The following is a 126,943-nucleotide window of genomic DNA, read 5'->3' as shown; positions in this document are numbered from 1 at the left end:
ATTGTGAGATAGAAAGTCTCAATTCTTTTTTTTCTCAGAATTGCGACTTTACTATTTCTCAGAATTGCGACTTTATTTCTCAGAATTGCGACTTTATTTCTCAGAACTGCGACTTTATTTCTCAGAATTGCGACTTTATTTCTCGCAATTGCAACTTTATTTCTCAGAATTGCGACTTTATTTCTCAGAATTGCGACTTTATTTCTCGCAATTGCGACTTTATTTCTCAGAATTGCGACTTTATTTCTCAGAATTGCGAATTTATTTCTCAGAATTGCGACTTTATTTCTCAGAATTGCGACTTTATTTCTCGCAATTGCAACTTTATTTCTCAGAATTGCGACTTTATTTCTCGCAATTGCGACTTTATTTCTTAGAATTGCGACTTTATTTCTCGCAATTGCAACTTTATTTCTCAGAATTGCGACTTTATTTCTCAGAATTGCGACTTTATTTCTCGCAATTGCGACTTTTATTTCTCACAATTCTGACTTCATATCTTGCAATTGTGTGATAAAAAGTCGCAATTTTTTTTTTTATTTAGTGATGGAAACACCATAAAGCTTCTATAGATATCACATATGAAAACTGCATTAATATTTACTCTTAAAGGAATTTCTTATGATATTCTAATTAAAAAGCCTTGCTAAAGCGGGTTACATTTCTGTGTATCTGGGAATCTGTTCTTTCAGAAGTATGATTTTTATCCCCTCAGAATTTACCAGCTGAAACCTCAAAGTATACCAATTTCACACTCATAGCCCTTGTTTGGTTACCTGAAAGCTGTGTGAAAATACCCATAAACTGGATGCTCTGAAATGTCATTACAAGTGCACTGCACATTTACCTTTACACAATCATCCTCTTAGAGGCGTTCTTTCTTCAGCAACTTACTTTACAATAAAGTGCACAACTCTCACGGAACGTGCGAAAGCTTTCAGCAGATGCCGAAGTGCAGCGAACAGCCTGGCCATTTGAGACAAAATAATTACTATGTGTCCCTCATAACCTACAGTATGTCCTAGTCTGTGGTCTAACATCACTTTGAAGCCTTGCGGATGAAAAACAGAACTCTGAGGTTTTCATTCTGTTTCTTTACTTTTTACTTCTGATCTCTTTAAAACTCTAGTCTCAAGGTTTTTATAATAAAAGTCACTAATGGATGGATGCTTTTTCTCCTCTTATTCAGCTGCACTTTGCTGCCTGTGATGTTCTGCTTCATTGTTCAGACACCATAAAAGCTCTTATCATGAACCTAATGAAATCTGTGTTAAATATATCCCATATTTGATCTGTACAGAGCATGAGGTTATTATCATAATCCGCCCTGCGTAAGTTAGTGTGTTTTATCTGTTTGCAGGTTGTCATTAAAATGAACCTAAAGAGGTACTGAATCTTCTTTGGTTTTTGGACATTGTTCAGCCCTGCAATTGGGGACGTGAGCCTATCCAAGAAGATAGGGCATCTGATCAGTGCTCTGAAACAGTCTGCATCAGAACAACCACAGAACTTGTTCATTTTAAGACCTGAACTTATCTGATAGCTTCATTTTGAACTTCACCTGAACTTATCCTGCCATAAGCCTATAAAGTCATCTTTGTGAAACCGGCCCCTGGTGATGGTCATGAGACCGAAACTTTGCTAATGAATATTTTTAAAACTTTTTTGCATATTGATAGTGTTTTTTAGATTTAAAAAGTCCAAATTATTTAGTCACCTTTTTTGCTGTGCAGATGTTTTTTTGTTGTTGTATTTTGTATGTCTCACCAAGGCTGCATTTATTTGATCAATAAAAATACAGCAAATACAATAATATTGTGAAATATTTCATTTAAAAATGCCGTTTCAAATGTTTTATATTTGTCATTTATTCATGTGATGGCAAAACTGAAGTGCCAATGTTTTCATTGTTTGATTAATCTTCACACTTGTTATCCATTTTGTTGATTGGTTTGGTCTGTCTATTTAAGCTTTGTTTCATTCAGTTCATTGTCAGTTAGGCTACACTTTTACCTGGATATTTTGTTCCTGTTTTCTTAAGTACAGTGTGTTTTATTTCAAATGGCTGTGACAATAGCTACATGCGTCACACATAAAAGATTTACTGAACAAGTAAATAGCATTAGCCTAGTGAAATCTGGAAGTGGGACTTAGAAATGCCAAGTAGTTGACATCAAGTGCCCTTGAAAAAACAGTACACAATTACTGTTGTACAATTAATCTTCATCTCCTTGAGACACCAGGAGGAATAAAACATTAATTACAGCCTAAATTGAACACATTTACAACAAAATCAGAAAAGGAAGTTAATTAAATTATTGTGAAAGGAGGTCTGTTGTGCTTCTTTCTAGTTTGGTTGTAATTATTGCTTCCAGTATTTAATAAAGAAAGCTTTTTCTGAAACCATGACTTTGCTGAATAGCTACATAAAAACACAAGGAAGTCAAAAGTGTAATTTCTATGCATTTGACAGATCTACAACATAGCTTTTTCTGACACTGGTGCCAAATTTATTTTCTTTCTAACTAGGTCATTCAGTTTTAATTTTTAATTGCTGTGCCTTAGCATATGTCAGTTCTGATGTTAAGATATGACCTTTTTGAGATTCATTCCAAATGCTGTTGAGCATAGTGAATTAAAATCTCTTGCTAACTTTGCCGATACATTTTTTTGTTATTTTTTGCAGAACCATGATGCAACGGTTAACCTCAAAGACCGTGGCAGTTGTCAGCACTCATCAAGATGCTGAAGTAAACTACAAATAAAAGATCAATAGGGTGTAGAGCAAAGAGAAAATGGACAGTGCAATGTTCTTGTCTGATGGTGATGATTGTGAGTCTGAGCATGAGTGCATGATGGGATGGGAAGTTCTACAGAATAGACAGTTGTTCAATTCTGAACATTCAGAAACACACAGAATTCCTTCGGCCTTTGATAGAGCTCTCCTATAGACATATATACGTAGATCTGAGAAATTGTCCAACATAATTTATTTGCACATCATATGCCATTTTTTTGTTATGTTTTGTTTGCACGTTCGTGACTCTCCTGTTCTCGCTCATTCATCAAAATGAATGAATCTTTTTTCGAGTCATTTCGTTCATTCAATGAACAAAATGAACCTAATGACTCGAAAAAAGATTTGTTCATTTTGACGAACAAGTTTGAACAGGACAGTCACGAACGAACGTGCACCACAGAACAGAGCAAGGTGAGAATTTCTGCCTATAAAACTTATACTTTTTTTTTTTTTTAAATTACCAATCGTTTCGCTAGATAAAACCCTTATTTATCGTCTGGTGTCGTTTAAAGCCCTTTGAAGCTGCACTGAAACTGAAACTGAAACTTTGGCCTTGAGACTGTCTATTGAAAAATCCTGCAATGTTTTCATCAAAAACCTTAATTTCTTTTCCACTGAAGAAAGAAAGACAGGGATATCTTGGATAGGGGTGAGTAAATTATCAGCAACAGTTTTTTTAAACGGTGAAATCCTTTAAATAGTCACTTCTTGTCACCACCTTCTGGCATACTGGTTTATCCTGCAGAAAGAGTCAGAACCGGAACTAGTATTCTTACTATTTGTGCCATATAGGCCTACATTTTACAGAAAAAGCCAACTATTGTCGCAAGTTCCATCGTTATCAATAGAGTTTAAATGGAAATTGCGATCATAAGTTGGCTAACAATGCGTTTGGGAAACACAACCCTGATTCGTTCAAGAACAAAACACGTGACGTGGCACGAGTATTGAATCATTTCCTCAACCGATTCTTCATTCACTCGTGATTCATTCATGAATGGTGGACCTGCTTTGTTTTGCTCGGAGACGGAAGTGATATAATTGTGGCTTCGTTTGGAATAAATGGACAATATAGCGTCTAAAACGTAAGTTGTTAAATAACTTATTGTTTATCTTGTGTAAAAGCAATATTTGCAATAGTCTTGATTGATATCAGTGTCTGTAAGTTAGTGTACTTAGGCCCTACCTAATAGGCTGTTTATTTTTGGTGGTAGCCTATAGAGTAACTTAAATACCATGTCATGATTGGGAGGATGATGTGGGACTTTATATATGTTCAATTGGAGGGACAACTCTGGGAGTAGTAGCTTTATTTGATGCTTATTTTTTTTTTTTTACATTGTGCAGAAGCAGTCTGGTTTCGTGTTTTTTTGTTTGTTTGTTTTGTTTTTTTGCTAATTGTCAGTAAACAATGAGTTGCCAAAATCTGAAAAACCTGCTAGCTTTAGACATCGTTTAGTGAAATGAGGAAAAAGGTTTTGACGTCTCATCCCTCAAATAATGGCCATGGTCCTTCTCCCTATACGAATAATCTATTAAATTATTAATTTTTAATGAATGCTTTGTGGTAGTCTGCTCTCTGCAATCTCAGGGTTGGAGGAATGCTTGAGGAATATCAAGAGCCTTTTATGTTCACACTGTGTCCTGTTTTTACTGTGACCAGTATGCCATTTGTCATGATAATTAAGAATAAAGCTTTTGCATTAGCCGTGGGCACACCATGAAAGGACAAACATCACCATGACAATAAAGTCTGTAGAGGCCAATTTACTTGGACAGTTTGCTTGTTGTCATAACTTCATAGGAAAACCAGATCCAATTGTGACAGAATGGACAGTTTAAATGACACAAAAATATTTCCCACAGGACCGTGGCTAATTATACAGTGTTTTGTTTGTTTACATTTAGAATTTTAATAATTAATAAGCAGGATCTGACTCAACTGTACTGTATATATACATGAAGAGTTCAGATGCGAAAGCCTCTAAATGCCATTTGAAATTTTCTTCAAGAATGTTAATTTTTATCAAGCTTGTATATTTAAGTTCAGTAATTTCACTTAAATGGCATTGCCATTTAAGTGAAATTACTGAATTTAAATATACAAGCTTGATAAAAATTAACATTCTTGAAGAAAATTTCAAATGGCATTTAGAGGCTTTTGCATCTGAACTCTTCATATATATATCACAGTAAACACAGATCATATTTAAAATACAGAAAATGTATTTGACAATGCTCAGGCAAAGACTGTCTTTTCAGTTTTTATTTTTTGTTTTCAGAAACTTTATTTTAGCTACATATATATAATAATAGGGTGTTAGATCATATCCTTTTTTCCCAATAGATATTTTACTTTTTGATCTTACCTTTATTTAGATATTATCTGTTTACTAGCTTATAAACAGCTGTCTGTATCACATAGCATAGACACTTGCATGTATACACAAAACTCACAACAAACTAGCCACATAACCAACTCTACTGGAGCTTCGGGGTATTTCATAGAAATATCAAATCTAGTAATAATAAGGGTCAAGGTGTGTTTCCTGACTCACTCGGATCTCAGGAAATAATTGTTCCAGGACTATAGCGGTTGCCTGTGAAAAGAGATGTGATTGAACCGGGCATTAGATGGCTTAATTGAGGCGAGAGAACTCCTCACTGAATTGCATAATATGAGTCTTAATGGATTATTATGAATTTGCCTTTTCTGTGAGGGGCTCTGAAAAAAAAAATAGTCTATGCTTAATAATGAAATGTCACCTGGATGACCTGAGATGTATGTGTATTGTATTAAAAAAAAATACAATCACTGCCATTGGTCTTTGATGGAAAGAAAGTTTTTTTCTGAACTGGAGGATTTCATTAAAACCAGATCAACTCTTGAGAATAATTGGCCACACAAAACATTTTCTTGGTGTGATGTGCAGCATGTGAATATGTTTGTTTTATCAGAATTAATTAAAGAGGGACACTCCCAGATATTAGGAGCTTTCGCACCGGATAGTTCTAGGACACTAGTGGCACTTAACCTTTTAGTTCCTCGAACTATTGGCAGAAGTACCTGAATTTTGGCGCGTTCACATCGTAGAAACTGTTTTAGTTCTAGGAACTCTTTTTTAGGAATTAGCTCCTATTTCAGAGTTGGGTCTAAACTAGCACTATAGGAACACTGCAAAAATATATTTCCAAGAAATTTCAGTTGACAAATGTGGATTTATTGAGGATGTCGGTTGGAAAATGAGACCCAGAAGAGGCCTGTCATCTCTGATATGCACTAAACATGTAGTTTGCTTCATCTGTAGAGATGAATGATTAAAGATGTTTTTTTGGTATGCCTGAACCTGGATTTCCATCTTTTTACCACATTACGACAACAAAAGCACTTGAACGCAACACTAGGTGAGGTCATACCAGTTCACAAGTGGAAAATATAATATTTTCTGTCCATAGCACGTAAACGCACCATAACTTCGCACGTTTGGTCATGATCAGTCGTAAGTATCAAATTACATTCATAATTGGCATTACCATTACAGTCGTTAAGTGTGTCCACTTAAGGTAACACTTAAACACAGGTCTCTTGTAAACCTGATTTTTATTGGTCAGTTATGCCATTGAGCGTTAAACTGGATGAACGTTGAACGTCTGAACTTTGGCCATGGGAACATACCAATACTTTTATATCCTTTTAGGCAAAAACGTGTTAGAAAAGCTCAATGACGCCATCTTGTGGCTCTAAATGGGTAGCTACCAACTGCATTCGAATGAGATGGTCCTCACTGAAGAACACGAGATCCAGATCCAACTCCTCCCACCTTACATATACCTAAACCTACCCATCTCCGCCCCCTGATCCCTAACCCCACCCCTAATCCCTAACCACACCCCCAATCCTACCCATCTCCACCCGATCCCTAACCCCACCCCTAATTCCTAACCACACCCCTAATCCTACCCATCTCCACCCGATCCCTAACCCCACCCCTAATTCCTAACCACACCCCTAATCCTACCCTTCTCCACCCCCGATCCCTAACCCCACCCCTAATCCCTAACCACACCCCTAATCCTATCCATCACCACCCCTTAGATCTGGGTCCACCTCCGTCCCCTGGATCTTGTGTACTGCAATGAGGTGCTACTTGGTAGAATGGCTTTGGAGAGCATTAGTATTAATTTGAATTTATATGGTTGGTGAGCATATATTCTTTGATGGCTAGACACAAAGTAGAGGATGAGAGATATATTAAAATATTACTTTGTAACATATGCGATAGCAAAATGATAGCCCATCTCATAGTAAAAAGTTATTTGTCTTGCAAATTAATTCTTATAGTAAATATATCCTATTTAATGGTAAACTTACACCATCCTGTTAAGGCCATCTTGTTTTGAGTCAGTGTTTTTTAAGCATTCATTGGAATTAGAAATAAATTGTTAAAAAGTGTCAGGAAAGATATTTTTAATATTAAAAAATATTTCAGATTCAAATAAATGCTGTTCTTCTAGAATCAAAGAATCCTTAGGAAAATGTATCACGATTTCCACAAAAATACTAGGCAGCAAAACTATTTTCAACTTTAATAATAATGAAAAACGCCAGATTTTCAGCTTTGCCATCACATGAAAAAATAATAAACACACACACACACACACACACACACACACACACACACACACATATATATATATATATATATATATATATTGTTATCTTACATTGATATTAATAATATTTTACAATATTTCTGTTTTACTTCATTTTCAATTACATAAATGCAGCCTTGGTGAGCCTAAAATACTTATTTTCAAAATCATGAAATAATGTTACAGGGCCCTAGCTTTTTGAACAGTATATATTACATTATATAAAAATGTGAGATAACTAGTTAGCCTGATAACAGCAAACTGCCTACAGATTAATAGTTTGAAGAAAACTAAGAGTGGTAACATTTGACACAATAACAGATTAATGACTGGGTGACTGTAAATTTCCCCTTTAAATACGAAAGCACAACCTGGCAAGGGGAAAACCTGATTTCACCATTTGTACAAAGACAGAGAGGACAGTGATTTAAGTGTTGTCCTTGAACAGCTTTGCTTTAAGACTATGTACTGTTAGCATGAAGGTTTCCTGAGACGGCCATAATGCTGAGAAAAACATGACTTGTTTTGTCATCTATTAGCTGAGAACAGAGAGAGATCTCAGTGCATTTGTACTGTGGAGACGGAAATATTTTTTACTCAGCTGGCTACAGTAGTCAACCTGAAATCACATACCAGCATAAAACAGGTGTTGAAATATATACACAAAATTAAAGGTGATAGATAATGAATGGTGGATATTTTTCACATCTCAGCGGTTCTTCAAGAAAATCATATAACATTAGAGCTTCCCTCTTGTGGTTATGCTTAATATGCAGCTATGCTGTTAAAGAGTATACCAGAGGAACTTACATTTTTACAGTGTTTACATTTTACCAAGAAAAAGGAAAAAAAGAGTTGTGCTTGACCATCCAAAAATTGCTGCCACAATGTAGAGCCAGACCGATATATCGGCTGACCGATACTATCGGCAAATATTAGGCATTTTCTAAACTATCGGTATCGGCAGTTATAATGGCCGATAAATGGATACTTCAAAAATAAAACAAAAACGGACGAAACACGCTTGAACCATGTCATGAGAGTTGGAGTTGTATAGTTTGTCCACCAGAGGGCACTTGTCTACACCAACCCTGTTGGCAACAATCGTTGAGTTGATCACAATACATATATTGCTTGAAGAGCAATTAAAAGATCACCCCCATCAGTTCTTTTAACTGAAATAATAAGCATGACAAAATTTGTGCAATTTGCAGTATGACATTATTACTAAATTATGGCTCATCATAGACTAGCTAACCACAAAGCTAGCTAATGCAACTCCAATCAGTCTGTTCTGTTGTGACAATAAAAGAAACAAGTTTCTTTTTAAAATGCATTAGCATATTAATTTAGTTAAAATTCATAAATAACTAATGTTAGGAAAATCTGTTAATGTTGTGTTGCGCGTTTCTGAAAAAAATAAAAATAAATATCGGCCAATATATCGGAATATCGGATTTTAAAACCCAAAAATATTTGTTTCGGTATCGGCCTTCAAAATCCTTTATCGGTCGGGCTTTACCACAATGACATGATGTTGTTGGTGGTTGTCAGGCTGGTTGGTTTTTTGGTGTTACTTATTATCCCAAGTAAAAAGAGTCACGTGTGATTGGCCCGTGTTCCTTCTTGAATGAGATTTGTTTTCATGACTTCACATCAAGTCGCCCATAAGGTACAATCCTTAGAGGTTCATCTTTTGTGGGGTCAAACGTGCAAGCTTACAGTAACCAGCCCAGGGCTGCATTTCACAAAAACATCAAAAGCCTAATCGTACAACCATTGCACCAATGGTCTCTATTATCAACTTAGCGCATGATGCTTTTGAGAAATGCATCTCCCAGGTCTTTAACCTCTAAGCCACTCCATCCTATAATGCTCAGTTCATTCTGTGGGTAGAAACACTCAAAGCTGCATTAGATCTGCAATGTTTCTGACAGTCTCAGTTTGAGTAATCCCCAAAAGTTCCCAAAAATTTTCAGTTTGAGTAATCCCCAAAAATCTGGTAAGATCACCACACTTAAAAAGTCTACATGAAAAGAAAGCTAAAGTTATTCTTATTCTCATTTCATTTTAATTCCATAGCACTTTTCACATCTTTTCAATTCGCGAAACGGCATCCAGAGGTTGAAACAGAAAAGCATGAAAAAAAATAGCGTAGCTGCTGTTCATAAAATTTTAAGTTATGTGATGCATTATTTGAATGCTTGGCTTAAGAGATCCATCTTTAATCTAGATGGGAGTGAGTCTGAGCCCCGAACATTAGGAACTTGGAAGTCTATCCCACAGTTTAGGAGCCAAATGCGAAAACTCTCCTTTGAAATACATTTATTTTATACTAAGTATACTTCGCATACATTAACATAAGAATGTACTTAATAGGCTAAAAGATTGTACTTTTGGTATACTTTAATACTTTTACTTAAAGGAAAATTCCGGCGCTCATGCTCATTTTCATGATAATCGAATGTAACGAGTTTAATCTCTAAATTATAATGCTATACTGTAGGGCATAGGGAAATAAAAAATAAAAATCGTTAGTTGATAACATGGCTCAAATTTGTAGCGTAATGAGCAACATGCAAACCGAAGCACTGAGAACTTTGTAAGTGTACAGACAGCATACTTTCATAAGAGATTCCAAGTCACAGTTCGACTGTCACATGGTTCGACTGTTTTCCAAAATGGCTCCTACCTCTATTCACGAAGTGTATTGTCTTTATAAAGTATCTTCTTATTAAACTGTCTGTACAATTGCAAAGTTCTCAATGCTTCGTTTTGCATGTAGTGACCCTCATTATGTTATCGTGTTAGTGTGGGGCTATTTTGAGCCTTGTTAGTGGTATTAAAGGTTCTCTAAGCGATGTGGGGACAAAACATTTTTTGTCACATACATCAAACGTCTCCTCACTATCGGCTAGCTGCCTGTCCCCTAAACACACTGTAAAAAAACGCTGTCTCTGTAGACACCACAGGCTCCACAAACGGCAACAAAAACAATCATGTCTCACCCGGACCACGAAACCTAACAAACAGTGTTCCAGCCAATCACTGGCAAGAAGTATTTGAGGGTGGGTCTGGGGGGGTTAGTGTGCATGCACATGAAGGGGGTGTGTGTGTGTGAAGGAGATAGAAGCATCAGAGGGAAGTTTGAAAAATGACTGACACGACCAAAGAGACGTCGTTCTGAAGAACAAATTAAAAAGAAGAAGGAGTCGGATAAAGAACGTGCGAAGTTCCGAATTTACATCGGTAGCAAAGCTTTTGAACGATGGCGAGAACTGGTGGGTAACGATAAATTGTTTTTTTCTTTTAAATTGACGCTTATGTTCGCCAAACCCACACAAGGATACAATTAGCTAGAACTATGCACGTTCACAATTATTTCAGGAAGCACGGAAGGGAGGGGGAGGAGATGAGATACGGAAGAGGGAGGGTCTAGCTAGCCTCCGATTTGTTTGAAAATATTCCGAACGTCAACACCCAGGATCGCTTAGAGAACCTTTAACTAGCGATTTCTTTTTACTTATTTTATGCCCTATATAATAGCGTTATACTCTAAACAGTTTTTAGAGATAAAACTCTTTACATTCGATTATCATGACAACAAATCCCAGAGAACGGTCGACTAGATACCAATGTGTTATTAATTAACCAAAGGTTAATTTTGTGCCAGAGTTTTCCTTTAAAGTCTGCTAAATTGGAACAACTTATTTTACACTTGATGCACTTTATACCCGTAAATAGTGCTGAGGTCCAAAGAGTAATTTGATATATTATTTTATAATTATAATTTTTATAATATTTGATTGAGCTAAAGTAAAACTATTTCACAGTAATACTTGAGGTACACTTAAAATCTCTTGCATTTAAAGACTGATGATGTTATACAGAGATCATACTATCCTCATACTAATAGTGATATTAAAACACATTTTAGGCTTAATATCAATACATGCGCATGCATTGTGCAATAAAGAAGTACTTCAAAAAAGTTGAATTATAGTATTTATATTAGTAAGTCTCAAGCGATATGTATAATGGATTTGTAGTATCCTTAGTATGAAATAAATATATTTTAAATACATTTTGGTATAGGTTTTTAGTCTAGGTAAATATTTTCTTTTCACCTTGCGCAATTTCATCCCTGCTTTTTAAAGATGAAGGTATGTCATGCAACCTGTCCATGTTGGCATCTGCCTAATTTGGCTGGCTTGGACCAAATGACATGAATTTACATCAAAAAAACATTTGATTGGACACATGGCCTTTGATGTCAACAGCAAAAGAAATGGGAAACCTTTTCTCCTCCATTCTAAAAGCTTGTTTTGTTCTATGAATTTTATTATTTGCTTTGAGCTATTTTTTGCTCTCATATCAGAAAAAAACAAAAACAAACAATTTTGGGCCATGACCACCAGTTTCTCTGTAATGCAGTAGAAATCCAATAGGATAAATTAATGGACATCTTGCTTGAAGTCTAGGACAGTGAACACAAGTGCAGGAGGGTCTGCTTTGAAGTCTTAGACGCCAACACTGTTTGCAATTTAGGCTTGACGGTAATAACAGACTATTCAACAACATACAGCTATTCATTGTCCCTTTCAGTTCATTAATTGCATGCCAGTGATGAATTGAAGACTTTCATATAATTGGGCTTCATGATGAACGCTTAATCGATTCATCCTAGCTTGAGCCTTTTGTTTAAACATTCAAAGAAACTCAATGCAAGTCTACAAATGAACTATAGGGAAATTAAAGGGGGAAAAAAAACTCCATTATCCACTGAAACATTTTAAAGTAGTGAAATATGAAGCAAAAGTTTATAGGTTTAACACTGCAAACGTGCACTTGACCTGTGACGGTGGCAAAGGGTGTGTTTGTGGTAGTGAGTGCATGTGTGAGGCATGATGCTCGAATTCGCCCCGTAGTGGAAACCACATGCAGCAACTGCACAGACACCAAAGGCTGAAGGTGCAGGGTCACGAGCATCAGTCAGAGTAACGGAGAGTTACGGGACAAAGACAAATCTTTGGCTGTTAGGCTGACTGACTGAGAGATGCCGCTTCTGCTGCTGTGTGTTGTTCTCCAGGCGTTGTCCTTTTCTCAAGGTAAAATGGTTCTGATGTATGGTTGTGTAGGCAGACTGGGTCTTTCATGTGAAGAGCTTGTGTTCAACGGCGATATTATATTCTATATTCGAACATTTTGTTTTTTAACATATTCTAATTTACCATTCAAAAAGTCTATTAAGTTGATGATACTTGAGTAGAGAGGTTGTACAATTCTCAAAGGCTGTTGCACAATAGCTCTTGAGAGACAATCACTATCATAGATGGAAAATCAAATGTGCACTTTCAATCAAAAGACTTTTTTTTTGTAAGACATGCTTTGTGGTTAAAACAAAGTTCAGTTTAACTAATGCAGCACAATGCAATCTGAAGGCTTTTTTTGACAAAAGAAAGTACTTCAATGCCTCGGCTCATTACAACGCTTTTCCAAAGAGCTGTTTGCACAAAGTGCAACCGGAGATTGGTTTATGCACTTTAGTGTACTGTGACACATTGGTGAATAAATAAGCTGAACTTCACAGGAGATTGAATGAAGAAAGTTGACTTCATTTCATTTTTAAGTCAAATGCACAAGATGGCTAAAAATAAAAGAAACAAATCATATCGCTGAATTTTCCTTCACAGTCCATTTTAGTTTTTGTGTCCAACAAGCATGTTATTAACATGGCGAGGAGACATTTTACAATGCCTTGCATTTATAGAAAAGTGTTTCAATAGTAGAATAAGACAAATGTTATATTTTCCTTCAGTGTTTTGCTATAAAGAATGCATAGCGCAGATGGGATCCGAACAGAAATAGTACATCATAATACAAATTGTGTTTTGATGAATAAGATTGGTCAATATAAAATATCTGTTAATCTTAAAAAAAAGTTTGCAAATAATCTCACAACATTCTCACAAATATATTTTATATATTTGAGTGTGTATGAGATTTTATTTGTTCATGTTTATGTAATAATTACGTCTCTTATTTTGTAATACATCAAATAGTCTCCTAAAGCATATTAAATTATTAATTATAAACATAAACTTTTTACATTTATTTGATTTTGTGAGAAAAGCGCAAAGTGCCAAAAGCAGACATAGGCTTACGAACATTTTTTTTTAACAGAAATCTGTATTTTTAGATTCCCTGAGAACATTTAAATAGTTTCACAAATGCATTTTTAAAAAAATCTATTTTATTCTGTGGCTTTTTGAGTATAATGACCAAGACGAGCATCAGCTCTGAGTTTCTGCCGTTTATGTGAGACAGATGGAGAAACTAATGTGTTGAAATACAACCAAGCGGTGTTGAAATACCTGATCAACAGCTATTTTACATAGTCTGTTTTAACACAGCAGGGTTTCAAGAATTAGTCCTATAGTTATTAATCTCTACAATAACTTAACTTTATTATTAAGTCTTCTTCATATTGTGTAAAAATGGCAAATATCTACGCGTTTACTTCACACCACAGGACATTGTAGGCCTATATATTTATTCATTTTCCCTCCATGATAAAATTTTCAAATGCGATGCGAACTTTGTAACCCAACACAAACATTACCGAAGTTTTGCAAAACATATTTTTTTTTGTTTTTATGTTGAGCTGAGTTCTTTTAATGCGTCTTGTTCAACAGTGTCTCATTGCTGTTGTCTTTGATGAATATTGTCTTTGTAGACCGTGAATAATTACAGCAGATTTGAAGATGTTAGATTGGAGCGCTCTGTTCTACTTTTGCACTTTATTGGCAGTTTTTGCCCCCTGGCTTCAAGCAATATGTTCTCAGCATGATGTTCATCTTGTCATCTTCAGGGCTCAATGGTACAGATGACCTTTCTTCCAAGAGTGTGGCAAAGCATGCTGATCATTCTGACATACAGAGTAAGTTGACTGATTTCCTCTACTCTTAAGAAAACTTGTGCCTTTCCTTTGGAAATATCATGTCTAGATCAGTGTTATCAGTGGGTGCAGTTAGCAGCAATCTCACGATGATCTCATTTAAAAGTGGGCCACAGAGGAATCAAGCAGTTAATCAAGATGTTGATGAACAATATGCATGAGAACAGTGTTTGGGGTAGGCCTGCTGAGACCCATCTGCTATCATCAAACAAAACAGAGAGAAGAGATCAGGAAAAAAACTGAGAGCAATCTACCCCCCCGAGACAGCCGCTTCATTTTTTTTTTTGCACCGTAGAATTCATTTTAAAATCATTAAGCGCTGTTTAATATGTGCAAGTAATGCCCTACGCAATCACAAAGACATTAGACATGAAGAAGGCAAAGAGAAGCTGGAGTCCCACAGAAAAGTTCATTTGAAAACCCTTGTCTCTCGACTGTATCCAACAATTAAACATAATAATGTCGTCATTTTGACAATCTATTGTTGAATTTATATTCTATTGACAGTCCGTTAAAATTATACAATTACTAAGTGGTTTGAGAAGACAGGTAAATATTCCATTTTCCCAATTTATAAAAATATTGCTTTATTTGTGGTATTCAGTATGAACCCTGTTATTCAAATTATAGTAAAAAATTAGATTTTATTAAAATATAAATTGTCTACTTGAAAATGTGATATTATTTACTTTATTATTGTTATTTACTTTATTAATTTGTATCCAAACTTGCAAGTCCCTATTAAGTGATATTTTTTATTATTTATTTTACACATTTTGATGGTTATTTAATGTTTAAATAAATAATGGTTTAAGTAGTATTATAAAACTGATAGTTTCTGTCCTTGGTTCCGATTGGTTGAGCCGTGTTCAAAGCCGTGACCTCGTTACGTCAGTATTACTTTATACTGTATTATTCCACTCACGACTATTTTTCACACCACAAATTGTTAAAAGGGTTGTAAAAGTTGCAAACATTGGAGAAAATTAACAGAAAATAAAAAGACACTCGTATCATTTTTAAAATGAACTCCTAAAGGTTAATGATTAACATTTTCGACAGATTTCGGCACCTCCTGTCATCGACCATTTGCTAAACTTTTTTTGAGTGTCAACCTATTTTGTACCCTATTTTTTGGAAAGTGTGAGATATATATGATTCTGCATCAACTGCCTAGAGTGGGTCTGTAAGATTTTGTTTTGTTGAAATTCATTTTATGCTTGATCAAAAACACATGTAATGCTGTAAAAAATATTATTTCAATTTAAAAGAATATTTTCTATTTTAATATATTTTAAAATGTAATTTATTCCTGTGATGGCAAATAACTCCAGTCTTCAGTTTCACATGATCCTTCAATCATTCTTACATGCTGATGTGGTGCTCCAGAAACAAGTCGTATTAATAACCATGTTGAAATCAGTTTGTGGAAACCTTGATAAAAAATTTTCAGGATTCTTAGATGAATAGAAAGAATGGCATTCGTTTGAATTAAATGTTTAAAATTTAAATCGAAATCAATTTAAAATGTTTTTCTGAATAAAATTTAAAAAAAAAAACATACTGACCCCAAACCTTTGAATGCTAGTGTATTTCATCACCAACAGTGGAACATCAGACCAGTGACCTCTGACCCCATTGAAAACTCACCCTAAAGAAGGACCTTCAGAATGAATCATAATTCCACAAACAGAATACACTGACACAATCTGCATCCTGTAGTCATAAATCAGGAGAACTTCATATGCTCAAACCACACTATTGAGGCAATGTCATAAACTTTCTAAAAAAAAGTTCTTTCCCCAGTGTCCTCCATGCTACAATATGACATTTCCACAGGAAGTGACTCACGGGATGTGGCTGTGTTGCAGTGTACTGCTACAACATTTTGCAACACAAAACAATGCCCCACGGTTTACATTCACTTTGCAGTTTGGATCTAAATAAAAGTCTAGTGCTAGAAATACACACTGAAAACAGAATAAACACTCCGATAAGATCAATGCCAGGATGCGATGCTGGAAAAGTTTCTGACTCAACCCAGCATGCTGTGAAGATATAAATGTGAATCATCTACCCTAACTGTTCCTATCATTCTCATGAATTTAGTAAATTAAATCAATTATGTCCCTTTTCCCCTTCTGATCTAGTTGAGCTCTCCACACTAAGTCTGTCCAAAGGCTGCTCTGGTGTGCTCAGGGCGCCTCACCAGAACACTACAGTCCATGTGACCCTCAATCTTCTGGATGCTGAGAAAAAGAAAGAGCTTGCTCTCCAAATCTGTGAACTTGTTGGTTGTGGCCACAGTCTTGAGATCGGCACGACTGCAACTGTGCACAATGGCACTTGTCTTGCAAACTGCATCTTGAAAGACTCAAATCTGCACAACTGCACTACAGCCGCAGAAGGCGACTGCACAAATGCAACTGAAGTAATTTGCGGTGAGTCATCTGAGATTTTCTGATAAGTGATCTACTTTTGTCTCAATGCTTTATTAGAGATTTGATCGGCCTAACCTTTGTCCTCCAGAGGCTGTCAGATTGATCGGAGGACGTGATCGCTGTGCAGGACGGGTGGAGCTGTCGCATTTTGGTCAATGGGGAACGGTGTGTAATGAGGATTTTCAAATCATAAGTGGACAAGTAATATGTGCTCAGCTGAGATGTGGCAGTGCAGTTAGAATGGCCCATTTTGGGGTTGGCAGCGGAGCCATCCACATCAGCAAAATGAGATGCAACGGCACAGAGAGCAACTTATGGGAGTGCGACCCCATCGACAACACTGGAAACTATTGTGGACATAAGGAAGACGCTGGCATTGTGTGTTCAGGTACTATACAGATGTACACTTAATGGGCAAGTGCTTCATAACATAAAACACTACTCTTTTCTACACAAATAAAGAATATTGTATAATAAGTCAAGGTGAATTCAAGTTTGCAACCCATTTTACTTCCTTGATGTGGCATATTTGGGAGTTAAACAGGATTTTCAATTAGAAAATATGTAGGGTGGGAATTGATTGGATGGAAAAACGTGGACATAGCAGAATGGTTATTTGTTTAAACAGTATATAATAGGCAGTTGGCAATTGTTTAACATTATCCAAGCTGTCCAAAAGGCCTGAATGATGTCAATTGAAAGAAAAGCAAGTTGTTATATTTAGATTAAAGATTACATAAATTTTATTTGGAATAACATGCACGGATGAATCATGCAGTAGGAAAGTTAAAAGGTGCAATTTCATCTTCGTTTTAACATTTGATGTGTAGATATTCACTGCTTCCCAATTCACCTACTTGTACTATGGCCTGAAAGTATATAGGCATACTACTTAGTCATAATAATTATTTGACACCGTTTAAACTGCCTTGTCAGAGTTAAAATTCTCCACATTTAATTTAATTTCCTACCATTTTGGTGAGCACGTTGGTCTGCCAGGCATGTGTCTATCATATGGAGAACTCTCCTCATGTTTGCATAATGATGCATTTAAAAGATGCTATTGTAGATTAAATATATGGTGGACAACAATAAATAAATAGTTTTTCACTAGGCTAGATAATGAGTATCAATCGCTCAAATCCTTCATCTAAATCTCTCTACTGAACCGTCGGAGTCGCACATTCGCCACATTTGTAGTTTTTAACACTTTTTTTATTCGTGTTTGTAGTTCTAATCGAATCCTCGTCTAATGCACAATGGGTTGTGGGCAAAATGAGCCATTAGAGTGTGCATGGATCTGCACTTTGAATTTTAACTGGAAAAAGTAGACCATCCAGGTATCTGTGGAGTACTCTTTTTAACATACCACGATTTTGGACTATAATACTATTTAGGATGGATAGTATGTGAATTGGGATGCAGAAACTAGCTTTTTGAGCCAAATGTCACATTTCCTGTGTGTATTTGAGGTTGTAGTATGTGACATTAACATAATTTGTTTCAGCTTTTAGTCTCATTTGTAGGTCAGATTTAACTTTTGAGGGTGGATGGACATAATTTCCACATCAGTTGGGCTGAAAATAGGTTAAAAGTAGAGCAGGCTTACAACAGTATTTCTGAAATGTCAAAGCACACATATCTAAGCTTCAGCTTGTTCGTGTTTTGTTGTGAAATCCTGAGTGACAAGTCTTGTATTCCTTTGATGTATCCAGTGGATTAAATGTCTTCCATACAGAAAGTGTTGAGATCACACCCACAGGCAGCACAACCGAGCTGGCGTTAACAACACTGGTGGCAGGTGATGCTTCAGTTTTTTCTTTTTCAAAAGAGAAAATTCATGAAAAAAAGTCTGCGTGATTTCTGTCAATAAAACCTTCTCTGTTCATTTTTGTGTCAACCGCAGTGGCAGTAACAGAGCGCAGCAGTGGAGTTTCAGCAGCAGCGATTGCCTGCATCATCTTATCTATTGTTTTACTTATGTTTATTATTATAAATGTTGCTGTCTGTATACATTTCCAAAGAGCAAAGGGCAAGTACATTATGATCACTTTTTATTTTCAAAAGCGCTCATTGCAAAATTTTTTGTTGCTTTAGATGACAAAATATCAAAGTGGTATCGGAAAGGAAATAAGAAACAAGTTTGCTTAGAACTAAATTAAATAGATTTTCTAACTCCAAGAACATCTCTGAGTAGTACAACACTTACATTTTTAAAAATTTGTATTGTTATAAACTTCAAATTGACTCACTCACTCATTTCTTGGCCAATTTCTGTGTGCATGTAGTGCATTCCATCCAAATATCAGGAAATGCTTTTTCATAGAATATGCATTCAAAACTTTTGTGAACATTTTCTTTTGACATTAATTATGGTACTACAGCAATAGAAAAGCTTAAGGCAGAGGCTTAGTGCTGCATGGGGAAGTTTAAGTCATTCTTTTTCATCCTCTTTGCTAACAGCATGTGTGATACATCAAGATCACAGTAATTCCCACAGAAGCCTGGAGGACCAGTCCAATGTACAGATAGGAGTCTATAACACACAAATTGTCTCGGCTGTCAGGGGGGAGCAGTACGGTTTGTATTGCAATATATTTTATTTCTACATCCTCATAACTGTTTTTTTTTTTTTTTACTATTTAGTTGCCTACATATCGATCTGTTGATTTTAATCGATTCTCATTTACAATTTTATTACGATATTCAATCAATAAATACAGTTTTGGCGCTCTTTAATGTTACATGACAGATTGCTTTTTTGATATAAATCAGTCAATTTTAATGTTTAAAGGTATAGTATTGTACCAACTAACAGGGTTCTTTGATTAGTTTACAGCATTTGAGACATTTTTTCCCTTGAGAAAATTTGACATATTCTGTACATGACATGTAAATTAATCAAAATCAACTTAAATCGGATTTAAATTAAATCACAAGTTTGTCAATCGAAATTGAAGCATGAAATTTGTCATCAATACCCATCCCAACCCATATTTTATGATTTTTTTAAATTTATTTAATAAAATATGGGTTACACCACAATCACATTAGATCTATAATGATATACTGTATATATATATATATATATATATATATATATATATATGAGATTGTAATTTCTGTAATAATGGTAAAACTTTAAATTTGACGTAAATGTGCACTTTCTGTTTTTCATTCCTCAGAAAGTCTTGGCCCGAGAATGAGCTCAAACTATGGCCGTAAATTCAACAAGAGATTTAATCAACCCACTCACAACTCTGACACTGATTCAGACTATGAACATCAGAACAGCATTCGACCGCAAAGACTGCATCTAAACAACTTTCCAAGTATGCCGCTTTTTACAGACAACACTTCTACTGCAAATGACCACCAACATATAATCAGTCCTTATTTAAAATGACACGCATCAAGAAAAGTCACAACAGAGAATCAGTCAACAGATACTACTGGCATAAGCCATTTTTACATGTAAAAAAAAAAAGAAAAAGTCTGTTCAGGTCAGTGGAGAATGTTTTTCCCTCTGTACTTTAGTTCATATTAAACTAAACCACTATCAGTGCAACTACTGAGCAGCTCCAGCTTCTGACATCTCCCTTATGAAACAAGTCAAAGTATGTTTTGTTGTGAGAGCAGATGTACAAAAGTGCCATCCACAGCCTTTCTATATTGGGATGGGTTTTCAATTTAAGTTCCAAGTTGTCCAGCCTCAATATTTCAGTCCCAGCAGAGGTAATACTTTTTTGTCTTACCAGTAGTTTTTTTTGTCTGGCCAGTAGTACTTTGTTAAAGAAAAAAATCCTAAATTGTCATCAAAGATTATATTATATAGATTATATATCAAAGTATATTGGGCCCACAGAACTAAAGCAGTGGAGTCTGAGAATTTCTCTCTCTCAAAAAAAAAAAAAAAAAAAAAAAAAACTCATCAGCTGATCCTATTTGGACATGAATATTAAAATGTAGGATCTGATGTTTTATCAAGAGTATCATTATCTTTACATTTAGATGTATGGCAGAAGGCCATGTGACAGAAAATATACTGTATGCAGGTTCAGGAGTTTCCTCTTGGAGAACCACATTTGATATGTATGAATTCTTCACTGTCTTGCAGGAGATATGAATGATGTAGACAGTTCATGGTGTGGAGAAAGATATACACATGACGTAGAAATCAACATGGACGCTGTCAAGTCAGGTATAAACATATAAATCAATTGCATTGTTGGGATATTTTACTTTTACCAAAAATGACCTATATTTTATAGTTTCTTTGTTCTGAAGGTGATAAACCCCCACTGACACTGCTGTTTTTTGGTGTCCCTGACACCCACAGTCAAGGTCTAAAATGTGACCATATTTATACAACTTTTAGTAAGAAATGTACATTTAGAAAAGTATCACTTTATTTTTGCTCTATACAAAGCAGTAGATGTGAATGATTCAAGCAGTACATCTTCTGGAGAGTTCTATCAAAACACCCAAACCGAAGAGGACAACATTCTTAAGTCACGTATGCACAAATAAATCATTTTTCAGGTTCATTTGATATTTTGATGCACCTTCATTTGATTAATGCAGAGAGAACATGTCTAGATGTATGTATCATAATATTAATTGAATAGAATGAGTATTTTTATTATTGTGAATATTCATAAAATACTAACAATGAAACGTTTTTCCTGTATGAAGGTGCGGAAACACCGTCACTTCATGAAAAGTCACCATTGACACACCTGTCTTATGGTGACCATAACTCACCAGGAACTGAGTGTAACGGTAAAGCTGATTGAAGCCTTCGATTTCAGATATTTCCCCTCTGAGGAGTTCCATTTTTTTAGTAGGGAAATACATTTCAAATTTATGAACCCTGTTTTGTCTCTAGCAGATGTGAATGATTCAAGCAGTACATCATCTGGAGAGTTCTATCAAAACACAGAGGCCGACAGAGACAACAATTTCAAGTCACGTATGCAAAAATAAATCATACGTTAGGTCAATTTGTGTCATTTTAATGCATAGGGAACATGCGTAAGGTGTTTACTAATATTTCTAATATCTTTTTCCCCTTCATGAAGGTGAGGACGTGGCATCGATGCATGAAAATTCACAGTATGCACCCCTGTCTTATGGTGACACTGTGTTATTAGCAGACACTGACAGTCAAGGTAAAGCTCTGATTATCACTCTGATTTTAAATATTTCTCTCGCCTTTAAGGGTAAACAGTATCTTGTAGTTGGGAAATACATATCAGATTGATGAATTCTCTTTGTCTTCAGCTGTAGATGAGAATGATTCAGACAGTACATCTTCATTCGAGTGCTATCAAAACACAGAAATGTATATGGACAAGAATCTGCACTGTGGTAGGCTCATATAAAGCAATTTAAAGGGATACTCCACCCAAAAAAGAAAATTCTGAATTTTCTCACCCTCAAGTTGTTTCAAACCTGTGTGAATTTCACTTCTTCTGCTGAACACAAAGACAAATATTTTGAAGAATGTTGGTAACCAGACCTGAAAGATCCCATTAACTTCCATATTAGGAAACAAATACTATGGAAGTCAATGGGGTCCATCAACTGTTTGGTTGTCGACATTCGAAATATCTTCTTTTGTGTTCAGCAGAAGAAAGATACTCCTACAGGTTTGAAACAACTTGAGGGTGAGTAAATGATGAAACAATTTTCATTTTGAAATGAAGTTTGATGGGTATTGTCAATAAGCATTCTGAGGATTCATCCCGTCAGCTAAAAACCTCAGGGATCTGTCTTCTGCAGAAGACGAGGAAAGCCCATCACTTCTTGAGAAGTCACTACAGACACCCCACAGCACTCAGATGACAGGAAACACTGCTGGTTACAGCGGCTGTCGTGTTCCTCGTGCCCACAGTCGAGGTACCTTTTTGTTTTTACAATACAACAATATTGGCAACAGTGTATTTTGATAAGGAAGCGTGTGAATTCTTCTGTGCTTTGCAGATGAGAATGATTCAGACAGTACTTCATCAGAAGAGTGCTACCAGAACATAGAGATTGAAGAAAACGCCTGTCTCAGTTACGGTATGAATGAACCATCACAATAAACATTGAAGACCACAAGCAAATAAATTCCTTTGGTTTTAGATTTTTCTTATTTAATATAAATATCTTTATAATTCATTATAAATAATCATTATAATTGTATTATCAGCAAAATATTTTGAGAGAAATGTTGAGAGAAATTCAAAACATGAAATCTGACATATCATGTGACAAATTCTATTTTGTCATGTTTCTTTGTTTTAAAAACAATTATAAATATCCTAAAAACCTTATTCCCCAGTTTAAATTTACAGTACTTTTCTAAATGTTTTTCTCTAAAAAAAAAATTTCTCTAATCTTCTTAAAACTCTGGATTCTGATAGAGGGCCATGAGACTTAGACCTGAGTGCAAAAATGGAGTCTCTAGACCCTCCCTGAGCTGAGATATTGAGATCCCATGTAGCATTTATGCCATTATAAAAATAGTGGGTTCGTGGACGGTGGAATTATGGGATGGTGCTTGGTGCCACAGACTCAGGGGGCTCCCCTGAGTGCAGTAAGATAGTTTTTATCATGACAGGAACTTTAATTAAAATGTCCAAAAAATACACTAACCAAATCCACATTCAATAGATTGCAGGCAGGCTACGTGTGATCTCAATATCTCAGCTCAGGAAGGGTCTACAGACTCTATTTTTGCACTCAGGTCTACGTCCCATGGCCCTCTATCAGAATCCAGAGTTTCAAGAAGATTGGAGAAACTTATTTTTTCGCACCAAAAAAACGACAGGGGTAACACTGTCGTTTTTTTTTTCGGGTCGAAATTTTGAGTTTCGATATCTCAGCTCTGGAATGGTCTAGAGCCTCCATTTTTGCACTCAGGTCTAATTCTCAGGGCCCTCTATCATAATCCAGAGTTTCAAGAAGATCAGAGAAAGTCAAAATTTCGACTCGAAAAAAAAAACGACAGTGGTACCCCTTTCGTTTTTTTGTCGGGTCGAAATTTTGAATTTCGATATCTTAGCTCTGGAAGGGTCTAGAGCCTCCATTTTTGCACTCAGGTCTAAGTCTCATGGCCCTCTATCAGAATCCAGAGTTTCAAGAAGATTGGAGAAACTTATTTTTTCGCACCAAAAAAAACAAAAACAAAAAAAACCGACAGGGGTAACACTGTCGTTTTTTTTTTCGGGTCGAACTTTTGAGTTTCGATATCTCAGCTTTGGAAGGGTCTAGAGCCTCCATTTTTGCACTCAGGTCTAATTCTCAGGGCCCTCTATCATAATCCAGAGTTTCAAGAAGATCAGAGAAAGTCAAAATTTCGACCCGAAAAAAAAAACGACAGTGGTACCCCTTTCGTTTTTTTTTCGGGTCGGAATTTTGAGTTTCGATATCTCAGCTCTGGAAGGGTCTAGAGCCTCCATTTTTGCACTCAGATCTAATTATCAGGGCCCTCTATCATAATCCAGAGTTTCAAGAAGATCAGAGAAAGTCAAAATTTCGACCCGAAAAAAAAAAACGACAGTGCTACCCCTTTCGTTTTTTTTTCGGGGCGAAATTTTGAGTTTCGATATATCTCAGCTCTGGAAGGGTCTAGAGCCTCCATTTTGCACTCAGGTCTAAGTCTCATGGCCCTCTATCAGAATCCAGAGTTTTTAAGAGGATCAGAGAAACTCAAAATTTTGACCCGAAAAAAAAAAAACGACAGTGGTACCCCTTTCGCTTTTTTTTCAGGTCGAAATTTTGAGTTTCGATATCTCAGCTCTGGAAGGGTCTAGAGCCTCCATGTTTGCACTCAGGTCTAAGTCTCATGGACCTCTATCAGAATCCAGAGTTTCAAGAGGATCAGAAAAACTCAAAATTTTGACCCGAAAAAAAAAAAACGACAGTGGTACGTACCCCTTTCGTTTTTTTTTCGGGTCGAAATTTTGAGTTTCGATATCTCAGCTCTGGAAGGGTCTAGAGCCTCCATTTTTGCACTAAGATCTAATTATCAGGGCCCTCTATCATAATCCAGAGTTTCAAGAAGATCAGAGAAAGTCAAAATTTCGACCCGAAAAAAAAAAACGACAGTGGTACCCCTTTCGTTTTTTTTTCGGGTTTAAATTTTGAGTTTCGATATCTCAGCTCTGGAAGGGTCTAGAGCCTCCATTTTTGCACTCAGGTCTAAGTCTCATGGCCCTCTATCATAATCCAGAGTTTCAAGAGGATCAGAGAAACTCAAAATTTTGACCCGAAAAAAAAAACGACAGTGGTACCCCTTTCGTTTTTTTTTCGGATCGAAATTTTGAGTTTCGATATCTCAGCTCTGGAAGGGTCTAGAGCCTCCATTTTTGCACTCAGGTCTAATTCTCAGGGCCCTCTATCATAATCCAGAGTTTCAAGAAGATCAGAGAAAGTCAAAATTTTGACCCGAAAATAAAAAAACGACAGTGGTACCCCTTTCGTTTTTTTTTTGGGTCGAAATTTTGAGTTTCGATATCTCAGCTCTGGAAGGGTCTAGAGACTCCATTTTTGCACTCAGGTCTAAGTCTCATGGCCCTCTATCAGAATCCAGAGTTTTTAAGAGGATCAGAGAAACTCAAAATTTTGACCCGAAAAAAAAACGACAGTGGTACCCCTTTCGTTTTTTTTTCGGGTCGAAATTTTGAGTTTCGATATCTCAGCTCTGAAAGGGTCTATAGCCTCCATTTTTGCACTCAGGTCTAAGTCTCATGGCCCTCTATCAGAATCTAGAGTTTCAAGAAGATCAGAGAAAGTCAAAATTTCGACCCAAAAAAAAACGACAGTGGTACACCCCTTTCGTTTTTTTTTCGGGTCGAAATTTTGAGTTTCGATATCTCAGCTCTGGAAGGGTCTAGAGCCTCCATTTTTGCACTCAGGTCTTATTCTCAGGGCCCTCTATCATAATCCAGAGTTTCAAGAAGATCAGAGAAAGTCAAAATTTCGACCCAAAAAAAAAAAAAACGACAGTGGTACCCCTTTCGTTTTTTTTTCAGGTCGAAATTTTTAGTTTCGATATCTCAGCTCTGGAAGGGTCTAGAGCCTCCATTTTTGCACTCAGGTCTAAGTCTCATGGCCCTCTATCAGAATCCAGAGTTTCAAGAGGATCAGAGAAACTCAAAAATTTGAGTTTCGATATCTCAGCTCTGGAAGGGTCTAGATTCTTTCTAGGTCGAAATTTTGACTTTCTCTGATCTTCTTGAAACTCTGGATTCTGATAGAGGGCCATGAGACTTAGACCTGAGTGCAAAAATGGAGGCTCTAGACCCTTCCAGAGCTGAGATATCGAAACTCAAAATTTAAACCCGAAAAAAAACCGAAAGGGGTACCACTGTCGTTTTTTTTTTTGGGTCGAAAATTTGACTTTCTCTGATCTTCTTGAAACTCTGGATTATGATAGAGGGCCCTGAGAATTAGACCTGAGTGCAAAAATGGAGGCTCTAGACCCTTCCAGAGCTGAAATATCGAAACTCAAAATTTCGACCCGAAAAAAAACCGAAAGGGGTACCACTGTCGTTTTTTTTTTTGGGTCGAAATTTTGACTTTCTCTGATCTTCTTGAAACTTTGGATTATGATAGAGGGTCCTGAGAATTAGACCTGAGTGCAAAAATGGAGGCTCTAGACCCTTCCAGAGCTGAGATATCGAAACTCAAAATTTCGACCCGAAAAAAAAATGAAAGGGGTACCACTGTCGTTTTTTTTTCGGGTCAAAATTTTGACTTTCTCTGATCCTCTTAAAAACTCCGGATTCTGATAGAGGGCCATGAGACTTAGACCTGAGTGCAAAAATGGAGGCTCTAGACCCTTCCAGAGCTGAGATATCGAAACTCAAAATTTCGACCCGAAAAAAAAACGAAAGGGGTACCACTGTCGTTTTTTTTTTTCGGGTCAAAATTTTGAGTTTCTCTGATCCTCTTAAAACTCTGGATTCTGATAGACGGCCATGAGACTTAGACCTGAGTGCAAAAAATGAGGCTCTAGACCCTTCCAGAGCTGAAATATCGAAACTCAAAATTTCGACCCGAAAAAAAACCGAAAGGGGTTCCACTGTCGTTTTTTTTTTGGGATCGAAATTTTGACTTTCTCTGATCTTCTTGAAACTCTGGATTATGATAGAGGGTCCTGAGAATTAGACCTGAGTGCAAAAATGGAGGCTCTAGACCCTTCCAGAGCTGAGACATCAAAACTCAAAATTTCGACCCGAAAAAAAAACGAAAGGGGTACCACTGTCGTTTTTTTTTCGGGGTCGAAATTTTGACTTTCTCTGATTTTCTTGAAACTCTGGATTATGATAGAGGGCCCTTAGAATTAGACCTAAGTGCAAAAATGGAGGCTCTAGACTCTTCCAGAGCTGAAATATCGAAACTCAAAATTTCGACCCGAAAAAAAAACCGAAAGGGGTACCACTGTCGTTTTTTTTTTTTGAGTCGAAATTTTGACTTTCTCTGATCTTCTTGAAACTTTGGATTATGATAGAGGGTCCTGAGAATTAGACCTGAGTGCAAAAATGGAGGCTCTAGACCCTTCCAGAGCTGAGATATCGAAACTCAAAATTTCGACCCGAAAAAAAAATGAAAGGGGTACCACTGTCGTTTTTTTTTCGGGTCAAAATTTTGACTTTCTCTGATCCTCTTAAAAACTCCGGATTCTGATAGAGGGCCATGAGACTTAGACCTGAGTGCAAAAATGGAGGCTCTAGACCCTTCCAGAGCTGAGATATCGAAACTCAAAATTTCGACCCGAAAAAAAAACGAAAGGGGTACCACTGTCGTTTTTTTTTTTCAGGTCAAAATTTTGAGTTTCTCTGATCCTCTTAAAACTCTGGATTCTGATAGACGGCCATGAGACTTAGACCTGAGTGCAAAAAATGAGGCTCTAGACCCTTCCAGAGCTGAAATATCGAAACTCAAAATTTCGACCCGAAAAAAAACCGAAAGGGGTTCCACTGTCGTTTTTTTTTTGGGGTCGAAATTTTGACTTTCTCTGATCTTCTTGAAACTCTGGATTATGATAGAGGGTCCTGAGAATTAGACCTGAGTGCAAAAATGGAGGCTCTAGACCCTTCCAGAGCTGAAATATCGAAACTCAAAATTTCGACCCGAAAAAAAAACCGAAAGGGGTACCACTGTCGTTTTTTTTTTTGAGTCGAAATTTTGACTTTCTCTGATCTTCTTGAAACTCTGGATTATGATAGAGGGTCCTGAGAATTAGACCTGAGTGCAAAAATGGAGGCTCTAGACCCTTCCAGAGCTGAGATATCGAACCTCAAAATTTCGACCAGAAAAAAAAAACGAAAGGGGTACCACTGTCGTTTTTTTTTTCGGGTCAAAATTTTGACTTTCTCTGATCTTCTTGAAACTCTGGATTATGATAGAGGGCCCTGAGAATTAGACCTGAGTGCAAAAATGGAGGCTCTAGACCCTTCCAGAGCTGAGATATCGAAACTCAAAATTTCGACCCGAAAAAAAAACGAAAGGGGTACCACTGTCGTTTTTTTTTTGGGTCGAAATTTTGACCTTCTCTGATCTTCTTGAAACTCTGGATTATGATAGAGGGCCCTGAGAATTAGACCTGAGTGCAAAAATGGAGGCTCTAGACCCTTCCAGAGCTGAGATATCGAAACTAAAAATTTCGACCCGAAAAAAAAACGAAAGGGGTACCACTGTCGTTTTTTTTATTTCGGGTCAAAATTTCGACTTTCTCTGATCTTCTTGAAACTCTGGATTATGATAGAGGGCCCTGAGAATTAGACCTGAGTGCAAAAATGGAGGCTCTAGACCCTTCCAGAGCTGAGATATCGAAACTCAAAATTTCGACCCGAGAAAAAACCGAAAGGGGTACCACTGTCGTTTTTTTTTTGGGTCGAAATTTTGACTTTCTCTGATCTTCTTGAAACACTGGATTATGATAGAGGGCCCTGAGAATTAGACCTGAGTGCAAAAATGGAGGCTCTAGACCCTTCCAGAGCTGAAATATCGAAACTCAAAATTTCGACCCGAAAAAAAAACGAAAGGGGTACCACTGTCGTTTTTTTTTTTTGAGTCGAAATTTTGACTTTCTCTGATCTTCTTGAAACTCTGGATTATGATAGAGGGTCCTGAGAATTAGACCTGATTGCAAAAATGGAGGCTCTAGACCCTTCCAGAGCTGAGATATCGAACCTCAACATTTCGACCAGAAAAAAAAACGAAAGGGGTACCACTGTCGTTTTTTTTTCGGGTCAAAATTTTGACTTTCTCTGATCTTCTTGAAACTCTGGATTATGATAGAGGGCCCTGAGAATTAGACCTGAGTGCAAAAATGGAGGCTCTAGACCCTTCCAGAGCTGAGATATCGAAACTCAAAATTTCGACCCGATAAAAAAACGAAAGGGGTACCACTGTCGTTTTTTTTTTGGGTCGAAATTTTGACCTTCTCTGATCTTCTTGAAACTCTGGATTATGATAGAGGGCCCTGAGAATTAGACCTGAGTGCAAAAATGGAGGCTCTAGACCCTTCCAGAGCTGAGATATCGAAACTCAAAATTTAAACCCGAAAAAAAAAACGAAAGGGGTACCACTGTCGTTTTTTTTTTGGGTCGAAATTTTGACCTTCTCTGATCTTCTTGAAACTCTGGATTATGATAGAGGGCCCTGATAATTAGACCTGAGTGCAAAAATGGAGGCTCTAGACCCTTCCAGAGCTGAAATATCAAAACTCAAAATTTCGCCCCGAAAAAAAACCGAAAGGGGTAACACTGTCGTTTTTTTTTCGGGGTCGAAATTTTGACTTTCTCTGATCTTCTTGAAACTCTGGATTATGATAGAGGGCCCTTAGAATTAGACCTGAGTGCAAAAATGGAGGCTCTAGACCCTTCCAGAGCTGAAATATCGAAACTCAAAATTTCGACCCGAAAAAAAAAATGAAAGGGGTACCACTGTCGTTTTTTTTTCGGGGTCGAAATTTTGACTTTCTCTGATCTTCTTGAAACTCTGGATTATGATAGAGGGCCCTTAGAATTAGACCTGAGTGCAAAAATGGAGGCTCTAGACCCTTCCAGAGCTGAGATATCGAAACTCAAAATTTCGACCCGAAAAAAAAACGAAAGGGGTACCACTGTCGTTTTTTTTTTTGGGTCGAAATTTTGACCTTCTCTGATCTTCTTGAAACTCTGGATTATGATAGAGGGCCCTGAGAATTAGACCTGAGTGCAAAAATGGAGGCTCTAGACCCTTCCAGAGCTGAGATATCGAACCTCAAAATTTCGACCAGAAAAAAAAACTAAAGGGGTACCACTGTCGTTTTTTTTTTCGGGTCAAAATTTTGACTTTCTCTGATCTTCTTGAAACTCTGGATTATGATAGAGGGCCCTGAGAATTAGACCTGAGTGCAAAAATGGAGGCTCTAGACCCTTCCAGAGCTGAGATATCGAAACTCAAAATTTCGACCCGAAAAAAAAACGAAAGGGGTACCACTGTCGTTTTTTTTTTTGGGTCGAAATTTTGACCTTCTCTGATCTTCTTGAAACTCTGGATTATGATAGAGGGCCCTGAGAATTAGACCTGAGTGCAAAAATGGAGGCTCTAGACCCTTCCAGAGCTGAGATATCGAAACTCAAAATTTAAACCCGAAAAAAAAACGAAAGGGGTACCACTGTCGTTTTTTTTTTGGGTCGAAATTTTGACCTTCTCTGATCTTCTTGAAACTCTGGATTATGATAGAGGGCCCTGAGAATTAGACCTGAGTGCAAAAATGGAGGCTCTAGACCCTTCCAGAGCTGAAATATCGAAACTCAAAATTTCGCCCCGAAAAAAAAAACGAAAGGGGTACCACTGTCGTTTTTTTTTCGGGTAAAAATTTGGACTTTCTCTGATCTTCTTGAAACTCTGGATTATGATAGAGGGCCCTGAGAATTAGACCTGAGTGCAAAAATGGAGGCTCTAGACCCTTCCAGAGCTGAGATATCGAAACTCAAAATTTCGACCCGAAAAAAAAACGAAAGGGGTACCACTGTCGTTTTTTTTTTTGGGTCGAAATTTTGACTTTCTCTGATCTTCTTGAAACTCTGGATTATGATAGAGGGCCCTTAGAATTAGACCTGAGTGCAAAAATGGAGGCTCTAGACCCTTCCAGAGCTGAGATATCGAAACTCAAAATTTCGACCCGAAAAAAAAACGAAAGGGGTACCACTGTCGTTTTTTTTTTTGGGTCGAAATTTTGACCTTCTCTGATCTTCTTGAAACTCTGGATTATGATAGAGGGCCCTGAGAATTAGACCTGAGTGCAAAAATGGAGGCTGTAGACCCTTCCAGAGCTGAGATATCGAAACTCAAAATTTCGACCCGAAAAAAAAACGAAAGGGGTACCACTGTCGTTTTTTTTTTCGGGTCAAAATTTTGACTTTCTCTGATCTTCTTGAAACTCTGGATTATGATAGAGGGCCCTGAGAATTAGACCTGAGTGCAAAAATGGAGGCTCTAGACCCTTCCAGAGCTGAGATATCGAAACTCAAAATTTCGACCCGAAAAAAAAACGAAAGGGGTACCACTGTCGTTTTTTTTTTTGGGTCGAAATTTTGACCTTCTCTGATCTTCTTGAAACTCTGGATTATGATAGAGGGCCCTGAGAATTAGACCTGAGTGCAAAAATGGAGGCTCTAGACCCTTCCAGAGCTGAGATATCGAAACTCAAAATTTAAACCCGAAAAAAAAACGAAAGGGGTACCACTGTCGTTTTTTTTTTTGGGTCGAAATTTTGACCTTCTCTGATCTTCTTGAAACTCTGGATTATGATAGAGGGCCCTGAGAATTAGACCTGAGTGCAAAAATGGAGGCTCTAGACCCTTCCAGAGCTGAGATATCGAAACTCAAAATTTAAACCCGAAAAAAAAACGAAAGGGGTACCACTGTCGTTTTTTTTTTGGGTCGAAATTTTGACCTTCTCTGATCTTCTTGAAACTCTGGATTATGATAGAGGGCCCTGAGAATTAGACCTGAGTGCAAAAATGGAGGCTCTAGACCCTTCCAGAGCTGAAATATCGAAACTCAAAATTTCGCCCCGAAAAAAAAACGAAAGGGGTACCACTGTCGTTTTTTTTTCGGGTAAAAATTTGGACTTTCTCTGATCTTCTTGAAACTCTGGATTATGATAGAGGGCCCTGAGAATTAGACCTGAGTGCAAAAATGGAGGCTCTAGACCCTTCCAGAGCTGAGATATCGAAACTCAAAATTTCAACCCGAAAAAAAACGAAAGGGGTACCACTGTCGTTTTTTTTTTTGGGTCGAAATTTTGACCTTCTCTGATCTTCTTGAAACTCTGGATTATGATAGAGGGCCCTGAGAATTAGACCTGAGTGCAAAAATGGAGGCTCTAGACCCTTCCAGAGCTGAGATATCGAACCTCAAAATTTCGACCAGAAAAAAAAACTAAAGGGGTACCACTGTCGTTTTTTTTTTCGGGTCAAAATTTTGAGTTTCTCTGATCCTCTTGAAACTCTGGATTCTGATAGAGGGCCCTGAGAATTAGACCTGAGTGCAAAAATGGAGGCTCTAGACCCTTCCAGAGCTGAGATATCGAAACTCAAAATTTCGACCCGAAAAAAAAAACGAAAGGGGTACCACTGTCGTTTTTTTTCGGGTCAAAATTTTGAGTTTCTCTGATCCTCTTGAAACTCTGGATTCTGATAGAGGGCCCTGAGAATTAGACCTGAGTGCAAAAATGGAGGCTCTAGACCCTTCCAGAGCTGAGATATCGAAACTCAAAATTTCGACCCGAAAAAAAAAACGAAAGGGGTACCACTGTCGTTTTTTTTATTTCGGGTCAAAATTTCGACTTTCTCTGATCTTCTTGAAACTCTGGATTATGATAGAGGGCCCTGAGAATTAGACCTGAGTGCAAAAATGGAGGCTCTAGACCCTTCCAGAGCTGAGATATCGAAACTAAAAATTTCGACCCGAAAAAAAAACGAAAGGGGTACCACTGTCGTTTTTTTTTGGGTCGAAATTTTGACTTTCTCTGATCTTCTTGAAACTCTGGATTATGATAGAGGGCCCTGAGAATTAGACCTGAGTGCAAAAATGGAGGCTCTAGACCCTTCCAGAGCTGAAATATCGAAACTCAAAATTTCGACCCGAAAAAAAAACGAAAGGGGTACCACTGTCGTTTTTTTTTTTGAGTCGAAATTTTGACTTTCTCTGATCTTCTTGAAACTCTGGATTATGATAGAGGGTCCTGAGAATTAGACCTGAGTGCAAAAATGGAGGCTCTAGACCCTTCCAGAGCTGAGATATCGAACCTCAAAATTTCGACCAGAAAAAAAAACGAAAGGGGTACCACTGTCGTTTTTTTTTTCGGGTCAAAATTTTGACTTTCTCTGATCTTCTTGAAACTCTGGATTATGATAGAGGGCCCTGAGAATTAGACCTGAGTGCAAAAATGGAGGCTCTAGACCCTTCCAGAGCTGAGATATCGAAACTCAAAATTTCGACCCGAAAAAAAAACTAAAGGGGTACCACTGTCGTTTTTTTTTTGGGTCGAAATTTTGACCTTCTCTGATCTTCTTGAAACTCTGGATTATGATAGAGGGTCCTGAGAATTAGACCTGAGTGCAAAAATGGAGGCTCTAGACCCTTCCAGAGCTGAGATATCGAACCTCAAAATTTCGACCAGAAAAAAAAACGAAAGGGGTACCACTGTCGTTTTTTTTTTCGGGTCAAAATTTTGACTTTCTCTGATCTTCTTGAAACTCTGGATTATGATAGAGGGCCCTGAGAATTAGACCTGAGTGCAAAAATGGAGGCTCTAGACCCTTCCAGAGCTGAGATATCGAAACTCAAAATTTCGACCCGAAAAAAAAACGAAAGGGGTACCACTGTCGTTTTTTTTTTGGGTCGAAATTTTGACCTTCTCTGATCTTCTTGAAACTCTGGATTATGATAGAGGGCCCTGAGAATTAGACCTGAGTGCAAAAATGGAGGCTCTAGACCCTTCCAGAGCTGAAATATCGAAACTCAAAATTTCGACCCGAAAAAAAAACGAAAGGGGTACCACTGTCGTTTTTTTTTTTGAGTCGAAATTTTGACTTTCTCTGATCTTCTTGAAACTCTGGATTATGATAGAGGGTCCTGAGAATTAGACCTGAGTGCAAAAATGGAGGCTCTAGACCCTTCCAGAGCTGAGATATCGAACCTCAAAATTTCGACCAGAAAAAAAAACGAAAGGGGTACCACTGTCGTTTTTTTTTTCGGGTCAAAATTTTGACTTTCTCTGATCTTCTTGAAACTCTGGATTATGATAGAGGGCCCTGAGAATTAGACCTGAGTGCAAAAATGGAGGCTCTAGACCCTTCCAGAGCTGAGATATCGAAACTCAAAATTTCGACCCGAAAAAAAAACGAAAGGGGTACCACTGTCGTTTTTTTTTTTGGGTCGAAATTTTGACTTTCTCTGATCTTCTTGAAACTCTGGATTATGATAGAGGGCCCTGAGAATTAGACCTGAGTGCAAAAATGGAGGCTCTAGACCCTTCCAGAGCTGAAATATCGAAACTCAAAATTTCGACCCGAAAAAAAAACGAAAGGGGTACCACTGTCGTTTTTTTTTTTTGAGTCGAAATTTTGACTTTCTCTGATCTTCTTGAAACTCTGGATTATGATAGAGGGTCCTGAGAATTAGACCTGAGTGCAAAAATGGAGGCTCTAGACCCTTCCAGAGCTGAGATATCGAACCTCAAAATTTCGACCAGAAAAAAAAACGAAAGGGGTACCACTGTCGTTTTTTTTTTCGGGTCAAAATTTTGACTTTCTCTGATCTTCTTGAAACTCTGGATTATGATAGAGGGCCCTGAGAATTAGACCTGAGTGCAAAAATGGAGGCTCTAGACCCTTCCAGAGCTGAGATATCGAAACTCAAAATTTCGACCCGAAAAAAAAACTAAAGGGGTACCACTGTCGTTTTTTTTTTGGGTCGAAATTTTGACCTTCTCTGATCTTCTTGAAACTCTGGATTATGATAGAGGGTCCTGAGAATTAGACCTGAGTGCAAAAATGGAGGCTCTAGACCCTTCCAGAGCTGAGATATCGAACCTCAAAATTTCGACCAGAAAAAAAAACGAAAGGGGTACCACTGTCGTTTTTTTTTTCGGGTCAAAATTTTGACTTTCTCTGATCTTCTTGAAACTCTGGATTATGATAGAGGGCCCTGAGAATTAGACCTGAGTGCAAAAATGGAGGCTCTAGACCCTTCCAGAGCTGAGATATCGAAACTCAAAATTTCGACCCGAAAAAAAAACGAAAGGGGTACCACTGTCGTTTTTTTTTTGGGTCGAAATTTTGACCTTCTCTGATCTTCTTGAAACTCTGGATTATGATAGAGGGCCCTGAGAATTAGACCTGAGTGCAAAAATGGAGGCTCTAGACCCTTCCAGAGCTGAAATATCGAAACTCAAAATTTCGACCCGAAAAAAAAACGAAAGGGGTACCACTGTCGTTTTTTTTTTGAGTCGAAATTTTGACTTTCTCTGATCTTCTTGAAACTCTGGATTATGATAGAGGGTCCTGAGAATTAGACCTGAGTGCAAAAATGGAGGCTCTAGACCCTTCCAGAGCTGAGATATCGAACCTCAAAATTTCGACCAGAAAAAAAACCGAAAGGGGTACCACTGTCGTTTTTTTTTTCGGGTCAAAATTTTGACTTTCTCTGATCTTCTTGAAACTCTGGATTATGATAGAGGGCCCTGAGAATTAGACCTGAGTGCAAAAATGGAGGCTCTAGACCCTTCCAGAGCTGAGATATCGAAACTCAAAATTTCGACCCGAAAAAAAAACGAAAGGGGTACCACTGTCGTTTTTTTTTTTGGGTCGAAATTTTGACCTTCTCTGATCTTCTTGAAACTCTGGATTATGATAGAGGGCCCTGAGAATTAGACCTGAGTGCAAAAATGGAGGCTCTAGACCCTTCCAGAGCTGAGATATCGAAACTCAAAATTTAAACCCGAAAAAAAAAACGAAAGGGGTACCACTGTCGTTTTTTTTTTGGGTCGAAATTTTGACCTTCTCTGATCTTCTTGAAACTCTGGATTATGATAGAGGGTCCTGAGAATTAGACCTGAGTGCAAAAATGGAGGCTCTAGACCCTTCCAGAGCTGAGATATCGAACCTCAACATTTCGACCAGAAAAAAAAACGAAAGGGGTACCACTGTCGTTTTTTTTTCGGGTCAAAATTTTGACTTTCTCTGATCTTCTTGAAACTCTGGATTATGATAGAGGGCCCTGAGAATTAGACCTGAGTGCAAAAATGGAGGCTCTAGACCCTTCCAGAGCTGAAATATCGAAACTCAAAATTTCGACCCGAAAAAAAAACGAAAGGGGTACCACTGTCGTTTTTTTTTTGAGTCGAAATTTTGACTTTCTCTGATCTTCTTGAAACTCTGGATTATGATAGAGGGTCCTGAGAATTAGACCTGAGTGCAAAAATGGAGGCTCTAGACCCTTCCAGAGCTGAGATATCGAACCTCAAAATTTCGACCAGAAAAAAAACCGAAAGGGGTACCACTGTCGTTTTTTTTTTCGGGTCAAAATTTTGACTTTCTCTGATCTTCTTGAAACTCTGGATTATGATAGAGGGCCCTGAGAATTAGACCTGAGTGCAAAAATGGAGGCTCTAGACCCTTCCAGAGCTGAGATATCGAAACTCAAAATTTCGACCCGAAAAAAAAACGAAAGGGGTACCACTGTCGTTTTTTTTTTTGGGTCGAAATTTTGACCTTCTCTGATCTTCTTGAAACTCTGGATTATGATAGAGGGCCCTGAGAATTAGACCTGAGTGCAAAAATGGAGGCTCTAGACCCTTCCAGAGCTGAGATATCGAAACTCAAAATTTAAACCCGAAAAAAAAAACGAAAGGGGTACCACTGTCGTTTTTTTTTTGGGTCGAAATTTTGACCTTCTCTGATCTTCTTGAAACTCTGGATTATGATAGAGGGCCCTGATAATTAGACCTGAGTGCAAAAATGGAGGCTCTAGACCCTTCCAGAGCTGAAATATCGAACCTCAAAATTTCGCCCCGAAAAAAAAACGAAAGGGGTACCACTGTCGTTTTTTTTTCGGGGTCGAAATTTTGACTTTCTCTGATCTTCTTGAAACTCTGGATTATGATAGAGGGCCCTTAGAATTAGACCTGAGTGCAAAAATGGAGGCTCTAGACCCTTCCAGAGCTGAGATGTCGAAACTCAAAATTTCGACCCGAAAAAAAAACGAAAGGGGTACCACTGTCGTTTTTTTTTTCGGGTCAAAATTTTCACTTTCTCTGATCCTCTTAAAAACTCTGGATTCTGATAGAGGGCCATGAGACTTAGACCTGAGTGCAAAAATGGAGGCTCTAGACCCTTCCAGAGCTGAGATATCGAAACTCAAATTTTCGACCTGAAAAAAAAAACGAAAGGGGTACCACTGTCGTTTTTTTTTCGGGTCAAAATTTTGAGTTTCTCTGATCCTCTTGAAACTCTGGATTATGATAGAGGGTCCTGAGAATTAGACCTGAGTGCAAAAATGGAGGCTCTAGACCCTTCCAGAGCTGAGATATCGAACCTCAACATTTCGACCAGAAAAAAAAACGAAAGGGGTACCACTGTCGTTTTTTTTTCGGGTCAAAATTTTGACTTTCTCTGATCTTCTTGAAACTCTGGATTATGATAGAGGGCCCTGAGAATTAGACCTGAGTGCAAAAATGGAGGCTCTAGACCCTTCCAGAGCTGAGATATCGAAACTCAAAATTTCGACCCGAAAAAAAAACGAAAGGGGTACCACTGTCGTTTTTTTTTTGGGTCGAAATTTTGACCTTCTCTGATCTTCTTGAAACTCTGGATTATGATAGAGGGCCCTGAGAATTAGACCTGAGTGCAAAAATGGAGGCTCTAGACCCTTCCAGAGCTGAGATATCGAAACTCAAAATTTAAACCCGAAAAAAAAACGAAAGGGGTACCACTGTCGTTTTTTTTTGGGGTCGAAATTTTGACCTTCTCTGATCTTCTTGAAACTCTGGATTATGATAGAGGGCCCTGAGAATTAGACCTGAGTGCAAAAATGGAGGCTCTAGACCCTTCCAGAGCTGAAATATCGAAACTCAAAATTTCGCCCCGAAAAAAAAACGAAAGGGGTACCACTGTCGTTTTTTTTTCGGGGTCGAAATTTTGACTTTCTCTGATCTTCTTGAAACTCTGGATTATGATAGAGGGCCCTTAGAATTAGACCTGAGTGCAAAAATGGAGGCTCTAGACCCTTCCAGAGCTGAGATATCGAAACTCAAAATTTCAACCCGAAAAAAAAACGAAAGGGGTACCACTGTCGTTTTTTTTTCGGGTCAAAATTTTGAGTTTCTCTGATCCTCTTGAAACTCTGGATTCTGATAGAGGGCCCTGAGAATTAGACCTGAGTGCAAAAATGGAGGCTCTAGACCCTTCCAGAGCTGAGATATCGAAACTCAAAATTTCGACCCGAAAAAAAAACGAAAGGGGTACCACTGTCGTTTTTTTTTTTTGAGTCGAAATTTTGACTTTCTCTGATCTTCTTGAAACTCTGGATTATGATAGAGGGTCCTGAGAATTAGACCTGAGTGCAAAAATGGAGGCTCTAGACCCTTCCAGAGCTGAGATATCGAACCTCAAAATTTTGACCAGAAAAAAAAAACGAAAGGGGTACCACTGTCGTTTTTTTTTTCGGGTCAAAATTTTGACTTTCTCTGATCTTCTTGAAACTCTGGATTATGATAGAGGGCCCTGAGAATTAGACCTGAGTGCAAAAATGGAGGCTCTAGACCCTTCCAGAGCTGAGATATCGAAACTCAAAATTTCGACCCGAAAAAAAAAAAACGAAAGGGGTACCACTGTCGTTTTTTTTTTGGGTCGAAATTTTGACCTTCTCTGATCTTCTTGAAACTCTGGATTATGATAGAGGGCCCTGAGAATTAGACCTGAGTGCAAAAATTGAGGCTCTAGACCCTTCCAGAGCTGAGATATCGAAACTCAAAATTTAAACCCGAAAAAAAAAACGAAAGGGGTACCACTGTCGTTTTTTTTTTGGGTCAAAATTTTGACCTTCTCTGATCTTCTTGAAACTCTGGATCATGATAGAGGGCCCTGATAATTAGACCTGAGTGCAAAAATGGAGGCTCTAGACCCTTCCAGAGCTGAAATATCGAAACTCAAAATTTCGCCCCGAAAAAAAAACGAAAGGGGTACCACTGTCGTTTTTTTTTTCGGGGTCGAAATTTTGACTTTCTCTGATCTTCTTGAAACTCTGGATTATGATAGAGGGCCCTTAGAATTAGACCTGAGTGCAAAAATGGAGGCTCTAGACCCTTCCAGAGCTGAGATGTCGAAACTCAAAATTTCGACCCGAAAAAAAAACGAAAGGGGTACCACTGTCGTTTTTTTTTTTCGGGTCAAAATTTTCACTTTCTCTGATCCTCTTAAAAACTCTGGATTCTGATAGAGGGCCATGAGACTTAGACCTGAGTGCAAAAATGGAGGCTCTAGACCCTTCCAGAGCTGAGATATCGAAACTCAAATTTTCGACCTGAAAAAAAAAACGAAAGGGGTACCACTGTCGTTTTTTTTCGGGTCAAAATTTTGAGTTTCTCTGATCCTCTTGAAACTCTGGATTATGATAGAGGGTCCTGAGAATTAGACCTGAGTGCAAAAATGGAGGCTCTAGACCCTTCCAGAGCTGAGATATCGAACCTCAACATTTCGACCGGAAAAAAAACCGAAAGGGGTACCACTGTCGTTTTTTTTTCGGGTCAAAATTTTGACTTTCTCTGATCTTCTTGAAACTCTGGATTATGATAGAGGGCCCTGAGAATTAGACCTGAGTGCAAAAATGGAGGCTCTAGACCCTTCCAGAGCTGAGATATCGAAACTCAAAATTTCGACCCGAAAAAAAACCGAAAGGGGTACCACTGTCGTTTTTTTTTTTTGAGTCGAAATTTTGACTTTCTCTGATCTTCTTGAAACTCTGGATTATGATAGAGGGTCCTGAGAATTAGACCTGAGTGCAAAAATGGAGGCTCTAGACCCTTCCAGAGCTGAGATATCGAACCTCAAAATTTCGACCAGAAAAAAAAACGAAAGGGGTACCACTGTCGTTTTTTTTTTCGGGTCAAAATTTTGACTTTCTCTGATCTTCTTGAAACTCTGGATTATGATAGAGGGCCCTGAGAATTAGACCTGAGTGCAAAAATGGAGGCTCTAGAGCCTTCCAGAGCTGAGATATCGAAACTCAAAATTTCGACCCGAAAAAAAAAACGAAAGGGCTACCACTGTCGTTTTTTTTTTGGGTCGAAATTTTGACCTTCTCTGATCTTCTTGAAACTCTGGATTATGATAGAGGGCCCTGAGAATTAGACCTGAGTGCAAAAATGGAGGCTCTAGACCCTTCCAGAGCTGAGATATCGAAACTCAAAATTTAAACCCGAAAAAAAAAACGAAAGGGGTACCACTGTCGTTTTTTTTTGGGTCAAAATTTTGACCTTCTCTGATCTTCTTGAAACTCTGGATTATGATAGAGGGCCCTGATAATTAGACCTGAGTGCAAAAATGGAGGCTCTAGACCCTTCCAGAGCTGAAATATCGAAACTCAAAATTTCGCCCCGAAAAAAAACGAAAGGGGTACCACTGTCGTTTTTTTTTCGGGGTCGAAATTTTTAACTTTCTCTGATCTTCTTGAAACTCTGGATTATGATAGAGGGCCCTTAGAATTAGACCTGAGTGCAAAAAATGGAGGCTCTAGACCCTTCCAGAGCTGAGACGTCGAAACTCAAAATTTCGACCCGAAAAAAAAACGAAAGGGGTACCACTGTCGTTTTTTTTTTTCGGGTCAAAATTTTCACTTTCTCTGATCCTCTTAAAAACTCTGGATTCTGATAGAGGGCCATGAGAATTAGACCTGAGTGCAAAAATGGAGGCTCTAGACCCTTCCAGAGCTGAGATATCGAACCTCAACATTTCGACCAGAAAAAAAAACGAAAGGGGTACCACTGTCGTTTTTTTTTCGGGTCAAAATTTTGACTTTCTCTGATCTTCTTGAAACTCTGGATTATGATAGAGGGCCCTGAGAATTAGACCTGAGTGCAAAAATGGAGGCTCTAGACCCTTCCAGAGCTGACATATCGAAACTCAAAATTTCGACCCGAAAAAAAAACGAAAGGGGTACCACTGTCGTTTTTTTTTGGGTCGAAATTTTGACCTTCTCTGATCTTCTTGAAACTCTGGATTATGATAGAGGGCCCTTAGAATTAGACCTGAGTGCAAAAATGGAGGCTCTAGACCCTTCCAGAGCTGAAATATCGAAACTCAAAATTTCGCCCCAAAAAAAACGAAAGGGGTACGACTGTCGTTTTTTTTTTCGGGGTCGAAATTTTGACTTTCTCTGATCTTCTTGAAACTCTGGATTATGATAGAGGGCCCTTAGAATTAGACCTGAGTGCAAAAATGGAGGCTCTAGACCCTTCCAGAGCTGAAATATCGAAACTCAAAATTTCGACCCGAAAAAAAAACCCGAAAGGGGTACCACTGTCGTTTTTTTTTGGGTCGAAATTTTGACTTTCTCTGATCTTCTTGAAACTCTGGATTCTGATAGAGGGCCATGAGACTTAGACCTGAGTGCAAAAATGGAGGCTCTAGACCCTTCCAGAGCTGAGATATCAAAACTCAAAATTTCGACCCGAAAAAAAAACGAAAGGGGTACCACTGTCGTTTTTTTTTCGGGTCAAAATTTTGAGTTTCTCTGATCCTTTTGAAACTCTGGATTCTGATAGAGGGCCATTAGACTTAGACCTGAGTGCAAAAATGGAGGCTCTAGACCCTTCCAGAGCTGAGATATCGAAACTCAAAATTTCGACCCGAAAAAAAAACGAAAGGGGTACCACTGTCGTTTTTTTTTCGGGTCAAAATTTTGAGTTTCTCTGATCCTTTTGAAACTCTGGATTCTGATAGAGGGCCATTAGACTTAGACCTGAGTGCAAAAATGGAGGCTCTAGACCCTTCCAGAGCTGAGATATCAAAACTCAAAATTTCGACCCGAAAAAAAAACGAAAGGGGTACGACTGTCGTTTTTTTTTTCGGGGTCGAAATTTTGACTTTCTCTGATCTTCTTGAAACTCTGGATTATGATAGAGGGCCCTTAGAATTAGACCTGAGTGCAAAAATGGAGGCTCTAGACCCTTCCAGAGCTGAGATATCGAAACTCAAAATTTAAACCCGAAAAAAAAAAACGAAAGGGGTACCACTGTCGTTTTTTTTTTTGGGTCGAAATTTTGACCTTCTCTGATCTTCTTGAAACTCTGGATTATGATAGAGGGCCCTGATAATTAGACCTGAGTGCAAAAATGGAGGCTCTAGACCCTTCCAGAGCTGAAATATCGAAACTCAAAATTTCGCCCCGAAAAAAAAAACCGAAAGGGGTACCACTGTCGTTTTTTTTTCGGGGTCGAAATTTTGACTTTCTCTGATCTTCTTGGAACTCTGGATTATGATAGAGGGCCCTTAGAATTAGACCTGAGTGCAAAAATGGAGGCTCTAGACCCTTCCAGAGCTGAGATATCGAACCTCAAAATTTCGACCCGAAAAAAAAAAACGAAAGGGGTACCACTGTCGGTTTTTTTTTCGGGGTCGAAATTTTGACTTTCTCTGATCTTCTTGAAACTCTGGATTCTGATAGAGGGCCATGAGACTTAGACCTGAGTGCAAAAAATGGAGGCTCTAGACCCTTCCAGAGCTGAGATATCGAACCTCAAAATTTCGACCAGAAAAAAAAACGAAAGGGGTACCACTGTCGTTTTTTTTTTCGGGTCAAAATTTTGAGTTTCTCTGATCTTCTTGAAACTCTGGATTATGATAGAGGGCCCTGAGAATTAGACCTGAGTGCAAAAATGGAGGCTCTAGACCCTTCCAGAGCTGAGATATCGAAACTCAAAATTTAAACCCGAAAAAAAACCGAAAGGGGTACCACTGTCGTTTTTTTTTTGGGTCGAAATTTTGACCTTCTCTGATCTTCTTGAAACTCTGGATTATGATAGAGGGCCCTGAGAATTAGACCTGAGTGCAAAAATGGAGGCTCTAGACCCTTCCAGAGCTGAAATATCGAAACTCAAATTTTCGGCCCGAAAAAAAAACGAAAGGGGTACCACTGTCGTTTTTTTTTTCGGGGTCGAAATTTTGACTTTCTCTGATCTTCTTGAAACTCTGGATTATGATAGAGGGCCCTGAGAATTAGACCTGAGTGCAAAAATGGAGGCTCTAGACCCTTCCAGAGCTGAAATATCGAAACTCAAAATTTCGACCCGAAAAAAAAACGAAAGGGGTACCACTGTCGTTTTTTTTTTGGGTCGAAATTTTGACTTTCTCTGATCTTCTTGAAACTCTGGATTATGATAGAGGGTCCTGAGAATTAGACCTGAGTGCAAAAATGGAGGCTCTAGACCCTTCCAGAGCTGAGACATCGAATCTCAAAATTTCGACCCGAAAAAAAAACGAAAGGGGTACCACTGTCGTTTTTTTTTCGGGGTCGAAATTTTGACTTTCTCTGATTTTCTTGAAACTCTGGATTATGATAGAGGGCCCTTAGAATTAGACCTGAGTGCAAAAATGGAGGCTCTAGACCCTTCCAGAGCTGAAATATCGAAACTCAAAATTTCGACCCGAAAAAAAAACCGAAAGGGGTACCACTGTCGTTTTTTTTTTTGAGTCGAAATTTTGACTTTCTCTGATCTTCTTGAAACTCTGGATTATGATAGAGGGTCCTGAGAATTAGACCTGAGTGCAAAAATGGAGGCTCTAGACCCTTCCAGAGCTGAGATATCGAACCTCAAAATTTCGACCAGAAAAAAAAACGAAAGGGGTACCACTGTCGTTTTTTTTTTCGGGTCAAAATTTTGACTTTCTCTGATCTTCTTGAAACTCTGGATTATGATAGAGGGCCCTGAGAATTAGACCTGAGTGCAAAAATGGAGGCTCTAGACCCTTCCAGAGCTGAGATATCGAAACTCAAAATTTCGACCCGAAAAAAAAAACGAAAGGGGTTACCACTGTCGTTTTTTTTTTGGGTCGAAATTTTGACCTTCTCTGATCTTCTTGAAACTCTGGATTATGATAGAGGGCCCTGAGAATTAGACCTGAGTGCAAAAATGGAGGCTCTAGACCCTTCCAGAGCTGAGATATCGAAACTCAAAATTTCGACCCGAAAAAAAAACGAAAGGGGTACCACTGTCGTTTTTTTTATTTCGGGTCAAAATTTCGACTTTCTCTGATCTTCTTGAAACTCTGGATTATGATAGAGGGCCCTGAGAATTAGACCTGAGTGCAAAAATGGAGGCTCTAGACCCTTCCAGAGCTGAGATATCGAAACTCAAAATTTCGACCCGAAAAAAAACCGAAAGGGGTACCACTGTCGTTTTTTTTTGGGGTCGAAATTTTGACCTTCTCTGATCTTCTTGAAACTCTGGATTATGATAGAGGGCCCTGAGAATTAGACCTGAGTGCAAAAATGGAGGCTCTAGACCCTTCCAGAGCTGAGATATCGAAACTCAAAATTTAAACCCGAAAAAAAAACGAAAGGGGTACCACTGTCGTTTTTTTTTTGGGTCGAAATTTTGACCTTCTCTGATCTTCTTGAAACTCTGGATTATGATAGAGGGCCCTGATAATTAGACCTGAGTGCAAAAATGGAGGCTCTAGACCCTTCCAGAGCTGAAATATCAAAACTCAAAATTTCGCCCGAAAAAAAAACGAAAGGGGTAACACTGTCGTTTTTTTTTCGGGGTCGAAATTTTGACTTTCTCTGATCTTCTTGAAACTCTGGATTATGATAGAGGGCCCTTAGAATTAGACCTGAGTGCAAAAATGGAGGCTCTAGACCCTTCCAGAGCTGAAATATCGAAACTCAAAATTTCGACCCGAAAAAAAAAACGAAAGGGGTACCACTGTCGTTTTTTTTTCGGGGTCGAAATTTTGACTTTCTCTGATCTTCTTGAAACTCTGGATTATGATAGAGGGCCCTTAGAATTAGACCTGAGTGCAAAAATGGAGGCTCTAGACCCTTCCAGAGCTGAAATATCGAACCTCAAAATTTCGACCAGAAAAAAAAACGAAAGGGGTACCACTGTCGTTTTTTTTTTCGGGTCAAAATTTTGACTTTCTCTGATCTTCTTGAAACTCTGGATTATGATAGAGGGCCCTGAGAATTAGACCTGAGTGCAAAAATGGAGGCTCTAGACCCTTCCAGAGCTGAGATATCGAAACTCAAAATTTAAACCCGAAAAAAAAACGAAAGGGGTACCACTGTCGTTTTTTTTTTGGGTCGAAATTTTGACCTTCTCTGATCTTCTTGAAACTCTGGATTATGATAGAGGGCCCTGAGAATTAGACCTGAGTGCAAAAATGGAGGCTCTAGACCCTTCCAGAGCTGAAATATCGAAACTCAAAATTTCGCCCCGAAAAGAGTCGAAATTTTGACTTTCTCTGATCTTCTTGAAACTCTGGATTATGATGGAGGGTCCTGAGAATTAGACCTGAGTGCAAAAATGGAGGCTCTAGACCCTTCCAGAGCTGAAATATCGAAACTCAAAATTTCGACCCGAAAAAAAAAACGAAAGGGGTACCACTGTCGTTTTTTTTTCGGGGTCGAAATTTTGACTTTCTCTGATCTTCTTGAAACTCTGGATTATGATAGAGGGCCCTTAGAATTAGACCTGAGTGCAAAAATGGAGGCTCTAGACCCTTCCAGAGCTGAAATATCGAAACTCAAAATTTCGACCCGAAAAAAAAACGAAAGGGGTACCACTGTCGTTTTTTTTTTTTTGAGTCGAAATTTTGACTTTCTCTGATCTTCTTGAAACTCTGGATTATGATAGAGGGTCCTGAGAATTAGACCTGAGTGCAAAAATGGAGGCTCTAGACCCTTCCAGAGCTGAGATATCGAACCTCAAAATTTCGACCAGAAAAAAAAACGAAAGGGGTACCACTGTCGTTTTTTTTTTCGGGTCAAAATTTTGACTTTCTCTGATCTTCTTGAAACTCTGGATTATGATAGAGGGCCCTGAGAATTAGACCTGAGTGCAAAAATGGAGGCTCTAGACCCTTCCAGAGCTGAGATATCGAAACTCAAAATTTAAACCCGAAAAAAAAACGAAAGGGGTACCACTGTCGTTTTTTTTTTGGGTCGAAATTTTGACCTTCTCTGATCTTCTTGAAACTCTGGATTATGATAGAGGGCCCTGAGAATTAGACCTGAGTGCAAAAATGGAGGCTCTAGACCCTTCCAGAGCTGAAATATCGAAACTCAAAATTTCGCCCCGAAAAGAGTCGAAATTTTGACTTTCTCTGATCTTCTTGAAACTCTGGATTATGATGGAGGGTCCTGAGAATTAGACCTGAGTGCAAAAATGGAGGCTCTAGACCCTTCCAGAGCTGAGATATCGAACCTCAAAATTTCGACCAGAAAAAAAAACGAAAGGGGTACCACTGTCGTTTTTTTTTTCGGGTCAAAATTTTGACTTTCTCTGATCTTCTTGAAACTCTGGATTATGATAGAGGGCCCTGAGAATTAGACCTGAGTGCAAAAATGGAGGCTCTAGACCCTTCCAGAGCTGAGATATCGAAACTCAAAATTTCGACCCGAAAAAAAAACGAAAGGGGTACCACTGTCGTTTTTTTTTTGGGTCGAAATTTTGACCTTCTCTGATCTTCTTGAAACTCTGGATTATGATAGAGGGTCCTGAGAATTAGACCTGAGTGCAAAAATGAAGGCTCTAGACCCTTCCAGAGCTGAGATATCGAACCTCAAAATTTCGACCAGAAAAAAAACCGAAAGGGGTACCACTGTCGTTTTTTTTTTCGGGTCAAAATTTTGACTTTCTCTGATCTTCTTGAAACTCTGGATTATGATAGAGGGCCCTGAGAATTAGACCTGAGTGCAAAAATGGAGGCTCTAGACCCTTCCAGAGCTGAGATATCGAAACTCAAAATTTCGACCCGAAAAAAAAACGAAAGGGGTACCACTGTCGTTTTTTTTTTGGGTCGAAATTTTGACCTTCTCTGATCTTCTTGAAACTCTGGATTATGATAGAGGGCCCTGAGAATTAGACCTGAGTGCAAAAATGTAGGCTCTAGACCCTTCCAGAGCTGAAATATCGAAACTCAAAATTTCGACCCGAAAAAAAAACGAAAGGGGTACCACTGTCGTTTTTTTTTTTGAGTCGAAATTTTGACTTTCTCTGATCTTCTTGAAACTCTGGATTATGATAGAGGGCCCTGAGAATTAGACCTGAGTGCAAAAATGGAGGCTCTAGACCCTTCCAGAGCTGAGATATCGAAACTCAAAATTTCGACCCGAAAAAAAAACGAAAGGGGTACCACTGTCGTTTTTTTTTTGGGTCGAAATTTTGACCTTCTCTGATCTTCTTGAAACTCTGGATTATGATAGAGGGTCCTAAGAATTAGACCTGAGTGCAAAAATGGAGGCTCTAGACCCTTCCAGAGCTGAGATATCGAACCTCAAAATTTCGACCAGAAAAAAAAACGAAAGGGGTACCACTGTCGTTTTTTTTTTCGGGTCAAAATTTTGACTTTCTCTGATCTTCTTGAAACTCTGGATTATGATAGAGGGCCCTGAGAATTAGACCTGAGTGCAAAAATGGAGGCTCTAGACCCTTCCAGAGCTGAGATATCGAAACTCAAAATTTCGACCCGAAAAAAAAACGAAAGGGGTACCACTGTCGTTTTTTTTTTGGGTCGAAATTTTGACCTTCTCTGATCTTCTTGAAACTCTGGATTATGATAGAGGGCCCTGAGAATTAGACCTGAGTGCAAAAATGGAGGCTCTAGACCCTTCCAGAGCTGAGATATCGAAACTCAAAATTTAAACCCGAAAAAAAAAACGAAAGGGGTACCACTGTCGTTTTTTTTTGGGGTCGAAATTTTGACCTTCTCTGATCTTCTTGAAACTCTGGATTATGATAGAGGGCCCTTAGAATTAGACCTGAGTGCAAAAATGGAGGCTCTAGACCCTTCCAGAGCTGAGATGTCGAAACTCAAAATTTCGACCCGAAAAAAAAACGAAAGGGGTACCACTGTCGTTTTTTTTTCGGGGTCGAAATTTTGACTTTCTCTGATCTTCTTGAAACTCTGGATTCTGATAGAGGGCCATGAGACTTAGACCTGAGTGCAAAAATGGAGGCTCTAGACCCTTCCAGAGCTGAGATATCGAACCTCAAAATTTCGACCAGAAAAAAAAACGAAAGGGGTACCACTGTCGTTTTTTTTTTGGGTCAAAATTTTGAGTTTCTCTGATCTTCTTGAAACTCTGGATTATGATAGAGGGCCCTGAGAATTAGACCTGAGTGCAAAAATGGAGGCTCTAGACCCTTCCAGAGCTGAAATATCGAAACTCAAAATTTCGACCCGAAAAAAAAACGAAAGGGGTACCACTGTCGTTTTTTTTTCGGGGTCGAAATTTTGACTTTCTCTGATCTTCTTGGAACTTTGGATTATGATAGAGGGCCCTTAGAATTAGACCCGAGTGCAAAAATGGAGGCTCTAGACCCTTCCAGAGCTGAGATATCGAACCTCAAAATTTCGACCCGAAAAAAAAAACCGAAAGGGGTACCACTGTCGTTTTTTTTTTCGGGGTCGAAATTTTGACTTTCTCTGATCTTCTTGAAACTCTGGATTCTGATAGAGGGCCATGAGACTTAGACCTGAGTGCAAAAATGGAGGCTCTAGACCCTTCCAGAGCTGAGATATCGAACCTCAAAATTTCGACCAGAAAAAAAAACGAAAGGGGTACCACTGTCGTTTTTTTTTCGGGTCAAAATTTTGACTTTCTCTGATCTTCTTGAAACTCTGGATTATGATAGAGGGCCCTGAGAATTAGACCTGAGTGCAAAAATGGAGGCTCTAGACCCTTCCAGAGCTGAGATATCGAAACTCAAAATTTCGACCCGAAAAAAAAAACGAAAGGGGTACCACTGTCGTTTTTTTTTTGGGTCAAAATTTTGAGTTTCTCTGATCTTCTTGAAACTCTGGATTATGATAGAGGGCCCTGAGAATTAGACCTGAGTGCAAAAATGGAGGCTCTAGACCCTTCCAGAGCTGAGATATCGAAACTCAAAATTTAAACCCGAAAAAAAAACGAAAGGGGTACCACTGTCGTTTTTTTTTTGGGTCGAAATTTTGACCTTCTCTGATCTTCTTGAAACTCTGGATTATGATAGAGGGCCCTGAGAATTAGACCTGAGTGCAAAAATGGAGGCTCTAGACCCTTCCAGAGCTGAAATATCGAAACTCAAATTTTCGCCCCGAAAAAAAACCGAAAGGGGTACCACTGTCGTTTTTTTTTTCGGGGTCGAAATTTTGACTTTCTCTGATCTTCTTGAAACTCTGGATTATGATAGAGGGCCCTGAGAATTAGACCTGAGTGCAAAAATGGAGGCTCTAGACCCTTCCAGAGCTGAAATATCGAAACTCAAAATTTCGACCCGAAAAAAAAACGAAAGGGGTACCACTGTCGTTTTTTTTTTGGGTCGAAATTTTGACTTTCTCTGATCTTCTTGAAACTCTGGATTATGATAGAGGGTCCTGAGAATTAGACCTGAGTGCAAAAATGGAGGCTCTAGACCCTTCCAGAGCTGAGACATCGAAACTCAAAATTTCGACCCGAAAAAAAAACGAAAGGGGTACCACTGTCGTTTTTTTTTCGGGGTCGAAATTTTGACTTTCTCTGATTTTCTTGAAACTCTGGATTATGATAGAGGGCCCTTAGAATTAGACCTGAGTGCAAAAATGGAGGCTCTAGACCCTTCCAGAGCTGAGACATCGAAACTCAAAATTTCGACCCGAAAAAAAAACCGAAAGGGGTACCACTGTCGTTTTTTTTTTTTGAGTCGAAATTTTGACTTTCTCTGATCTTCTTGAAACTCTGGATTATGATAGAGGGTCCTGAGAATTAGACCTGAGTGCAAAAATGGAGGCTCTAGACCCTTCCAGAGCTGAGATATCGAAACTCAAAATTTCAACCCGAAAAAAAACCGAAAGGGGTTACCACTGTCGTTTTTTTTTTGGGTCGAAATTTTGACCTTCTCTGATCTTCTTGAAACTCTGGATTATGATAGAGGGCCCTGAGAATTAGACCTGAGTGCAAAAATGGAGGCTCTAGACCCTTCCAGAGCTGAGATATCGAAACTCAAAATTTCGACCCGAAAAAAAAACGAAAGGGGTACCACTGTCGTTTTTTTTATTTCGGGTCAAAATTTCGACTTTCTCTGATCTTCTTGAAACTCTGGATTATGATAGAGGGCCCTGAGAATTAGACCTGAGTGCAAAAATGGAGGCTCTAGACCCTTCCAGAGCTGAAATATCGAAACTCAAAATTTCGACCCGAAAAAAAAACGAAAGGGGTACCACTGTCGTTTTTTTTTTTTGAGTCGAAATTTTGACTTTCTCTGATCTTCTTGAAACTCTGGATTATGATAGAGGGTCCTGAGAATTAGACCTGAGTGCAAAAATGGAGGCTCTAGACCCTTCCAGAGCTGAGATATCGAACCTCAAAATTTCGACCAGAAAAAAAAACGAAAGGGGTACCACTGTCGTTTTTTTTTTCGGGTCAAAATTTTGACTTTCTCTGATCTTCTTGAAACTCTGGATTATGATACAGGGCCCTGAGAATTAGACCTGAGTGCAAAAATGGAGGCTCTAGACCCTTCCAGAGCTGAGATATCGAAACTCAAAATTTAAACCCGAAAAAAAAACGAAAGGGGTACCACTGTCGTTTTTTTTTTTGGGTCGAAATTTTGACCTTCTCTGATCTTCTTGAAACTCTGGATTATGATAGAGGGCCCTGAGAATTAGACCTGAGTGCAAAAATGGAGGCTCTAGACCCTTCCAGAGCTGAAATATCGAAACTCAAAATTTCGCCCCGAAAAAAAAACGAAAGGGGTACCACTGTCGTTTTTTTTTCGGGTCAAAATTTTGAGTTTCTCTGATCCTCTTGAAACTCTGGATTCTGATAGAGGGCCCTGAGAATTAGACCTGAGTGCAAAAATGGAGGCTCTAGACCCTTCCAGAGCTGAGATATCGAAACTCAAAATTTCGACCCGAAAAAAAAACGAAAGGGGTACCACTGTCGTTTTTTTTTTGGGTCGAAATTTTGACCTTCTCTGATCTTCTTGAAACTCTGGATTATGATAGAGGGTCCTGAGAATTAGACCCGAGTGCAAAAATGGAGGCTCTAGACCCTTCCAGAGCTGAGATATCGAAACTCAAAATTTCGACCAGAAAAAAAAACGAAAGGGGTACCACTGTCGTTTTTTTTTTCGGGTCAAAATTTTGACTTTCTCTGATCTTCTTGAAACTCTGGATTATGATAGAGGGCCCTGAGAATTAGACCTGAGTGCAAAAATGGAGGCTCTAGACCCTTCCAGAGCTGAGATATCGAAACTCAAAATTTCGACCCGAAAAAAAACGAAAGGGGTACCACTGTCGTTTTTTTTTTCGAGTCGAAATTTTGACTTTCTCTGATCTTCTTGAAACTCTGGATTATGATAGAGGGCCCTGAGAATTAGACCTGAGTGCAAAAATGGAGGCTCTAGACCCTTCCAGAGCTGAGATATCGAAACTCAAAATTTCGACCCGAAAAAAAAACGAAAGGGGTACCACTGTCGTTTTTTTTTTGGGTCGAAATTTTGACCTTCTCTGATCTTCTTGAAACTCTGGATTATGATAGAGGGTCCTGAGAATTAGACCTGAGTGCAAAAATGAAGGCTCTAGACCCTTCCAGAGCTGAGATATCGAACCTCAAAATTTCGACCAGAAAAAAAAACGAAAGGGGTACCACTGTCGTTTTTTTTTTCGGGTCAAAATTTTGACTTTCTCTGATCTTCTTGAAACTCTGGATTATGATAGAGGGCCCTGAGAATTAGACCTGAGTGCAAAAATGGAGGCTCTAGACCCTTCCAGAGCTGAGATATCGAAACTCAAAATTTCGACCCGAAAAAAAAACGAAAGGGGTACCACTGTCGTTTTTTTTTTGGGTCGAAATTTTGACCTTCTCTGATCTTCTTGAAACTCTGGATTATGATAGAGGGCCCTAAGAATTAGACCTGAGTGCAAAAATGGAGGCTCTAGACCCTTCCAGAGCTGAAATATCGAAACTCAAAATTTCGACCCGAAAAAAAAACGAAAGGGGTACCACTGTCGTTTTTTTTTTTTGAGTCGAAATTTTGACTTTCTCTGATCTTCTTGAAACTCTGGATTATGATAGAGGGTCCTGAGAATTAGACCTGAGTGCAAAAATGGAGGCTCTAGACCCTTCCAGAGCTGAGATATCGAACCTCAAAATTTCGACCAGAAAAAAAAACGAAAGGGGTACCACTGTCGTTTTTTTTTTCGGGTCAAAATTTTGACTTTCTCTGATCTTCTTGAAACTCTGGATTATGATAGAGGGCCCTGAAAATTAGACCTGAGTGCAAAAATGGAGGCTCTAGACCCTTCCAGAGCTGAGATATCGAAACTCAAAATTTCGACCCGAAAAAAAAACGAAAGGGGTACCACTGTCGTTTTTTTTTTGGGTCGAAATTTTGACCTTCTCTGATCTTCTTGAAACTCTGGATTATGATAGAGGGTCCTGAGAATTAGACCTGAGTGCAAAAATGGAGGCTCTAGACCCTTCCAGAGCTGAGATATCGAGCCTCAAAATTTCGACCAGAAAAAAAAAACGAAAGGGGTACCACTGTCGTTTTTTTTTTCGGGTCAAAATTTTGACTTTCTCTGATCTTCTTGAAACTCTGGATTATGATAGAGGGCCCTGAGAATTAGACCTGAGTGCAAAAATGGAGGCTCTAGACCCTTCCAGAGCTGAGATATCGAAACTCAAAATTTCGACCCGAAAAAAAAACGAAAGGGGTACCACTGTCGTTTTTTTTTTGGGTCGAAATTTTGACCTTCTCTGATCTTCTTGAAACTCTGGATTATGATAGAGGGCCCTGAGAATTAGACCTGAGTGCAAAAATGGAGGCTCTAGACCCTTCCAGAGCTGAGATATCGAAACTCAAAATTTAAACCCGAAAAAAACCCCGAAAGGGGTACCACTGTCGTTTTTTTTTTGGGTCGAAATTTTGACCTTCTCTGATCTTCTTGAAACTCTGGATTATGATAGAGGGCCCTGATAATTAGACCTGAGTGCAAAAATGGAGGCTCTAGACCCTTCCAGAGCTGAAATATCGAACCTCAAAATTTCGCCCCGAAAAAAAAACGAAAGGGGTACCACTGTCGTTTTTTTTTCGGCGTCGAAATTTTGACTTTCTCTGATCTTCTTGAAACTCTGGATTATGATAGAGGGCCCTTAGAATTAGACCTGAGTGCAAAAATGGAGGCTCTAGACCCTTCCAGAGCTGAGATGTCGAAACTCAAAATTTCGACCCGAAAAAAAAAACGAAAGGGGTACCACTGTCGTTTTTTTTTTCGGGGTCGAAATTTTGACTTTCTCTGATCTTCTTGAAACTCTGGATTCTGATAGAGGGCCATGAGACTTAGACCTGAGTGCAAAAATGGAGGCTCTAGACCCTTCCAGAGCTGAGATATCGAACCTCAAAATTTCGACCAGAAAAAAAAACGAAAGGGGTACCACTGTCGTTTTTTTTTTTGGGTCGAAATTTTGACTTTCTCTGATCTTCTTGAAACTCTGGATTATGATAGAGGGTCCTGAGAATTAGACCTGAGTGCAAAAATGGAGGCTCTAGACCCTTCCAGAGCTGAGATATCGAAACTCAAAATTTCGACCCGAAAAAAAAACGAAAGGGGTACCACTGTCGTTTTTTTTTCGGGTCAAAATTTTGAGTTTCTCTGATCCTCTTGAAACTCTGGATTCTGATAGAGGGCCATGAGACTTAGACCTGAGTGCAAAAATGGAGGCTCTAGACCCTTCCAGAGCTGAGATATCGAAACTCAAAATTTCGACCCGAAAAAAAAACGAAAGGGGTACCACTGTCGTTTTTTTTTCGGGTCAAAATTTTGAGTTTCTCTGATCCTCTTGAAACTCTGGATTCTGATAGAGGGCCATGAGACTTAGACCTGAGTGCAAAAATGGAGGCTCTAGACCCTTCCAGAGCTGAGATATCGAAACTCAAAATTTCGACCCGAAAAAAAAACGAAAGGGGTACCACTGTCGTTTTTTTTTCGGGTCAAAATTTTGAGTTTCTCTGATCCTCTTGAAACTCTGGATTCTGATAGAGGGCCATGAGACTTAGACCTGAGTGCAAAAATGGAGGCTCTAGACCCTTCCAGAGCTGAGATATCGAAACTCAAAATTTCGACCCGAAAAAAAAAACGAAAGGGGTACCACTGTCGTTTTTTTTTCGGGTCAAAATTTTGAGTTTCTCTGATCCTCTTGAAACTCTGGATTCTGATAGAGGGCCATGAGACTTAGACCTGAGTGCAAAAATGGAGGCTCTAGACCCTTCCAGAGCTGAGATATCGAAACTCAAAATTTCGACCCGAAAAAAAAAACGAAAGGGGTACCACTGTCGTTTTTTTTTTCGGGTCAAAATTTTGAGTTTCTCTGATCCTCTTGAAACTCTGGATTCTGATAGAGGGCCATGAGACTTAGACCTGAGTGCAAAAATGGAGTCTCTAGACCCTTCCTGAGCTGAGATATTGAGATCCCACATAACATTATATAAACCTGAATCAGATCATCAAAAATAGTTACTAAAATTGGTCTCTCTTGTTTTTGGAAGGTGAGGAAAGCCCATCATTTCCTGAGATGTCTTTTCAGAATCCCCCCATTGCACAGACCACAGAAAGTACTGACGGTTATGACGAACAGCATGTAACTACAAACTTCAGTCAAGGTACCTCTTGTGACAATATTCCTTTGCACAGAGAGCTTCCTTTCTGAAATCACATAGCTCTTTTGAACCTGGGTCTTTTGTACAGCAACCTTAAACCTTAAAGTAAGCAGGATCAATTTGAAGGTAAAAAAACAAACAAAAAAACACTGGCACTGACTTTTTTTTTTAAAATTCATCTCAGAAACAGATAATAGTAGTACAACATCAGAGGCATCGTACGTGAATGTACCATCTTTAAAAGAGGAGGACAATTCTGTTGCATCTTCAGATGGTGACTACGCTGAAATTGAAAACTGGTGAAATCAGCATAAGTGCTAGAGATTTTTCTCAGCAGGTAAGGTATAAAAAAAAATGTAGAAAAGCACACATTATTTTTAGTTTTTTATTCTGTGGACAATGTTTTGCATTTAATATTTTGGACAGATGATTCACAACAACGCATCCCTGAAAACCGTGGAACGTAATGCAAATGGGCCCTTGCAATACCTGAGTATTTCTTATTATACTGGAAGAACAGAAAAACAAATCAACATTGCTCATCTAAATTACAATAAACATTCTAAACCATGATCAAGCATCCTATTATTTGTTAATTGTCAAAATGTCTAAAAATGTAGCATGTGTATGTACAATATTTGAACACATTATGTCCTTAAAAAAGTCTATAATATAGTGTAGGATAGTGTATAGACTCACAATTACTTCACACACAAAACAAAAAAACTACACTCAAAGAAGAAAACAGAAGAAAATTCTTTGCTATCCAGCCCTGCAAATTACACAATATATATTTTTTTTTTGAAAATGGCCTGCATTCTCTTTAGTGAGGAGGGGAGCACACAACACTTGCTGGGGGACACAGATGAGATTACAGAGGGAGAACTGTTGCATACTCAAGTTCCTGCTTTGTGTTTGCCACAAACCCACTTCAGCTGCTGTTGCTCCCTCAGGTCTGAGAGGGACAGGGCCGAGTGCCAGCTACACTGGCAGGCATACGCACGCACACCCTTTCTATTCCTCAGTTTGGCTTTTAGTTTGTTATAATCTGGCATGTTGTTCCTAAAGAAAGGGAAGAGAGCAGAATCTTTGAGGATTTCAATATATTTTTGTGTAGTTGTAGTTCACAAATCTCCAATTTCAACCAGGAGCGCTCAGTTACACAATTCAGCTTATCTTTGGAAATTTATCACTGACTGCAATCAAACTTTTAAGAACTAATATCTTGCATCTGCTTCATCGCTTCAAATTGGGGCTTGGCTGTTTTGAATAAGAGCAAAAAATCTGGAAAGTCGAGTGGTTACCCTAAACTTTTTGTCCAGGTCACATTAACATAATGAAAAATCAAAGCAATATTATATATAAAAATGTAATTAAAACCAAAATTTGTTTTTCTTATTATTATTCATTGCACAAAAAAATGGAAGCTTTTCTGTGACACTAGTGGCACCTAACAGAATTACAAAAATGAAGCATATAGATCTCAAAAATATTGCAATGTTAGAATGCACTATAACTATAGAATTAATAAAGCCAAACCAAAAACATTTCAGGCATGGGCAGAATTTATTGGGAATTTCCCCTATACAATATTCAAGGAAGGAGCAGTTGGAATCCTAGATCTGTTCGGTTGAAAAAACCCTGGTTGTGTACATAGTTAATTTGTGTCATACATGTTGACCATGTTCTGTTTTGACGTGTTCATGACCTGTATAATCTTTGAAAGTTCAAATGCAGCGAATTTTAGCTTGCACTTCTGTAACCAAAGCTGAATGTCTTTTCCTGTGCAAGGCCAGCCATGTTCCCCACAGATAAACAAGTGCATGCACGAGTGATGCGGTCTCTCTCCATATAGTTCATTAAAGACGATGTTCAATAGCATACGAAAGCTACAAGTAGCCATGCCCCAAACTCACACTATTGGTTGAGCTGGATAGAGATTGACAGATGTTGTTTTAATGGTTCCTGGGAGGCGCAATGTTTACACTTTTGGGGGAGATAAATCTGTTAACGGCATGCTAATAGTAGTCAATGAATAATAAACTAGATTAAGAGCTTATCCCACAACAATAAAGCACATTTCCACCTCATATTCTGCATAATTGAAATTCAGTTTTGAAGAGAAATATGACCTTGGCTAGGATTCTTCTAAATACCTGGATATTAAAATAAAGCAACGAACCTGAAAAAATGATCTCTTGATGAGCTCTTATTTTACCTGTTTAAAAAGGGAAGCCTGAAGTTAAAGTTTTTAAAGATTCATTGACTAATTCCATACACATGCTCTCCTAATTAAATATACAAGCTTGAACAGCTCGAAAAAGGAGATCATTAAAACAGAAAGGCCCTTAGAGCTCGACTGTGTCTGAGCACGCAGCAATATGGAAGATAACTACATAAAAGACATGGTGGGAATGATTCACTGTCTGTTTGATGCTAAAGCTGAGAGGCACTGCAAGACACTGTGCTAAAGATAATAAGGAAATGACGTGTCCGGCGGAAAACAGGGTTTGCACAAAAAAGGTGGTGCGTTGCAATGTTAAACGCTTGTTGAAAAGTATTTCTTTATCAGCCCGTCCAAACATTTCATGAAGCTTATCTGCAAGAGGGTGACATGATGACTTCAACAAAGGCATCATTAACTGACAAGAACAAGGGCTAAGTGAGGCACTCTAAGAATACTTAATCTGCTACAGTGGGCTACGTGGATCAATGCTGCCCCCTGATGAAATTGTTCCCTACTGACATTTTTGCAGCTACCTTACCTGAAAAATAAATAGTTGCAGGATGAGTCCCACTCGTGATCGTCAAACATGAGTACGCTGAAGTCACAAGAGGTACATCTTAATCGGTTGCAGGCCCTTCAAAAACAAGAGTTTTTGTTACAGACTACAGTTAGAATACATTTGATCTGTCATGATTGAATCACTTGGTGTAATTTAATTAATGTGCCACCTTTGAGAAACGCTGGTTCCAATACCATGTATTATAGAGCTTCCACCAAGAAACACAGGCCAACATCTGTTTGAGGGAAAAGTGACGGGAGTTAATAAGTTTTATAACTTGAATCTAGTTATGTTTCACTTTTAAAATGCCCAATTTCTCATGTATAGCTTCTAAATGCGCCTGAAAGCAAAAACTTACTTCATGGACATAGTCTGAGAAAAGGAATCACTTGTGGATGTCTTTCCTGAAATGGGTTCCTGTTCAGATTATAAGAGATTGTTTTCAAATGATTAATGTGCACTGTCAACAACAACTAGCAATATTAATGCTATCCAGTGTTACTTGAAAAAATAAAAGTATTGCTTTGTTCACTACATCATGTGTGCTGATGGGCTGATAATCATAATCCAGAATTTCCTGCAGTATAGCGTCAATATCATCATTCTCGTGCTCGGCTCTTTTACCGCCTTGTTTTCTGGAAAACATGGGGGGGGGGAAAATCAAACTGTTACAAATATGACTTGGAAGAATCTGGTTTTGTTTAGATGTTTGAGACGATGTTAAGAATGCATAGATCAGATGTTGTTTTGTTAGCCTCATAGCAAACGTTTATTTTTAGCATTTTAGTCCGATTGCTAACATAAAAAATGGTACATCTGCAACGTTATTAAAAGTGTTTGGCTATATTGTATATAGCCAAACCCTTTGCACTATACTTTATTTGGATTAATTTTAGCTACGTTAGCTCGGGTGCTAATCCCGCTAGCTTACCACCTTGACTGTTTCTTGTCCTTGGGATTCACACAATTTTGGTCCGTTTGTTTTGAAACATAACTTGACTGTTTGGACGCCGAGGTGCTACAACAAAACTTTGATTCGACTTCATCAAGTAAATCGTCCAAATCATCCGCCATGATTATTCGGTGGTTCGTTACCATAGAAACGTGTGGCTATCCTCTCAGAAAGACTTCACTGGTTGTATTTTCACAAAATCAAATGTCCTGTAAACATATCCCATTCACGTGTTCTCTAGGAGGACATGACGTTTGTAACTTGCTGGTTGGTGTAAAAATTGTAGACCGCAAAACGAAACGTTGTCGGCAGGATTCGAACCTGCGCGGGGAGACCCCAATGGATTTCTAGTCCATCGCCTTAACCACTCGGCCACGACAACTCATGCTAAAATGCGTGAAAGTGGACGGTCACTGTGTTACAAATCAGAGGAAACCCCTACTGAGATTTGGAAATAAAATGTGGCATGTTGCGTTGTTGAACTAATCAATTGATCTAATCACATGACTTCAACAAAGCATTAACTCATAACTAATATGCTGATAAAGATAAAGGATGCAATAAAAGGCATTCTAAAGATTCCTCATCTACTATGTTGACTACAGAGAGTAGGCGGCATACATAGAATAGATCAATGCTGCCCCCTCCTTGTGAAATGATGTCCAATCCTGATATTTTTGCATAGGTTAACTTAAAATGTTCGTTCATCCCAAAAAGAAAACTCTGTCATTAAAATAAATAATACATTTTCTTTTTGGGGTGAACTGACCTTTAAAGTTAAGCTATAACTAGGTGATTTTATTTGCTTTCAAGTCATTCACCTTCGGAACACGATCGCTGTGGGATACATAGATCAATGCTGCCCTCTCCTGGTGAAATGATGTACCCATATGTTTGCTATTCATTTTCTTTTTGGGGTGAGTGAACCTTTAAAGTTAACATATAACTACGTAATTTTACTCACCTTCAAGTCGTTCATCTACGGAAAACGATCGTTTTGTATGGTTTTTTTTTTGTATGTGAATATAAGCCGGAACGCAATCTGTTAATCAAGTGATGATCGAGTCTCTTCAGAAAATTTGGAATAAACCGCTCAAATTCATTTGAATTACTTTAACAATCTCTTTATAAACTTTTTGAAGCATCAAAGTCTCAGCTGTGTAGCTGTCAAATGGAGGGACAGAAATTCCCCAGATTTCATCAAAAAGATATTCATTTGTGTTCCCAAGATGAACGAAAGACTTTGGAACTTGGAACGACATGAGAGTTATTGAACTAAATTATCTGAGTGAACTATCCCCTTATGCATGTCTCAGATACAACACTATTTTTTTTACAGTCTATGTCCCACGGCTGTCGGCGCGCCCGTCTTTATACCACAGTTACGTTAATAAAACTTAAATACTTTAGCTCATCCATGAACATGATTTCTTCCCGAGTACGTTGGATTCCTTTCCGTCAACTGAGGTGGAGACGACAACTCACATGCATGCTCAATCACGGAGTTATCAAGATACGCTTTTGTTTTGAAAAGCATTTGTTTCTGTGGCGGTGAAAATTATTGTGCATTTAACATTATCTCAATGTGGACTTGACGCTTGGTTTGTAACATGAACCATGCTCAACGTTGGTTAGTGTAAGTTTTAAAACGGAAAACGAATCGTTGTCGGCAGGATTCGAACCTGCGCGGGGAGACCCCAATGGATTTCTAGTCCATCGCCTTAACCACTCGGCCACGACAACCTGATGACGAAACGAGATCGGCCACAGTTTTGATCAGGCGGACATTTATGCAAAGGAAAATAAGTACATTATTTATCTTTCAAGCAGATAAATGTAATGTACTTATTTTCCTTTGTATAAATGTCCGCCTGATCAAAACTGTGGCCGATCTCGTTTCGTCATCAGGTTGTCGTGGCCGAGTGGATTGTCTTTAATTATTAAAGACAATTTTAATTTAGAAGAGGGATTTGACACTTGGATGGCTTATAATAATAATAATAATAATAATATTACTTTATTCAGGACTCAAAAAGAAAGGTCCATAGTACAAAAAACAAAACAAAAACAAAACAAAAAAAAAAACAGTTACAACAAGCAATAAATAAATATAAAATACAAAGTTCATTACCTTTCATTTGCAATATACAAACAGGTGCGCCAATGTCTCCACAGTCTAGATGTAAACCTAACAGAGCTAAAATTACTATGGGCTAAAGCTTGTATAATCCTGTTTTCAGAGACAGAAATTCTACACATGTATCGAAAAATAAAATTTCTTATTAAGGCAGTACAGGTAGGCACACCAACATTTACAAACATCTGACTGGCACTACTCCATCTTGGTTGTTTTAAAAGCAGTCTCATACCATCGTTATACGCAACAATCAGTCTCTGCATGTTCTTTTTGCTGTACGACCGCCACAAGTGGGCAGTATATAGAGGTGTACAGAATGCTTTGAATAAAGCCACCTTAACATAAGCAGAACACATGCCAAATTTACGTACCAGCACATTAGCCTGACCATATATCTTACGACACTGTCTATTGATGTCCTTATCATCCGATAAATCATTTGCAATATGATGGCCAAGATATTTTATCTCTTCACACACTTTAAGGGCAGTACCAGATAGAAAGAAAACTGGGAATACTAAATTCCTGTCTTCTTTTGTTCTGACTATCATGACATTGCTCTTACTTGCATTATATTTGATATTAAAATCTGCACCGTACTGAGAGCAAACCTTTAACAGTTGCTGCAACCCAGCACTATATGGGCAGATGATTACCAAATCATCTGCATACATAAGGTGATTAGTGAGAGTATTTCCTATCATGCATCCTGTATTACATTTATTTAACTGTTGAGACAAGTCATCCATATAGACATTAAAAAGGAAAGGTGACAAAATACCACCCTGACGAACTCCATTACCAACAGTGAAAGGTTCTGATACAAGGCCTCCCCATTTGACCTGCATGGACTGGTGTGCATACCAGAAGACTAAAATTCTTATAATCACTTTTGGTACTCCTCTATGTTGCAATTTACTAAACAATTTTGCATGGTTAACCCGATCAAATGCCTTAGAGGCATCGATAAAACACATAAAAGTTGTCGAATTCTGACTATTATAATGGTCTAAAATTTCCTTTAAGGCAAATATACACATATCTGTACCGTGTTGACGTTTAAAACCAAATTGATTGTCAGTCGTACAAATATATTTTTCCATCCTGTTAAAAAGGATTCTCTCCAGCACTTTGGATACTATGCTAGCAATGGCAATAGGTCTATAATTGTCCATGCTGTTAATTTTGCCAGTTTTGTCTTTAATAACAGGCACCAGTAATACAGGTAAAATAGATTCAGGTAGAATCCCATGAACTAAGAAACCTGTCAAACAGATGGCAAACAGGGGAACAAGTTTCGTGCTTGCATATTTTAGATGTTCAGCGGTTATTTTATCGGTCCCACACACTTTATTATTATCTAAACCCAATATTGCAGATTGTACCTCCTCTGAATTAATAACCACATTTTCATCATCCTCAATTTTTTTCACCAAAAAAGTATTCCTCCCAATACAATTGAACAGCTCTTGATAATATTGCCGCCACATCTGACAAATTGCATCTGAGCCACTAACACCCTCAATATTTGCGGGTAAAGATACTTTATTACTGTTCATGCCTCTAACCTCTTTCCAGAAGTCATTATAGCATTTGTTATGCAACTTATATGCCAAAGAATCAGACCTCATTGAGTTCTCATTCTTTTTTATATATCTTAATGCATATTTAAAATTGGCATTTGCCCGTTTCTTCGCTTCAAATAAAGGGCCCTGTCTATTTCTACCAGACTCTATCCAGTCTTTAAATGCACTCCGAGCTATGGCATGAAGTTCAGACACATGCTCATTCCAACCAGGTTTAATGGTATATGCCTTTCGCTGAGGTTTATAAAAATGCCTACTGGCGATATTAAGTGTTTCCACAATTGAGTCATATAAACCACATAGATCTTTACCATGTTGTAGATTCTTACAATTAATATCCTGACAACTCATGGCATCTTTGGGCAATGCAATGTTTCCTAACAACCCATCAGTCCTTGCATAGTACTTCTGGAGATCTTCCATGGTTAATTTAGACCAGTCAAGTTTTCCAGGGTTCAAGTTATTAACCACCGTAGTTAACATTGGTAAATTTTTCACATTCAAAGACAGAGAAAATGGTATATGATCGGCAATGGCAAGATCGTAATGAATCGTCATAGAATCCAAAGAAGCGTGAGCATCAGCTGTACATACACAATGATCTAACCATGAGCTGGTATGCCATGCCTCACTGATATACGTATAACTGTTATTGGGCAAAATAACCTTGCTTGACAACATTAAACCAGAGTCAGCACAAAAATGCATTAAGTGGTCAGCAAATAGAGAGTTTGCATCAGAAATATCCGCATTCATGTCTCCTACAACAAAAATACAGGTAGAGGCATTATCCTGAATAAAAGAGCCTACAAATGCTAATCTATTTAAGAATTCAGCTTCATTTTGAAGACACTCATAAGGAGTGTATATATTCAATAAAATAAACTTTGTATCTTGACAATTAAACTCAATACCAATTGCCCAATCTACACCCAATCTTACCACTGATATTAGTGAATCATAGTTCTTATTCCAGAGGATAGCCACGCCCCCAGATATCCTACCTCTGACAATTTTAGTACTTAGATCAGTGGTAGATTCCCCAGCACCATAAAAACCGTTATGAAATGTATTTAGACCCTCCAGATCCTGTTTAGCAAGAAAGGTCTCTTGAATACACATAACATCACAATTGTCAAGAAGCTTATCGACCACAAGGCGACGCGACATATCCCCAGCGCTATGCCCGAGACGCAGGCCACGTGCATTATATGATCCAATCCGAAACTTCATATTAGGTCTTTTATAAGGACTGCGCTGAGCTCACTTGCCCATTGACTTGAGTCGTAGTAAACACCAGATTACGACCACCAGGAGGGACTGCAGCGGCTTGTTCTTGACGCGGACATCCAGTGTTTCTCTCCACTCTATGCCCTCCATCAGCTGACGAGAGGCGGGGCAGACGAGCTTCATAGTAACGCCGAACATAAACTCCTGCCGGCCATAGTTGTGGATCGTACATTTCCTTTACTTCATTGCATTCAGCCGAGGCTTGAAACGAGCTGAATCTATTTCGTGCCGATTCAATCTTCCGACACTCGACTGATCTGCCCAGTTTATTTGACAGGTAATTACTTAAGGTGTCAGCTTCAAGATCAGGAGCAAATCTAGTGGCAAACACACTCACCAGTCTGGTCTTGACCACTTTAATGTTACTCCCATCACCAGTTCCAACTATTCCGATCTGTTTTCTCTCCTTTCTCACTGGTACACGAGTGTAGGGTTTAGACTGTGTATGCCCCGCAACAGCATTCGCGTTGTTCTGCTTCTGTTTTATACGTCGACCATCTTTCACAACCGTGCTCCATTTAGGGGACTGTGGTTGGGTTTGTGGAGGCAAGTTCAGTTCCGCGATTTCCGATGGAGTATCCGATAGGGTGCCTAGAGCCAGGGAGGTCACAGATCGTCCTTCTCCCCCCCGGCCCGGACCGATAGTGTGGTCAAGCGGTTCGTAAGGCCTCTCCAATTGTGCAACGCGCTGATCCACAGCCGCCGTAACCGCTCTTAGATCCTCACATACGCTTATTTGGGTTGCCATGATGTTTTTCATATCAGACACTTCCTTGTTTAGCTGGTCAATCCTACCAAGGAGTGCTGATACATCAATACTATTGAAGGTAACAGGTGGAAGCTCATCCAGATAATACGATACAAATCTTGGGATATCTTCCCCACACTCGTTAAGGACCTTTAGGCACGCTTTGACGTTATTAACATCCTTCTGAGGACCCTTGTGCGAAACACATCGTTGAGACGTTTTCGGACAGACTTCAAAGAGTAGCTTCTTTGACTCCTCAATCCACTCCGACGGAAAATTAGTTGAAGCCAACATTACGATTTCATCCTGGCTCAGTGTCCTCATTTTAGTAACAACAAAGTTTAAAAATTCGTCTTCCACTATCAGTTTGCCTTCTACTGTTTTAAAAATCTCGGCCTTTGTACGAGCGCAAACTTTTTTGCCACCAGCCTCACGCGAGTGAGCTGCATGCGCCATCTTGAATTATATAATAATTCATGAATTATATAATACATATATTTTTAAATTGTATCATGTTAAAAAGACAATATTTTTAACGGTCAAATAGAATGAATGATATGATAACGTGACACTAAATTATGAATAAAATAATAACTTATTATTAGTTAACGTTACCGTACTGAAGTTATTAGGCTTTTTATTACGGTTTTATTTATACAGCCTATTAATACAGACTCTATATTTTAACATTAACGTTACTCATTATAATCATCATTTCTCTACGCTTTGCGATTAATAGCCACCTCGATTTAACGTTATATCACTGTATATCAACCACCATGGCCTCCGAACTCAATAAAAGTGTTACAACAACGAACGTACTGCTTCTCTTTCACGTTATATGTGAAATAAACTGTACTCACCTGAATCAAAATACAAAATCGTGTCGTACTTGCTTCTCTTTCACGTTATGGATCAAAAAACAAAACCGTCTCACGTGTTAGTGATGATGCTTTTCTCCCGCCGGCGACGGCGTGCTTTGTGACGATAGTCACATGACTATGTTTCGAACAAATGACTGTTTTTCCCCGTCCAGCCAACCGTTGAGTGCGGTTCGGAACAGTCTATGGTTCGGAACTGTTAGGACGCAATTCAAGAATTGTTAGGACGTGTTAGGACTTGTGTTAGGAATTGTTAGGACTTGTGTTAGGACTTGTGTTAGGAATTGTTAGGACTTGTGTTAGGAATTGTTAGGACTTGTGTTAGGAATTGTTAGGACTTGATTAGATTGTGTTAAGACTTGTAACAAATGGATCGGCCACATTTTCGAGATGGTGCTCACTGCGGAACATGAAATCCACGGGGAGGAGTCGGATCCAGATCCAACTCCTCCCACCTTACATACACCTAAACCTAACCAACTCCGCCCCCTGATCTCTAAACCCACCCCTAATCCCTAAACCCAACCCTAATCCTACCCATCTCCACCCCTTGGATCGTGATCCGACTCCTCCCCGTGGATCTCATGTTCTGCATTGAGGTGCTACTGACATTTTCGATCAGACGGACATTTAGGCGGAAAACATGGATCAGCGGTTTCCAATTTTCAGCGGTTTCAGACTATTTTTGCTACTTGTCCCTACCAATATCCAGTGATACCGATTTATTTCTAGCAATATTTAAAATATATTTATATATTGATGTCCCCATCCCCACCAATTTCAAAATCAAAACTACGCCCCTGATATACACATACTATTCAGCAATATTATTAATCTGACTGTACTGACACTATTGGATGAGAACTGAACGAGACAATTCCTAACACAAGTCCTAACAAATGTATGGTTTAGTGACGTCTAAAACCCAGCTGTAGTCCCAATCGAGTCGTTTTTGTAGGCAATATACTTCCTGATTTTTAGATGATATCTCTGCTTACACTAAACTTTCAGCACTGCAACTTTGCATATACTGTTCATGCACCAACAGCAACATTACACACTATTTAAAATCAAAAAAGTGAAATGGCAATCAACCACCCCCCCCCCTCCTTTAAGAGAACCAACACCAAACTGACCTCATCAGAACAATGACACTTTTTCTTTTCTTTACAGCTAAATTCAACTCTGTTTGCATCACTGATATGGTTATTTTCCTGTTTATTACTGTGAAGCTGCTTTGAAACTTTCTGTTTTGCATAAAACACTATATAAATAAAAGTAAAATGACAATACCCTAGTCTGAAATTAAGAATTCCAAATAACTGAAAAATCTGCAGATTTTATTTCATTATTATGAGATAGTAAAAACATTTGCGGAAGAAAGTCAATAAATTACTGCACAAGACTGGGGGGAAAAAATGTACAAAAATGTGGCTTATTTATGCTGGTCATTCTGAGGGAACAGGTTTGCAAAATTTACTCTGCAGGAACACTCGGGGAACACACAGACCCTCTTTTTTATTCACAGTTTCTCTCAGCACATACTCGTTCACAAGAGTCTCAAATCCTGCCTGTTGGAACAAACCAGCTAAGTACTCTATAAGAAGAACAAATGAAAGAAAAAAGAAACAATACATTAACTTCAATGCAGTAAGACAGATGATCAAAAACAAGCAGTTTACACTGACCTCTTGAGAAGAAAAAGGAACGGGTCCCATCCTGTCTTACATAGAAATTCTGCCCCAGCTTATTGCCTGACTTAAACCTCAACATGGCATGATCGTACAGTCCATAGTCCCTGAAGAGGACAATACCTCCTGGTCTTAATACCTGAAAGTTTGTTTAGGAAGGAGAAATTACTTCAAAAGCAAAGAAACTGAGTTATGCAAAATCACCATCAGTCATAAGTTTACTTATTTTAAATAAAAAGTTGATGCACTGTGATACCTTAAACCACAGATTGACCACACCAGTACCTTAAAAATTTGTTCTAGGGCTTTCTGCATCTTTTCAGGATGAATTGCAGACAGAACAAATATCAATGTGGCTACATCTACTGTTTCCACTTGTATGGTGGCCTGAAGATCATCCTTAGTGAGGTCACACTGAAACGCTAGGCATCGCTCAGTGCAATACAAGGCATTTTGCTGCAATAATAATAAAAAATGATAAATAAAGACTACATACAATATACAACTATCGTATGAATGTGCAACATTCAATGGCAGGAAAAAGTTTGACCAGATGTGGGTTTTAAAGAGTTCACCCAAAAAGTAACATTCAAACCATCCTTGGTGTATATGACTTTCTTTTTCAGCCAAAAGAAATCAGAGTTATATTAATAATATCCTCTTCCAAGCTTTATAATGGGAGTGAATAGTACCTTAGTAAAAAAAAAAAGAATAATAAAATGCATCCTTCAATAATAAAAGTAATCCATACGACGCCAGGGGGTTAACAAAGGCCTTCTGTTTTTGTAAGAAAAATATTCATAATTATAACTTTAAAAACTTCTGGTAATGTCTGTTTACATGTTCATGAGAGAATTAGTTGACATATGACGTAGGATGTAGGAGCAGCTAAGGTGAGAGTAGACATCTCTCGCTGTTCAAACAAATAGGGTTGGGCAACAAACTCAAGCTAAATATGCAAATTCTCTAACATTTCTCTTTACAAATTACCGTTTTAGACGTTGAAGGTTCAAATGTGAGACCGTGACTGGTGTTTTAATCTATCCTCTGCGCTTCTGAGTTTGTCAATATGTCATGCGTCGGGTCAGATGTCACTCTTCCGCCAGGAACAATAGTTTATTGTTGTAAAATTATACATATGGAAAAACACATTACTTCACTTCAGAAGGACTTTATTAACCCCCTGGAGCCGTGTGGAGCATTTTTAAGATGGGCGAGTCCGTTTTTTGTGTGCTTCACTGTAAATATCAAGGTACCATTCACTCCCATTATAAAGCTTGAAAGAGCCAGGATATTTTTTAACATTACCTCATATTGCATTTGGCTGAAAAAAAATGTAACCAAAAAAAAAAGTCACCTAGGATGACTTACGGCTGAGTAAATTATAGGATAATTTTTACATTTTGGGGTGAACTGACCTTTTACATTGAAAGGAAACAATTCCATCACTTTTACCTTCACAAACTCAACAGCTCGTGGAGAGAAGTCACAGGCATAGATGAAGATACTGAGATCCTCTTCCAGAAGGGGGAAAATACAGTTTCCAACCCCACAGCCAGCCTCCAACAACACCAGCTTCTGTCCTTGAGACTGAAAGAATAGAGAGCTACACTCATCCATACGAACTTAAACATGTACAAAATGCGTGCAAAATCATTTAACGTTACCTCTCTGCAGTTTTTCAGTTCATCAAACTCTCTGGTGGTCCAGTGTCTGTCTTTGAAAAAGTTCGTCGTGTTTCTTTTATAAAATAAGTCCCAGTTTTTCTGAGCATCCGTTTCGAGTTTCTGCTGCTTGAAGTCTGAGACTAAGACCCGGTCACTTGTGAGTTTCTCCATCTCTTCTGGTGTCAGAGTCCTTTCACTCAGAACAGTGGACTGATGGGGGAAAACATCGGATTCATCTGGCGAATCTAACTTACCTGTCACTGACATGACTGTTTAAGCTCCTGTTCTTTATGACTAAAACTGACGATGACGACGAAGAATTTAAAATCGGAGGCTGTGAAGTTATATCATAAAAGTCACAGCGCGTTGATAAAAAAGTTACACACCGCCATCTCAAAGACAAGACACCCACAACAGTTTTAGATACAACATATACTTTAACTACCGATATATTAGGCGAGCTAAATGATTAAGAGTAAAGATATTGGTATGTTTATCTACGTAATACGAAAGCTCACAGATTGAAAAAGTCGCGTTTTCTAAACAGCTGTCTTGCTCGTGCAAACGCTACTGCGGTGGTGACGGACCACTATCATAACCGTCACCGCCGCCTACTGGAGTGGATGAGACGCGCACAACGACCCGACAACATTTCAGCCCAAACTTCGCGAAAATGACAAAAAAAAAAAAAAAAAAAAAAAAAAAAACACTGTTTTTATTGGTATTAACTTTATTACTATGCTGGGCCGTAGTCTTAGGATAACATAATTTTAACCTTCTAATAAAGCAACTAGGGAGGATACATTAGAAAGCCTTATAGGCCTATGTTCATGTATATGAACAGAAATGTATGACACAAAATTGTATAAAAGACATTTTCGTTAAAAGTATCAATTTCTCTCGTAATTACATGTGTGTGCGTGTGTCTCTGTGTGTTTTATTTTAGATTTTATGTATACAAATGGAATTCTTACAAACTTCTTGAACATTATTCCTTAATAACAATCCCTGTTATTGTTAAAGTAGCAAATTTTGTAACATCCAATTGCAAGTGTATATTTTTTTTATATGAACAGTATAAACATAAATCATAATTTTGTTGTCTATTACTTTTGTATATAATTTTGTCTATCTATCTATCTATCTATCTATCTATCTATCTATCTATCTATCTATCTATCTATCTATCTATCTATCTATCTATCTATCTATCTATCTATCTATCTATCTATCTATCTATCTATCTATCTATCTATCTATCAGAGAAATTGAAATGTGGATAAATAATACATGAGGAATAAATCAAATACTTGAATCTTTATATGGTGTTATACATCACCAAACATTTATAGCGTAGCTACTGTTGTGTTTGATGTATATTTATGCTTGTTGAGACAATAAATAAATTACAAACGAATACAAACTCAGTATTGTTTATTTGACATACAGGTGCTTTTGATTTCTGGTCAGATGGCTTCAATGGAAAACTCAGATCCTGTTTATACAGACAGGCAAATCAACACTTTGTTCGGAGAAAACTGAAGTTACAACGTTGCAGCGAGTGTTGTTGCTCATCCAGTATGAGGAAAGCCAGTTCATTAGCCATTTACACCAATCAGCATGCAGTCTCAGCCTCTGGCGGCAGGCACTGTCCGCGGTGGCAGTAAGCATGCTCATTTTTAATTTACTCAGCCCCCCCAAAAAATAAAAAAATACAGACGTTTATACAACAACTCTAATGTCTCAAAAACCTACATTCAAACCATGATACAGTGCTGTACCTGGACCCCCTTTAAAAACCATTCCACGGATCACCGGACATGCCCAGCCCCACGCTGCACAGTTCAGCCTCAATCCAGCACCAGACCGGGGCCACGGGGGTGAAGGGTGCCCCCTGGAGGAGAAGTTCGAGGGGCGTCCTGACTGTCTGCAACTGTGTGGATGACGAGCGGCCCCTCTCTCATGTGCATATACAGTATACGTTTAAATTATACAGGTAGCAGCAACACCCCCTCGGCGAGGGGTTAAGAGAGTGAGGGGGTGACACGGACTGATAGGGGAAAGAAGAGCAGCAGCGGAGGAGCAGCGAGGAGCAGCATCTCTCTATACTGTTCCAGCGTCCCTGCTCTGGTCCCTCCTGCGACGGTGCTCTGTTTTGTTCCGGCTTTCCGAGTCCTCTCGGTCGATCGTCTCCTTCTCTCGTTCTCTCTTCCTTTCTCGACGGGCCTCCACGTTGTCTTTCTCCTGCAGGTTGAAGCGTTTTTTCTTCTCTCCCCGCCGCTGGCCTTTCGCTGGCTTACCTGCAAGGACAATTGGTAAAAGTGTGAGCTATTTTTTGAACATTAAAACACAGTAGCTATAAATCTGTCTGTTTTGCCAATTTTATCATCTGCTAGGTGAAAATCCGATCACTTAGAGAAGTAATAGTAATAAAAAAAACACAAAAAAACCCCCCGTCATGATCTGATGTACACTACAGTTCAAAAGTTTGGGGACAGTCATTTATTTTTTTAAAGAAATATATACTTTAAAGGGTTAGTTCACCCAAAAATGAAAATTCTGTCAGTGTTTACTCACCGTCATGTTGTTCCAACCCCGTTAGACCTTCGTTCATTATCCAAACACAAATGAAGATATTTTTGATGAAATCTGAGACCTGGATCACTCCTGCATACTAGTCCATAGGCTTCTTGAGGGATTGAAACTTGCCGGCATCGAAAAGTTATTAAAGACATCGTTAAAATAGTACAAGTGACTACAATGGCTCAATGCTCTTGTGTGCAAAAAACAACAAAAATAACGACTTTATTTCAACTATTCTTTTCCTTCTCTCTGGGCCTCGAGTCAGGTTACTAGTTTAAAAGCATACGATCTGTTGTTGTACGTCACACGCATCACACACATGACCAGTGTCAGCCAATAGTGAGCCTACGCGTGACGTAGCTCTACGCTATCACACTACGTTTACTGACTAGAGGCTCATAGAGGAAGGTAATAGTTGAAAGGAAGTGAAAAGTTGAAGTAAAGTTGTTATTTTTGTTTGTTTTTGCCCACAAAAAGTTTCCTCGTCGCTTGGTGAAGTTAAGATTGAGCCACTGAAGTCACTTGGACTATTTTAATGATGTCTTTAATAACTTTTCGAGGCCGGCAAGTTTCAATCCCTCAAGAAGCCTATGGACTAGTATGCAGCCTGCAGGAGTGATCCGGCACTCAGATTTCATCAAAAATATCTTCATTTGTGTTCGGAAGATGAACGAAGGTTTAACGGGGTTGGAACAACATGAGGGTGAGTAAATACTGACAGAATTTTCATTTTTGGGTGAACTAACCCTTTAACTCAGCAAGGATGCATCAAATTGATCAAAGTTGACAGCATAAGACATTTATAACATTACAAAATATTTCAATTTAATAAATGCTGTTATTTTAAACATTCATCAAGAAATCCTGGGGAAAAAATGGTTTCCACTAAATAAAAGCTGTTTTTAACATGTTTCTTGAGCCACAAATCAGAATATTAGAATGATTTCTGAAGGATCACGTGACACTGAAGACTGGAGTAATGATGCTGAAAATTCAGCTTTGCCATCACATGAATAAAAATTGAAATTCTATTTAACAATCTATTAAAATAACATGTTACACATTTAAACTTACAGTTTGGTGTGTGTTCAAAAGTAACAATCGCAACGTTTTTAATCACCACAATGTTTACACTTCACGGAAAAATGACTCGCAATGTTTTTGCTCATTAATCTGGAATAAGAGAAAGTATTGTAACCAGAGCACACACACAATATGATCAGTCAGAGTTTGGCCGGCATCCGAGCTGATTTATTTCCCATACAGGCATGTTGAATCATTCTATCATTCTATTAATCAGGCTTTAGTGATTTTCCCATCATCCCTCATCTCTCTCCCTCTCCAGATGGAATTACTCATCAACCTAAGATGACCATTGTTCTTAATTTCGGGCTGTTTTGGTTGGGAGACATCCCTTCAGCAATCATCACTTCTATAAAAGTATTTTTCATAGATTATTAAGAGTTTGATGGAATCCAGGTTGAAGACCCATTTATAAAGTTGTGAAACAGCAGAACCATCTGTTGGGTTGTGAGATTGGTTGCGTCTGGTCTACCACAAGATGACAGTCTTGTACAACAACTTTTTCCATTTAATTTGTCTTTCTTTAACACTGTCAACAGTGTTTTAAAGGGATAGTTTACTGAGAAACTTTAAAACTCAAATTGAAATAAAACAAAGCTGAAATAAAAATTCTAAATATTGATAAATACTAATATGGTATATAAATAATATCAAGAATGAAAATGACATCCTAGTGGTGAGTGTTGGGAATATGAACATATTCAGTCAATTTCTCACATAGCTTATTCCTTCAAAAAGAATACAACGCAAATGTTGCATGGAATATAATTTAAGGTACTTCTTTTTGTGTTTTTTGGCTCTTTTTGGACCAATTTGGTCACGATGAACATTGTTGAGAAGTGAAGATATCAAATATTTTACAGGTAGAGTCAGAAATGTTTTTCACAAACACTTTTTGTCAGACCGATTGTGAAACTCTCTTCACATTCTGATATCAATCAATAATAGACAACACATTCTCATCCCAAGGCGTCATCTAACTGACACTTTTGACCATGCTTTAACATGAATGAAACGCTTTAGGCAACCTTTAGCGTCAGTTAGATGATGCGCGTAGGTTTATGTTTGGGGTAGGGTTAGAGCATGAGGATAGCATCATCTAACTGACGCTAAAGGTTGTATAAAGCGGCAAAATGGTCAAAAGCGTCAGTTAGATGACGCCTTGGGATGAGAACGGGCTGTAATTAAAGCGGTCTAAAAAATTATATCTATATTCTGTGGAAGTCTTAGGACCAAGAAACGTTCGTCCAATCATTTCATTCGGTCCGAATGCAATAATAGGATGTCCTACTTGCCTGTCAACAAATGTATTTCCATACCTCTGCGCACGCTGCCCGCATCGCCAGTGTGTTTCTTGAGACTATGCAGAGTTGTAGACAGTTACCGAGCACCGCAAAAAACAACAGCCACCATTTACAGTTTCTCCTGAACCAAAACAATGAGCTTATGCTGCTTTTACGCAAGGTCTTATAATTTCAAAGTTAGCTTGCTATTGCTAGCCTCTCCGGAATTGCCTACCCTACCTTAAACAACATATAACAGCATACAGTAGGTTTCAGAACAACATAAGGGTGAGTAAATGATCTAACCTTTTTTAATTTCGGATTAATTAGACACTGGAAATGCAAAAAGGCAGGCGGCGTCCCATCAATTGCAGAGTCAGAGAGTATTATCACCATTATGCTCTTGAGCAACCAGTCCAGTTTCTTCCAGGAACATGATTCCTGCAATTAGCGAACAGTACGTCTCTTTGGAATAAAACTGTCAAGATGCGCAACCACGGTGAAGCCGCCCAGCTGAATGTTTGACAGCAGAATAAGCTAACAACCGATTAGCACATCAAAAATAGAAAGACTTAAAATACAAATTCTGTTAATATTACTTTATCTAGCAGTTGCTCAACGCTCACGGCTAGCCAATTTCCATTATTGTCAGAGGCTTATCGGTGGGGCACAGATGAGGATTGGAAAAGTGCTGAGGTGGACAGCCACCTCTCCCCCGCTTCTGCTCCCCCCACCCCCCAAAGCAGGCTCTATTAATCAGCCACACTCTCTCCGGACTCCCTGCCCACTGCAACCCACACTGACCCACACATTCCTGGGGTATGATAGGGGGCCACTGACGGCTCTTGTTTTGTGACTGAAAGTAGTTCAGGAGGATGAAGTGAAATCCCCCTCTTCGACCTCTCGTGGGCTCGAGGATGTTGTGATTGTACTGTGCATTCTGAATGGGCTGACTCATGTACGGTGTCTGACAGATCAAATCTTACACGCGCGCGCACACACACACATTTCACCCGCTGTCGTCACCTCCCCTCTCTAAAGAGACAGCCTCTTTAAACACAGGAAGTTCCCCTTCACGCACACTGTTGTCTTTGTCGTGACGATTTGGAGATCAGTGGATTAGGCGTAATCCTCTGCCTTTCCCATAAACCAAGGCGCAACATGACCAGAGCGCTGTGGCAAAAATTATGGAGATGTTTACTGACACTCTTTCAGAGATGGAAAGCTGTCAAGTTTTTCAGCAAACTGTCAAGCGACGAAATGATTACGAGTGATTTCCTCAGCATGTTCTTGAGCATCTGATCTCCACTGCAGTAGCAGAGGAAATCCCAGAGGAAAATGTCATGGTTCAGAGGTTGCTTGTTCAAAGCTCATGCAAGAGACCTAATGAAGTTATGTTAGATTTACGTATCAATTTTGACACGAATAAGACCATTTATGTCATCCAGCATGAAATACACTAAAATTAAAATGGGTAGCATAGAAGATCATGTGGCCTTGAAGGAATTTGATGAGAAACCAGAAAATTGGAGATCCATGTGAGAATATAGTCTTTTTCACAGGAGCCCAATCTGGAAAAAAAAAAAAAAAAAAAAAAACAACAACAGGAAAGTTCCACTGGAAAAGTCTCCACTTGTTCTCTATTTAATCTCATTTCTATAGGAGAAACAATTGAGAAATAGATTATTTTGTGAATTCTTCTTTTGGGATACTCCTTTAGTTTTAGAAGACAGTTTCTGCCTTTGAAAAACAAGTGCATTTAAAATGTAAAAAAGGAGATAAAGTGAAAAATAATGATCACATGATCCTTGAGAAATAATTCTAATATGCTGAGCTCAATCAATGTTGTAAACAGTTGTTCTGCTTAATATTTTGTTTGACATTATAAATGTCTGTATTGTCACTTTTGATCAATTCAATGGATCCTAGCTGAATAAAAGTATTGCATCTTACTGCTCACAGACCCCAAACTTTTGAAAGTTAGAATAAAGTGCAATATCATGAGAAATGAAGTGTTTTCTAAAAGTTTTTTTAACTCTTGGATGGCAAAGGGCTTCCATTTAAAGTTGAATCTGAGCATAAGTTTAAAAGTGCTCTATCAACAGCTGAAAATAGCTCTATTCGTCTGATAATGGGTCTATTCATAATTTCTGGATGAATCAATGGATTGCAGTTCCATCCTCCTCTAGGATATGTTGCAAGCTAAGCTTTGGAACAAGTTTGTCTCATAGTTGTGTCTATCTAGATGTTTCAACATAGGTGACATGAGGAGTCATCTGGCTCTGATTATACATTATTCTTGAAAGAGTGATTGAGAGGGGAGAACAGAAGGAGATCTTAAAGGAGGAGGGAGATGAAAAGTGTGTCAGAGTGTGAAACACTCTAAAATCAACCCTGACAACCCAATTCATCCCAGTCTGCTGCTGTTAAGAGCACAGAGGTAGATGTGGTTGAAATAGGATATGATGTCGGGTGCAGTAGGGCACATTTTCATTAATGAACCCTGGGGGTGGGGTAGAGGGAGGCATGCTGTCGTCCGGGGGCTTTTGGCAGGAGCCAGGCGGGGATTAAGGGCTCTGGCTCGTCCCACAGGAGGAATGCCCGGGCTTTGAAGGCCCAGTATAGCTGCTCTCCCTTAGGGAAGTTGGTGCTAGTGTGGAGGGCACAGGCGTGTATAGGGCTACATACAGAGTTCAGTGGACGATTGAGACATACACACACACACACACAACGCAAAACAACAATGGTGGGAATCCAGATTCTGTACTTATATTCAAAATAAAACTCACTATGTTATATCACACACAAGTTTGTTTTTATATTTCTAGTGATTTTCCATAGACTTCTATTGTTTTGATAATTATCTATCAATATTTTTATCTATCTATCTATCTATCGATCTATCTATCTATCTATCTATCTATCTATCTATCTATCTATCTATCTATCTATCTATCTATCTATCTATCTATCTATCTATCTATCTATCTATCTATCTATCTATCTATCTATCTATCTATCTATCTATCTATCTATCTATCTCAGTCTCTATCTCAATATTAAAAACCTAAATGAGCACATGTTGACACCAGGAGTTGAGTTTTTAGAAAGAACGAAAGGGAAAGGACAGGGGTTGCGTTTGGACAAGCTGTGTAAGAAAAAGGTCAGGATTAGTCAGAGGGAGAACAAGAAAGAAAAACAAATGACAAGTAACAGGAGAAGAATGAATTTGGCTGTGGCAACAAGTAAAGCAGTTGCATGTGTGTGTGTATCAGGAGTGGGGGGCGGACAAGGAGGATGTATCAGTGTCAGAGGGCGGCTTGGGATTACTTTGAGCTGGCGGGGGTCGGACCACTGACCCTACTGGTGTATGTGGAACATAAACACGGACAGGACAGAACCCCGGCAGATAATTAGCGCGCAGTTGATGTTCTAGGAGTTGGGGCAGCTGGGTAATCACAAGCGGGGGCGAGGTCGATAACCGAGCCTGAAACGCACCCCTCAGCTGTGGCCCCCGGCGGATCAACACTGCACTGACTCCTTTGATTTAACATAGAAAGAAAAGTCTTTCTGTGCACAAGCAAAAGTTTGTGATGAAAGAATAAGATGAGATGACAGCTCTGTTCCTGCATAAAAAGAAACTTCATAAGTGACTGATTTGGAACTCACAAATAAAAGTGACCTGATAATTTAACAGTTCTGTTAGTTATTAATTATACTGAATTTATTAGACTAAAATCAACCAGATTTATTTTGCTAATTGCATATATACTGCATACAATATGCAGTATTATATTTAACTATATTAATAACTAAATTAGTGTCCACAGCAGCAGACAATATCGATTATTTTTATTCTGAGCAAACACTGTAGTTATGTCATCTAGTGGTTTAAATGCAGGTGGATTCTGATTGGCTGTCATTTTTATCATTATTATTTTGTATTTAGAACCATTTTAGAACTGTTATTTATTGTTGTAATCATCCTAGGTACGAACGGGCCTTTAACTGTGACGTGTTATTTGTGTTTTCCTGTTTCTGTGCATGATCAAGCGATATCATTGTTCTTTGGAGTCAGAGAAGTTCTCATTTAAATCTCCATCTCCTATATTTCCCTCTCTCTGAGTCTGCACTGAGGCCCTGACTGTTTATGAGGTGGAGAGCGATCGAGTTGGCCTGCTGTCTGTCATAAAGCAGCAATGCCCCACAAATACCACTACACAAATAAACATTCAAAACATAACTGGCCAAATATGGTAAGCTTACAGATCTTTGAATCTGCTCCATGTATTTGTTTTGCATCGGTTGGGAAATATTTCTGGCTCTTACATTTATAATTATAATCCAGACGATACAAAACAAACATTTATATGATAATAAAACGAGTAGAGTCAATGTTTTTTTGTAGATGTGGAAAATGGATAACAGCCTACTAGCAATTCCATTCGCTAAGTCAAGCATCGCTATTACTACTTCTTATACATAGGTTTAAGGGTTTGTTCTTAATATTACACTCAGCCCGCACGGTTCAACAAACATGAATGATACATCAAAGGACGTAGCTTTTTACTTTTCTAAGTGATCAGACTTACAGTTTTCAGGGACGATTGGGCCTATTTATCAATAATTATACTGGCCACTTACATCTTCTTCTTTTGACAAAGCACTCCCTCTTTTCAGAAGTCTGTGGGCACGGGCTCCCCATTGGAGAGGGATTCTGTAGGACCTTCCTGGTCCTTGTTTCTTCACCCCATTTGAAGCCGCAGGTTTTTCCCAAGCGTGAACAGGGGCTCCACTCACTCCATTCGCCCACTTCGCAGTGCACTAAAACACAGTTAACAAGTCATATAACACACGCATACAGCACTGCAGGGGTTTTGACAGCAGATGTGCAGTATGTCAGAGACTGACCTGTTGGGATGCACTCCATTGAGTCATTGGGCTCAAACTTGTCTGGGCAGATGTGATGACATTGCCCATGCAGGAGATAGAGTCCCGGCATACACCTCGTACACGTGTCACTGTTCTGACAGGAGTCACAGTCCACAGGACATGCTGTAAAACCATCACACACACACACAGTTAAATTAACTAGAATTTTCGTGGAGAAACTAACTAAATGTAGTAACGTTACTAACTGGACAACATTTATTTCTTTGTGATTATTTGTGAAATTTGCTCGAAATTCTGAGAAAACGTTTCTACACCAATTTTTTTTTTTTTAAATTTCATGACGTAGTAATGTTGTTGTGCATCTAAACTCCACATGGCTGATTTTAGACGGCCCTCGGTCTTAAATGTAGCAGTGGAAAGTTTAATTCATTTTAGTGAATCGGTTCATTTAGGTGTTCCTCTCTTAAATATTATCGCTGTCGGGCAGAAACCTCGTATCTCCATATTTTGTCATTTACTAATCTTTCCTCAAACTGTCACTCAAACCTCATAACTCCGTCCCGCCTCTACCGTGAATGAAGTGCCTTACTCATTTTGGACTGGGTCTGCTTGTTTGCAATGCAAGGGTAAATAAAGAACTGGTTGTTTGAATAAGTACAGCATTTTCTTTATGTTTTATGAATTTTATGAGCAGAAAAGAGAGTCTTAGTCTAGAATTTGTTGATGATCCATTAAATAGTCCCTGCGTAGCACTTTGTGTCTTTAATAATATGAGATTTTGGCCAAATGACAGTAAAAAGTGAGCACCCACATTGCGAGTTTAAGTTTACGAAAACTAATTCTAATTACGGACAAAACACCCCTGAAATTCTCAGAAATGTGCTGATTAAAAACATCATAACTCCATTTGAGCTTGATTTTGGTAAAATGTTAACAATATAATGGCACAAGCAAGTCTCTGGCCATTTTAAAGCCACAATAGCAACTTTGACAAAAATTTGTTTAATAATTTTTTCAATTTCCTGAAAGTAGCATTTTTAGAGATAGAGGTTTTCTGCATTTGTTTGTGGTGTAGTGTAGTTTTACTACAAAAAATTATGATTAGCTTGTAGCTAGTTTGGAAAGTTTGGAAAGTTGGAAACTTTTTTGGAAAGTTACAGTTTCAAAGTAGCTTACACAACACTGGTGGCCAGAAAAAGGAAGCAAAAAACTAGTCTATTATATATCTGTGGCACTAAATTGAGCACTCACCAGGGACACACTCTTTCTTGGTATCGCTGGGCACCAGCCCATCTGGACAGCTCTCCATGCACTTGCCCTTGTGCAAGTAGGATCCCGCTCTGCAGCGCAGGCAGAAGTTCCTGTTAAAGCACGAGTCGCACTCTGACCCACACTCTGGAAGACAGGTTATGCACTCATTACCACATGAACTGAGAAGAGAATGCAGTAGCATGCATATCAAAGCCCATGGTTTCATTACACCGCAACTAAGACAAAGCCGTCTGTAGTGTAAATATTTCAAGGAGAAGGTGAGGTGAAATATGCGTCTTACTTATGCAGTCGTTCCTGTCGGGGGAACGGGTGCCGTAGAAACCATTGGGGCAGGAGGCCAGGCACACTCCGAACTGCCTCATCCCGTCCCTCTCCAGGTGAATAAAAAGCTTGGGTTTGCACGTCAGACAGCCATTGTAAACGGAGCAGGTCTGACAGCCTCCCTGGCATCCCTGGGTGCTCACCCCTGAACCCTCTGTGGTAGAAACATCATTCTTACATTAGGATCAAATAACATGTGAGCACAAAATGATGTATGAAAATGTAAAGATCTGAGAAGTGTGTGTGAATATACATAGTTTATGTATTTTCTGGAGAGCGGAGGTAGGCCTTTTCTTTCATTTGCAAGTGTTTAGATTTTTTTTAAGCTACAATATTAGGCCTACTTGTGAGGGAGTCAGCTTGCCATCACAAAATAAAGCAAAGATCTGGATGTGGGCAGATGCAAAAAATGATATTATTCTAAAATCTAGCATATTTAGATTAAATGTAACATGTTTATTGTGTTACTGTATGTAATGTATATTTTGTTTGTCTGTTTTCTCTTATCAAACAGTAGTTGCTGCATCATCACTGCTCATTTCCATAAAGTTAAATTTTGTTGCACAACCAACTGTCTGTCACTCTCTGTTTTCTCATTCTGGCAATTTCTAACCTGATTGGCTGCTTTTATCAAGAGTAAAGGGCACACAGGATTTTTTTTTTTTATCCATATCCCTGTAAATAAAGTCAATGATTCAATAGACGCTTTTGAGGACTAAACAATCACTGTATTACTTCCATAGTTTGTAAGTCTAAAGTGGCATCATATCTTTGAAAGCTATTTAAAGTTTAGTTTGAAGCTCTTAGTAGCGTGTTACGTATATTCACAATCACATTCAATGCCCTGGCTAGACACTTTTCTGCTCAGCAGCCACTGTGGCAAGTGGTTTACCAAATGTATTAGACACTCAGTATTTTCATTGACATTGATACAATGGGGAGAAATGGCCAGATAGATATTTTTAATGTCTCATAATTTGGCAGCCATTAGATTAGGTTGCTGTCACTTTAAGACTGAATCCATGGATGCGTTTTCTTTCTCAACTGTTTACGTTCACTTAAAACATAACTGACTGTTTACGTGAATACTTGAAGCCAAAAAAAAAACTTTAATTTTGTTCTGAGAGGCAGCTTTATGTGTGCACACTTTGAGCACAAAATCTGCACAAATGAGTAAAATTATGCGCAATATGCACTGTAACCAACAATGTTCCTCGGAGCAAACGAAACAAGTGAAATAATTACCAGGTATATCAATTAAGCTGAAAATGAATATCGTAAGCGTTTCAGATATTTCAGAATCAGTATCGAAAATGCTATATTGTTGACAACACTACATTGCACTTAGTTTATATATTTCAGATGCCTTTTAAGAAGACTATGCATATTAAAAATGCATGTTCTATATAAAATTCAACCCGCCAAAGTGTCTATTGTGTGACTTTGTTCCACGCCATTGCTGAAATGCACCCACATTTGCTGTTACTGTAATTTCAAGGCCTGATGCCATGGCATATTGTTTAAAAGTTTGTGATGTGGCCAATACATTTATTTTTTTAAAGAAGGTAATATTTTAACAATGATGCAATAAATTGATCAAACATGACAGAAAAGACATTTATAATGCAACCCTACCCCCGTTCTGTCCACTTCCTCTAAAAAAGTGTGAAATTTACATGGAGAAAAATAACACTCCAGTAAACAGTTTCACATTTAAAAAAAAAAAAGATAAAATATGTACTGTAGGAATCCAATTTCTTTCTTTATTTCCTGTCAGCAGCACCTAGTTACAACAAAACATACTTGCCATTTATTCTCAACATTTATAAGAGCAAACAGGAATGGTGGGTACAACTAAATGGTTCCAGGTTGTCTGAGGAAAGAACAGAGCCATCAATTAAAGCTACAACAGTGACCATAATGTAGTGTAATAATAAACACGACAGGAAGCACAGTCATCTGTGGATTCTCCCGGTAGAGAAACTAATCAACAGAGACACGTTGCATACCGGGGTTTGCACGCAAACGGCAGCACAGTAGCCTTTGTGTTCATAAGCGCGCAAACAGAGCGACCACACTGTGACAAAAGCCCAGACAGAATCGACTCGTCTCCACCGGAGACCTCCAGCTGTCAATACGTGCTGAAGCGCCCCACCACAAATGCATAACAAAGAGGTTTCTCAATGTCCTATAGTGACATATTTTAAAAATACTCTCACTCACGAATCCCTTAAGGTAAGATCTGCTCTTAAATTATAGAGTTGATCGCTGACCTGACAACCTTCTGGACAGAACAACTCTGAAACAAAAAGAGATGGTATTTCTGAGAAATAGTCCTCCTGACTGTGTTCAAGGGGATTAAGAGAACATTTTCTTCAGCTTTTTGCTCAAGGGATTGTGAATAATGTTTATGCACTATGGCCTCATTGTTTTGGCTCGGGAACTGAAGAAGTCAAAAGTGATTGAGTTCACAGTTACTGTGAGAAGAACAGACGTTCACTGATCTAATCGCACCATACTGTACAGTACAGTACCTCGTTGAATTCGGCAAGGTAAAAAAAAAAAAGAAAAAAAAAGGAAGGTGCTTCAGAGAGCATCTCTGATTAAAGTCAATCGGTTCCAGGTGTCTCTCCAAGGTCAGTCTCAGATGGTTAAAGGCTCTGCATTTTAGAAAGGACTGACCCTGTCTCAGCATCTGGATGAGGGTGAGTTAGGGGCAAAGCGAAGATTGGTCTAGCTCAACTTCAGAGAAGCAAAAAAAAAAAAAAAAAGTTCACTTCTAGTTTCACTTATGTAATTTGAAATGATATGGCTTAAAAGAATGTCACATGAGGATTTCTACAAGCATCAGTAAATCTAAACAATAAGGCAGCAGTTAAAGTACAGGAAATGAAGGACCCTAACATCACTGTCACAGACTAATTTATTTTTTAATATGCAGTAAATCAGTAATATTATAAAATAATATTAAAATTTAAAATAACTGTTTTCTAACTGAATATATTATGTATTCCTGTGTTGCCATTTGCAAAGCTGAATTTTCAACATCATTACTCCACTTCAGTGTCACATGATCCTTCACAAATCTTTCTAAAATGCTGATTTGCTGCTCAACATTTCTTATTATTATCAATGTTGACACAGTTCCACTGGTTACATTTTTTGTGGAAACTGATAGTTTTTGTTCAAAATAACAACATTTATTTGAATTAGCATTATAACATTATAGCATCATGATATTAAATGTTAATGGATGATAGATAGATAGATAGATAGATAGATAGATAGATAGATAGATAGATAGATAGATAGATAGATAGATAGATAGATAGATAGATAGATAGATAGATAGATAGATAGATAGATAGATAGATAGATAGATAGATAGATAGATAGATAGATAGATAGATAGATAGATAGATAGTCAATACTACTGAACTCGGGCTCGGGCATCGTTTTCTTATCCTTTTTTCTTCCTCCCCTGATTTTCAGAGTTCAGTCTTGGCCGCCAGATTGCCATAGATCAAGGATATTCTGTTTGACATATCTAAGCAATCTTTACAACTGCTGTCCATTTGCCCAAATGTGTTCCTGCCAAAGCTCTCTAATTCACAGAACCATTTACACAGAGGAATTCTGCCTGCCCTTGCACTGCCACAGCCCCTGGGTCGGCTTGCATAAGAGCACCCCTGAAATCCGAACGTTCGAAATCGCTTCGCCACGGTTCAAACTCAACGACCACAAAAGCAAGCATTCCCAGAATCTATCGGTAAAGCGGCAGAGTTAAAACCTAATTAAATAACAAAATGTAAGACATCGACATTAAACCAAAAGCATTTGCTTATTGCCCAAAGACTTGTGGTGTGAGTCGGTGAGGCAAGCCGACAGAATTAATTTCCTGGGATATTTACAACATTGGGGGGGCCCCACACAAGCACAGATCATTTACTGAAAAAACACAGCCATGACTTTTTTTTTCACAAGGAAATTAGTTACCGCATATTGTCATTGACAAAGCTGTGTGGGACTTAAATGGTGACCTCATCTTTTATGTCCTCTGTGACCTAGTACACTTAGACAAAAGTTTATTCATGCAGGTCTACCACAAAGAAAAACACTCTTGCAAAGCAGTCTCATGCAAGAAAGACATTCTGATGTTATAAGTATAAGATGTTACAAATACTTTGGCATTAAAAAGGTGTCCATTTTACATGCAAATCAAAGCCTTGTGGCGTCTACTTGTCAACACGGAGAGTCGGAGACACAGAAACGCACACACAGAACACAGGAAGTGTTTGAGGTCAGGCGACCGATTGGTCACTCGCTGTGTGAACTGATAAATTAGTCATGGTCATTCACCCAGGTTTCTGTCCATCACAGACATTTCAAAGTCTCTTAATTAGCAGCCTCTGATGATGGCTGGTGCATTCAAGATCAAGAGGACAGCGGTCATCATGTTTGACACACTTCACTGTCAAAGTCTTAAACAGCAAAATTTGACCATACATAAAAAGGTTCATCAACCTGCACACCTGTATCTATAAATAACATCACTTGTATAATATTTTGATATGAGTCCAAATCTGCTAGGGGTAATTAAATTTAACAAATCATGTAAAAATAATCCTTTATAGGAAAATGAAACAATATTTAAATAAACTTTGATAATTGCCTTGGAAACAACTGAGAAAATAGTAATCAAACTAGGCTACATTTTATTAAAAAAATCATCCGTCAAGTTTAAAATAGCCTATATTACAGCATATGAGAGTCAAATTCAGAGTCAAAATCAAATGGATCAGTAATAATTATTTATATCTTAGCTGGCAAGTAGCCTATCCAGTGAAGAGATTGATGCCCATATGTCAATATTTTAGTTCTATTCCAAACGACATCCACCCTACGTTTTTGGCAGATGTGATAATGTGCATAAGGTGAAATATGTTTGATTTGTGGGTAAATATAAAAAGTGCTGTAGATGTTCAAAATGCGTTTTGCATTGTTCATTAAACTTATTTTATGGTATGAAGTTTATTTCGTGGTTTAAATGTTCCATGTTACTCTGAGACTGACATGTTTGGCTTGACAATTCAGCTGTTGCAAATTTGTTGACTTTTGAAAAGCAAGTTATTTTTTTACCAGGAAAGGAATAGCCTAGTTTTATCGTCTCTTATAACAAAAACTATTTTATTTAAATCTTTAAAAAAATTGTTGTTCCAATATTAGAAGATTTTGACTCGTCCATGAATTGATCAAAAATATGCTGAAATGAGCAAAACAATTCTGTTTTTTAAGGATAACCCAAAATTGTTTTCTCTTTAAATTCAATTTGACAGCTGTGCGCTCAGCTGTCAAAGTCAGATTAGCATAGTTTTCTCATATGCCACATGAGAGCACTACTTAGTATGCTGAAGACAATGTCCTGGCCACTGTCCACAGTCCACAATTCTGGCACCATCTCAGTTTTAAACAGAAAATATGGCTAAGGGTTTTGTATTTTGAATTCCATAATATCATTTTGTTCTATCAGACTTGAAATAACCCAGTGAGTGCCACATAGGCACAATGGCATTTTTGTGGCCCCCTGATACCAAAAGCTATTTCTCTAATTGGCTTTGTTACAACTAATTTGGAACATATGTTTATATACATTCAAACTATTCTAGCCTTTTAAATCATATTTATATATTACTTTGCTTATTAAAATAAATAATAATATAATCACACTAAACTATCATGCATGCATTGCTTATTTCCCAAATTTGTGTTTCTTTCTCCAATGTAACAAAAATATCCATTTAAATACTTCATCCACGCCCATAACCACCATAGACAGTGAGGGGGACGTGACCTCCAAATTACACTTGATCCCCCACAATCCTTAGTATTTGGTTACAACCTTGACTTGATGCTTGTGATTAAAATGGCATTTTGAACGAAATGGGGAATTCCTTATGTTACCCTCAACTAAAGCTATTACAATGATTGCAATACATTATAAAACGTGTACCAGCAGGTAATTTATGTGCTCAACAAGGAAGATGCCCCAATGGCCCTGTGCAGTGAGGTTTGGGCCACAACACGTGTGACCCAACAACTAAATTTAAACATTTGTTTTTCAAGGATCTATTCAACATTGTTGCAAACAGGAACAAAAAGGGAAACTGTGAATTCTGTCAATACTGAACTTACTGAGGTGTCTGCGTATCCGTGAGCAGCAACAGTCAACAAATGCGTGAAACAGACCAAGCGCACGAGGGACCAATGGGGTTTTCAACGTAATGCAGAGGCCACTAGAGAGCGATCCTAACAAGAAACTGGACTGGCCATAGATAGCCAGATACTAGACGAGAAGCTAGTGCACACCGAAAGTATAATAATGATGCTCTATAATGATGATATTCATGCTCGCTCTGTTGACTAATATGACAGAACGAGAGTGTAAAGTAAAAACTTTACAAACCCTCACAAAACTTTAAAAACTCGCTAATGAAAGGTAACTTAAGACCTGCAACATAGCCTAATACATGATTTAAAACACATTATAAAACCAGCGGTCTGTCCAAGTTCCGTGTCCGAATAAAACCACACAAGTATCTAATAAAAAGAAAACATCTGTCGTGACTTGCGCATCTTCTAGCTCGACTTTTAGGCTTCCTTGGCGAAACATTTCCCAATAGAAGATTAAGTAGCCGTGTTTTTTTCTCTGCAAAACTCACTGTGGCGAAACCTATGTAAAATATCCTTCAAATTAAGCCATCAAAACGAAACCACGAGAAAGTCACTCTTTAGTGACAGGCGCAGTTTCACGGGCTCATCTCAAGCAACAGGCTACGCTGTTTGCAGGGTTGCCAGGTCTATGTAAACTATCCCAAAACCAGCCTAATCATCAATAGGCTTAGACCAAACCCACTAAAAACAAAGCAATGTATTCCACGCATTTTATAATCAATGTAATGCATTTTCAACTTGAATAAAGCATTAAGTTGTTAATCACTGAAATTGTTTTACAGAGGATTGCTTGGACAATGTAGACTAGCCTACTTGTACCAAGTCATGTTACTTGTAAAAATATTCCCATATAGCTAGCCTAGGACTATTGAACATAGTAAACAGCATAACATAGGCTATATCATCTCTGAGTAAGGTCAACCATCGTTTATTTTTGTGTTGGCTTATCTTAGCTCTAAAACACAGTTTACAATTTCACTAGGCTATTGGTTCTTGACCACAGATGGTCTGCCTATCTAAAAGTAAATAAATACATAAACATTTGAATACATTTTACCTTTTGTTGGGTGGTTATTTTTTTAATTACATTTAACCCTCACAACACAGAAAAAAATCATCCCGTTGCCACAATTTAAAAGTAGCTATCCCATTCTGCGAGAAACCGCGCATTTGGCAACCCAGGCTGTTTGTCACAAATTATGTACGAAGAAAACAGTGATATAGGTCAGAAGAACAAAAATAGCATATCTACTTCGATAACAATAACTCGATCACAGTTCTTCCAGCTGGTAAAAATATTGAACTGCTTTAGTTTAGTCAGCTGCATATGCCGAACCACAAAAGAGATGTCGAGACCGTTTTCTTTTTAGAGTTTGAGTTTTACATTATTTTTATTTATTTATTGCACTGGCTCGTCTTTCTTGCCAAGACATAAAGTAAATAAAACGTTCTATTCTCATGTAAACCTTTAGCCTATATCTTAATAAGTCACCATCACCTGATTCAATATTCTTCCATTAGCCATTTAAAAAAAAACCCCAAAAAAACAATAATTTTACTTTTAAGTATCTTAAAATGAGAAAAAGTTTTAAAACATAATGACCACCAAAGAAGCGATTAACAGAAACAATCAGTAGGCTAGCCTACAAGTCACGGTGCAGGTGTGCGCAAAGCATCAGATGAGCAGCGCGCAGAACTTACGTTTGTGTAGCCGGTGCCTGGAGCCTTGATGCTGACAGTTTGTGTATTCCATACAATGCAAGATCAAAACAATGGAGATCAGTTGTAATTGCATAGTAATCAGGGGAATGATGCTTGTTTTGTCAATTTCAATGTCCCTTAGCGCACTCTGATCTGTGCAAAACTCAATATGTTATTCCTAAATCGGGAAGAAGCCCCAGCTCTGCTCACGCGCAAGAGAACCAGAATTTTCAATGGCCCATATGCACCTGGGCCGATTCGGCAGTAACATATTGGAGGCAATCCACATATGTGCCACTGTGAGATATCCAAAGAGAGAGCCACTCATTCCATGGAAACAATGAAAGTGTTAGTTCTCCATCCAGCGCACTGTAAGCAAAATAGGGAGAAGGGAATCAAATTAAATTGGCATGGTGATCAATTTGGATGGTCTTCCTTAATGACTGTGTGTATTCCCCTCTGTGATCCAGCACGACACGTCCAGGTGTGAAGGTCACTTTATTTATTGAGCCTGGCATGTAGGAGGTCCTCGCGTCATCCTCATCACAGCATCTCGAGGAACTTTCAGTGAAACTTTGGCGCTTGATTGGTAAATAGTCGCCGAAACTTACTCGCTCTTCTCTGTTCAATCTCTATAGCTCACAGTTTCACGGTTGAGCAATTCACTATCTCTCCCTTTCTCTCGCCTGCTCCCAGCTCGTATGCTCGTCTGGTAACTGATGACTTCAGCTCTCTGCAGTCTCTTTCCCCCCTCTGAACTCCAAAGTTTATTTAGAGGGCGAGCAACCCACGTCAGACACCCCACGGGCTACCAACACTCGCTTTTTTCATTATAGCTATCACGTTTTCCAAAACTCGAGAAGTTGAATGGAAAAAGCAGACACAGACAGACAGATAGATAGATAACACACAATTATCCAATACATTAACCAATAAATTAATCAATAACAAATTCATTGCTGTTACCGTTGTATTTATTTAGTTAAGCCTTTTTTTAAAACTTGTATTTATAATAAATTATAGTATATCATTTTCTCAGGTTTCATATTTTTCAGATATTAATTCAATATATAAATTCACCAAATTCAAAAGCATCTCAGTAATATTAACTGGCCATACATATGGTTGCGATAATAGAGGAATTTCCATTGTGATCCTCTAGAGGGGGTCAGTGCAATAGGAGCCACATTGCTGAGCACAGACTGCGTACATGCAAATAACTTTTGTTTTAGCACGTCTGACTTTTTCAGTTGTTATGCATGCAATGGCCACATAAAGACAAATCCTTGCATTTTTTTTGTGTGCGCCGTGGAGCATAAACAATGGTGGTGATTACTGGTGTATATAGGCTACGTGAGAGCGCTGCACAGCGCTGTGGTTCCCTCTTCTCCCACAGGGAATCTTATTTACACGTCTGGCAGTGGGACGGGGAGGCCTGCTTTTCTTAACCAGCATGTTGATGTTTATAAGAATATGAGGTGGACCAATGTTTCCTCTGTTGTGGCTGCTCCATCAATCACAATGGGTGCAGAGGGGGAAAATGCCATAACTTTTGGAGGACTCCTTCTAGTAAAGTGCAGTTGTTCGTGCCCAGTGCCACTGAAGAGGGTGGTCGCTTTTCAGATTAGAGGGATTTAACTGCCGTTTTTTTTTTGTTCTTGATTATTCATTAATGAGTAGTCTTTAGTAAATTCAGCTGTAAGGGATAAAACATGATTTAGTCTGTGGTTGTCGATGTGGGGGGTTAACATTCCAAGGGAGTTGATCTTCATATGGGAAGGGGGGACAGAATAAAGCCCCTCTTTGTGCCCCCTACTCCTTTGATAAATTAGTCCCAGCGACAAGCTCTAACGGGGAGCGGGGAAGAGGAGGTGAGGTCATTTGGTCACTCTATGTGACGGCCGATGAGAGAAGCCGTCAGCAGCCTGAAATGAAGCCGGGCAGGTGCACCACGCCGACAAGGAGCAAAGGTAACTGAAAATGTGTGAGGCCTGCAATATCACACATGGAAATAGTCAGCATAAATGGCTGCAATGGATGCTAACTGCGTCTAATCCTGACACTGGAGTATTTAACGAGACCAGACACAGGATATTTTTATTACAGGAGCTTGTTGCCTCAAGAGGCATTACAGAGTGGACCACATGGCTCCATGCACTCTCATCCATCCTGATCCCATCACATTCTCCACCCATAAACCTCACAGATGAGCGATCACAGCGCAGGGAATGGTGTGATATTCCATTGAACAGAGATGACCTATTGGCGGTTGCATCATGAAATACTCTTATTTGGAGTCGAGAGGATTAAAACACAAGTGCACATGTTAGTGGTACTGAAGCAGGAAGGAGACAGGAGAGGATAAAGATTCTGCCATGTTCTAAGGGCATGCAAACAATAAGGGTTTGGGTCTGTCAGCTGCAGAAGCAAAACAGAAACACAGGGTAGTTCAGCTTCCATGAATTGTGTACAGATCCTTGCAACATGGGGCCGTGTATTATCATGCTGGAACATGAGGTGATGGTCGGATGAATGGCACAACAATGGGCCTCAGGATCTTGTCACAGTATCTTTGTTCATTTAAAATCCCATCAATAAAAAGCACCTGTGTTCGTTGTCCATAACCAGAGCCGGACAGTAATGGAGTACATTTACTTGAGTACATTACTTAAGTACAATTTTGAGGGATCTGTACTTTACTCGAGTATCATTTTTGGGGAGTACTCATGACTTTACTCAAGTACATTTGAGAGTGAAATATTGTACTCTTTACTCTTTACTACTAAAAAAAAAAAAAAAAAAAAAAAAAAAAAAAAAACGGAAAAAAGAAAAATCGCAGAAACCCTCAATTTGTTGTTTGTTTTGTCCCTCTCAAATGTGATTGGATTGTGCAGGCAGCACTGATTGGGACAGCCTATCAGCAATCACCTTATAAGCTTTCCGCCAAAGCCAACTCCATGGTCAGATTTAGATAAGAGACCAAATCATGGACGAAACAGTGGATGGAGACGTAGCAGGTCCATCTTGGGAATGTGCCAACCCGTGGCCCCACCTCGCCAGACTATTTCAATTTTCTGAATTTTCTTAAGTGTTCTTTAATGTTAAATAAAGCAACATGGTAAAGAGATGATAATGACTTGATTTTACTTTCAAGTCCTTTTACATTCTCAAAGGTATTGACAAACATTTTTCATAACTCCATGTAGGACGTTTCTGTCCATAAATGTAAGCACTGTGGCAGTAGTAGTGCAATATTTAGAAAATGTACTCTTGTACACTTGATACTCAAGTACTTTTAAAAACAAGTACTCCAGTACTTTTACTTAAGTAGACATCTGACTGTAGTACTTTCACTTGTACTTGAGTAAAATATAGCAAGGGGTATCTGTACTTTTACTCAAGTAATAAAGGTGTGTACTCTGCCCGCCTCTGTCCATAACATACTGCTGCCCATATCGCCACCATGCGCCACTCGGCCCACAACGTTGACATCAGCAGACCGCTCACCCACACAACTCAAAATACGCTGTCTGGCATCTACCCAGTACAGTGAAAACCGGGATTTATCCGTGAAGAGAACTCCTCTCCAAACTGCCAGACACCATTGGATGTGAACATTTGCGACGAACTGCAGTCAGGTCGAGACCCCGATGAGGACGACAAGCATGCTCATGAGCTTCCCTGAGACGGTTTCTGACGCTTTGTGCAGAAATTCTGTGGTTATGCAAACCGATTATTGCAGCAGCTGTCTGGGTGGCTGGTCTCAGATGATCTTGGAGGTGAAGATGCTAGTGTGGTTACATGGGGTCTGCGGTTGTGAGGCCGGTTGGATGTACTGCCAAATTCTCTGAAACGCCTTTGGAGACAGCTCATGGTAAAGAAATGAACATTCAATTCACAGGCAACTGCTCTGCTGGACATTCCTGCAGTTAGCATGCCAGTTGCGCGCTCCCTTGCAAACTTGCAACATCTGTGGCATTGTGCTGTGTGATAAAACTGCACATTTTAGAGTAGCCTTTTATTGTGGCCAGCCTAACTAATCAGCATCTTGATATGCCACACCTGTGAGGTGGATGGATTATTTCGGCAAAGAAGTGCTCACTAACATGGATTTAGTGAACAGACAGATTTGTGAACACTATTTAAGAGAAATAGATCTTTTGTGAACATAGAAAAAGTCTTAGATCTTTGAGTTCAGCTCATGAAAAACAGCTTAAAACAAAAGTGTTACGTTTATAATTTTGTTTAGTGTGTATACACTCACTTAAAGGATTATTAGGAACACCTGTTCAATTTCTCATTAATGCAATTATCTAATCAACCAATCACATGGCAGTTGTTTCAATGCGTTTAGGGGTGTGGTCCTGGTCAATCTCCTGAACTCCAAACTGAATGTCAGAATGGGAAAGAAAGGTGATTTAAGTAATTTTGAGTTTACGATTTTGAGGCTACAACAGCAGAAGACCCTACCGGGTACCACTCATCTCCACTACAAATAGGGAAAAGAGGCTACAATTTGCAAGAGCTCATCAAAATTGGACAGTTGAAGACTGGAAAAATGTTGCCTGGTCTGATGAGTCTCGATTTCTGTTGAGACATTCAGATGGTAGAGTCCGAATTTGGCGTGAACAGAATGAGAACATGGATCCATCATGCCTTGTTACCACTGTGCAGGCTGGCGGTGGTGGTGTAATGGTGTGGGGGATGTTTTCTTGGCACACTTTAAGCCCCTTAGTGCCAATTGGGCATCGTTTAAATGCCACGGCCTACCTGAGCATTGTTTCTGACCATATCCATCCCTTTATGGTCACCAAGTATCCATCCTCTGATGGCTACTTCCAGCAGGATAATGCACCATGTCACAAAGTTCGGATCATTTCAAATTGGTTTCTTGAACATGACAATGACAATTCACTGTCCTAAAATGGCCCCCACAGTCACCAGATCTCAACCCAATAGAGCATCTTTGGGATGTGGTGGAAGGGGCGCTTTGTGCCCTGGATGTGCATCCCACAAATCTCCATCAACTCCGAAAGGGGGTCAAACACAGTATTAGTATGGTGTTCCTCATAATCCTTTGTGAGATTACACACATATATAAGTAATACCTTTTAATACCAATACAACATTTTGTTTTGTAATATTTAAATTTTAGATTTTTTTAAAATACATTTTGTTCTATATTGTCATTCCAATTCAAATTCAGGTTCCTTCCTTAGAAGTGTGGACAATCCAATTTTACACTTATGAATTGAAAAGGAGCCTGAATTTTCCACAACCTTGGCTCTCAGACATTTTAAGTGGGCCAGAACTGCCGAAAATCTAAATAAACAAAGAGTCTTTCTCATAGAATGGTGTGTGTTGCACTGCTTCTTTAGGCTTGACCGCTGCCACATGAAACACATGTACCTAATAAAAGTGTGAAAGCTCTTCGAAATCGATCTAATCTGAGACAACAGACTGAGCAAAGCCTACAACATACGCAGACTTGAGCGGGATTTGCAGGCTGCTGAATTCCTGTGGCGAGACAGCTGCTCGGTACAGAGGAGTCCAACCAACGGCGCTCTAGAGCTTTTCCAACACTTCATTCAGTCTCACTGTTGCTGAGCAACCCGTGAGCCAACCTGGGCCTTTCCAAGCGAGGGGATCGGCTGTCTGTAAAGAGTCTGGTGGTTTATATTAATCAGCATGATGCCGTTAGATTCTTTCATTTTGATTAAGGTTCCTCCCCACCTCCTGACAGGTGGTCTGTCTGTCCCAGGCTGCCCTATTGTCCCGCAGTAATCACTCTCTGCCCTGGACATGTCAGGGAGGATTGGGGAACGGTCACCCTGGAGTGTGAACGTCTGCAGTTTTTCTGCCAGGCCACTACGGGTGTTGCGTTTCAGCTGCCCTTGAGCTCTCTCGCGTTTGTTTGTTTGCACTTAAACACTCATTATAGTGTGGATTTTATGATGCCACCCCCCAACTTCTTTACAGGCTCTTAATGAGACGGAGTGAGAGAGAGCAGGGACACCTGGAGGCACAGCTGACATCCACTGAGTTTAAAAAGGAGTTAAAGAATCAGACAGCACACAAGTGAAGGGAGACAATAAGTCAAAACTTATCCACCAGCTCAACACAGACATTCTACTTGCTCGTCAGTAATTCAGCCTCAGCTTTGAAATCCATTTGCCATTATACACATAATTCTGACAAAACTACTGAAGTTTTTTAAAAAATAAATAAAAATTTACATCAGCTGCAAGATAGGGTTCGTTCATCCTAAAATGAAAAACCTTTCATTATTTACCTTATGACTTTCTTTCTTCAAAACAAAATTATTTAATTCTTCAAAACAAGTTATTTTAAAAAAGTGTTTTTTGGCCATATGGTGCAATTTTATTATACTAATTATATACTATAGCATTTATTAATTCATTAATTCTTAATCATTTAATATTTCGAATTATCTTATATTTTTATAATTTCAGTTTATTCCAGGTTTTATTAATTTTATGTGATTTTGCCAGTGTTTTTCTTAAATATTTCTATGTAGCATTTATTTTAGTAATTTAGTACTTCAAAGTCAACTTATTTTATTTCAGTTCAGTTTTATTTAAATTATTTAAAGTTTCCTTTTTGGGTGAACTATGCCTCTAAGTTGTTTATCTTCTTTCTGGTTGATGGTACATACATTTTTGCTGGATGCATCAGCCAATACAATTGAGCCAAATCCAGTTTTATTTTAATTATGTGACAAAATGGTTAAGATGGAATATGTTGATATACTGTCTAAAAAGTAACAGCTTAAATGCACACAGAGCCGATGTTGTGTGTATTCGCAGTTGTGGCGTTCCTCAGCCAGAAGTTTTATATTTTCCACTTTTTAAGCATGAAATTCAAACTGTGGAATGACTCTCTTTGGTGCTATTAAGCTTACTTTATTTTACTGGGAATCATTCTAGCACCAAGAAAACTGACAGGATACTTAAACACAGAAGTCTACAGAGGACAGAACTTAAGAAAAGGTCATGGAGGACAAAAACAAAACAAAACAAAAAAACCCTACCCCATGAGGACACTGCCCCGAAAATTAAAGGGATAGTTTATCTGAAAATTAAAACTCTGTCATCATCTATTCACCCTTACGTTGTTCCAGATGCATGTAACTTTCTTTTATCTGTGAATCACAAAAGGATACATTTTGAATCACTCACTCACTCACTCACTCAGACTGGGTTTGTGAACCGGATCAACTGATTCATTGAGATTCAACTCAAAAGAACGATTCATGAATTGAACATTGCATCTCTTCTATAGTACTCTCATGAATGTGCAGAGAACAAACAACATTTTTTTTTTTTGGAGAGTGAACTATTCCTTTAAAGAAGTCTGTGAAAGAAGAAAAAAACGTTATTCCAGCCTTAAAATGTTAAATACATCATCACCCTGAAAAACAATGGAACATGAACTCAGAAAAACAAACCTCCCTTTCCATTTGGTGTTTGCAATGGAAACTTGTGCAATGAAAAACAGACTAATTTCACCTCTTTGAATGTGTTGTGGCAGAACCACCGTTAATAATACCGCATGACTGCGTAGAATGGAAATTGTGTCCAAAAATGTCCATAAAATAAGCCCCCTGCCCATTACAGAGGAGGGTGCATTTGCGCCTGTTCAGCCATTGAGATTTTTTTTTTTATTTTTCCTTTCACTTTCTCTCCCAGTTACTCACTCCTTCAACATCAGCCCTGGATGCCCAATGAAAGCATGCTAATTAGGGTAAGTTGCACTGCTATGGTTTTGACTGGGTCAGTTTTGGGTCATTAACATCTTAAACCCTCCATCGCCACATTATAAACCCGCATTAGTCAAGGTATTTTACAAAACCATGCAACTAATTGTAGCCTGAAGCACCTTGTTAGAAAGACCATAAAGATACAAAAAAGAAATTACATAACTAAGAAGTTTAAATAAATAGCTGGTAGACATAAATTCAATTTGAACATTGAACAACACAATATATGTTAACATGTTGTTATTCACACCACTTAATATTCAGTTGTTCAAATGTACATCATTAGCACCTTAAACTAAATAAAATGGAAAACTATACTGCCCTACAAAGCAAAAAGGCAGTAACTACGCAGAGTGCAGAACTGAGAAAAATGACTTTTGCTAGGGCTTTTTGCAGTTATTGTACAAACGACTACCATTTTTCTCTAAAACAAGACGCATTTAAGATAAGATATTTTGTCACATAACAAAGGATGGCTTGAATGTCATGAAAATTGTAATAATTAATGCTTTACCAAAACTGCAGTTACTGCCTTTTTGCTTTGTAGGGCAGTATAGATGTCCTCAAACAATGCTGGACCCTAAAGATGCCTGTTTTAAATTAAGTCGGGACATTTGGCCATTAAGTTTCAAGATCTTTGTATTTCATAATTTGAAAGAAAAATAAAAGTGGTCAAACTTGTTAAAACTCAGTGGCGCTAATTACATTCTTAAAAGCCCATCATATAAAACTATACCAAAGACCTATAAAACAGTGTGATTCAAGGAATGTGTTTTTATTATCAAAACCTACCGAATAATTAAGACCAAAATTGGTGGAAACTAATGGCCACAAGACTGGCCTCGCTAGGACCGACTGAAGTGACGGGATGCTGATCGATTGTGATGGCAAAAGGAAACACATGTGTGCCGTGTGTCAGGTACAAGAGGCCCGTAAAAAAAGCCCCTGCCTGAGTGCTGGGGTGGAGAATGGCGACTTTTGGCTGTTTATGGCGAGTGATAATAGCCCCTTCATAAAACAAACCCTGTGCTAATTATGCTGGTGGTCGCTCAACAGCACCTCAGCAGGAGCTTTAATGAGTTACACTGTGCCAATCCAAATATGGATCTGGGACATGATACGAATTGTAATATGAGCAAAGAACAACAACATAAAAATGCTTAATAACGAGTAAATCTTTTTTGGTCCTTTTAAACAGTAACGTTCAAGTTAATTTTATGTGCCGCATGTGGTTTTATCTCAGCATATTGAGACTTTATATGAGATAAATTATATATATATATTCACACAACACAACTCACCTAAAGGATTATTAGGAACACCATACTATGTTTGACCCCCTTTCGCCTTCAGAACTGCCTTAATTCTACGTGGCATTGATTCAACAAGATACTGAAAGCGTTCTAGAAATGTTGGCCCATATTGATAGGATAGCATCTTGCAGTTGATGGAGATTTGTGGGACGCACATCCACGGCACAAAGCTCCCGTTCTACCACATCCCAAAGATGCTCTATTGGGTTGAGATCTGGTGACTGTGGGGGCCATTTTAGTACAGTGAACTCATTGTCATGTTCAAGAAACCAATTTGAAATGATTGGAGCTTTGTGACATGGTGCATTATCCTGCTGGAAGGAGCCACATCTGGTGGCCCTAAAGGGATGGACATGGTCAGAAACAATGTTCAGGTAGGCCATGGCATTTAAACAATGCCCAACTGGCACTAAGGGGCCTACTCTACCATCTGAATGTATCAACAGAAATCGAGACTCATCAGACCAGGCAACATTTTTCCAGTCTTCAACTGTCCAATTTTGGTGAGCTCTTGCTAATTTTAACCACTTTTTCCTATTTGGAGTGGAGATAAGTGGTATCCGGTGGGGTCTTCTGCTGTTGTAGTTGTAGGTGTGTTGTGGCTTAACAAATGCTTTGCTGCATACCTCGGTTGTAACGAGTGGTTATTTCAGTCAAAGTTGCTCTTCTATCAGCTTGAATCAGTCGGCCCATTCTCCTCTGACCTCTAGCATCAACAAGGCATTTTCGCCCACAGGACTGCCACAAATTGGATGTTTTTCCCTTTTCACAACATTCTTTGTAAACCCTAGAAGTGGTTGTGCATGAAAATACTCAGATCGGCCCGTCTGGCACCAACAACCATGCTACGCTCAAAACTGCTTAAATCGCATTTATTTTCCATTATGACGTTCAGTTTGGAGTTCAGGAGATTATCTGTCATAATTTGCTATAAATGCATTTCAAATCTGTTTGACTTTCTTCTGCAACACACAGCAGAAAATATTAAGGTATGCCTAAAAGTACAGTTTTGAACATTCTTGAGAGCATTTTCTCAAAGTGCAGATATTGCTCTGCAGAATCTGCTGGAGAGAAACCAGCTCTGATGATCTAACAGCATAATCGGGAAGAAGGGGCACTCTTTAAGCACGATCCGGAGATGAGCAATTTCCAATATAGATGAGTCATGTTTTATATTTAAACTTACTGGAATTTTGTAATGGCCAACAGGTGGAAAAGAAAAAAATATGAGAAAAAGAGAGAGAGAAATACATCTCTCTGTGGGGGAGACCTATCCACCAAATTACACTGAGAAAAGAAAGATCAAGTCAGTGTTGTTTCACTCAATGAGTAGTTCTCCCAGTTCATTTGAGTTTAATATGAGACCAACTATATTCACTATAGGGTTTAAACCTGGACTCTGACCAGGCCAAAACATGGGCCTAATGGACTTGTTCTCAAGCCACTTCTAGGTTGTCTTTGCAATTTGGGAAGGAGCATTGACTGCTTGAAAAATTACATCTGATTATTCCTCTTTAGATATCAACTTTTCAATTTGAAGCAAGCCATTCTGCAATATTCAAAGCATTAAATGACTTTTCAGAGTAGTAGCCCACCAATGCAGCACCTAAATAGGCTCCCCACACAATGGCACCTCTTCCTCCATGCTTAACTGTGGTCAAGATGCATATATTTCCTTAAGCCGATTTTCAAAGACAGGACTGTGGAGCATCATGTGAGTCGTGTTTCATTGTGATTCATCACTCCACACACAACTTCCCACATTCTGCCAAAAAACTTTCAACATTCTGTCTTTGATATTTTTCTGAGACAGCAATGGCTTTTTAAGTAGTGCATTTTCTTAATTTTTTCTAATTTCCTGATCAATAATTTGCAGTTAAGTCAATTTAAAAGCTTAGCGTTTAGCCGTTTCCTCGACCCATTTTTCCCCAAAGAGTGCAAATAAATAGCTTTGCTTAAATATCAATTTATATTATTTAGTACTGTCTTTCGGATGCAACGGAAGATACTTACACGTTTTTCGGAAGACAAATGAAATACAATTTACGTTGATCTTCAAATTCAAAAAGTTTTTACTCCCCAGCTCTTAATGCATTGTGTATGATCCCTATTTTGTTAAAGTCCCCCTGTAAATCTTTTTATCCCTTAAAACTCTTCTTTGATCACCAAAATTACATGTTTTTTCCTTGTGAATTTTTTAAACAGCTTTAATGTAATTCTACCTTTTAATATGTGAACCCATGAATATTAGCCCTGCCTCCATTCCCTTACACCAGCTGTACAAGCCGATGTTTCAGAATGGAAATGCGTTAATATCAGTCTACAACGTCGGATACATAAAGGTAATTCATATGATTAGCCTTTTGCTTGACTACGTCATCGAACAGCTAATATTGTGTTGCTAATAATGTGTTGCTTATGTTACTGTTCACCATCTCAGAGTCAGATAGTTGCCTTCTAAAAATCAGTATCCTTACAAAAGTTTGGAACAACTTAGAACATCAGTGGATAAAAACATAATTCATCATATATCATAATGAACAACATGTAAATTCACCCGCTATATTGCTAAATGTACCCGATTTTTCATATCAACAGAAAAATATCCTGGGATGTCCATGGCTTCCCTTGAGACTCTCCTTCTTTGCAGCAGTTAATGATATTCTAAAGCCTATCGGCACATTGACTTGATTGGTTACAAAGTAGTTTGTAACGTCAGAAACACCAGCGATTTCAAACCGCTTTTTTGAGTGTCTTTGAACTTTGTTAATATCGTTTTTTCCCACTTAGAAGCATTATCTAAAACTTACACTCTGTATTAGCACATCTTTCAAATATATATTAGCCAGCTATTTTTTTGGGGGGATATATCACTACCCTCAAGATGAATAGAAATGATAATGGATATCTCACACTGGATATATATACCTCGGTATAATGATCAATGTCATAATGGTTGACAAATAAGAGCCAGGACAGCATAAAGATGCAGATTCTTACTGTCATATGGACAAAGACTCCAAGTTTATAGTGCAGGTGGTTCTCTCGTTTTATCAAGGACACAAATGAACAGTGCTTGCCAGACTTCTCTTGTTTCTGGTTTACTCATTTCAATTTTACCAACAATAGTTCAGACATCACCTATAGCCTTAATATGAAAGCCGTTCCTTATTTGGTTAGACAATCTGTTTTTCCATCCCTTATCCTGACGAGTGCTTGGAACTCAGGACACTGCAGATAAAAGCCTGACTGGCCATAAAGACTTATTTATACTTTTTAGCATCAATAAATTAATCATCCTCCAACTATTTAATCTGCTAGATTTTAATACGGCTGTGAGGAGAAAGAGATTTATGAGAGCTGCGAGGTGTTTCGTGAGAACGGAAAAACACAGCCTTAACAGCGATCTGGCACGCCGCTCGTCCAAACCCTTGACTAAAGTCCTCTCTCTCTCTCTCTCTTCACTTTTACTGTGCACACAAAGCCCCAACTGGAATATTAGTCTATCCATCCATGATTCGCTCCTCCCAGACGTCCTCTTCCTGCCGCGGTCGCTCGTTCTGAGTTGTAAAAAGCAGGCCTGTAAATATAAATGTCAACGGTTACAACTACAACAACACGAGAGCTTTTACAGCGATGGAATAAAATACCGATTCTCTCCTGCCCTGTATTTCACAATGCAAAAACACACACAAAACACAAAACTCCCTAGATATGAAGACATGTTTTTGTTCACCACTGTTGCACATAACCCCTGTACTATTTATACTGTTTCCTGCATCGTTACACAAGCAGTAAAACCTTCCAAGAGTGATTGATATAGAATGCATGTATTTAGTTAAATGATTTTAAAGTTATTTATTTTAGAAATGTTGAATTCCCTTCCATTTGCATGTGCTTCAGTTCATACACTGAAGAATATTAGAGTGAAAACACATCAACAAACACTAAAGCCCTACTGAACGACCACAAACACACACATTCTCTTTGTAACCGCTCACCAACACCCCGCACAATGCTGTATCAGAGCTCCCATTGAGAACCGTCATCAGTTGGAAGCTCTGGTGATGACATTTGTTCGGCGCAGAGAGAAAATGCACTGTTCCCCAGAGAAAGATGATAGAGAGAGAGAGGTTGAGAAAGTGAAAGATGCGGAGTGAGGAGAGGGTGAAAAGCAAGGGAACCAGAGAAGTGGATGGAATGGATAATGAAGGAGAAATCAAAAGGGGACAAATAGGGATCAGCTGCTTTTCCCTGCTCTGTGTTCAAAGGCCAGGCCCTGGCCCAGTATCCCAGGGTCATGCCTCATTGGAACACAAACATCCTGCCTGGCCCATGTGGCTTTTTATCTGCCCTCCCCTCCACTAGTGCAACCTGTAACCATATCCTACCTGCAGCGTATCCCTTACAGGCATTCATCAACATCAACCATTAAGACCTGTTCTGGGCACAGAAACAACTTTAGATGAATTTTGAGGTATCGGGGGAAAATGTGACATTATAGTTAACAGCTTTTGGTGACAATATTAAAGAATTGATTGATTCTGGTTCCTTAGTGTTTTTTTTAACAGTTTTTCTACTTTAAACGTGCCCCTATTGTGGTTTTTCGAATATTACCCATCATGCAGTATGTGATAGCTGTTTGTGAATGTAAAATCTTTGCAAAGTTTTAAAGATCAAAGTGCACGATAAGAAGACATTCTCATAAAAGCAAAAAACTATTCTAAATTGCCCAACTTCTCACTTCCTGTTACACACCTACATATCAATGTAACAAATTTGCATAATGCCAGCCTTTGGTTTTCATTTGCTGCCCAAGAACAATGTCTACTTTGACCCTCAAAACAAAAGTCAAACAGCCGAGGCCTAAAAGAGTTGAGTTCATGTTGTGGACATGTCGAGAAGACACTGTTTTCCACGCTATCAATCGTATCATTGTGCATCAAGCACTGAGGAAGCCTCTAGAACTTTCAAATTCAGATATGGTAATAAGGTGTTTCGTTTCTGACACGCTCTGTAAGCAGTAGACCAATCACAACAGACTGGGCCATCTGACCAATCAGAGCAGAGAAGGCTTGCAAAAAGGAGGGGTTTAGAGAGACTGAATCTTCGAACAAACCGTTTTCAGACTCTTTGAGAAATGAGGTGACGTGCAATGCATATTATGAGAAAACTAAAGTGCTTTTTGACCTTGGATGCAAATTAACCTCCAAAACAAAATTAGGAATCTTTACAATAGAAAAATAGGGTCAGTTTAAGGAAATGAAATTCAGATACAACATCAGCACTATATTAAAGAATAACAATCATAAACGTCATCTACAGGATTATCATTGAATAACAACTTGCGCTTCTCAAACAAAGCTATCACATGGCGTCAGAAAACTTGTATTGGCACACAAACAATATAATTATACATTTATGAAATGTTATGATGCTTTTGAAGGTCAAATGTGCCTTTGCTTTTGGCAAGGTGAGTGCAGACAAGCTGTATCAGAGCGTGGATGCCACCAGCACCCCGCTTTTAGCCAATTTCCGGAGAGACTTCCAAACTTTTACCTTGAATGAACAGCAATTACATGCCGGCTGGCACATCAGATAGAGAACCTCCTCGGGCAATGGAGAAGCGTCAGTCAGACTACATACAGAGATGTTGGTAAGAGGGGAAACGACTCTTCCTTTGTCCCTTTGCTAAACTTTTTATCTGTCAAAACAAAGATGGATGTAGCTTGAACACACAATGCAACAAACTTAGATCTATACAGTTGGAGCATGGGAAGGTGGAGGGTTTCTGAAGGCACACTGCAACTGCTATTTGAAGGTTGAAAAGCAAACTCATTGGCTACTGATAAAGCAAGAACCAATCAGCTGTGCCCGATAAAGAATGCGATTGCAAAACAGATTAAGTTTAGGACCTATCAGCCTGCATCATCTAGTGTTTCATGATAGAACTTTGTATTATATTGCAAAAGATTTTAAATAAATGTTGTTCTTTTAAACGTACTATTCATCAAAGAATTCAGAAAAAAGGTATTACGGTTTCCACAAAAATATTAAGCAGCACAATTTTTCGATTTCGATGATAATAAGATTTATTTCTTGAGCAGAAAACCAGCATATTAGAATAATTTCTGAAGGATCATATGACACTGAAGACTGGAGCAACGATGCTGAAAATTCAGCTTTGACATCACAGGAATGAATTACATTTTACAACATATTAACCTAGAATAGCGTTATTTAAAATTGTAATAATATTCCACAATATTACTGTTTTTATGGCTTTATATATGAAGAGTTCAGATGCAAACGCCTCTAAGTGCCATTTGAATTTTTTTTTTCTAGAATGATCATTTTTATCAAGCTTGTATATTTAAGTTCAGTGATTTCACTTAAATGGCAATGATAATTAACTATTAATTGTTATTTAAGTAAAATTACTGAACTTAAATATACAAGTTTGATAAAAATCATCATTAAGGAAGAAAATTTCAAATGGCATTTAGAGGCTTTTGCATCTGAACTCTTCATATATATATATATATATATATATATATATATATATATATATATATATATATATGCTATTTTGATAGATATCATTAGTCATATTTGCTCTTTAATGCTCTGACCCATGGGACTTTATCAGGCAAGAGGTGGTGCAGGCATTTATTTGTGTATATATGAGGCCATTCCTTAACCCGCATGAGTGCAAAGCAGATTATGAAGCCCCCATCAAACTTTACACCTTCTTTACCCCACCACGCTCTTTTGCTTTTCCTCTCTAAACATCTTCGGCAAAGTTGCAACAGATCCAAAAATCTTTTGTGACCCTAGTATACAAACCTAATGTTTTTTGGGTCTGGATAATTCCCGAGTCAAAAACAATTATCACCACTGATTATACAATAAAGTTTAAATAATCAACACTTATGGAAACCTCTATGGATGGAGAAAGTTTGGACCATTTTGCAAGATGTAAACAACATTGGTCCAGAAACACTTCCTGTTTCAGTTTGTAACTGTTTTCTTTATTTCACATTTAACATCTTAAAGATGTTTGTTTAACTTTTTGATTCAGTTTTATATTTTCTGTTGGTTGTATTTTATCCCAGCTTTTATGTAGTGTTAAAAAACTGAAACAGGAAGTGCTTCTGGACCAGTGTTGTTTACATCTTGCAAAATGGTCTATTCCTTCCGCTGTTTTATGTACTTAACAGACCAGAGATGTAAGTGGTTGTAGTTAATGTGGTTGGCCTGGCCCTGAATCAGTGCATTGCTGTGGTCACAGATAAGGATTTTTACATCTACCCATATTCCCCTATTTCCCATACTTTCACTGGGGCACATAGAGGGCTCTGATTGGCTGAGCTGATAGCCATAGGCCGTGGTTTTCACCCTATAATGTACACTTATCTTTCTATCTCACAAAATCCCTGCAAGGAAAATCAAATCTATACAGACCCACTGTAAAAAAAAATATATATATATATTGTTGGTTTAACTTAAAAAATGAAGTAACCTGGTTGACTTAAAATTTTAAGTTCATTGAAAAGGAAAAATTGAGTTAATGAAGGAGATTGATTTAATCATCAGAAACTCAAAATATTATGTTATCTCAACCACATTATTATTCAAGTTATTTTATTTTAAGTTTATATTACAGCTTATTTTATGTGTGACCTCGAAATACTGCAGAATCTTAAACATTCATGTTTCTTTGTTTACATCTTTTCAGCTGTAAGAAATCTGTGTCAGAATCAACTATTTATACAGCTGAGTGAGTGCTAAGAACACCTACTATACAGGCTGAGAAGTACATGCACTTCCTCAAATGTTTAGATGTCTGACGGGGCCTCAAAAGGACAAAGCAGCAAAACAGAAAAGAGAACTTACATTATAGTGTCAGTATCTCTCTGGATCTGTTTATTTCTGCTGTGTGTTGAAAGGAAATCTTTCATCTGATCTGGGCAGCAAAATCTGTTCTCACAGGAGAAGCAGAGCTTATTTGTCAAAGATTTACTCAGAGAGCTTCAGAGACATGATCAATGTTAAGTTCTGTGATTGATAAGAACTCATACATTTCTGTTCGTTTCTGGCGTGTGTGTTTAGGCATCATCCCCCGATGCCGAGAACTTTCCAGGTGAGATAAATCACAACCTGTTTATTTTACGTGAAACAATATTTTTCTTCATCATTTTTTTTCTTGTTTTCCCGTAAAAACATCCTTAAAACAAAGATATTTGCATGATAAATGAAGCTATTGCTTATGTAGGCTTGCTTTCAGAGAATTTATCAGTTAAGTTTATTTTCTTACCCTTTACAAAATTCAGTTTCTTGTTTAATGCATACAGCTGATACAATTTTGAGAAGTTACCAAGAAAAAGATTCACAATTACAAAATGTACAGATTATATATATATATATATATATATATATATATATAAACAATTTTATATAACATTTTTATGTTACTAATTTAAGGAATTTTAAATTATATTTCTTTTTCGCGAATTTTAAACACACGTACACACGCACACACACACACACACACACACACACACACACACACACACACACAATTGAATTTCAAATATATAAGCTCAATACCATATCCTTACCAAACATTTCTTTAAGTGTGGGTGCAAACACAGTGAAAGTGGTGACGATCAAAGAAAGACAAGGCAAACAGGGTCAAAATAACACCTTTCCAGCCCTCCAGAGAGACAATCTGGGTGTGAAAGAGAGGACCACGTCCAAAAGGTGTTTGTTTTCAAACTTGTGACGGCTGCGTGCATTCCTGCACGGCTCCTCACCCAGCCTCGGGGCTTTAGGTACACAATCAGAGTCACTGTTCCATCCCTCTTATCGCAGCGAGAGCACACAGAACCGCCTCACCTCCTCTCCCGCAGCCCAAACACACAGTACACTCACCCAGCGTGTCGGTCGTGCCAGTCTCTGACCCGGCACTCCCCCTGCATTGCTCATGCAAGCATCTACTGTCATTTTCATCCATCCACCTATCCATCCATCCATCCATCCATCCATCCATCCATATCTGTCTGTCTGTCTGTCTGTTTGTCTATCCATCCATCCATCCATCCATCCGTATATGTCTGTCCGTCTGTCTGTTTTCTGTCTATCTATCTATCTATCTATCTATCTATCTATCTATCTATCTATCTATCTATCTATCTATCTATCTATCTATCTATCTATCTATCTATCTATCTATCTATCCGTCCATATCTGTCTGTCTGTCTGTCTGTCTGTCTGTCTGTCTGTCTATCTATCTATCTATCTATCTATCTATCTATCTGTCTATCTGTCTATCTGTCTGTCTATCCATCCATCCATCCGTCCATCCATTCGTCCATTCGTCCATATCTATCTATCTATCTATCTATCTATCTATCTATCTATCTATCTATCTATCTATCTATCTATCTATCTATCTATCTATCTATCTATCTATCTATCTATCTATCTATCTATCTATCTATCTATCTATCTATCTATCTATCTATCTATGTCTATCCATCTATCCATCCATTTATCTATCCATCCGTCCGTCCGTCCATATCTGTCTGTCTGTCTATCTATCTATCTGTCTGTAATTATATTTATGATGAATAAATGATGCATGTTTTTCATGTATACAAATAATATGTATTATGGCGCTTTTCCACTACACAGTACCAGCTCGACTCGGCTCGCCTTTGTTTGGTTTTCCACTGTGTAAAAGCTTTACCTTTACCTGCTTTCGGGTAATTTTTTTTAGAATCACCTCGGGCGAGGTTCTGAGCCAGCTGAGGCGATACTAAAATGTCACATGAAAACAATGCTGACTACTGATTGGTCAGATGGAGTATCCAGAATATCCCCGCCATTTTTAAATAGTTTGGCCAGAGATTTCTAAACGTACTACTATTATTATTATTATTATGGCAACTCGGAAGAATAGGCCGTGGTCAAAAGAGGGGGTGCAGACTTTCCTTTGTTTGGTTGCCAAAGAGAGGATCCAGCGAGAGATTGATACTAGGGCAGCGAGGAACGAAAGGCGTCGCTATGACGACCGGGTACTCTTTGTGGCGGTACTGTCTGCAATGGAAAACGGAGTGAAAAGCGAGCCGAGTCGAGTCGAATCGAGCTGGTACTGGTAATGGAAAGTGCCATTATCATTATTATAAAGTACTATACATGTAATTATAAAACAAACAGAAATGTGATTTTTTTTTTTTTTACTAAAACTATGAATGAATGCCTCAGCAACAACTCATACTTTTTATATTTAAAATGTAAATGTCTTGATTAGCAATAGATTCATTCCAGTTGCCCACTGATGACCTAACATAAACTCTTCCAGCTTTATTTCTCTCCACGTGAAAGATGATTGGGAAGGCCCAACATCACGTCTCTCACACGCAGGACCACCAACATTTGGAATGATTTCTAACACAACTGTTCCACAAAACCAGTCCCGTCTTAGGGAAAATTCAAAGGGAGAAAAACCGAGGGGGGAGAGAGAGAGAGAGAGAGAGATGTTCCTCTGGATCAGGGACTGAATCAGCTCCTGACTGCGGAGCAGGAGTACAGGGGTCTATGCGGTTTGGTAAATGGATATCTGCATCAAATTCAAAGCAGGTACAGTGCATGGGAGAAAGACTCTCACACATGCCAAACTAATAAGCAGCAACAAAATGCGTGTGGTTGCACTCAGGAAATCAGTACCGAACGGTATAGGTCAAGATAAGGAGACCAAAATGCTTGCTCAAAGGCATGAAGTTCAATACATCTTTGGAGAGTGCACGGCTCTCACCAGCCAGCTAAGGAAGCGTCTGAGAATGCATGAGTCACACACAGCATGCATTGTTTACTCTGTTTTTTCCTTATTGCAGTTTAAACCAATTACAGACTCAAAGAAAAGTATTGGTTAAACTTAATTTAGTTTTGGACACTAGTTCCAAACATTGGAAATGGGTTTTCTTAACATTCGATTAAACAGTGACCTCAAATGCCTTGTGTAGCAGAAATCCAAATGAATTGAGAAAACACAATAAAATCAAAGTAACCCAACTGAATCTCTTGCAGTCGACTACAAGCGAGCAATAGTGCAAATGGACTCATTGAACCAAGAACCGCATGAGTCATACAGACTCGTGTCAAAAACAATGAATGAAGAACATTTCACAGATGAGGTAAGTTACTTTTTCATGACGCACATTATATATATATATATGCATGCATCAAACCAAAAATTATTCAGACACCTTGCTATCCTCACTTACATAAATGAACTAGTGTCCTACACCCACTAATAAAAAAAAAAAATCAATAATTATCTGAATAATCTTTGGTTTGACTGTATACATAATATTTAATTTTTTTTATTAAAATTACATTTATTTGATATTTAAACAATTAACTTTAAGTTAAGTGCCATGTTATATTAAATAATGCATGTTAATGAATTTAGATTAAAAATTATTAATAATACATTTATTTCTATTTAAATATTTATTTAATCAAATGCATGCTATGCATTTTATATAAAACAATGTATTTATCAATTTATTTACATTTAATACACAGTTTATTTATATGAATATTCAAACAATTTACTTTATTCAGTTATACATGCAATGTATTTTGTATACAACAATGCATATTAATTTGTTTACATTTATTATCTTGTTTATTTATATTTAAAAATGTACTTCAGTTAAATGCCATGCATTTTATATTGAATAATTAATTTATTTCGATTTAATATATTTTTTAATATTAAATTTTAAATGTAAAATTTTTCAGTTAAATACATGCTATATAAAAAAAATTATTTATTAAATTGTGTAGTATTATAATTTAGTATATTGTTTATTGATATTAATGTACTTTTTCACTTAATACAAGCTATGTATTTTGCAGTAAATAGTTGACTGTTTTAGTATTTCAGATTAGTTTTTCCTTGGTCCAGTTTTGAAAGTCACAATGCGACATAAATGTATGCTTCAGATTTCATCGCTGGAAATTCTTCAGTATATTCATTTGTGAAAAGCTGACAAGGGTAAGGAAAGAATGTACAATATGACTAAATGCAATTTCCCAAGCGGAGATCACGTTCTTAAAGCATTCATCTCATCCTCCTCTGCAAAGAGATCACGCAGCGCTCCATGTCCTGTCCCAGAAACAAAGCGGGTCAGCTCCATCGGAGAGATTTTGTGAAAGAAAAAAACAGCCTCAGAGTATAATTGAATTTTTAATTTCATGTGGCCAGTCTCTCTGATCCACTGACCATGTGTCAAGTATACATCCCTGCTTATACTTGTACTGGATCTATATCAAACTTATCTGAAAAATGATGCAGAGTGCACACGCCAACCAAGACCAGACTCTAGAGTCTCAGTTTGCAAAATTGCAAGCAGGTGTTTGTTCGTCATCCCCCTCTTTAGCTCACTTCAGAATGTCTCGATTTCTATAGTAATTGCTGCATTTAAGCTCAACTTCCATCAAGCTCCACAAGCTTTCATTTCATGCTGCTGGTCGTAAACATGAGGACGGCGTAATGCTGTTTCTTGGAACTAGTGTGTAAGGTGGCCATAAATGAAGCCTGGTTTCCTCCACGCTTCCTGCAGTAAAGAACAGTCATCGTTTTTTGGCACTGAGAACATGCTGTTTAATGCGAGACCTGACAAATACTCTGATGATTTACTCTGAAACAGATCTGGAATAAGAGGGCGGCATTCTGTAGGTTTTATAATGCACTAAACACCCACATGTGCACACCGCTGGATATTGTTAGTGTAAACAGTATAAAGGGAAGAGGTTTATGACTGCACCATGCACGCTTTAGAGGGGTTAATCCCACCCTCACTCTAATGGATGCTGCTTCACAATGATAGCCCAGATCTGGGGGGTGTGGCCCCTAATGCAGGTGAAGAAAGACTGGGGCCCCTTCAACAGGTTCTTTAAGGTTACTGAATCACTGTACAGCCAAAAACAATTTTAGGTAATCTTTTTTTCCCCCAGTTAGTAGAACTTAAAATTTTGACTTTGTACTACACAAACATTGCCATTTAATTGAAATATTGACAACGCTAACTCATAAAATTTGATGGCACAACATATTAAATGATCTTTTACAGTTATTGGATGTAATAACACATTATACTGTATGAGATACCATCACTAAACTCGCATGGTATCAAGGTCCCACCCGGACTCAATCGCAAACACAACTGTCAGTCATGACCCTGTTTTTATAGCATCACAAAACTAAATATAACCCAACTTTTAGGGAAAAACAAACACTTGAACAAATGTCAGTTTGATGAGAACTACTTACAATGACAAACAGTCTCCAGAAATAGCTTGGCTCATGTCCAATTCGATTACATGGAGATGGGGCACGGTTTATGACAGCCAGCCACTAGGGGGTGATCAAAATGTTTTCTTTTTAGTTCACTACTTTATGTTCACTTTTTAGGACCTGTGCTTCAATATTAGCATCACTAGTCTCCTGAGATACCTTCATCTGATCGTTTTTCTAAATCAGCATAGATGTTTCCTTCACTGCCTTTGATATCCCACAATCCTGTGCTTTCCATTCTGTGACAGTTGAGCTAAAATTGAAAGATGGCAAGATTGAAAGATCTAAAATTTGTGGTTGGTGGTTAGTTTGTGTGTGCAGTATTTATATAGTTTTACCTCTTGTAACCACAGCCACAAAGCGCCCGCGGCCTCAGATCACTTGCAAAAGAGATTTTTAATCTCAATGGGTTTTTACCTGGTTAAATAAAGGATAAATAAAAAAAAATCACTTGGACGTGGCTGTGGTTACAAGTGGTAAAACGATATAAATACTGTTCGTTTTCTCACACAAACCGTTAGTTTCGTGTCTTAGGCCATCAATGTGTACTTACATTTACGAGTCATTAAATCATGTTTAATTTGAACTTCTCTGTGCATGCTCTTTGAGGTGGTGACCATAGACCTCCATTATATGACTGACAGACAAGAACGGTTTGACCTAAAAATATCAAAATTAAAACTACTGCGGAAACAAAGACACCTACATCTTGGATGCCCTTGAGGTAAACTAAAACATACAAAAAATCAATTTCAAAGTGAACTATCCTTTTAATTTAAGAAACCTGAGTATGAATGTCTCAGGCATCGCAATGGACCGTTTGAAAGCAGTTGGCTCCAGAGAAGCCCTGCTGTTCGCACCATTTCACACTTTAACACCCCACAGCTCTAGGTTCGAGGAAAGGTCCATCCACATCTGAGAGTCCTCACATCGCCTGAGGCTGCTGGGTGGGCAGAACACTGAAAACATAAGGGATCAAAGTTGTGCTGTTTTGTACACACAGCAAGACAAACTAACAAACATATGCTTCATCTGAACCCAAGACAAACTGAAGCCACACTCTTCTATGCAAACAATTTAGTTCGCTTTTTTTCTTTTAAAGGAACAGTTCACTGAAAAATTGTCATTATTCACACCCTCATGTCATTCCAAACCCTTATGTATGAAAAATCTTCACGCAACTGTTTTCTATAAAATTATTCATAGTGACTAAGAAACACCACAAAAACATGACTTGTGCACCATATGTCAAGAGAAGGCCAACAAATTTGACCTTTAACCTGCGTCTCTGAGAGCAGTGATGAAGAGGAATAAATATCTACAAATGAATAAGTGCGTGAAAACTGACTTATATTCTAAGTTTAATTTTCTTTCGTGTGGGCTCACGAGAGCACCATGACGCATACGCGAGAACTGAGAAGATGACGCTCACGATCATTTAATGGGAAAGTGTGAAAGGTAAGCTATTCATTTTGCGCCATTGGTTAGGCACTTTTACGTTTTCTTGTTGGTTTATCACGATTCAGACATCCAGGAAATGCACACTTTAGAACCATTTTAAACACTAAATCGAGACCCATCTGCAGCATCTTCTCAGTTCTCGCGCATGCGTCGTGGCGCTCTCGTGAAATCACGTCAGAGGCCCACACGGAAGAAAATGAATAGTTGAATAAAGTCATTATTTATTTATTTATTTGCACACAAACAGTATTCTCATCGCTTGATAAACCTAAGGTTGAGCCACTGTAGTCACAGACTATTTTAATGATGTTTTTACTAACTTTTGTGGGCCGGCACATGCAATTAGCAGCCTATAAAGGAGTCAAACAGCTCTCAGATTTCAGCAAAAAATGTCTTAATTTGTATTCCGAAGATGAATGAAAGTCTTGGACGAGGTTGGAACAACATGAGGGTGAGTAATTACTGACAATATTTTCATTTTTGGGTGAACTAACCCTTTAATATTGCATCATCTTTTAAGTTTTGAAGTAGACAACAAGTGCACATTGAATACATTCAAGCAAGGAATTCCTTTAAAGGTTTTATTGCCCAAAGCCCAGAGATTTCAACTTGTAAAATTGAGGAATAAAACCAAGAATCATCATGGTTACAATTATGAACAGTGTTCAACCATGACAACAACTCTCAATCATGACGCTTTTCTTGCTTAAACTGTGAGAGGCCAAAGAGGAGGCAAAGTGTTCTCATGACTCTCAATATTTTCCCTTGAAGGACACAAACAAGTCATTTGCACTCAGATCTTGTGCTAAAGACACCCCTTCCCCAGGCACAAACACACACTGGTGCACGCATTACCTCGACAAATTTGTCTACACATATCTGGAAAAGGAACTGAAGTCAAATCTCCTGGATTTGAAATCCCAGCCTCTTCTTTTAAACCCCCGGCTAGATTGATGGTTAGCGTAAGTGCTCTCGTTTCCTGAAGTTATTAAACACATTTATCAAGCATCTCGCGATTGACGGAGAGAAAAAGGGCTTAAGCGCTGGCATGCTGCGTGACGTGATTAAAGAGCGTTTAACGAGCTGCAAAAACGTCTCCCACAGCTCGAGTTCTCTCATCACACCCTCTCCACCGGAGACGCCCAATCAGAGTGTTTGTGTGTTTTAGCGCACAGTGTGACTCCATCAGTCTTAGGTCATTCTTTGGATGGGCACCTCACATGTGGCGCCGAATGCTGAGTAAGGTTTGATTACCAACTTGGCATACTGAAGTACAGGTGCTGGGTGGGCTAATAAAGCCTTTCTGCCAGGACTTGAAGGTAGTGAATTTAGATTTGGTCTCTTTTTCCTATGAGCACTGTTAGATTTATTCACATAACATTTATTCGTTTGGTAAACGCTTTTATACAAATCTATTTACTTTTCTAATTCAGTCTTATTGTGCACGATTAACCACTGCGTGTTATTTTTAAGAACTTTTTGCGTAAGTCGTATTCATCAAAATGTAACTTGTAAGCCGTTGAAGTTACAATCATCAAAATGTAACTTCAACGGCTTACAATTATTATTAAAATATACAGCCAAATAGCTATTTTGTCACAGTTCTACTAATGTAGGTAATGCAGCCTTTTAAAAAAAAATTGACACACAGTAATCTAATACTGCATAATGCAATAAAGGTCCCAGGTTAAATGCAAGTAATGTTATATATTGGAGATATGAGATATGTTGAGATGTTCTTGTGGGTGACCTTGACCTTCAGACTCAACATCCAGGTCAAACCACCTCCCCAAAAAAGGTACTCAGTGTTTCAGAAGGGAAGAATCGTATCATGGAATATAATGCACAAATAGAATAAATCAAATGTCTGATAATTTTATGGTGCATTTGCAGCCGCCGAATGTCTGTTCTAATGTCAAATATAAATAAATGTGATGGAATTGAACACATTTTATTAATCTCGTAAATTAAATATTAAAACCAACCACTTACATTTTCTATCAATCTAAAATAGACTTACATTTCAGACGCTGTCAAAAAGTTTAAAATGCACGTGTCTGCGTCTATGCAAACATACTGAAATGCATGCATGAATACTTCCAATTACTAATGAGAAGTCAGTTGGATTCTGACCTCGGTGTTTCTAAGGAGGATTCCTTTTGGGAGGCTTCTATTTAAAGACTTTCTATCGAAAATGAAATGAGAAAGGAGTTCTTCAAAGACACGTCAAAAATAAACTTATTTAAACATTGTCGTCGGCAAGACGAGCATCTCAGGAAAAAGGAAGCGTTAATGAGATAATTTATCTTGTTAACAAGAAATGAGATAATGCCTCAATTTTTGCAAGCAAATTCCTCTTTTATCAAAGGGGCTGACTTCTTCCTCGCACTTTCTGTGGTATTTTGTGAAATGCACTGTTTAGTTAACCGTTGCACAACAGAGCTGTCCATCACCACGCTGTCATGTGTCCTGTGGCCCCAACACGCGCTGACGTCTGTGTAAACGAGAGATCTGGCCCAGCAGATTGAAACCTGACCTGAGATCAGTGTAATATTAATGAGTGTGTGAGTCGTGACCTCTGCTCTGCCTCTGAGCATGTCGGAGCTGCTCACTGACTGCTTCTCATTTGCTCTGTAATACTGTCGGCTGTCCGTCAAACAATCCCAGACATTCCACACACACAATTTATGGATTTTATTAAACCTCTCAAGACGAATGCCCTTGGCAGTTGGCACTGTTAAAAAACTACAGTTTGGCAGCATCTAAAAGAAGCCCCCCCCCCCATTTCTCCCGTTCTGCTGGATTCACACAAGTGATATCGGTTCCATCTAAATATTTCATTCAGGGGTTTTAGACGGCGGGGCTGCTCTAATCGAGGGAAAAGCCTTTAGTGGCATGTTGGAAAGGGATTTTTAAAGCCTCTACTTCATTCTGGAAATTCAGCTGGACGTTGCCAGCCAATGCCAGGAGGATGGACTGCTGTTCACACTTAGAAAAATATACTAGATTTATACTGTTTTTTTAATTGCCACATGTTTAATGGTTTTTCTTGGACCACTTCAAGCTTCTAACGGTTTCCCTGCGTCAGTTTTCCAAAGCTTTAACTGCAATCATGGAGATTTTCTGCTGTCCACAGCCTTTGATGCCCACTGTTCTCTGCCGCGTAATTCACCAAAAGTTTAAAGCTGAGGCAATTTAACCGCCTGTCTCATTTTTTGGGATATAATTATTTTATTTCAGTAATTTTGAACTTTGTTTTACTTGACCTCAAAACTTCAAAGATTAAACAAAACATGAATAAATAAACGCAAATAAATAAACGCACAACAGATAAGCTATCGTCATAATAAAGCAAGCATTTCAGTAAAAAAAAACTACTTGGTGAACATTACAACTTTTAATATTCTTGAACCAGGCTAATAATATTTATATAGTGTGCACCACTCTTTTCAGATTGCCCATATTTCCCTGGTTTATGATATGTTTTATACAGCACACACACTAGCTTGAGTTAGATTTATAATGATTAAATTAATTTATAATGATACAATTATATAAAAGAATTACATTTTTTTTTCTTTAAAAATGGTTTCCACAAAATTATTAAGCAGCACAACCATTACCGACTTTAAAAAGAAGAAATATTTCTTTAGCATCAAATAAGAATATTAGAATGATAATTGTAATACATTTTTCACAATAATAATGTATTTAGTTACTTATATTACAGCGTAAATTACTGCATTTTTGATCAAAAATGCATCAAAATGAACAAATCTTTTTGAGTCATTTGGTTCATTCAACGAATGAAATGACTCGAATAAAGATTCATTCATTTTGATGAACGAGTTCGAACAGAAGAGTCACGAACGCAAATCACAGAACAGAGCATTGCTATATGGTAGATAGATAGTGATATATCTGCATCCAACAATTTTCCTGCAAAAAAAACAACTAAAATCTATTTTTTTTCCATAGAATGAAAATGCACAAATTGATCATTATTACTATAATTATAATTTAAAATTGATTTTTTTACTGAATCCCATAGCAAATACTATGCACATCTTGTTCTGACTTTAAAGGGTCATGCCACCTCTGGAAAGATGAATGTTTATTTAAAATGGATAATTTATGTAGAAGAAATGTGAAATTATTTTTAAATTTGAAGCTTTCTAGACTGAGAAAAGCCAGAAAATGTATTTTTGGCTCATGTAGATGAAAGACTACAACTCCCAGAATGCACTTGCTTCACTGCCCTAGGAGGCCACGCCTACCGGTAACAGTGCAGAAGTTAAACATCAAGTCTAGGCTACTAGTGAGTCTCCGTGATGAGTCTGTCCGAAAATGTGTTTCGAGATCGCCCAAAATGTCTGGGATTCGGCTTTTGCGTTCTACAGTCGCCATTCATCATGTTTACTGTGGCGAGCAGGACGAGTGTGGAGCACGGCGCGAGGCCGGTGGCGTGATTACCGATGAGCGACACCTGTGACACGTACGTTGCCGGTCTCGTAAACACTACATTTAGATTCACCAATCAGAATGAATTCAGTTAGATTGAAACAAAAGCTGTACATGTAAACAATGCATGGCGACTGCAGAACGCAAAAGCTGAATCCCGGACATCGACGGCTGGACATGTCCGGGAAAAAGAGGACCGTAACCCCTAAAGTTACTACTCGGCTTTCTCCACAGAACAAGAGCCTGCTAGCTTAGCTTCCAAAAAAGATGGCTGACACTATGTGTAATGCCAATCCTCCATAATGCATCCGTCTGCGTATTCAATACCTTCGTCCATTTTTAAAAAAAAAGTTTCAGCCAGTGAAATCAAACGCACTGGCACTGATCTGTGATAGGTCTGTTAGCGCATTAGGTCCAACCCCCTATGCGCGGGTTTGAAAGGGTGGGATCTAGTGCTTGTAGTCTTTACAGAAATCCCCCCCTCTTACGATTTTTGCGTCATTGTAGGAGGAAGTGAAAAAGGTAAATAGCGGATTTCTCATCTCAGGGGAAAATGTCCTTTTAAGCTTTAAACAAGTAACCTTACTGAAAGTAAAATATTGCATGACATAGCCACAATTACTTGCTGTTTTAATTCACAATTTAGAGGAGGGTTTTGGAACGGATATTTCAGTGTTATTTTTCAATTTGACAAAAACAGAACCCAAGGAACTGACAAAAAGTCAAGGTAAAGTCAGAAAAAGATGCACAGTAAAAAATAAAAACAGATGAACATGGAAGAGATGTTATCATGCTGCGCCTATAACATGGTGATACAAGATTATGTAAGTCAATGGTGAAAAGTGAATTTTTTTAAATATATGCATTGGCCAAAACATGCTGTAGTTTAATTTTTCCAGAGCTTTTTTCTCCTCAGCTGACCTTTGTTGAGCACATGAGTAGCTGTTCATCAATGAACAAAACCTTCTCCCCAGTCAAACCACAATCACAGACACATGTAGGGCCTTAAATGCATTAACCTTCATGTGCAGTGATGGAAAACCACTTCCTCGAGTGCCCACTGCCCGTCGCACGCTCTCACAGCGAGAAAACAATCGGGACCCGGATGGGTTAAACCGATGACAGATATCATTTAGAGCCATGGCTCAAACTGAACAGTAGTCAGACTGCCTTCTTACCATACATCATCAAACTCTTACTAATGCGGCAGACATGAGAGTTTCGTAAGTACAAATGAACACGACTAGACATTTGATTTGAATGGTTGCAGACAGATGTTGCACAATATTGACGGGATGACGACCTTACAGAAGTTTCCAATCAAGTCACTGTTCTGACAAAACAGATTTGTTTTAGGAGAAAAATTACAAATAGTATACACTTTCAGTTTGAATTAAGTGCACACAAAGGACTATGACTCAATTAGGAAAGGTTTTATATATATATATATATATATATATATATATATATATATTGAAATGTCACAGATTAGATTGAAAGGGCTTAGTGATGGTCATGTGTCTCTTTTCCAGGTCCAAATGGAAACACTCCGCTTTGTTTGGTGTGACAAAGGATGTTCCTATGAATCAGTTTCTTCCAACAAAGCCATTATTTGTGTAAAGCTCAAAAAAGGACAAAGTCGAACAAAAAGTCATATGATATCTTTGCGCAGGGAACATTTAAGATGTTACGTGCAGTGGTTTAATCTCAATTCTCTCTATGGCTTTTTAGGTTCCATGCATTTTTTAGTGTGTCATTTGATAGGCCTTTCATACATAACGTCAGAAAAATCACAAATGAGATGCAGCACACATATGACTTCAGTTAAAGTGAAAATGCAACTCTTTTGTGTTTACTTTAACATATACCCAGCGGTCTCTTTAAGAATTATTGCTATGGTGGTAATTGCAATATTTTTTCACTTTTATAAACACTTCTCATGATGACGTGTTACTGAAAATGACTACGATTTTCACTTTTGGGCCAGCTTTTTCCATGGTATTATGACTCAAGCAAACACAAGTGGTTTCACTGCTTTGGTGAGCAGTAAACACCACCAATGAGTGAACTTTTTTTCAGCTGTTTAACCAAGGAGCGTGTTTATCTGTATATCAGTGGTTCTCAAATGGTAGGTCATGACCCAAAGACATTTAATACAACGCAATCAACCATATAATCATGCATAGGAAAATAAAATACAAAAGTCTCATTATCTTATCAAATCAAAGGTATCGTGTCAAACAAACACCACAATATATGGCTGGCTAGATTTACTTCGAACAGCTGGCAGGTTGTAGTATCTAACCCATTCAATAGTGTAATAAAAACAGTAAAAACTAAGCTAAAATAAATTACACAATCTAAATATCTCAAACCATGGCTGCTTCTTTACATCACTGTAAAAAAAAGTTGCTGCCTTAAATTTTGTAAGTACAATCAACTTGGATGCTTGAGTCATTTAAAATTAACTTGCATTAAACTGACTTTAAAAATTGAGTTGAATATTGTATAACTTACAAATAAAGTTGAAAATTGCTTAACTTATTTTGATGAGTTAAAGCAATGTAAAACCATATGTTGTCATAACTTATTGATCCTATATTCCAGAAGCAGCAGAAAGCAATAGCATACAAAATCCATTCTTTGTGGGAATTAGTAGTTGATTGTGTATGTGCTATAAAAAAAAACTGTTCCAGATTATAATTGGCAATATATCACAAATTTACAGATTGAATTTGGCTCACTTTATTTTAAGGTGACATAGTTACATTGCACTTAAATACTGAGTAATATTAATTAAGCACATGTAGTTACTACTGTAAAAAAATATATTGTTGGTTTAACTTAAAAAAAGTAACCTGGTTGCCTTAAAATTTTAAGTTCATTGAAATAAAAAATTGAGTTAATACAATGAAGGAGATTAATTTAATCACCAGAAACTCAAAATATTATGTTATCTGAACTAAATAAATTATCTAAGTTGATTTGACAAAAGAAAAAATTTTGTAATTACTAATCATGAATATATTTTTTTACAGTGATAGAATTACAGTTTGGTTTAAGGTTAGTTACTTGTAATTATGCATAATTTACTGTTATCATTATAGTAACTAGATGTAGTAATGTAATGTGTAAATACGTCATCTTAAACAATGCATTCTCATCCTAGGGCATCATCTAACTGACACTTTTGACCATGCGTCTAAATCCGACGCACATGGCAACCTTTAGTGTCAGTTAGATGACGCGGGTAGGTTTAGGGTTAGACCACTAGGAGGCGCGTCTCATATTGACGCTAAAGGGTGCCATGTGCGTTAGGCGCATGGTCAAAGGCATCAGTTAGATGTTTCCTTTTCTCATTTTCAGATGAAGCTGTTCATAATTGGCTGGGCTTATTAACAAAACACTTTACTTCGAAAGAGGAATAAACAAAAACAAACAAATAAATGACTACAGCTCAAACCTTCAAAACAAAGACATCGTGCTGGGCTGTCCTGTTTATCAGTCTTAAGTGTCTAAGGGTGGAAATTTCCTTTAAGGGTTCATGTGATAAACTTGTTTACAAAGTTTCATAAAATACATCCAAAGCCTTTTGAACGTGCATGTGGTTGAATGGGGAGAAATTAAACATTTGGTCAGGAAGTATCATCAGGCCCTCGAGCCATGCGCTCTAGACCGAGGTCTACTTGCATGCAACACTAAAAACGAATTACCTCAACCCCATCACACGCACATGCCTTCGACACACAACATGATGGATTGTTTTTTGATTTTTTGATTCAGCACTAAAAATTCAGGTACTGAAACTTTTATTTCATTCATCGTCACTGAAATTGCAAACAGATCTCAGATGTGCACACAAGTCTTGTTTATATCCTTTAATCTTTTTGATTTGTATGGTATCATTTCATTTTCCTAACTCTGGTTGTCTCTAAGCACACCATTAGGACACTTCAAAGATATTTGGTCCTGGATGCATGTATTGGCATGTGCTGTTAGTATTATGATGGTGGTTTCGACTGCTGCTGCATTCTCATTAGGCTGCGTGATGAAAGCAAAGCGTCCTAGACTTACAGGACATTCGAGAGAGTCCAACCTATGAGCTAAACAAGTGTAATCTCATTTCTCATCCACTACCTCACACACTAGACAATAACAAGTTAATCAGCATACAGAGAAACAAGCCCTGCTGTTGAATGTATTATTTAAAAAAAACAGCTGCCAAATGATGAAGATTGAACCAGAGAAGGAAATATCTGTAAACAAACCCAATGACGTAAGAACTCTGGATCTTCTTCATAATGACAGCATGCTGGCTGATAAAAGAAAACACAATCAAAGGAATAAAAAATCATTCTTGGGGTCAGTAAGATTTATTTTTAAAGAAATTAGTAGTTTTGTTCATTACGGATGCCTGAGTAACTTTGGAAACATTACCGTTTTTTTTTTTTATGTTTTTGAAAGAAGTCACTTCTGCTCACCTGCTGGGTCAAAAAACACAGAAAAAACTATTTTACCGTAAAATGATTGTTTTCATGAATATTAAGAAGAATAAATCATTACTCCAGTCTTCAGTGTCGCATTATCCATCAGAAATCATTCTAATTTGGTGCTCAAGAAACATTTATTATTATTCTTACCATCAATAGAAAACAGTTTTTACTGCTTAACATTTTTTGTGGAAAATCAAGCGTAGCATCAATTCGTTAGTCAAGTTTGCATCAGCTGATTCTCAGCTGATCCACGTCTACCTATAGGAATACGACGCCTATCATTGTATACATATATAAACTCCTTCAGTATTATCAGCAGCTTTCGCGCTGATAATAAGACATGTTTCTTGTGCACCAAATCAGCATATTATAATGATTTCTGAAAGATCATGTGATACTGAAGACTGGAGTAATGATGCTGAAAATTCAGCTTTACATCAGGAATAAATGACATTTTAAAACGTATTCAAATAGAAAAGAGTTCAAATAATATCTCAATTGTACTGTTTTTACTGTATTTTATTGATTAAATAAATCCAGCCTTGGTGAGCATAAGAGACTTCTTTCATAAAACAAAAACAAAAATTGTAAGTTTTCAAACTTTTGACAGGTACGTTAAATGACAGCTTTTGAACTTTCTAATACGGAGAAAACAATTATCATACCAAATTTTCTTAATAATATTAAGCAGCACAACTTCCTTCAAAATTGATAACAATAAGAATTGTTTCCAGAGCAAATCCACATATTAAAATGATTTCTGAAGTATCATGTGGCACCGAAAATGTAAGTAATCGTAATGATGCTGAAAAGTTATTCAATTTAGATCATTTACATTAGTTTTTAATATAAAAACTCACCTAACTAAAATAAAAATGTCGTTGTAAAACTAAATAAATTAACAAATCAAAATATCCCTAGTCCTCCTACTGCGCAAAGATACATCTAAAACCAAGAAACAGAAAGCACCAAAACAAAAAACGTCTTAAAAGCATAGTTATGCAGAGCTACTGACTCTAAACTGCAAGGCGCTTCGTCTCCTAACCATCTGCTCACTGCAGCACTGATTCACAGCTGGGTCCACCCCAGTCAACACCTACAGGCACAGAGCACATCTCATCAGCGTGCCAGTGCCAGATTATGAAGGTTATCTCCATCAGAAGCAGCCAACCGCAAACTGCATGCTACTTGCGTTTCTTTGCGTACACTGCGCACTGCTTAGCGGCGGCCATGCCTGACATGCCTGGATTCGGGATCTCGCTCTAATTGCACAACAAAGAGCATCTTGTTTTGGACACTCTGACACCTATTTGTACTTTAAGAGTTTTGTTTAGTTTTGAGATGCTGGGATGGTGATAAAATGTGAGAACCCCCTTCTCTCTCTATAAAAAAAATATATAATAAAAAAACATGATGCTACAAGAGCGCAGAATGCCAGAAATTCCACAGAGGTGTAGTGAGACGTGGAGTTGAGGGGCAACTGAGCACTAAGTGCTTTCAAAACAAACACCCATCCACACCTGCGGGACAGGGTCACTGCGCTGCCATGGCTACGCTGCTAGAGGAAACAGAGGGACGTTTCTTTGCTACCCGTCAAGCCGGGCATCAACACTTCCTAATCACCGTCACCAGTGCGTGATTGCAGTTATTTTTAGGGGTGCACTAAATGTCAGTTCTCGTAATTAATGCGTGGAGCAGCACCAAACAGCTGGGTCACGAAGCTGGACAGACCCCACTGAACTAAGGAGAGGTGGAAAGTTTATTGGGATGCATTCTGAGGCGCTTCACTTCGGCAAAAGAGGAGGAACCGTCAATAGAGTCGAGTGAAGTTCAGTGCTGTGTTTGTTTGTTTTCTGTGGGTAAGTGCGTAATTAGTTTGGAGGAGAGCTGAGCCGGGTTGTTGAATAACAGATCATTCATCTTTTCCTGGCCTGCTGGTGAACACAGGAGCAGTCCGGATAAAGGTCAAACTATGGAGAGAGAAAGAACCACATCACAGCAGGTGACTGTCACCAGACATGACTGAGAAAGGAAAAGAGAGGGGGAAAACAACCATTTATTTCTGTGTCGACCGGGGTCTTAAAGCTAAATAAATTCCTGCTGTGCGACGGCAGGCATCACATAGACCGATTTTTCCAGTCACAAATTAAGCTAACTCTAGAATGTCCAAATCCCTGTCTAATATCCTGCTCATATGATCCAGAAGAAACCAGCAGCAGTGTTGTATTCAGTCAGTCCATTACCTCAACCCTTCACCCTCCTTTCTAAGAGTAAAACATGAAGTAAAAGCAGATGTTGAGTTTGTTTTAAACATGCAAAGCAGCTGGGTAAACTGCGGGCATGGGTGTAATATTCCACCCGCTCACGTCTCTCTTGTACGGGTTTCGAAAGATTCAGATTTGAGTGCAACCAAAATTTAGTATACAGTGCACAAGACCTATTTTCAGAATATTGTAGCTTTTCCAGTAAATAGCTTTTTTAATCCAACAAGACGTGGAGCAGCACAAATTATGCTATATCGATGTTTCTAACATCTGAGTATGCAGAGTGAGAAAAGCTCATTCATTCTAGTGAATCGGTTCATCCAAAAAGCCCCTCCCTCTCATATGTAGCATTGGAAAGTCTAATTCATTTAAGTGAATCAGTTCATCTTAAACGGTCCTCCCTCTCATATGTAGCATTGGAAAGTATGATCAATTCAGTGAATCAGTTAATCTTAAACAGTCCTCCATCTCATACTTAGCATTGGAAATTATGATTCATTCTAGTGAATCAGTTCATCTTAAACAGTCCTACCTCTCATATGTGGCGTTGGAAAGTCTGATTCATTTCGGTGAATCGGTTCACCCTAAATTGTCCTCCCTCTCATTTGTAGCATTGGAAAGTCTAATTCATTTAAGTGAATCAGTTCATCTTAAACGGTCCTCCCTCTCATATGTAGCATTGGAAAGTATGATCAATTCAGTGAATCAGTTAATCTTAAACAGTCCTCCATCTCATACTTAGCATTGGAAATTATGATTCATTCTAGTGAATCAGTTCATCTTAAACAGTCCTACCTCTCATATGTGGCATTGGAAAGTCTGATTCATTTAGTGAATCGGTTTGTCCAAAACGCTTGTCACTCTAATGTAAATTTGGAAAGTCTGATTCATTCTAGTGAATCAGTTCATCTTAAACAGTCCTTCCTCTCATATAGCATTGGAAAGTATGATTCATTCTAGTGGATCAGTTCATCTTAAACAGTCCTCCATCGCATACTTAGCATTGGAAAGTCTGATTCATTTAGTGAATCGGTTTGTCCTAAATGCTCGCCCCTCTAATGTAAATTTGGAAAGTCTGATTCATTCATATGAATCAGTTGGTTCGGAACAATTCATTTAAATTGATTCACCAGTCTGAGTCCCTGTAGCTATGCTTTGTAATTACGGTATTTTGTATAAATTAACCTGTTTAAGATGAATCAAAAAAGATAAAGTCAGTGGAGCTCATGTGATCTGTCTCCTGTAAAATATTTTAGTCAAGATTATAATGAAATGAATGTTACTTAAATACAATTTCAAAAGTGAACTCACTCAAAACTTAAAACTTAATAGTTTGGAGTACAGTATAATATGAAGTTCTGAACTGGCAGTATCACATAAGCGAATCCTGATTTGCCTCAACATCAGCGTTAGAATTACAGTGTTAGTCAACATTGCCTGCAGCTTAGCGGCCCACCAGTGGCAGAGCAGCTTTAAAATCATTTAGCACTGTTCAATATCTCTGTGAACACATCATTTAGTAGGAACTCCAAAGATTTACCAAACTGGTGTGTATGATAAACTTCAAAATACCACAGTGACCACATAAACTCAACAGTCTCAGTCAACTGCTGTCATATAGTTCATACTCTACAAACACAAACCACAGCGCTGAATCATATGAATATGCAAACAATTTCAGAAGTTGGTTTTAAACGAAATTGCACTGGCATCTAAGAGGTCATTCAACCCCGTCTCTTTTTCCAAAGCTGTGGTGCGAGCCAGAAGAAGTGTCATCTGTTTCCAATGAGAAGGCTCTTTGATTGTTGAACTTCTCGAAGGGCTGTCTGACAAAGACCTCTTTCGCTTTTTGGACAAAATAAACAGGAAAAAGGGTCGTGTAACCAGGGGCCAATTTTTCAAAAATAATAGTAAAACGTAAGCTTATGGAATAAATTAAATCCCTAGATATGTTCAGGTGTGTTCCTTTGCTGCTGGTTAGCTAAATGTGTGCCTTCATTGGTATCGCCATTACAAGTTCACCCAACACATAACCCCAGAAACCTATTTACAACATAAGACAAAAGCTAACCTTATGATGCAACTACAATGTTTGCAGAATCTTTATTGATCTGATCAGCCATTTGAAATCTAATCGAATAGACTAAAGTGTTATATAAATAAGCAACAAAGCGTTACAGGTTAAAAACAAAATGGAACCTGATTCAACTTTAGGACATTTTAAACAAGACCAACAAGCTGAATACATTAAACAGAACAAAAGGACTGGTTCCATACAGTTAGTATGTCCATTTATCTACACATTACCTCACAAAGCTCAGGTTAAAAAAATATAGATATTTACTTTAAATTCAATTCAGGCTGAGGGGCAGCATTATCCAGCAGGGGTTGTCGACAATTTGAGCATCAGTCATGTTAAAAAGAGGGTTATTGATTCAATAATTTAGCCAGACATGGAATAAAAGGAATCAGTCAACACTAATACAGACCTCCAACCAATATATCAGCTTGCCAGTGTGGATGACTGCTAATCCAAGTGAGTTGTTTTTGCATGTGTCAGTACACTGAGAGCAACATCTGACCTTGTACAAATGCTTCCTCTACATCCCAGGAAACTGATACTAAAACCACCATGTGCTATTGATCAATGGGGATATGATTTTGCACTCGGCAATTTTCTCCAGTTATACAAACGGGTCTTCACAGAGAGAAATAAATTCCACCAAGCCATTTTGCTGGAAATATGAAAACAGAAGTAATACATTCGGAGAATAATGAATCTTCAGTTGAAGCTTCACTTACTGATCCTCAACCGCAGTTGGTGCTCAATTTAATATGACTTAAACCCAAGAAATTCTAGAATGCAGTTCCCAAGGTTTCAACCTCAACGCTTTGTGCATACCATTCTAGATCTTTCACGTCCAAGACAATAATTTTTTTATGGACCTCATTTTGTGCACTAGGATTCGGTATCGATATAGACTTCTGATTCCCAAGCTATTGATTCAACTGGGTTCTGATTTGGGTTTAAATAACAAATTATCATAACTTATTCACCCTCAAGTTTTTCCAAACCTATATGAGTTTCTTTCTTCTGTTGAACACAAACAAATAAATTTTAAAGAATGTTGATAACCAGACAGTTGGTAGCCATTTACTTCCATAGTATTGGCAATTATTCCTACAATGGAAGTCAATGGTTACCATCAACTGTTTTATATTATAACCAACATTCTTAAAGATATCTTTGTGTTTAACAGAAGAAAGAAACTCATTCAAGTTTGGAAAAACTTTTTTATTTTTCGAACTATCCCTTTAATAGTTCAATATGCAGCGAAATGTTTTTTTGAACAGCATTTATTTGAAATATATATTTTTGTAACATTGAAAAATATGGAAAAACTGTTATTTTAAATTACAATTATTTCACAATATTACATTTGTACTGTATTTTTAAGTCAAATACATGCAGTCTTGGTGAACATAGGCTTGTTTCCAAATATGGAAAACAATTGGGTTTTTCCATATTTGACTCAAATTTGGGTTAAAACACCCCAGCATTTTTAGAGTGAAATAAGAACTGTCTGATAAGAGTACTGATTTGTTCGTAAATTGGACTACACTGGACACGTTGTGTAACTTTTGCCATTTAATGTATTGCCATATAATGTCTTCTAATCACATGCATCATAATCAAAACAGTTTCATTTCAAACTAAGGTAAAATCCTGATTTCTTTCGTGGCCAAACTATGCAGCCGAGTCAGTGCAGCAGAATTCAATGACATTTGCAGGACGGCCAGCTCTTCACAAATACATTTAAAAATCATGCAAATCAATCTTGTTACCCAGAGTCCTGTGTGGCATATTGTCATATACTAGTACAAAAAAGGAATAACCCCAATAACTTGCCACAAAGATAGAAGCACACTACCCAATGTCATTATATA

The 126,943-nt window shown here is 38.2% G+C and overlaps 4 protein-coding genes and 2 non-coding genes across 11 annotated transcripts; 1 reads left to right on the top strand and 5 right to left on the bottom strand.

Annotated features, from left to right (window-relative positions):
* The first annotated feature begins 12,378 nt into the window (after window positions 1-12,378).
* Window positions 12,379-55,322, top strand: LOC120462307 (uncharacterized). Of its 4 annotated transcripts, none has more exons than XM_039650913.2 (19): window positions 12,379-12,561; window positions 14,325-14,393; window positions 16,562-16,852; window positions 16,941-17,240; window positions 18,591-18,653; window positions 18,759-18,884; window positions 19,316-19,432; window positions 20,038-20,184; window positions 20,970-21,053; window positions 21,285-21,368; window positions 21,548-21,634; window positions 21,741-21,824; window positions 21,934-22,023; window positions 22,136-22,222; window positions 22,607-22,753; window positions 22,838-22,918; window positions 54,639-54,752; window positions 54,934-55,086; window positions 55,176-55,322. In XM_039650913.2, the coding sequence occupies exons 1-18, from the start codon at window positions 12,510-12,512 to the stop codon at window positions 55,050-55,052; spliced, it is 2,142 nt and encodes a 713-aa protein (XP_039506847.2). In that variant the 5' UTR covers window positions 12,379-12,509; the 3' UTR covers window positions 55,053-55,086; window positions 55,176-55,322. The 4 variants fall into 4 exon arrangements, with proteins under 4 accessions (XP_039506847.2, XP_039506845.2, XP_039506846.2 ...); XM_039650911.2 differs by having other exon boundaries at window positions 21,282-21,368; XM_039650912.2 differs by having other exon boundaries at window positions 12,380-12,561; window positions 21,282-21,368; window positions 21,744-21,824.
* On the bottom strand, window positions 55,121-60,063 carry cfap418 (cilia and flagella associated protein 418). Its single transcript, XM_039650915.2, has 6 exons — window positions 58,470-60,063; window positions 58,071-58,170; window positions 57,894-57,952; window positions 57,705-57,770; window positions 57,515-57,610; window positions 55,121-55,811 (listed from the first exon to the last, which is right to left on the bottom strand). Exons 1-6 carry the CDS (start codon window positions 58,631-58,633, stop codon window positions 55,646-55,648), a joined length of 651 nt encoding a protein of 216 aa, XP_039506849.2. The 5' UTR covers window positions 58,634-60,063; the 3' UTR covers window positions 55,121-55,645.
* Window positions 58,788-58,869, bottom strand: trnas-aga (transfer RNA serine (anticodon AGA)). Its single transcript has one exon. It is a non-coding gene; the product is annotated as a tRNA-Ser (tRNA).
* Window positions 60,064-60,148: 85 nt separating the features above from the next.
* Window positions 60,149-60,230, bottom strand: trnas-aga (transfer RNA serine (anticodon AGA)). The gene has a single exon. It is a non-coding gene; the product is annotated as a tRNA-Ser (tRNA).
* Window positions 60,231-66,448: 6,218 nt separating this feature from the next.
* On the bottom strand, window positions 66,449-69,084 carry mettl6 (methyltransferase 6, methylcytidine). Of its 2 annotated transcripts, XM_039650621.2 has the most exons (5): window positions 68,488-69,078; window positions 68,276-68,410; window positions 67,106-67,276; window positions 66,818-66,959; window positions 66,449-66,726 (listed from the first exon to the last, which is right to left on the bottom strand). In XM_039650621.2, exons 1-5 carry the CDS (start codon window positions 68,752-68,754, stop codon window positions 66,578-66,580), a joined length of 864 nt encoding a protein of 287 aa, XP_039506555.2. In that variant the 5' UTR covers window positions 68,755-69,078; the 3' UTR covers window positions 66,449-66,577. The 2 variants fall into 2 exon arrangements, with proteins under 2 accessions (XP_039506555.2, XP_088974019.1); XM_089117893.1 differs by lacking the exon at window positions 67,106-67,276 and having other exon boundaries at window positions 68,488-69,084.
* Window positions 69,085-69,904: 820 nt separating this feature from the next.
* On the bottom strand, window positions 69,905-125,564 carry rspo3 (R-spondin 3). 2 transcript variants are annotated; one of them, XM_089117892.1, is made up of 6 exons: window positions 125,485-125,564; window positions 79,882-80,076; window positions 79,581-79,724; window positions 78,348-78,491; window positions 78,081-78,260; window positions 69,905-70,787 (listed from the first exon to the last, which is right to left on the bottom strand). In XM_089117892.1, the coding sequence occupies exons 1-6, from the start codon at window positions 125,546-125,548 to the stop codon at window positions 70,591-70,593; spliced, it is 924 nt and encodes a 307-aa protein (XP_088974018.1). In that variant the 5' UTR covers window positions 125,549-125,564; the 3' UTR covers window positions 69,905-70,590. The 2 variants fall into 2 exon arrangements, with proteins under 2 accessions (XP_088974018.1, XP_039506869.1); XM_039650935.2 differs by lacking the exon at window positions 125,485-125,564 and adding an exon at window positions 87,855-88,589.
* Window positions 125,565-126,943: the final 1,379 nt, after the last annotated feature.

The sequence above is a fragment of the Pimephales promelas genome, chromosome 12 (genome assembly GCF_988280905.1).
Source record: "Pimephales promelas chromosome 12, fPimPro1.hap1.1, whole genome shotgun sequence".
NCBI classification, from domain to species: domain Eukaryota; kingdom Metazoa; phylum Chordata; class Actinopteri; order Cypriniformes; family Leuciscidae; genus Pimephales; species Pimephales promelas.
This window is presented reverse-complemented; position numbering and strand designations above follow the sequence as displayed.

Excerpts from the sequence above, each read along its gene's own strand:
- cfap418 (XM_039650915.2), bottom strand. The coding sequence starts at position 58,633 with ATGGTAACGAACCACCGAATAATCATGGCGGATGATTTGGACGATTTA. Across the intron at positions 57,771-57,893 it reads TCTCAGACTATGTCCATGAA|ATGTTGGCCTGTGTTTCTTG; the intron begins GTAAGTTTTTGC and ends TCCCTCAAACAG. Across the intron at positions 57,611-57,704 it reads GGAACCAGCGTTTCTCAAAG|GGCCTGCAACCGATTAAGAT; the intron begins GTGGCACATTAA and ends TTGTTTTTGAAG.
- rspo3 (XM_039650935.2), bottom strand. The coding sequence starts at position 87,948 with ATGCAATTACAACTGATCTCCATTGTTTTGATCTTGCATTGTATGGAA. Across the intron at positions 80,077-87,854 it reads CAGGCACCGGCTACACAAAC|AGGGTTCAGGGGTGAGCACC; the intron begins GTAAGTTCTGCG and ends TTTCTACCACAG. Across the intron at positions 78,492-79,580 it reads CAAGAAAGAGTGTGTCCCTG|CATGTCCTGTGGACTGTGAC; the intron begins GTGAGTGCTCAA and ends ATGGTTTTACAG.
- mettl6 (XM_039650621.2), bottom strand. The coding sequence starts at position 68,754 with ATGTCAGTGACAGGTAAGTTAGATTCGCCAGATGAATCCGATGTTTTC. Across the intron at positions 67,277-68,275 it reads GAGCTGTTGAGTTTGTGAAG|CAAAATGCCTTGTATTGCAC; the intron begins GTAAAAGTGATG and ends TTATTATTGCAG. Across the intron at positions 66,960-67,105 it reads CCCTAGAACAAATTTTTAAG|GTATTAAGACCAGGAGGTAT; the intron begins GTACTGGTGTGG and ends ACAAACTTTCAG.
- LOC120462307 (XM_039650911.2), top strand. The coding sequence starts at position 12,510 with ATGCCGCTTCTGCTGCTGTGTGTTGTTCTCCAGGCGTTGTCCTTTTCT. Across the intron at positions 21,825-21,933 it reads AGACAACAATTTCAAGTCAC|GTGAGGACGTGGCATCGATG; the intron begins GTATGCAAAAAT and ends CCCTTCATGAAG. Across the intron at positions 22,223-22,606 it reads GGACAAGAATCTGCACTGTG|CTAAAAACCTCAGGGATCTG; the intron begins GTAGGCTCATAT and ends TCATCCCGTCAG.